Source organism: Manis javanica, chromosome 16, assembly GCF_040802235.1.
Source record: "Manis javanica isolate MJ-LG chromosome 16, MJ_LKY, whole genome shotgun sequence".
Taxonomy (NCBI): Eukaryota; Metazoa; Chordata; class Mammalia; order Pholidota; family Manidae; genus Manis; species Manis javanica.
Genome location: NC_133171.1, coordinates 39395732 through 39539910, shown reverse-complemented (window position 1 = coordinate 39539910; position 144179 = coordinate 39395732). Strand labels below are relative to the sequence as shown.

The 144179-nt window shown below is 38.8% G+C and overlaps 1 protein-coding gene and 1 non-coding gene across 2 annotated transcripts; both read left to right on the top strand.

Annotated features, from left to right (window-relative positions):
* The first annotated feature begins 57390 nt into the window (after window positions 1-57390).
* On the top strand, window positions 57391-57493 carry LOC118969241 (U6 spliceosomal RNA). The gene has a single exon (XR_005057187.2). It is a non-coding gene; the product is annotated as a U6 spliceosomal RNA (small nuclear RNA).
* Window positions 57494-80721: 23228 nt separating this feature from the next.
* TFAP2D (transcription factor AP-2 delta) lies at window positions 80722-134633 on the top strand. Its single transcript, XM_017659508.3, has 8 exons — window positions 80722-80760; window positions 81762-82259; window positions 85698-85758; window positions 95274-95439; window positions 95614-95732; window positions 112490-112631; window positions 117692-117805; window positions 134122-134633. Exons 1-8 carry the CDS (start codon window positions 80722-80724, stop codon window positions 134339-134341), a joined length of 1359 nt encoding a protein of 452 aa, XP_017514997.1. The 3' UTR covers window positions 134342-134633.
* The last annotated feature ends 9546 nt before the right edge of the window (window positions 134634-144179 follow it).

The window sequence follows — 144179 nt, the reverse complement described above, 5'->3', positions numbered from 1 at the left end:
GGCTTTATTCTCACACTAGAGGGCTGGTATCACATCTGCCTCTGCAGCATTCACAATCCGTCTCCGTCTCTGCCTCTGGACAGAGCAGTGGGTGGAGCTCTTTATATAGTAACAATGACAATGGCTCATTGTCTACAGGTGTGAAAGCATTAGCCTAGCAGTAGACCAGCTACATCATCAAGTATTTTAGGATCAGGTGAGGATCCTGGCCATAGGAACTTTCATTATTCCCCACACCAACTAATCAGAAATGTAAGTAATGACAGGAGCCTCCAAGAAGAGTCAAGATGCCGGGTCATTTTTGCTTTGGGTAGAGGCAGGACTCCACATAAGGCAGTAATAAGATTTCAGCCAAAACTTTAAAAAAATCACTAGATGATAAGTGTGAGAGTATAGAGTGTTAAAGAACTCCAGACCTGAAGGGAATCTGTAAACACTCAAATGTGCTTTTCTCCAGAGGTTGCATAAGAAAGATTAAAGACAGTAAAAGAGCTGAGAATGCCTCCACAATGGTGAACAACTTGGAGAAAAAGAACAGTAAGCATGGCTAGAGAGATACGAGCCCTTTCTCCCCTTGTCCTACCAAACAAAAGCCTTTACCCACTAGGAGAAGAGTAGCGAACTCTGTTGCCTTCAGGGCAAGGGTGAGGATCCACTGGATCTTTGGGAAGATGACAGAAAAAAATTATTCCACTCTGCTGAAAGGAAAGAAAATATCCTGGACCCACTCCCTTAGAGTCCAGAGAAGGAAAGAGGCAGGAAAACTGAAAAGGCCCTGCATGTGAGATCCAGAGACACAGCTCATGCCTGAGACAAAAGCAAAACCAGAGCAGAGAATGGTCCCTCATCCACCATTACAAAGCTAACGAAAGTCAAGTAACAAGTGAGAGTAGTGGATTGTTGGGAGAGACAAAAATGTGGAAACAGATTCACTCTTACACACAGGCACAAAGAAAAGGGAACCTAAAGTTGAAGGGGAAGCACACACTGAGATAAAACTTCTGGCAAACCAGCCACCATCAATACAGTTTAATGTTAGAGGAATTGAAAAAGTCTGGTGTACTGAGGATAATCACAGCAGCAATAAACCCAAACCCAGCTGAACTGAATAGATTGGCTCAGCCTCACTCGCATTAAAGTCCTAGCAAAAGAAAAGGCGTGCTCATTCCCAAGCATAAGATCTGCTTACATGGCTATCTACTGTCCTACATATGATGCCAGCTTTCAACCAAACATCACAAAACTCCAAAGAAACAACATACTACCAAGAGACTTAGCAATCATCACAGCTAGAGATGACCCAGATGTTGGGCTATCAGAGAATTCCAAGTAACTGTGATCATTATGTTAAAGGCTCTAGTGGAAATGGTGACCTTGTGAGGAACAGATGGAGAATTTAAACAGCCACGGTACCCGTAAAAAAGAGTCAGGTATTGTGTGGAATCAGGTTGCAATTACGTAAAGATGTGTATTGTAAACTCTGTGAAAACTCCAGCAAAACTTGCAAAATCAATGAGATATACATAAGCCAAGAATGGAGATAAAATGGAATCATAGAAATACTAATCCAAAAGAAAAGCAAAAGGGGGAATAAAGCAACAAAGGAAAACAACTAGCAATAGCCAATATTTCAATCATACCCATAATTATGTTCAATTAAACAATCTAATTGCATCAGCAAAAGAAAGAAATTATGCTGTCATATTGAGTGAAATCATATGTCTCAATATGTGCCACCTACAAGAAACCCATTTCAAACAAAATGATAAGGTTAAAAGTAGTAACAGGGAAAAAGATATACTAAATTAAGCTGAAATGGTATATTTCCATCAGACAAAACAGACATCAAATTACGACAGAAATATTACCATAGATAAATAAGAGCACTTCGTAAAAGGAGTCAGTTCACCATAAAAGGAGTCAGTTCACCACAAAGACATTTAAAAAATCCTAACATTTTTAATCCTACCAGCAGAGTTTCAAAATTTATGAAGTAAAAACTGATAAAACTGAAGAAAGTCTACAGTTGTACAGGGACATTGCAACATTCCTCTTTCACTAGTCAATAAAACAAGTAGACAGAAAGTCAATGTGAAAACAGAAGACCTGAATGAGCCTATCAATAAACTTGGCCTAACTGACATGAATAGAATGTTCTGCCCAACAACAGAGAATATATACTCTGTTTTTTCTTTTGTTATATTGAAGTATCATTGATATACAATCTTATGTTGCTTTCAAATATACAACACAGTAGTTTAATCGTCACCCATATTATTAAATTCTCACCCCCACTAGTGTGGTTACTGTCAACAGAATTTGACAGTTCAGAATTCTGACAAAAACTCAGAATTTTTGTGCTCCTTTATCCCCTTCACCCTCCCCAACTACCTACCCCAACAGCTCCCCCATGGTAACCACTAGTCACTTCTCAGTGTCTACGAGTCTACTGATGTTTTGTTCATTCTGTTTTGCTTTGCTTCTATAGAATATATATTCTTTTTAAGAGCATATGGAACATTTACTAAGATCAAGAATATTCTGAGCTGTATAATAAACTTTAACAAATGTAAAAGGATTAAAATCAGAGGAGGAATATTTTCTAGCCATGACACAATTAATTAAACAAAAACAGAAATATAATTAGAAAATTCCCATATATTTAGAAATTAAACAACATACTTCTAAATGTCTCATAGGTTAAAGAGGAAGACACAAGATTAAGTTAGACTGTATTTTCAATAGAATAAAAATGAAATCATACTGTATCAAAATGCGTGGGTTGCATTAAAACAGTGCTTAGAAATTGATAACCTTAAATGATTATATTAAGAGGTCTCAAATCAATTATCTAAGCTTCCAGTTTAACAAACTAGAAAGAAGAGAAAATTAAACCCAAAGAAAACATGAAGAAAGGAAATAATAAAGAGGAGAAAAGTGAGAATAGACAAATAATAGAGAAATCAATTAAACCAAAAACTAAATTTTGAGAAGATCTAGTAAATTTTCTTAACCTCCATTTAAGAAAGTGATTTTTACCTCCAGTCTGATTTCTAAAGAAGAAAAGAAGATGCAAATTAAGCCAGAAAGAAGAGATGCCACTAAACACCGTGTATCTATTAAATGGAAAATCAAGGTGTTTTTGTTTTCCCTCCCTTGTATAAACACATCACCACAAATTCAGTGACTCCAACAACATTCATTTATTACCTCAGTTTTATAGGTCAGAGGCTCAGATGGGATCATCTGGGTTTTCTCTTTAGAGTTTCATAAGGCTCAAATCAAGGTATTGATTAGTCTGGGCTCTGAAGGCTCTGCTGAAAAACCTTCTGCTAGCTCATTCAAGCTGTTGGCAGAATTCAGTTCCTTGAGGGTGTAGGATGAGGCCCCTGTTTCTCTGATGGCTGTCACTGGAGGTTTCTCACATTTCTTCTCACATGAGTCTCCCCCGCCTTGACCAGAAGGGTGCAGCGTCCTTCTGATGCTCCAAATATCTCTGACTTCATCTTCTGCTACCAGCCAGTGAGATCAACTTATTAAGAACCTCCATGGTATCTGCAAAATCCCTTTTGCCATGTAATGTGACATAATCCTGTGAATAATGCTCATCATATTCACAGTGGAGATTATATAAAGGCAAGAGTCACGGAGGGCCAATAGGGGCCTCAGAACGGTGCTTACCACAAGCAAATATTATGAACAATTATATGCCCACAAATTTGACAACTTAGGTGAACTGGATAAATTCCTTATAAGACGTAAAGTGCTAAAGATGACTGAGGATGAAATAGATAGCCTGAATATTCCGATATCTATTTAAAAAACAGAATTTAAAGTTCAAAACATTACAAAAAAAGGAAACTCCAGGCCCATATAACTCTATTGACATATTCTACCAAACATTTGAGGAAGAAATAATACCAGTTCCTCACAACGTCTATCAGAATACAAATGAAGAAGACACACTGCAACTCATTTCATGACACCAGCATTGCCTTACAACACACCAGACAAAAACACTGCAACAAAAGAAAACGGCAGAGCAATATCTCCAGGAAGTACAGACACAAAACACTAGCAAACTGACTTCAGCAGTATGAGGGTAATGCATCCTCCCCAAACAGGTGTTAAGTTATCCTGAGAAAAAGGTAAATCGAGGCTAGTTCAACAGTAAAAATAAATATTAATTAATTAATTAAAGGCAGTTTATTCACCAACAGATGATGAAAAACTACATGACCACCTCAGATGATGCAAAAAACATTTGACAAAACCCAACATTCATTGCTGATGAATTCAACAAACTAAAAACAGAAGGGAACTTTCTCAGTCTGATAAAGGTCCCCTACAAAATACCTACAGTTAAGATACTTAATGGTTAAGACTGAAGATGTTTCCCCTAAGAGCAGAAACAAAGTGAGGAAATCCACTCTCACCACCCGTATTCATCACTGTACTGGATATGCCTAAATGAGGCAACCAGATATGAAAAAGAAATAAAAGGCTACAGATTAGAAAAGAGGAAACAAAACTGTCTTTATTCTCAGACATGTTCATCGACATAGAGAATCCTCTTAAACCCACAATCTGTTAAGAGTAATAAGTGGCTTTCACAAAGTCACAGGATATAATATCCACCTACAAAAATCGATCATTTTTCTACCACCAGCAAAGAAAATTTGGAAAATGGCTTTTTAAAAATTTCCCTTCTATTGTAATAGCTCCAAAAATATGAAATCTTTAAGTATCAATATGGCAAAATGTGTGGCATTGTTATGCTAAAACTAAAAAAAACCCTGATGGAAGAAATCTAAGAAAATGGAAATAATGAAGAGACTCAGAATATTCATGGAATGGATGACTCAATACTATAAAGACATCAGTTTCCCTTAAACTGATCTTTTGATGAAATAAAATTCCAGTGAAAAATTTCAGTGTAATGTTTTTGTCAAAATCAATAAGCCAATTCTAAGACTTTTATAGAAAGGTAAAGAATCTAGAAGAGCCACCATTTTTTGGTAAAATAAGAACAAAATTGGAAGACTCACACAACCTCATTTTTTTACTATAAAGCTAGATTAATCAATATGGTGTGAATTTGGAGAAAGGATAGATATATATATCAATGTAGAAGACTTGAGTTCAGAAACAGATCTACATATATTTGACCAAAAGGTATAGTTCATAAAAGTACAAAGGCAATTCGATGACAAATTAATAGCCTTTTAAATAAATGGTACTGAAAAAATTAGACACCTCTATGCCATAAAAAAATGAACCACATACAATTATTCACACATGATATAAAATAACTCAAAATGGATTATAGACCTAATTGTAAAATATAAAGCAATAAAAAGTTAAGAATAAAAGAAAATCATTGTGACCTTGGAAAGAATTCTTAAGAACAAGGCCAGAAGCATAATCCATTTTAAAAAATTAATAATTGGACTTCAGATACTGTGAAAGATACTGTGAAAAATTGAAAAGACAAGCCATGGACTTAGGATGTCTTAGACTGGGATAATATATTTGTAAATCACATATCTGATAAAGGACTTGTATCCAGAATATCTGAAGATATCTCAAAATACAATAGAACGGAAATAACCCCATTTTTAAAATGAGCAAATGATTTAAACAGATACTTCAAAAGAAGTTATCTGAAATATAAATAAGGATTTGAAAAGAAGCTCAAGGTCAGTCATTAAGAAAGTACAAATTCAAACCACAGTGGGGTGCTGCCATTACATACCTATTAAAACGGGGCTGACGGAGGGAAGCAATACCCTGTGTTGGAGAGATCACAGAAGAACTGAAATGCTCATATGTTTCTTGTGGGAATGCAATATTGTACAGCCACCTTGGAAAATAATTCTGTATTTTCTAATAAAATTAAACAACCCATTACCACATAATCCAACAGTCCTATTCCTTGATATTTACCCAAATGAAATAAAACTTCAAGTTCACACCTAATCTTGAATGTCAATGTTTATAGAGACTCTATTCATAATTGTCAATGACTAGAAACAACCCACATTTCTCAAGCAGAGACTGGGTAATTATGGCATATTCATTCAAAAGTATGTAACAGCATTGAAAAGAACAAACACAAAAAAATTGGATATATCTCAGATGTGTTATGAAAAGTGAACTAGGCCAGACTCGAAGGCCACATACTGCTGATTTAACTTACATGACATCCTAGAGGAAAATCTGTAATGAAGGAGAATAAACAGATGGAGAACTTATCCACACCAGGGGCTGGGGTGTGTGGTGGATTTTGATTATAAAGGGGCACAGGGAAGCTTGTGAGATGATGGAAATGTCTGTGTCTTGGACACATTTGCCGGAATTATACACTAAAATTGTATGTCAATAAAACCTGAATACAAATAAAAAAGAATCTATCCTGTAAAAGTCAACTGAGAGGCAACTCATTTGCAGAATTATGAAGTCAATAGTTCACTTTCAACACCTCACACCTACCTTTTAAATCCCTTTCCCCTAGTTATCATAACCCACGATACTCCCCCCACCCGTACTTAGCATTCCTTCCAGGCTTCCAACCCAGGTAGGCTATGTGAGCGAACTTCCCTTCCTCTTAGTCATCACTAGCCATCTCTTCCTGATCACTAAGGGGCCAGTTAATTCCCTGAACCTGCAATGCCAGCATTCAAATAATCAGCTCTCAGATCCCTCTCAGACCCAGTTTGAGAATTTTTGCAGACATGGGATCTTTTCTTGAACTCCTCAAATATCCTACCAGCTGTCACAGGTGTGACATAAGTTTGGTTGTGAATCAACTTCAAGAACCAGTGCTACAAAGAAGAGTTTCTACAGCAAATGATTTCTCACAAGGAGCCCCTTTATCCACCCCAGATTTCTCTTTTGTGTAGTTCTTTAATCCAAAATCTCCTTTGCTTAAATCTTCCAGGATCAACAAACCTGGGTTTAAAATCCTAGCTTTGCTCTTCTTAGTGGTTTGTCTTGAGGTAAACGACTTTTTGTGACCTTGGAAAGAATTCTTAGGAACAAGGCCAGAAGCATAATCCATTAAAAAAAATCAATAATTGGACTTCAGATACTGTGAAAGATACTGTGAAAAATTGAAAAGACAAGCCATGGATTTAGGATGTCTTAGACTAGGATAATATATTTGTAAATCACATATCTGATAAAGGACTTGTACCTAGAATGTCTGAAGATATCTTAAAATCCAATAGAAAGGAAATAACCCCATTTTTAAAATGAGCAAAAGATTTAAACGGATACTTCAAAAAAGAAGTTATCTGAAATATAAATAAGGATTTGAAAAGAGGCTCAACAAGATTAGTCATTAAGAAAATACAAATTCAAACCATAGTGGGGTGCTGCCATTACATACCTATTAAAACGGGGCTTCACCTTGTCTTGGGTTCCTCATATTTAAGAGGGAAGTGAATCACTTCTTCCTCACTTAGGCTTTGTGTAGTTTAGTTCAAAAAAAGGTGACATCCAGGACAGTCTATTTCATTAGTAGTTCATTAATTATATTGGGAACCCGGAATTCGTCACTCAATCCAGCAGCCAAAGATCATGGCCAGGAGTGACTATGGCAACCACGTTGGTGTCCCGATCCTGACAACTTAACAGGAGACATTGTGACAGGAGGTATCAGAAGGTGCAGTTGCCACAGACACTCTTGAAGACAGCTAGTGGTTGCTTGGTAACCTGCACTACTGTACGGGGTTAGCACAAGATAAAGTGAAGAACTAACGAGGGCTGACGAGAGTTCATACTTCCTCAAGAGAGGGAGAGAAGGGGTATGATGCAGCCAAACATTTCCAAGCATGAAAGGAGCTCAAAACCCATTATATCCTCAGAGATTACATTATAATTTCTGCCAGCATCACTCATAAAACACATTTGACATTTTGCTAGAGAAAGAGCAACTTATAAAATTAATTTCTACCAAGGAAGTTTATATTAATTGTTCCCTACAAATTCTCTGTGAGCATATGTATGACTGCAATAATTCACTTAGTGGCTCCTAATATTAATTATTGATTGTCTCTCTTAGCACGACAACCTATTAAATTTTATTTGTAAACAATGGGGTAGCAACCAGTCAGCAGTGTTGTTGAACAGCCTTAGATTAATGAGGGAGTTAATCATGACTGAATCCATGGCACTGTTTTTTCCCTTTTTAAACCCACCCAGTTGTACTATATTGCAACCAGAGTTAAAACGTATAGCATGACATATAGTAAAGATTTCCATATAGAACACCAGGAGTCAGCGCCATGAAACCACTTTTAAATAAAGAGAAATTAACACATCCCTTCAAGACTATTAACTGTCTTTAGTAACCCAAAACTGACCCAAATCACAATTCCCCACAATCTTTATTACTTAAAACAAACAGGTTCAAGGAAAAAAAGAAGTTCACTTTCCTTTCCTGGAAATATGTTTTTGCTTCATTATCATTGCTCATTTTTATCAAGAATTAAAAAAATTATGCTACATAACATTTCTATCATCCCTCTGTTGTTCTAGGATTTAGAGGATCCTTGTTTGGCCTCAGAGATTCTTAGAAAAATTGAAAAAGACCAAGTTAGAGAATTTGGAAAAGAAAGATAGATACATGGGCTCTTTCCATGTATTTCAATGTGGAGTCAGAGTATTTCAAAAAAGTAGTCCTGACACACAAAGCTAATAGTATTTCTGAAAGAAGGAAAGGATGAATGGCTAAAGCCACCACTGCCTAAACTGGAAAAAGAGGTGAAATTGCTAAGGTCATTTAGTTAGCCTTTACAATTTTCATAAATTCTGTATGCTGGTTTTATATACCTGATTTTCCTCAGACTCACTCTTCACACACCCTCCTGTTCAGCTCTGCCACTCAGGGGGCCAGACTGAGACACAGACTGGTTTTTCAGTCAACTGTAGTGCCAACTGGCTGCAAGTGCCAACTGGGTGCAAATGGGAGGCTACTTAGAGTTGACCCACACCAACAAGCAACTCCCAGGATGTCAGCATGGTGCCCATGAATTCAACTTAATTCTGCTGCTTTCTGCCCAGGGATGGCCTCAGACCCCACAGGCTGAGTGTTCAGTTCCACTAGACTCCCTCCCCCCTCCTCCACTCCCTTGGACATCAGTAGCAAGCCCGGGCTGTTACCTGTACTTGTGACCAACTGGCTATAAATCAGAGGTCCCCATGTCCTCCCCCTTGGCTTCAGTAATTTGCTAGTGCAACTCACAGAACTCAGAGAACCATTTCACTGACTAGATGACTAGTTTATTATAAAAGAATATACTCGGAACAGCCAGATGGAAGAGCTGCATAGGCAAGGTACAGGGAAGGGCATGGAGCTTGCACACCTTTCCAGAGCACGGCTCTTCCAGAAACCACTTGCTCACCAGCCCAGAAGTTCTCTGAGCCCTGCCCTTTTGGGTATTTATGGAAGCTTCCTTGCATAAAAGGAGTGATTAAATCATTGGCCATTTTAAATTCATTCAACCTCCAACCCCTCTCCCTTCCTCAGAGGTAAGGGGCTGGGAGGTTGAAGGGTAGAACTTAAAGTCCCAACCCTCTAATCACCAGGTTGGGTCTCCTGGCAAGCAGCCCACATCCTTAGGTGGGGTCCAAAGTCATCTCAGTAACATAACAAAAACACCTAAGGCTTGCTTTGCTTAGGAAAGTCTAAGGATTTTAGGAGCTCTATGCCAGAAATAGGTATGGAGACCAAATATGTTTCTTATTTTAGATCACAGTATGAGAGACGCCATGGTGATGAATGGATGGCATGAGGAAAAAACTGGTGTATTTCTCTCCATGCCCATTCTCTGCTTTATAGCCTCCACAATGGTTCCAGCTTTAATGGGGTGACCCCAGCCCTAAGCTTGGGTGGCACCATCCCGATCTCCTTACTCTTCCACCTGAGGGTAGAAATGACATTTTGCTTTTGTTAATTTCTGGGATGCCTCATCATTCTCTCTTTGGCTACCTCAGTGCCTCCATCACCAGAGAAAGCAATTTCCAACACCAAATTCTCTCTTTTAAATACTTACAGGGGGTTCAATTTTAATGGTAGAACCCTGCTTGAAACACTGTTAATAAAGAAAAGTTTGAATATCCAAGAACAAGAGTGCATTTATCACATATGGTATAGTTACACGGTGGAAAATTTTCAACTGTGACTATAAAGGCTTCTTTATGGGATTACAAAGACTTCTAAGGAACAAATAAATGATTGTGATATGATATATAATGTTAATTGAATTAATTTAGAGTATAAAGAAACACTGTGTGAATGCAATTTTAACAAAAATATTGCAATCCTGTTTTGGGGTGATGATAAGATTGTGGGTGACTTCTTTACTATAGTTTTACATTTTTCTATAATGTAATATTGTTTCTATCAGTAAATAAAATAATTCAAAGACTATGCACAGTCCTTGGTTCTTGCCATTCTGGAATTTATTGCCACAGACAAGGCAGTTTTAAAGTGCAAGCATAATAGAACTATAATCCCTGGGGTGTGATTTGAGAATCTCTGGCCAAATATCATTTGTCCTATTGTTCTATGAGTAGAGCCTAATAATCCAACATTAAATGTATGTTTTAGGAGTTGTTGAGGAAAAAAAAAGCTTCATTTAACTGCTCAATGCATTGTCTGGAACTGGTAATACAGGAATCAGGTAACATATGACATGGGATTGATTTATGTAAGTAGCCCTGCACACCTATGGGAACCTTTAGAAAACAGCACTGGGAAGGACTAGAAGAAAGAACATAAAAGACTGAATTGAAGCAATATGTTTGGAAGCTCAGGATGGGTACTGAGTCCCACAGCTTGCCACCCTTAAAAGGCTTTGGTCCAAAATGAAGTGGCAGAGAGAACCTAAGATCTGTGACAGTTTTTTCTGAGACTGATCTATTTCATGTTCCTCAGATCAGCTCTACGTCTGTGCATTCAAGGAAACCTTACCCTAATTGTGGACTGGACAGGAATCACTCTTTCCGTAACTCAAAAGTGAGATTGAGATCACTTTTCATGTCCTGGTTGGAACACTAATAAAATCCTTTTGAGTGCCTGGAATTTCCTTAGTCAATGTCACTACTCCCACCAAGCCACAAAAAATTCATTAAATTAATGGCACAGGTTTTAATAAACAAAGCATAAGTCTACACACACACACACAAAAAAAGGTAAAGATGTAAGAAGAGTAATATTGTTTTGGAAACTATTAATCAAGATGGATATATTTTAACTGGTTTATAAGACCCAATAAATTTGAATTTTTAGATGGCAGTGGAAAAGACCCATTTTACATAATAGAACCTCCAAAAGTTCAGGAATTGTCCCCATACTACCACGGAAAGTAGGAAAGAAGATAGTGTTTAAAACAGGTTTGGATGAAAGTCTATACGGATAGTTCTTCCATTGCCAGATCTTTGGCTGAGCTCCTTCCAGGCAAAAAACTGCTCAGCAAAAGACTGGCAGTTTGTTCTCTGGATTTCCTGGATGTGGAGGCACTGTACATAGGCGGAGTAGGACAATGAATAAAATGTACACCGTGAATGTTGGAAGCACTCTCTTCCCTCAGTGGTCCCTCGGGATACTAGCAGCCAGATACAAATCACCATGAGGCTGAGACAAAGTACTCGTGATGGGACATGGCTGGCCCAGGAGAAAACGACAAACATACTGGCATCAGAGACCTCTCACTGAAAACAGGCAGACGGATCATGCTAGAGCCCAATGTTACCATCCATGTACATGTGCGTAGAGCTTCCATTCAATGTTTTTTGCAAACTTCAATATAGGAGGCCATCATCTCATACCCATTAAGATGGCTATGAAGGAAAGAGAGGAAGGAAAGAAGGAAGGAAGGAAGGAAGGAAGGAAGGAAGGAAGGAAGGAAGGAAGGAAGGAAGGAAGGAAGGAAGGAAGGAAGGAAGGAAGGAAGGAGGGAGGGAGGGAGGGAAGGGAAGAAGATACGTGTTGGTGAGCATGAGGAGAAATTGGAATCTTGTGCACCATTGGTGGGATTGTAAAATGGTAACAATCACATGGAAAAACAATATAGAAATTCCTCAAATAACTAAATTTCTCAGTATGATCCAGCTATCCCACTTTTGTATATCCAAAAGAATAAAAACCAGCATCTTGAAAGATATTTGTATACCATATTCATGTTAGCACTCTTCATAATACTGTAAGATAGAAACAACTCAAATGTACATCTGTGGGTGAATGGATAAGCACAGTGTGGTCTATGCATACAATAAAATATTATTCAGCCTTGAAAAGAAGAAAATCCTATGACATGCTGCAACATAGATTAACCTTGGGGATATCATGCTAAATTAAATAATGCAGGAAAAAAATACAAATACTGTATGATTCCACTTATATGAGGTATCTAAAATAGTCAAATTCATAGAAACAGTAGAATGATGGTTACCAGAGGCTGAGGGATAAAGGGAAAGGGAAATTGTTTAATAGGCATAAAGTTTCAGATTTACAAGATGAAGTAATAAAAAACTCAGACCTAGAGAGTAACCAAAGCACATTAGAATGGGTTGCGTCCCAACAGGCTACAGAGGTGATTTCTTGAAGAAGAAATCAATACTATACCCACTGCACTGAAATGTACTGAAAGACTGACATTTGCATTCATGTAAGTGGGAGAGACTTTGGAGGTGAACCAACATCAGATACATGGAAAATTAAGGGATTAACATGGCAATTATAAACACAAGTGGAAACAAGAAGTTGTGTGAGAATGAGAAGCTATCACAGCACACATGACTGAGCTATTATGAGAGTTCACATACTGATGATGATCTAAACAGAGAACACTGGTGTAAGTACTAGCTGGTTATATTGCAGGAAAAAAGAGATGTGAAGTTGGTGCATGAATGGTCTAAGAGGAAGTTGTAGAACCATGAAAAGGAGCCATATCCTCACCATGCATGACAGGAACTCAACACACCGGCCCAAAACTGGAAAATCTAGAAGTTACGATTAAGTAGGTGAAGTATTAGAGACATGTTAAAGAAGCAAGTAAGAGTTGCTGTTCGTGAGAAGCAGAAAGGAAAAGTTGTTTTTCTTAAAACAAATTCTTGAAGAATATTTGACTCTGTAAGTTATGTGCATGTGTAACTGATAAAAGTGAATACTAAATTAGAAACTTACAAATATCAGCACCCACCCATGCCCTTGTCTTATTATCCAATCTTAAGTCTGTAAGGAGAAATTTAATTCTTCTGGCAAACTATTAATGATTAACTATTTTATCTCTCATATAAAGAAACATACATGCACAGGACTTCGACGAGGATCAATTTCGGAATGACAATTAAGTAAGGTGGAATATCTCAATTAAAAATGTATTCGGGCACCTTTAGAGATAAAAGACATCCAAATCGGTAAGGAAGAAGTTAAATTGTCACAAGTACCAAATGATTTCACTCTTTGTGTAGTGTAACAGCAAAGCAAAACTGAAGGAACAAAACAGCAGCAGACTCACAGACTCCAAGAAGGGACTAGCAGTTACCAAAGGGAAGGGGCTGGGGAGGGTAGGTGGGGAGGCAGGGAAAAGGAGATTAAGGGGCGTTATAATTAGCACACACAATATAGATAGGTAGGTCACCGGGAAGGCAGTATAGCATGGAGAAGACAAGTAATGACTCTATAGCATCTTACTTCTCTGATGGACAGTGATTGCAATGGGGGGTGGAGGGACTTGATAATATGGGTGAATGTTGAAACCACAATGTTGCTCATGTGTAACCTTCCTAAGATTCTATATCAATGATATGTTAATTTTTAAAATAATAAAAAATGAAGAGCTTACATAAAAAAAACCCTGAAACTATTTGCAGATGTCATGATATATTGTACATAGAAAACCCAAAAGACTCCACCAAAGAAACTATTCGAATTAATAACTGGATCAGCAAAATTACAGGATACACAATCAATACACAGGTATCTGTTGCATTCCTATATACCCAGCAATGATTTAGCAGAAAGAAAAATCAGGAAAACAACTCCATTTACCATTACCTCAAAAAGAATAAAATACCTAGGAATAAACCTAACCAAGGAAGCAAATGACCTATGCCCTGAAAACAAGACACTCATGAGAGAAATTGAAGACAACACCAGTAAATGGAAATCTATCCCATGCTCATGGATAGGAAGAATTAATATTACCAAAATGACCATCTTGCCCAAAGCAATTTACAGATGCAATGCAATCCCTATCAAAGTACCAACAGCATTCTTCGATGAACTAGAACAAATAGTGCTAAAATTCATATGGAACCAGCTTCATATGGAATTTACCTCCCAAACCTAAGATTTGTTTTTCTCCCCAGCCCAGTAGACAAGGGAAGAGGTTATGACAACAGCTGGTCACAGACAGTGAGTGCGGTATTCACACTCTTTTGGCCAGACTACAAGCCCCAGTCAAGCACTGGAAACTGGGTGCCCTACTAGTTTGCATTTCCTCATTTTAAATAACTATTTCATCATTAAAGAATACAAGGGGCCATAAAATGAGTCAGATTTCCTCATCTGTCAACATGATAAAAGATGGATTAAAGTAAATGGGACACTGGACACAGTCCCTTACTCCCCACCCAGCCCTAACTTTCATGCATACCTTAAACATGCCTCCTTTGAGTTTTTAGTTCAGAATTCATCCAGAGAATTATTCAACTTTTTCCAGGGCATCAGAGCCACTGCCCTTCTGCACAGAACAGAGTATGTAATGGGGAGGGAGAAATCCTTATAATTGAGAAGCAGGAAAAATGCATTAAAAATAATGATTTGAGAGTGAATGCAGGTTATGACTTAATAAGGGTAGTAATTCCATGTTGCATATAAATTAAAGTAGATTTTTTTAGATTCCTTATGTTTACACTTAGGGCTTGTCCTTAAACATTGTATTTGATAGAACATCTGTAGAAGGAAATTAAGAAATATCTCAAGCAAGTATGCTCATTAAATGCAGGAAATAATTCAGCTTGAGTTATTCATTGAATAATAAATAAAATAGGAGTTCTGGAATTCATTTTGATGCAACTTTTTCTTGAAGTACTTTATTTCTTGGAATGAGCATGCATGTTATTCTGATAATAGAAACTTCAAATTATGATATTCATTCAAAGTTTAGCATATAGCAGTAATAAAGATATGGAATTATGGTAACAAAATATAGCTTCTCTACATAGTATAGAGTAGCAGATGAACATAAAAACATGCAAGTTCAAAGAGCAATTTATTCAGTGGCCAATAAGCAGGGATTTCTACAATCTAACCTAGAGGAAACAGAAGTAGAGATGAGCTTCTGAGAGTTGCATCTGATGACATAGATGACCAAAGTGAACTTTAACAAAAATAAATTATATGATTTTCTTCCCAGTCAAACCCCCAGTCTACATGTTGAGAAGCCACAGCTTACCAGCAGGCTTCATAAAATGAAAAAGGATTCAGTCAAATATCAAAGAACAACATAGATCCTTAAAGTATCTTTGTAACTGATTCAACTAGTGTAGGTGGTAGTTCATGAACTAGCACTCACTAGTATCCACTTATGCAACATTTAAAACTCCAAGTCAGAGAACTGATGTAACTGCACAAGCGTTAAACAACTCACTCATGTGGGTGAATACAAACTCAATTCTGCTTCTTTGGATTTATCAGTTTATATTCTGGAAGCTTTCTGTGATAATCCTAAAGCAAAAATGATGGAATTGTTCACCAAAAAATTCTTCCCCCCTTTCCATAGTATACAGTTGTCATGAGAATCATTTGCCAAACTAGGGAGAATTTTTTTTAAGTTATTTGTATGTTAAGGAGCCATGTGACTAGTTCATGAGTAATGGCAGAAATGGGTTCATGCTGATTCCAGATGATTAAGAGTGCATATACCTCTCTATCCTCTCCCCATCAGTCCACTGAATGAAGACTCTGAGGCCTGAAGGGGTAGTGTAGTCACCAGATGGGGGACACTGAGCCCCTAAATTACCACATGGAGGAAATCCATACACCAGTCAGGAACACCTTCATTATGTGTGCAAGGAAATATACTTTCATTGAGAATATCTCTGAAACCTTTAAGTGTATTTATTACAGAGACTATGGGTGCCCTAACTAATACAGATTTAATGTATGAAGCATTTAGTGAGGACCTGTTTTATGCAAATATAGCAGAGTGGGTTTATTGAAATGTTGTCACCCTTCAAGTCCAAGTTCTTATTCTTTATGTTGTTAGAAACATTTTTTAATCTAAAATTTGTATATTTATCAAGTGCTTGCCATGATCCAGACATTGTGCTAAAAGCCATAAAAGCTTTAAATACCTTCCCTCACATGATCCTCTGTAATGGGCTCCTTTGGGGCGCTGGCCAACCCCACAAGACATCCCTACCTAGCCACAGCCTACCAGCCAGAGCAGAGGGCACCAGTCATTTTGTTCCACATTACCTGATCCGACTGACCACAGGTGATCGAAAACCTTGATAAAGGTGAACCAGTCAAGAGTTCATTAGTTATTTTCTAGTAAAATCTTTCAGAAGTCTGCCTGCTTTGCTCTAGCCACATGGTCTCCAAGTGATCTGACTCGATTTTAAATGTATTCTTCTGTGTGTGAATGTTCTTTGTTATTCTTCTACAAAATAAGTATTTTCATAGGGTCTAGCACATTTTTCAGGGCCTGTCATGATAGAAGGCATGGATAGATGGCCCTAGAGAACCAATATATTTAACCAATATATTTAACATATTATCAGCAGGCTTTGTTACTTCGTGTGTTTTACCAGTACCTAGTGTTCTAGAAAGGTCAATATATGCACAGTTGATTTGTGAATTACAATTTCAAGGGTTCTAATTATTCCCCATCAAATTAAAAAAAAAACTCTCACTATAGCTTGTCATACCCAGAGTAACCTACCATTAAGGTCTTCTAAACTCATCCTGCTTAAAGGGATGTTTTCTGGAAGGCTGTCAGATATCAGTCACCTAGTAGTATCCTGAGCCGCAGAACAGAGCAGAGTCTTGAAGGAAAAAGTCCCCAGAGATATTAATTTTACAGAAGGAATGTAGTCAGTTATTGGAGGAGTCATTCCTCTCAAGGGAGACACAGCACTAGGGTTCTAAGCAGCCCTAGAGTTGCACTGAAGCATCATGATCCTGAAAACAGGAGTTACAGAACCCTAGCTTTTGCCAGGAGTAACTATTGCAAGCTATTAAACTAACACTAGATATTTATTCTCAACTCCCCAGACACTGATAAAAGCTGCATTTCTTGAGTATATAAGGGTAGAGACTCGGTATTTTGGCATATGCTGAACATCAGTATGGAAGTATTATTTTCTGTCCACACTTTTTGCTGTATTGTGCTATCAGTACCCTCAAGGGAGGTTGAGTAATAACCCGTATTTCTAACCTATATACATATATAATGCTTTAGAGATGTCACCTAGACAGTTCACAGAGAACATCTCTCCCTGCAAAAAAGAGAGGCATATTCTTCACACCCCATGCAAAACTATTTCCCAAGAGAGCTGGATATCTCTGTATCTGTCATGTGATTCAAGGGACCTAACAGATTATGTAAAATAAATAAAAAACAGTAAAGTATAAGGTTGACACAGACATAGATTGAGTTGGCTGTCACAGTAAACAAGGGTTGATTGACACAGTAAAACAAAAATAAAAATAAGAATATGACAAATAAAATGAAAGTCAGGCAAAGTTCTTATTTGCAGCCATTATAGTTATGTTGATGGCATACAACAATTTGGATGGAGGAACTTGAATTATGTTTACCTCCTAGGAAATCATTTGGAATTCCTTATACTGTCTTGATCATAAATCTCCAAATCAGTTTTAGAGCAGTACTGGCATATAATCACTATTAAATAAATGTTTGTTGGATAAATGAATTCATTAAAAAGAAGACAACGTAGGCAACATTTCGTGATGTTTATATTTGAAAAGAAAGAAGGTTGGCCACTGAAGGAAAAAAATGAAAGGTTCAGTAACTTATTTTTAGTGATAAATATAAGGATTGTAAAAGGCAACATCAAGGATCCATTGGAAAGAAATATGTTAAAATATAAGAAGGAAAATAAACAGGGTAGGTTCAAATGAAGAGATGTGCTCAAAACCAAGGACAGATCACCTCTAGAAGAGGTAAAGTCCTCGAGGTATAACGGGAATGAAGAGAATGCACTAACAGTAGATGCTAATAAGTTTGGCACTTTATGTGGGGGAGATGAGGACATTCCCAACAGACAGTGACTATTTTCTCAATAAAACGAGAGGTAAGTGAAGGGAGGACAGTGAAGACCAGAGTCATAGGCTTAAGGAGGCCAGAAAAGTCTTGAAATCAGCACCATGTACAGCAGTATTTTTGGTGGGTGCTGATAATCCATTTGAGATTAGTTATGAGTTCAAGTGAATCCATTTTATCTCTGCTGTGGAGTTTTCTTCAACAGCTCTTAGCTTTTAAATGTAAACATAGAATTTTCCAAGACTAAGACTGTGATTTTGACCAAAGAATAGAACAAAAAGAGAGAGGATCAAGTAATTATACAGCATCAGTCGGAGGATTTTGAGATGACAAATCACATGCATATAAACTGAAAACTGAGGGAAGTGACCGAAGAATAGGAGTGATGAATAAGGAGCAAATAGAATGATCAGTAGAGCAGGGGTTCTGATGAGGCCCAAGTATGGAACAGTGTGGACAACTGAACAAGCAAGCCGGAAGGAGAAAATATGATGATCAGAGAGGTAAAGGAGTGATTTTGAAGGAGGGGAACTTATGGCTGTTGATAAGGACAAAATTGTGAGCTAACAAAGCAGTGAAGGCCCTAGAGATGAGAAGCTTGAGGAACTGAGAGACCACGGTGCTGGGTGAACCATCCACAGGACATTAAATCCCAGGATGATAGCCAGATATTTTGTGAGAGTAATCTGCAGTGGGGTCATAGAGTCTTCAATAAATGAAGTCAAGTGACTGACTGCAGCGAGAAGGAGGAGAGCATGGTAGAGTGAAATACACCAGAGTCCAGATATTGTGTAACATTTGATGGAGAAGGGATGTCCGGAAGAGACAGTGGGGATCGGTGGACACCAAGCACATCAGCTCCTACTAAGTCCCCACCTGGAAGGACTACAGAGGATGTGGTGTCTCAGGGTGGGAGCTGAACTGAAACAAAGAGTGGGAGAAAGCTCTGGGAGAGAAAGCTGAATAAGCAAGGGGGTTGGCTGGGTATGGCGTGATAGTTACAGAAATCATAATAGGATTTGAGGACTGAAGGTAAGAGAGAAGGAACACGGAGGTTCAGAGCATTATGGGAATAATAGTGTGGCAACCCAGAAGCTCAAGTGTATACATTTGGTGCTGGCTACTGGAAATAAAGATAAAGGATTTGGTAAATTTTATGTGAGTGTTGTTTGAGAAGACTGGGAACTAGCCTTAGGATAATCTTGATAACTTATTACTCCTTAGCAGTTGCTGAATCTTTTCCTTTTTAACTTAAATTCATCCCCAACCATAGCAAGCTGAATGATCATCAGCATTAACAACCCCTTATTGATTAGATACATATAGGATTTTACATTTTTATATTATGAAAGGTGAGTAATTTTAGCTTACCTTTGGTTAATCACCAAATAATACAGTTTACTTTCATTAAATAAATCACGTAAATCAGCTTAACCAGAGCAAGTCAATGATCACAGTTCCAACATTTTATCTTGTATCATTTGTGATGAAATTAGCATTAACCTATTTCCTTTGTCTTGAAATACAGCATATGTGTATACCTTTATTTAAAAGCCAAAGGTGAAAATCTTAAAAAGATTTCACAAATAAACTATAATTTGTTTATTTAGTTTTGCTAATAAAGGAAGAAAAATCATTCTATGTTCAAAAAAAGTATGAATGTCTTTGTCTTTGATGATGTAAAATTTAAACAGGTAAAAATTAATTTTCACTGACTCCAGCCATATCTTAGAAGTAAGGGGGAGGGAGGGTGTCTCTGGGTCTCTCAGCTACGCTGAGGACAGCTGCCAGTCAGATGCATTGAACAGTTCCAGGGGCTGCTCTGCCTCAGTGAGCAAAGCTATCATAAGAAACCAGCAGAGAGTAGCACACTTTCCATGGGGCTGGGAAAACAAATTAAACACATACAACAAACACTCAGAGAAGAGAAACTACAAAAAAGAGCGATCAGTCTCTTTGTAAAACTACCATTTTTTTAAGGTGAACTTCTTCACCTCTTTGAAGATCCAATTTGCCAAATTGCAGCATTTGGAAATTACCGAGATCTTATCATCACAAAGGCATTGCTGCGCACAGGCACTGACTGGTGTGTTCTGATGCTTCTGCCTTCGTCTTATTTTTCTTCAAGTGACGGCCTGATAATCCACACTCATTATCTCCTCAAAGATCTCTAAAGGTCTGAAGAAATGAAATCCTTGGAGGTGTCATTGAGAGACATAAGATATGCAAGAGTGAATTTCTAACGGGGAGGGGCTTAGCACAGGCATCTTTTCCACTTGAGTGAAAAAAAAGAGCATCCCTCCTGGTGGGGTCCACCTGCCAGAGCTAGATCCTTCTCTGGACCTGACCTCATGATCACAGCAACTGAGAGCTCTGGACCCGAGGGGCCTTCCTAATTAACTCTGTAGTGCCAAGCATCCTCTTAGATACGGCACTGGAACAGAATGTGGTTTGGGCAGTGTTTTTTCTTGGAACAGAAACATGAGGAATCTGGTGCATCTCTGTCCATCAACTCTCTAGGTGTCACACTGAACGACAGCAAGACCTGGAACTCTGTCTTAGGCACCCAACGGACATCCCAAACTACTAATGCTTCCATAGCCTAAAGTCATATTACATTCCACTATGCTTCTAGCAAGATTAAACTGTGTCAGTTAGGATCTGTACTTGCAGATAAACTAAAGAAAGTTTCCATCATCGTTTCCTGTAGTGTTAAAGAGAATTCTCAGCTGGTCCCAAGGATATTGACAAGGACTCAAGAGATCTTGGAATCTCTCCTTAACTTTGTTCACATCTGAGGGAAAGGAGATGGTTTTTGGAGGGCTATCATTGTGTTGTTTTAAAACAACCAGGGCTATGTCTAAACAAAGAAGCACCTCTAGACAAAAAGGGAAAGTGAGTCACTCACATAAGATGGATCAAAAGACCTAGATGTATGCTGAAACTCCTCTTTTCTGCCCCACATTTCTCTACCCAAAATTAAAGTATTCTTCCCCAACCTACAGGCTCAGTACCTTGCAATATTCAAGAGTCAGTATTGGTATTAGGCAACGGGAACATAAAGAGTCCTAAACTATAGTCCCGAACCTAGCCTTATGTTACCATTGTTCATGCCTGACCCCTAGTGCTCCAGCTGGGAAACTTGCCCCAGAAGGTCACTTAGCCTAACCTGCATAGTTCCCGGCATGTGAATCTACACTACAGCCCATCAGCCATTTTTTATTCAGCCGGGTCATGGGGTCATGAGCTATGATGCGTAAAAAGCCATTCATAGACCTGCCCGAGGCCTATGAAGTTAAAGACCAAGCTAGACTCAGACCCAAAGAAAACTGTAAACATTTATGTTTATAAACTGGTAAGCCTGATTTGGCAAATTTCTCAAGGAATTTAACTGAACCTGGGTTATAGCCAGGAAAGATATAGTAGAGAAGGCAACTATGTTTTAAGTATAATCATTTAAAGATATGGTGACCACACTGCTTTTCCACTTTTACTGTAGGTACATGATTGTAAGGGAATTCAGACTGTATTTAACACTTATTTAAAATAATGGAAAGCGAAGCTGCCTAGGTGTCAGGAGTCACACATGCTCTCGGGCACGTGCACTGACTCCCCACATACTCCAGATAAAATTTTAGGCAAGTCATTTAGCATCTCCTTTTCCCTCATTTGTATCCGTAACTGTAAAATGTAAGATTCATGCACATAACCTTCCTGAATTTATTGGAATCTGTTAATGATCATGTAAGAGCCTCCACCCGACAATTACTTCACTGTAGATTGGATATAGTCGATTTGCAGGTTGTATTTTATTGACTGATACACTGTCAAAAGTGCTAAAAAAAAAAATCAGTCAACCTGGTTGTGTTATATGGCTTGTGAAAGCTAGCTGCTGTAGCAGGCAAACCCATAAAAGGTGAAAAGTTGATTTTTCATTCAGGTAAAAACCACGAGTTGGTGTGGAAAAGGGAATGGGGGTTGGGATGGGGAGAAAGAGGACCGTCCGGCTCCAGAAATGGATACAGGCTCATAGGGTGTCTGCTGACTTCCACAGCTGCCCTGAGCCTCACCTCCAGCCTGCGGAGGAAAAAAAGCAAACGAAACATCGAACGAGAGCTTCCATACATACTGTGTGTAACTTTTGCTGTGCTCCCAGGAGAAGAGAAATCAGATCTGCAGAGCAGCTAACGAGTCTCCGCCACGCAAAGACATATCTAAAAAGTCATTCCAGAGCAGAATATGAAACTGTAAATTCTTTAAGCTTCAGCTCAGTGCCTCTTTTTTCCAGAGAAATTTACTTCTTTAGCAGGCTTCCTCAATTACTTTCGCTTCAAAGCTTTTTGTCTGTACTATGTATCTGGGCACTTCATCATTTAGTCTTGATATTTCTTTATGAAAGTATGTCTCCTTTATCAATAGCATAAACTCTTGAAAACAGAGATAGTCTTAAACTTCTCTGTATGTCTTATATCCCACCCTCTCTACTACCATATAGCACAATGCACCTAATTTAAAACCATTAAGTAACAATAAAATTAATAAATATGGTGATTGTTTTTAAATGCTCTTAAACATAAGGTATTTGAGGGCAAGGGTAGTCAGTAGGGGAGGGGGCATCTGTTTTTCTCTAGTCCCATGGTCAAAAACAGTGTCTGGCACATCAAAGGCACTCAAAATTTTTTGTTGAATGAAAAGAAGTTTTATAATTATATATTTTGTGATCATTGGGCCCTGCTACTTTCCTTTTGGTCAAATAGTTATGACAAATTCTAACAGCTTAATAATAATAATAATGATAATAGTTAACACTTCTGTAATGTTTGCTGTATGCCAGACATACAGAAAAACTCATTTAATACACCAGTATTTTGAGATAGTTACTAATATAAGTTCCTGTGTATATCTACCTTCTGAGCCAATGCTAGGCTTTAGGGAAACTCGGTGCAAATGAGAAAAGGCATGACAGGCTGTATCATTCACTAATGCATATTATCGAAGAGCATCGAGAGCAGAGACTTGCTCACAAATGTTGAATGGACAGATGCATGATGGATGGATGCCTGGATGAACAAACCACACCATGTGAGTAGGCCTGAATGATAAGAATTCCATTTATTTTACTTCTTTTTATTGTCTGATTTTTCTTCTATGTATTGAACATGTCATACAATGCATAAACTTATTTCAAAGAGATAAAAGAAATCTATAAATAAAAAGAACGGAATGCATCAATCTGAATGAGTATATTTTTATTAAGAAAGAAAATGAAATAATCCTCATACCTAGTGTCCTTTAATTTCCAGAATACATTCTTTCTTTGATAAAATTTAGAGTTACAAATGTTCATTAGGTACTAAACCTTTTTAAACTTCATATTTACAATTGAAGTTTGTAGAAGTTTAGCTAAATAATATTCATAACTTCCTTTGTATTTTTAAATAATTATGGATTCACAGGAAGTTATCTAAAAATCATATGGAGGATTCCCATATACCTTTCACCCAGTTTCTCCCATTGGCCACATCTCATAACTTACAGCACACTATTAAAACAAGGACTTAACCTTGGTACAATCCACAGACTTTATTAGGATCTTAGATACTTCAGATATTCAAATTTCACCAGTTTTACATGTGTGTGTATGTGCATGTGTGTTTGTAGGTCTATGCAATTTCACTACATGTATAACCACCACTAAATCAAGATACAGCTAGCAGATACAAGGACTATTTTAAGATTAAAATATCCTAAAAATAAAATTGTTAAATCTCTTTCCTAATGTCACTAGACAGTTGGCAGAATTGTAATTGTTAACTGTCAAAATAATTTGGACAAATGAATAGGGAGTGTGCTTACCATTTTTCTATTTAAAATGTCAGGATTTATAGGAAAAATTCATTTCAGATGCTCTGGGGATTTCTTTGTTTAGAAAGGAGTCTAGTGGAGAAGATATTTATACGCAATGAGTAATCATCTTTTTTCTATCATGTTCTTCCTTGCTTTATGAATATAGGTTTATAGCTTGAAACCAGAATGTTTATTCATCTCTCAATAACAAATAATGCAATGTAAGTACTCTGCCACCAGGTGGTGGTCCCTCCAATATGTGTTTAAGATTCCTGTTAAAACTAGGAATGATTTTCCACTTAACTCATTGGACTATAACTCTTCATGCTTTTATATTTAGTTACTTCAATAATCAGATTTAGTCTGGAATTCAAAGATCTCCATCATTAGTCCCCAATTTCCTTCTTAGGTTTACCGCCTACACTTTCTTCTACAGGCAACATTCGCTATGTCAAACCTGACCTGTTTACTGTTTCTCATATTTGTTTTTTCTCATTACACTTCTGTATCATATTCATCCTCTTTTTTAACCTAGTGTTGGAGTATAGCACCAGGTATATAGTGAGGGCTAAAGAAGTGCTCACTGTAAGTCTTTGTTCATTTTTTCCTTTTATCTAAAATGCTTTACCACCTCCTCTATCTAACTGTAAAACTCCCTCAGTGAAAACTCAATTTCTATGTCACCTGTTCCATCATCATCATCCCAGCAGGAAATTATCTCCACATTGCCATACCCAAGTAATGCTCTGTTTTTAGCACGAGAGTAACCCTTATACACTGCCTTAAATTGAAGATTTTGAACATTTATCCCCTATTTTAATCTCCCATTCCTCTTAGCATGGTATTTGGGAATTCAATGACTATCAGTTGAATTAATGCATTTCAATATCACATTTTAGAGAACATTTTTAAAAAGGGAGCCCCTGTGACTGTTACCTTTTCTCTTGATCCTTAACATTCCTTTATCATTTATCCTGAATTCTAACTCAGTCAAAATCCCTACATTGTACTTTAGAAGTCACGAAGTGCTGAGTCTTTAAGCTTTGGATGGGCTGGAATCAATATCCCTTAATATATCAATACTTTTTTGAGATACTCAGCCCTACTGTTGGGGAAAATATTCAGCCTCTTTCCAGGTTAATCAGAAGGTGGATTCTCTTCTGTCCCACTTACTACTTGAGTCAATTGAAGAGCCTCCTCTTTTCCAAACTTAAACCCCTCTTTGCCCATGAGTCTTCCTGCTTAGTGTCTAAGCTTACTTTCAATGTCAAACACTAGAACCTTTAGGAGAAGCATTATCCCTCTTTCCTTATTAAAAGGAAACATTACAAGCATTAGCTATGTTTTTCTTTTATAAGAATTACTAGCTAAATGACCTTGAATTGTATGTCCAATAGATCTTCTTTCAGAAACACTCTAGTAATAACTTGAGTTCCCAATCTGTCCTAGTACAGAGTTCCCAGAGCTATTCCCTGAAAGAATTTATGTTCTTAAAGAAGAGAACATTTTAAAATAAAACTATCTTAAAAATGAGGTTTGGGGATGGAAATTTAAGGCAGTTTCATGACAGTAACATTGACCTCTTCTGGCAGTTCTAATATTTATGTATTGGGTTGTCTCAAAGCTAGGTCACCTTTCTCTGCAACCTTTTGGTCTACTTTAAAAAGTGATTTCCTAAAAACCAAAAACTACCCTTTTCTACTTAAAGTAAAACTTCACACTGTCAGAACTTAAAATTCTCCTGCCTCTCAGGCTGAGCTGCTGTAGGTCACAGTACAGCCAGACATAAATGCCCAAATCCAGCCTCAGAAAGTCTCAAGTCTTCAACAGGTTTAATGGTACCACTTATGCCAGACTCCATAACTGTTTCATTCAACTGCTGTGACCACAGGCACCCATGTCTAGATCTCAGTGGTTTTTATTAGTTCTGAAAATACTCAATTGGATAGATATTTATTGAACGCCTATTATATGCAATGCATAGTACTAGGCTCTGAGAATAAAGTTAAATAAGATATAATCCCTGTCCTTGAGAAGCTTACTGTTTTTCCAGGTCCCTTAGTCCTAGCCTAACGTCATCTAAGTAATTGATTTCCCAGACATCCCAAGTTCTAGTGTGTTCCAGAGATCACTGTTGCTATGACTCGTGACCAAAAAAAATGTTGTGGTCTTAATCCACGGAGATCTTTTACCTGCCCAACAGCAGTAAAAATGCTTAGTGAATGTTAGATAACAATAACTGAGCTCACTCTCAGACTCACAGATTTTCCAGAACAAAAAGGGCCATGAAAACTCACCTAAGTCTGCTCTTCAGGCCCTTTAACGTGCATAAGGGTCACCTGAGGAGGTTGTCAAAGTGGAAATGATGATTCAATAGCTCTGGGGTGGGGCCTGAGACTCTGCATTTCTAACAAACTCTCAGCTAATATCCATGGACCACACTTAAAACAGAAGCTCTATCCCTTTTTCCTACTTCTAAACAAAAGCAAAGCAGTAAGAGACATGCAGTATCCAGCCACTATGGTCCTACAGTTGGAAAGCATTATTAAACATTATTAAAAATTCAGTCAGCTGGTACAAGAACTAGTTTTAAAAAAAAAAACGAAGCATAAACTTTGCTGGGGGTCCAGTGGATGAGCAGAATTCTCTCTACCTAGTCAGGACATAAAGTTAAAAGGGGCTAAAACTCTATGGCAGTTTGTTTAAAAATGAAAAACAAAATTAGCATATGATTGAGCAAATCCACTTCTGGTTTCATACAACAAAAAATGGAAAGCAGCCTAAGTGTCTATCAACAGATAAATGGGTGGACACAATGACACATGCTAACAACATGGATGAACCCTGAGGACATTATGCTCAGTGAAATAAGCCAGAACAAATACTTACTCTTTGTTTCACTTACACGATTCCATGATTTCCCTTTTATGAGCTCCCTAAAATAGTCAAACCCACGGAAACAGAAAGTAGAATGGTGGTAGCCAAGGGCTGGGGAGAGGAGAGAATGAGGAGTTCCTGTTTAATAGGTACAGAGTTTCAGTTTCGCAAGAGGAAAAGTGTTCTGGACATGGATGGTGGTGATGAGAGCAAAATAATGTGAACATAAGGAATGCCGCTGAATGGTACACTTAAAAATGGGTAAGATGATAAATTCAATGTTATGTGTATCTTGCCACAATTAAATTTTTTTTAATTAAAGGAACTTTAGAAAGATTTATATAAGGATGTGACCTATCCAATGGAATAACTTTAAATTATTTGGAGCCAGATTTGTTTTAGGAGGATTCAACTTCAAACCAGCAGTGGAAGAATTTGTAGACTTCTCTTTATGCAATTCAGACAGAAAAATCGATCAATGGTATGACTTGTACACAGGTCATGGTGCATGGTACATGGTACCTTTGTAGCATATGAACTCTCTACTGGAGGGAACGCAAACGAGGGCTTAACCCATCTGTCAGTATTGTAATAAGAATTACCCTCTATATCTGTAATCGTAGGTTTTCTGTCTTGAGCAAAATTCTCTGGTCCAAAGATTCCTGGGGTTGATAACCACAACTTACTCAGAATGATAAAATTATTCACTGGAAGAAGTGTCTTTTAACTCAGAGAAGTCTTGTTTTAATTAAGTAGATTTCTTAACTAAATCAAAACCCTGTCAATAATTTTGTGCAAAGATTAATCTGCAGATTTTGTATTTACACTATCTATAAATTAGATAAATATCTTTAAGATTCAGCTCCATGATTGAATACATAAACAGGAATATATAACTAAATACACAGAATAAGTAATTAAATGATTGATTTCAGCTTTCTGATTTCAAGTTGAAAAGCATAAGATCATCATCTAGTTATAGTTATGAAATGTTTATGAAATGACTAAAAATGCGGTTAGTTATATAAGTGTGAATTGTTAGCTATATTGTAGTTTAGTACATGGCTAGTTTTGTTTATTAGGTTAAATGAAGTATTTCTAAGTGAAAGTTGAATATATTCATTTTATAAATACTGTTGGAAATGTTTAAGGAAATTAAGCTAATGAACATTGAAAATGGGCTGATTATTAAAGGTGTTTGTCCTGTTCTCAGTTGATTGAAGATTGATCAAAAGCCTCCTTGAAAATGATTGCTGTAATTCACTACATATAAAAAATCAAAAAGCTTAAGGAAAACAAGATTTTGAATTCAATCCTTAAAATCTTAAAAAATCAGAGTAGATTCCAAAAACTTGACCTTTAAACATTCATCATTCCACTTGTGTCGGTTGTGCAGCCAGAACAAATTGAAAGTTTGCAGCAAGACTGAAGCCCGTAGGCCTGCCTGAAAGTGCCCTGGGTCTAGGGAAGGCTGGGAGATCAGTCATCAGTGCCAAGCTGAGTGTCAGCAACCAAGTGTATAGCATGAAGAGTTAAAACTCAGAAGTCAGTTATGTAAATGACAGTTGAGGAATGGATGAAATATAGTGTTAGAGCTTGTAGAGGGAAAGAAGCCTGACAGATGGACCAGAACCCTAAAAGTAGACAAGAAACTCTTTGAGAGCAAAGAAAACATTGTTCTTGTTCACTGCTGTGTCCACAGTCCTTCCAGAGCAGGGATTCACATCTTATCATCTCTTCCATCACCAGTGCCTAGGATGGTTCCAAACGTAAAGCAGGTGCTCAAATATCGATTGAATGAATGAAAGACAAGATAACAAGGCTTAAAAAGGATTTGGTGGGCAAAAGCTAATGCGGAGGGAAAGTAGAAAGAATGTCTTGTTGTACTAAGACTCTGATGACCAAAGGAATTAAGATTCTGCCAATTGATCTGCCTTTGAATGTGGTCTGCATTGATTCAACAGGTTATTGAAAATAACAGGATGATTGGGAGAGTTTGTGAACAGGTGCTGCTTCTGGTAGACAGAGAATATCTCTAATCCAAAAGCAAATCATCCCTGAGGAGCTGCACAGACCTTCAGCTTCCTGATTTGTGGAATAGATAGTGATTACCATTCCCTGAGACCAGTGCTTCTAGGAGGGTTCTCTGTGCACCATGAATCCTGTGAGTTGGCAATGCACATAATTTGAGAAAAAGACATCCATGTAAGATTGCTTCTTAAGTAATTAATCTCTAAGCCTAAGCTAATTACCCTTACCTAACTAACTTTTCAAAACTCCTATATCCAAGGGTGTTTTTAAACAAATATGAATAGATGTTACCCTTTCCCCAAAAAAGGAGGGTGAGGTTTCTCTCATCAATGGAATTTAAGAAATGCTAGGTTAAGCAAAAGTAAACACAATGGCTTTTTTTTCTTTGCAGGATTTCTCATTCAATCATAGTTTCATGCTCATTGTGAATTTCAAAGGAAGGTATGCTCCTGTTCTGCAAACTTTTTGACCCCTGGTTCCCTGGTTCCAGAGTACCTTGAAGATATAATGCTTCACAGAACCTGCTTAGACCCTTGGAACCAAACCCCACTCAGGTCTGAAAATCAATTAACAAACAAGTCTTCAGAGGATCTAACTGAAATTTGGCCTTGTGGAGTGTGAATTCTTTTTTTAGTGTTTTAGTTCATTTGTTTCTTTCATTGGTGAGATACCCCCTTCACATACAGCTACGGTAGGTTACAACGCAACTTCACAGAGAAATTTTACAAGTGATGCCAATTTTTAAGGACTTAACAATAATAGACAAAGTTTGCATGCTACTCTCACATTTTGCAAAGAACTTCCCTTTATTTGTTTGTCTCTCTGGTATCCCTGTGAAATAGTCATGACACACGTGTCCCCTAGCAGTGGAAGAAGCAGAGCCATGACAGTCAGTTGCACATCGTGGTTTAGAAGCCAGACTCTATTATCTGTTTTTTGAGATGCACTTGTTTGTTACCAGCTGTGCAAATGTTTATTTTCCTCCCTTATCAAATATAGTATAAAACTAACCATGATGACGCAACTGAAAAGCACTTACAAAGAATTAAATTTACACTTAAAAATCTTTTTCATGTATAGACAGTGATCAAGCTAGCAGTTTTCATTCGAATTTTCTTCAAATGAGTTGATATCTCATCCAGAATATGTAAAGCAATATTTCCCTCACTTATATGTACTTTGTTTTTTAAATCAATTTCTCTACTTTCACCTAATCACACAATCAATTAAACCAATACCCCTCATTGATTTACCTCTTGCTGGCTGGCTCGGCAAAAATACATCCCGACATGGTTTATATTTTTTCTAAATAATTTATCTTCCTAAAGTTTGAGTAAAATTTCAGAAAGGCTAGTCTTTGTTCGCACAGATTGGGTCAGAACCAAAAAGTGTCCTAAATTCTCGATTCCCAGGTGAACAAATCTAAGCCACTCACCAAACACCTCTTTGGAAAATGGGTAGTACAGGACAATCTTCATTCCTAAAGATCCCCAAAATCAAGTTGATAATATCATGCTTTGGTCACCTAAAGGATTCTGAAGTAATGATACATGCTGTTATAGATTACCCAGTATCTCAATTTCCTTTCTACAGATGACAAATTCCTATTTTCCAAATGCTTGGTACTGTGTCTGGCCCAAACTACGGGTTCGGGAAAGATTTATTATTCTTCTTAACATCTCTGCATGGCAGAAATAAGTATTTCCATTTGTGTTTGGCCCAATGTCAGCATAAAACAGAGGAACAGGGAAAATTTGGCTCCCTGTACATAAAATTCCATTCCCCAAAATATTCAGAGCATCAGGTTCGCTGACGACATATGGGCCAGAGATAAGAGCACACCCATCAGGGTTTCGGTGTTTTGGTTTTATAAAAACCTTGAGAAATTCTGTTTTGAAGCTGATATTTTCAAAAAAGTTCTTTGAATTTTTCAGAACATTTCAATCACTGCTTTTCAAGGGAAATTTTAAGTAATTTTTTTCCAACTGAACGGAAAGCCGTGCTATGCAAACAACAAAGATTTTTTTTTTCTTTTGAAAAGTGTTCATGTCCTGCTTCCAGGATTGCCAGGGGAATTGAAGTTTTTAAAACAGCTAACCAAGCAGGCGATCAGATTTATACTATGCTAGAGACAACCTAAACTCTGAAGTTCAGAAGTTTTCTGTTTCCTTCTAAAGTTGGAGCCTATCATTTTCAGATGGGTCCTTCAGTTAGCCAAATAAGTTTGCACAGCTTATAGCAAAGTTTATTTTATTTTTTAAATAAAGTTTCTTTACTTTTTCTAATTTCTGTTTCCTGTCTTTAGTCTCACATGGGTTATTTAGAAGCACATGTGTCCCTCAGCAATAGGGCTAACCCCCGTTTGGCATAAAGCTGAATTCACCATCTTTTCTGAAATCATTTTTTAACTGCATTTCCTCCCAAACATTAAGAAAACATTTCCTCTGTTGCATGTGTTATTATCCATATTTTAAACACAAGAACACGGCAGCTCTGTGTCAAACAGTTTAGTAGAACAGCTGTGTCTCAGCTCTAGCACCCTTAAACTCCAAGCACTGCACTCTGCTTACCAGTGGTTTTGAAACCTAGCTATGCATAAAACTATTTGAGAGAGTTTCTACAGACATAGATTCTCAGGCGCTCCTTCTGGGGACTGTGACTCAGTAGCTCTTTCTTGGGCTCAGAAATCTGAATGTTTAACAATGATCCTAGGTTGTTCTGAAGCAAATCATCCACATTCCAGTTAATTGGCTCACATTCCAATTAAGACTTGACTACACTTGCTTCCTCTCATCCACCTCTAGCGATGAAGCAAGATTATACATATCCCCAGTCCAAGCTTTTCCACTGATCACCACATGGTATGATCCCAAGCCTGCCATGTTTCCTGTTTGGATCTTGATTTCCCCAACCCGTAAAATGGGAATAACTGCATTTTCCTTACCTCAAAGAATTGATACAAAGATAAAATGACATAGTAAATGACACATTTATGACAGCAGAAAATGCTGCTTAGAAACAGAGTTTTAAAGCATATATTCTAATGACAAAAAACATCAAATTGGATGCTTTGATGTAGGGTTGTCTGATCACAATACTGCAAAGTACAGTTAAACATTCATAACCACTTTGACCTACTTAACCCTCATCTATAGCCAATATGGAGTGTAGAAAATCCACCCAAGTGCTTCTGACTGTCACACCCCTACCAACCCACATGGGTATATTCTGTATACAACCCACCACAGGACCCCAAGACAGCTCCTTTCTCAGGTGTATAGAATTCCACTACCTCTTCAGAGGGAGAAAGGTCCTGAAACAATGGTCTGACAGAAGAGATTGAAACCAAACAGTCGCAGCTTGATTCCATGGCACACCACATGGAATTTTTCTAAAAATGAAAAAACTTTAGCGTTTTCTTGTTATTTGGGGCTACAAAGCCATAAGCCTCCCACCTATCCTGTGTCGGCTTTGAAATGAGCAGACCGGCTGGAAAACAAGAGGCAATTTGCATGTGAGGAATAAACAAACAGAAGTCTGCTGTGTACCATGTCAAAAAAAAAAATTTGATGTCTTTGTTTAGCAAGGGGAAGCAGCAAAGTTTAGCAGGTTAGTAACACAGCACCTTTCCCTCTCTGCCTCCTAATACATTTTAAATTAACCTGATTTGACCTCACGACCTCAACAGTAGCCTCTTCCCAGGCCTCGCTGATTCAAAGCTTTTCCCCACTATGGTATACCAAGCACACAGCATCATATATCTTAAATAATGGTCTCACCATCTCTCTTGCACTCCTGTCATTAAATCATGGTCTAGTCTACAGCATAGAGGCTATATTCCTCTACCGGGTAATCACTGTGTTCCATGAATTTTTTCCTCTGTTAAATTTCTAATTATTCTTCATTTTGCACTCACCTTCCAACCACTCCATCTGCTGAACCACCATTCATACACACTTGCACATTCTAGTAAGGTAGGTAATTTCAGTATCTCCCAGTTCAGGTATACTCATCTCTGCCTCTTTGTTTTCACTGATACATAAATCAATCAAAAAGTATTCAGTGAGAATCTGTGCTTACATGACTGCACAAGTCTTAGCAGAGAAAGATTTTTAAATGTTAAGATTTCAGGAGCTACTCTCACATGAGTAGCAATAAATTTATCCACACACACAGAGACACAAATACATACAGAAAAGACAGCTTATATAGTCATTAAAATCCATTTTCTGTTTGTCCCGAGTACACACGTATCTTCGCATCTCAACCTTCCTTCAGAAAAGTGAGGCCATATGTCTGGGACGGAAGTGATATATGTCTCTTTCAAGCCTGGCTCATAAAAGCTTATAATCTTCTGCACTCTTTTTTCTCTATCTTCCAGTAGCTACAGAAGATCCATGAGAACTCTGGAGCAGTGTAATCTACTACAAATACAGTATGGGTCACATATAAAATTTTTAAATTCCTAATAGCCACACAAAAACAATTAAGAAGAAAAGGTAAAGTTAATTTTAATAATGTATTTTTATTAACCTAATGTATATAAAATATTGTCATTTCCACCTATAATTTTTGAAGGTTATTAATTCATTATTTCACACTCTACTTCATCACACTAAGTTTTCAAAATCTATGTGTATTCCACACTTTCAGTACATCTCAGTTCATCAGTACATTGTATTTCCAATGTTCAACAGCCACATGAGGTAAGTGATGATAATGTCCAGCATAGCTCTAGAGGATGGTTGAGTCCAGAAGGAGCCGGATCTCCAAATTACTTCATGAAAGGCCACCTCCAAAAAACTCTGCATAATTTTTTATATGAGCAAGACCTAAACTTCTATTTTGTGGAACTACTGGGATTTTAAGGTCTCTTATTACAACAGTTAGCCTGTCTTACCTAATACGTTTTTACTGTATAAATACACATGCATGATAGAACACTTTCTGGTACACCTACCATCAAATCCATGGCATGGACAGAGAGCATGTCCATGTCAGAGAGCATGCTGTGTACCATGTCAAAAAAAAAATTTGATGTCTTTGTTTAGCAAAGGGAGTATAGAGGAGACGAGATCTCTTTAAACTGGAGTAGCCCTTGGTGACTTCATAAAGGAAAATGAAATTTGAAAGAAAAACTAAAATAAACAAAAGGAACAAGGAAGACATTCCAAAGGTGTGTCAAGGAAAAGAAGGTCTTCTGTATACAGAATTTAATTTCACAACTAATTAATCTAAGTAAAGAGTTCATGTAGGAGAACAAAGAAATTATGGGAGGAGACCTAATTTGAAGCCTTACTGGCCCATCTTAAGTGACGGACTGAGTAGAAGGAAACCTTGAATTTCCTGAAATACCTCTCATAGTATCACTCTGTTACTCAAGGAATTGTTTCTTTATCCTATGAAGAACAGTCTAGTAGAATTGCTTAAATGAATGGAAACTAGAGTGACACACCAAATAACTTAGTTTGGAGACAATTAGAGCAGTTTTGGCCAAAAAAAATTGAGGTCTAAAGTAGAGAGTTTAAGAAACAAAGGAGAGAAATAAAGAAAGCATTTAGGGACTACCTATTATTTATCAAATTCACTCATATTTGATTTTCCTTATAATATCACCATTTTTGTTAATGTTAAAGTAGACTTAGGAAAGTGAACACACCCACATTCTCACACTCGTAGGGGTTAGGTCCAGGATTTAAACCTGATCTCATTACTCTTCACATTCTCAGAAAGAAAGCCGTCGTGTACTGATAACTTGGCTTTAGAGTGTTACCCATTCTGGGACACTCGAAAGAGCAGCAGAATGGTCAGAAAGCATGACCAGGGCAGGAACAGTTAGAAGCACAAAGAAAACAGGAGAGCGAAGTGTTACTGTAGTCAAGGGGTGAATGCAAACAAACAATAGTACATTAACTAGTGGAGGCAAGGAGATCAAGAACGGTTTTCTTTGAATGGAGAGCAAATATGTGCTTATTTGAGGAGGAAAATCAAGCAGAGGTCAGGACGGCTCATATCAGGGCAAAAAGGGATAATGAGAGAAAGCCCCTCCCTCACGCCCCATTTCATTTTTATTGCTCATTTTCTCCTGTAAACCCACAAAGAGCTTCATAGTTTAATCCAAACTCAATATTCATCTATAGTGTAGCGGAGAGAGCAAAGAGGGGGTATGTAACAGGCATTTAAGTACGACCAGAACGGCTGATAAATGGCCAGATGAGCTCGGTCAAATCTCCTAACTGATAGCCTTTAGGGCCTATCACAAATATTTCAGCTCTCTTTCTGGAAACAGGACAAGATGGATGTGATTTAATTTAGCCAATGAAATGTGAGCAAACATGAGAAGCGTTAAGAAACGGTACATGATTCACCAGATTTCCTTTCTCTGCCAAAGAAATCCTAAAAGCCTATGTTAAGATAAAGCTTCACTTTAGTTCTTAAGTGGAGGGTTTGCAAATAACCTCCCAGGGAATCTAGATTGAGCAGTAAGTGTGAGCAAGAAACAGGTCTCCTTGGTGTTAAGCTGCAAAAATCTGGGATTGTTTGTCACTACAGCAAAACCAAATGTATCCTGATTGGTATAAAAATATTCTCATGTTCAGTTTGTATTTCATCCATAAGATGTGATGATTGGATAAGTTCCGTTTTTTTTTATTTCCAAAGCCAAATGAGACTTTTTCAGTGAAATATTGTTCAATATGTAAAATATATAATAGTAAAGGCACATTGATTAGATCCAGGGAGGGTGCCCAAAACATCAGAACTTCCAAGTTTCCATTAGGCATAGTTTCAAAACCACTGAATGAGCTCCAAATTGACTTTCAAATCGGACAAGGCAATTCTCAATGAAAAACATTATGTTAGATCCTGTTAGAGATTCAAAGATGGCTAAGACACAATAGTTACCATAAGAAAACTTTAAAGTTTAATAAAGAACATAAAACAAGAGCACAAGTATTATAATGCAAGGCAGAGTAAGTTTTATTATGCAGAATTTTCCAAGCGTATTTGACCATAGAACGATTTTAAGATTATAGTGAGTCGACAGGAACTCCTCCAAACTCATGCCTGCTCGAATTTTGGTGATACACAAAATGATCTCATAAACAAATTCATTGCTACAGAAAAGATCAAAATACGATTTGGTTTTTATAGCTTTATACCCCAACAAATAACATATGAGGGAAATTTAAACTTTTAAACATGTCTCAAGAAAAACATTTAGCTTAAAATGATCAAACAAGATGCAGAACAGTAATTATCAAAGAGACAACATGTGGCAAGGCTCTCAACGGTTGGGGATTGTTGCCTGTGAGGCAGGTAGAATGTCAAGCTTTCAGATGTCCAGTAACCTTTCAGGAAATTTTCAGGAATTACTGGGTGTAGTTCAGCAATTCTCAAGGGAAAATAACTGCTTAAAAATACGAAATATTCAATAAACACCTCCTTTGTTTTCCTATATCTTTAAAAATATAGGAGAAAAATATATCACTACAACTCCATTTTTCCCTTGTGTTTTGGAAATATATATAGACACTGCCATAATGTATTTGGGGTACATGAAGGTTCAAAAGAGGGAAAGATAAGAGAAAAAAAAGGAGAAATGGTGTCTCATTGTTGCTTCATGAAGAAGGCAGCATTTGAGCTGGGCACTTTTTAAAAAGGATTATTACATGAGAAAAATGCTTCAAAAGAGAAATACAGGGTTACCCAAGATGCAGAGGCTGGTCTGGGTAGTAATGTTGTTTGGCCAGCTCTTAAGACACATGAAATAGAGTGATGAGATTAAAAGCTATAAAAACATCTTTGCTTTAGAGCATGAAAGGCTGTGGATGCTGCAATAAGAGTCAGACCTCATTCTGTAGGTAACAGCCATTCATTGACAGTTTCGCCCTGTTCAAGCCTTGCTCAACCTTGGGCACTACAAATCTTCAGCAGAGACTCCCACCCTGAGTCTGTCCCAGTCAGAAAGCCAGCAAATAGCAGGTCAGACCCGTCAATAATACCGCTCGAATTTTTCTTCCTGCTTTAGCAGAAATGCCTAGCTGTCCATCAGACATTTGTGCTGCCTCCTCCAGGGTGTGGGATTGTCCCTGAGAAATAGCTGTCCAGGCAGTGACTATACTTCCCAGCCATCCTTGTTTCAAATGTGGCCACAGGACAGATTTCTATCAATGGAATGTGAGCAAAAAATGGTGTGTCACTTCAGCCGAGGGTGTTAACAGTATCCCCCAGTGACATGCAAAGGACTCATAAAATTAAGGGAAAGCAGAGCACATACATGGGGACCGGGGGTCCCACAAAATCATAAAAAGGAAACCCCTCATCCCATTCACCAGGAGTACTCATACAGCTCTGATGCAATAGAGTAAAATACACTTCTACTATACAGAGCCTCTGATATTTATTTATAATTAATATAGAAATTGGTCCAAGATACAAGAAGCTGGAATACAAAACTGAGTAAGTATATTTTGCAGTGGATTAGTATTGAGATTGTAGTTGGCCAAGAGATTAATATCAGGTGTTCAGTGAGGAGATCCATGCTCCGGGTGGCAAAATATTTGGCAAAACTTTCATCTGTGATAATGTGCCTACTCAGCTTCTAGGTCTGTATTGGTCATCTGCTGTTGCGGTGTAACAAATTAATCCTGAAATGTAAGAGCTTAAAACAACACATACCGATTATCTCACAGTTTCTGGGGGTTGGGAATGTGGCTTACCTGGCCAACTGGATTAGACTCTCACAAGGCTGCAGTTCAGGTATCAGCCAGGATGGCCGTGATGTCAAGGTCAAGCTTCAGTTGAGGCAGGATCAGCTTCCAAGCTCATCTCGGCCCATTCAGGCTGCTGTAACAAGACACCAAAAACTTGGGTGGCTTATAAGCTGCAGAAATGTCTTCATTTATTTCTCATAGTTCTAGAGGCTGAAGTCCAAATCATGGCACTATTCAGTCAGGTGAGGGCTCTCTCCCGGATCACAGACTCTCATGGTGCCCTCACACAGTGGAAGGGGCCAGGGAGCTCAGCGGAGTCTCTTTTATAAGAGCGCAGGTGGCATCCATGGTGACTCCACTCTCATGACCTAACCATCTTCCAACACCATCACTTTTAAGGGTTGGGATTTCAACATATGAATGTAGGGGGGACGCAAACCTTCAGACCATAGCAAAACTCACTGGTTGATGACAGGATTCAATTCCATGAGAGCTGTCGGACTCAGGACCTCGGTTCTTTCTTGGCTGTTGACCAGGGGCTTCGTTCCATTCCTTGCCAGGTGAGCATCTCCTTCAGTGCAAGAATGAAAGAAGAGTCACATTTTTTAAAATGTCAGAAAGACAGAAGTCTAAGTCTTTTATACCTAATGTTAGAATGGCCACCCTATCACTTTTTCTATTTTCTGTTCTCCAATGATTAGGTCTAGCCCACACTGAAGGGGAGAGAATTACACAGGGAGCTTGGGGGACATGTCATGTGCCGCCTACCACACGGTCTAAGGGAAGAGGCTGAAAAACAGCACCAGTAGAGTATTGCTGCCTTTATCACGGTGTTACGTGAAGAGAGGAGTTCAGGCTTGGGCAAGAGCAGAAATGGGGAAAAAGGATGAAGAGAGACCAGAATACTGGGGACTCTCTTTCTTGAGAGATAAAACTGAAACTGGCCTTGAGAAATCTTAGCTAAATAGAGGAACTCAGCTCTGTGACAGTGTCACACCTCACTTTATCTTTTTATGGGCTGCTTTAAGTACTTAAATCTTTAATTTTATCACATATTTATACATATTTAACTTGAGTTACACTGAGTACTGTAACATCCAGTATCTTATTTAATCCTTATAACAAAGAATGAGATGCTATTAGTCTCATTTTACCTAGAAGGAAACTGAAACTCCAGTAGACTATCATTACTCAAGTTAGAGAATAGTAGAGAAAAACTGGGCCTCTCTGAACTCCAGTTCCATGCTGTTCAGTCAATACCCTAGGCTACTATACCCTGTCTTCTAAAAGAAGTTTTTCATATTTTGCTGGTTTCCTAGAGCATATCTGATTAATTTTAAAACATCTGAAATTGGGATTCATTTTATAAGAGATCTTATAATTGATCTTATAATTCCTGTTGAAAAATTGGCTTTCATGATATATCTATCATTGCTTCTGCTTATAGAACAACTTTCAATATGTAAAATTTTCAAAATTTGAAGAATCAATATTTATACCTTGAAAAGAAATCTTGGCAATGACAGTGGAATATTCTATTAAGACATAGTAAATCAACAAACTCTTGATAACACAGAGGACAGCAGTGTTTTGGAAAATACTGAGATTGAAAAGCCAAAGTTTTAAAGTAATCCCAAATAGAATAGCCTCTGAGTGTGAAATATCTTAAACAGTTCATTTTATTTATATTTTTTCTTTATGTGCATGACCAAGTGTGATAAAATATAAAATTTATGCCTAAATAAGTAACAAAACCTGTTTTAATACATGTAAAATAAACATTTAATAAGAAAGCATTGTATCCTACATACCTGGCATTTTTTTCTTTCTTTGTTGTACATGAAATAAAAAAGGGACATCTTAGAATCAAAGGTACTTTAGCACAACAAAATGAAGTATGTCACCAGACAAGACATGTCTTTTGAGTTCTTTTACAGAAATGTTAATAGAATCATTGGTATCTGTGTACATTCTAGCCACTCAACACCTTATAAAAGAGGGCATGTTTTATCAAAATAAAAAATCAGAACTAGAATTGAATCATACTCTATTTATCTTACCAATGGTAAAAAGCATTGCTTCCCACATAAAAAAACTGCTCTGCCAAGTTTATTGTTTTTATTTTATTCTTTTTTGATGACTTTTAAAGTAAGGGGAAAACTATAGACCAAGCTACTTAAGTAATTGATAAGTTGAGTCCTTTGCCCTACCAGCAAGCCCCTTATGCATGAAACTTGCCAAAACAAGAAGAAATTTTTTAAAGACCCATAAAGGAATTCCCTAAATATAATACCTAACATAGAGTGAGATTAAGATAGGTCTTTCTCTTCTTCCCATAAAAATAGTAATCTTCTAATTACTGAATACTGACATATCTCAATATCTCTTGACTCACCAACTGTGGCAAGCTTACGTCAAGGGATGCTAGCGTTTCTCCCTGGGTGCCAGCAATGAGAGACTATGTTGTCCACAGACAATGTTAAGGCAATGGTAAAACCAACTAAAAGTTGGTCTGCTTTTCTTTATCATCATGTACCAGCAATTCTGAACAATGTCAGTAATATGCTTCCCCACCAGAGTGGGTTACTCCCACACATCATTTCCCCTTGGTTCCCAACTGACTCATCAGATGCAAAAAAAAAAAAAAGGATGTTAATGTGAAGCCTGGGAAAATAAAGGATGCTTGGAGGAGAAGCTTGTCAGTCACTCCAGGTATCCCACAGAGGTATTAACTGATACCCAGTATACAGAAATTAAAATATACACAGAGCTGGAGCTTCATACAGAAGATTTCTCTAAAGGTTTCCCTACCCACATCCAATACAAAAATAAGAAAATTATAATATCGAGCATTTATGTAATTAATGAACCAAACTAAAATTGGCAATAAAACACTTCCTTCTTGCTCTTTTCTGTCATGCACCACACCCCAAGGGGGAAGCAGATCTTACAGAACAGCTTTCTCTGCAGCCTGGAGGATTGCTTGGCACCTGGATAATGATGCAAAAGCAGTAAATCCAAGGTTATTGAAGCTATACAAAATGAAGACTAACAAAAGCATTGGTCAGGAACCAAGAGAAGCGGGAAAGCAGTGATCTTTATATATGTAATTTGTGTTGTTCTTGTCACTGGATTATGTACACAGTAGGCAATCAGTATTGACAAACTATGTTTTATAGACTTTTTAGGTTAGTTGCATAGAGATATGTGTGAGGTTTATTGTTGTTTTTAATTTACCCTTCTGGAACCATGTGGGTAGACAGGTGTTAGGGTTAAAAATTCATACGGTATGTGATAGGATTTGGGTGAGGAAATGGAGCAGAAGGGATGGACATTTTAACAGCTTGTGAGGTTTTAGAAGTGAAAAGGGAAGGGGGAGAAGTATTTTGCCTATTAAAAAAAATCAGTGAAATATATTATTGCACATTCTAAGGAATCATAAAGGTGTAATAGTAAAGTTCTAGAAGAAATAAAAGGTCAAAGATATTTTGTAAAGACAGGAGACTATGTAAAATGGAAACTTTTTTCTCCAGAGATTTTCTAATTAATTTGCCCTAGAATAGATTAGTTCTATTATTACCAATAAATCAATGTGAGACATAGAGAAAAGGAAACAGACTCCTGATGTAATTCTAGTTCTTAAGAACCTGTCTGTGTTTATTCATTTATTCAACAAGCATTTATTGTATTCTTAATATGCACAAAAATTTCTACTAGTGACTATGGAGGATGCAAAGAGATTTTTTAAACTACTGATACCATCATTTAATTTATAAAAAAAGAAATGATTAATAATTAAAATACTTATCATTTTTATAATCCTGTGTATGTACCTTTATGTAGGAGTCTCATGAGTAATTTTTAATACTAACGATAATGACACAACCAGACAGGAAATTGAGGCTCAGAAAGTCTCCAAGATCACAGGACTAATACATAGAGAATTAAGATTTGAACCCAAATCCTTTTGCACTTTGTTATATGAACAACACCAAAAACACATGTAAGAAGCCGCAGCTTCACAATACAAAATAATTAAATGTCCAAAGGAAAGAAGTACAATGTAAACCTTCCTCTTCTCTCTGCATCCTTTTAAAAGGTCCATCTCCACCATTGACATCAACCTGAGTTTTTCCATATATTCATTAACTCATTGAACAAATACTGATTGAACACCTTCTGTATATCTGGTACTGTTCTGGTGTTGGGAGGCACAGGGAAATTCAGCAAAGTCTTTGCTTTTATGAACTTATCAAATGTGGGAGCCTGACAGCCAATAAACAAATAAACATGTATAATGACAGGTAGTAAACATGCCATGAAGAAAAATAAAGCAGCAGAGGAGTAGACAAATGATGCTACTATAGACCATTTAGAACAGGGGAAGCTTCTCTGGGGAAATGACACTGGAGGAGCTACAGGAGAGTGAGGCATGCAAGCGCCTGGAGATGGGCATTCTGGGTAGAGGGAAACACTAGTATAAAGAGACAGAGCATATTTTGGGAGTTCAAGGAACAGCCAGTGTGTGTGTGGCTACAACAGCAGGAGGGATAGAACATGAGGCCAAGTATGAACCAGATAACATATATTCTACTGGAGCGTGGATTCTTTCATTTTATTTAGAGTGTGATCAGAAGCTATTGGAAAGTTTTGAGCATGGAAATAATATCATACAAGGCACAATTCTTAAAAATCACCCTGCTTTCTATGTGGAGAACTCACTCTCGAAGATGCAAAACAAAGAAAGACCAGTTAGGAGATTGTTTCAATTCTGTAGGTAAAGGCTGACCTTTTCAATCTAAGGCTCTGGAACATGGATATCTATCTGGGAAAAAAAGTGAATCTTGATCTCTAATTCATGTCACACACAAAACTTAGTTTAAGGAGGCTCATCCACCTAAATGTGAAAGCAAAAAAATATGTACTTCTAGAAGAAATTGTAAGAGACCATATTCATAACCTTCAGATAGTCGAAGATTTCTTTTAAAAAAAAAGCAAAAACATGAACCATAAAAAAAGATGAATTGGGCTTCATTAAAATGAAATACGTATGTTCATCAAAAAGAAAAAATTGAGAGTGAAAAGTGTATGCATATATAATCCTGAAATATGAAGAAGCCCTACACATTAACAAGGCAAAGAAAAATAATACAATCATAGAAGGGACATCCCCTCATCTTCTTTGCACATTCTGTTGGTTACAGACAAGTTGCAGCTCCCACCAGCATTTCAGGGTTTTACACAAGGGAGTGAAGACCAGGAAGGAAGGATCCCTGGGGGTTATCTTACAGTCTTTCCATTATATATTCACCCTCTTCACACACACAAAGAAAGCATTTCTTGCACACTATTCTCACCTTGCTTTTTTTTTGTATGTAACTGTATATTCTGTCATTCACTCCAAAACAAGAAACGGAAATCTTTCCCCTTCCTTTTCACCACTTCCAAGCGCTCTTTTGGATGGATATAGCATATGAAGTGAATTTTTTAAATGACATTAATTTTATCATTGCTTTTTTATTTTGGTAAACAGATCTATTAAACTTTAGTTGGGAGAATAAACAGGCAAGAGTAACTCATAAAATCATGAAAGAGAAAAAGCAATTTGGAGAGGCATACTGAGCTTACCAAGCTTTAAACAATAAAAAAAATTTTTTTAATTAAAAATCTAATTTTGGGGCTTGATGAAATGAATGGAACAGGAGAAAACTTGACCAAGATACATGGGAAAATTTAATGATAAATATAGCATCTCAAGTAAGTTAAATTGAAACAACTAGATAAACATATGGAGATGTGTTATTCCTCATATTGCAAACCAAGATTAATTCCAAAAGTATCATAGACCAAAAGGTAGTATAAACATACCTTCTCTGGAAGAAGAGATAAAGGAATTCCTTTATTAAGTGGATTGGAGAAAGTTCTTTTAGCCATGACTTGAAATACAGAAGCAGTAGAATATCCCTTGGAAAGAGAGAAAGTAACAGCAAATATCTTTGTTACAAAAGATCTTTTTTACCCAGAGCAAGAAATCCAAGATGGCTAAGGCGTCATGCAAGTCACGCATTTTTCAGAATTTGCAAAAGCAAAATAGGCAGTTTCAGGCCAAATAAAGTATAAGCAAAAATTGGGTATGAGAGATGAGAAATGGGGGGAAATGAAGGTATGATATAAGAAGAGCAAGAGAGATGGCATCATCTGACAGGCCTCTTCAATGTGCTCCTTCCTGCTATATGCACTCCACCCTGGCAGAAATAAGAACTGCCTGCGTTATAAACACCATCCGCAGGGAGGAAGCCTGGGGCAGGTGTTCTAACCCTATCCTTTCCTGGTCAGCTAAGGAACAGGCAAAGACTGAAGCTAGTGTTAGGAGGATTAGAGACATGAGAAGAGTTCGGAAACCAGCTGCTACAGAGCAGAACTACAAAAGGAGGGGAGGGTGACAATTTTGATGGTTGTCTACATTCAAGGACCATGACTAAGTAAGAACACCAAGAGTGGTGGATAGCTGACAGTGTGGGGAAGAAATGCAACAAAGGAGCAGTTGATTAGACTTTTGCAGATTTGCGTATTCAAGAAAAAAAACTCCAAGCATGACAAACAGAGGTTTGTCATTGCCCATTCCCTAGGCTTTGACAGTTAATTCACTACCTGATGCCCCCACCACAAACCACACCTACAGAGGGCAAAAGGCTAAACTGGTGCAGCTTCTAGAAGGGAAATAACTCCCTCCACCTCAGCTGTGGTCATGGAAAACAATGCATCTGGTCAAGGAAAACAGATCATCTGGAAACAGAACTAGATGTAATAACCAGCAGAGACAATGTGGGTCTCCCACTAGGAGGAGTGAGTGCATTTTCAGTTGCAACTGGGATGGTTCTTAAACCCGTAAAAGGGAAAAAGTACACACGAGCAATTGTATGTGTGTCCCAGCATGAAGTTTTAGGAAACCAGTAAGTCAAATATCATAGAGTTGTTACTCACAGCTCTTAACTCGTGGAAAAAATTCCTCTTTTCTGGGGGTGAATCTATCATCTGTTGTTTAGATAGGTCTGGCCACACTTGTTCCTTAGCCTTGGTTCTGGGTCCTAAGGATACAACCTTAAACAAAGTAGACCAAATTCCTGGCCTGTTGGGGGTCTCATTTTAATCATTCAAAAAAGGTAGTAAACATAAACATTAATACATATAAAATACATCCTAAAGTGATAAATGCAAAAATAAAGAGAAAGAAGTATAAGGGAGATGGAAGTGCATTATTTAATGTCAATAAATATTTCCAAAATAACATTTATTGGATTTTTATGCAAAGCATGCTCAGTAATTTTGAAATATAGAGAAACAGAAAAGAATCACCCATAAGTAACTTTTCAAAATTTGTTTCCTTCCTCTTTATCAAAAAAGTTATTGAAGTTTCCTTGTACGTCTAAAGCTTATCTAGTCAATATTGAATATATTTTGAAGCTAATGTAATATAAGCACCAAAAATATGCCTTTTATTTCATTTATGAGATGTGGAAGAGAGCTGCAAATATTCCAAAACTCACTTTTCTTTTCGTGGAACTGTCAAAGCAGAATCAGTGACTTTTAAGTATCCTAAATCCATCTCTGCAGACTATTTCTAGTTTTTCAGAAATATACCATTCATGCGTAATCATTTGGCTTCAAACCTCGTGCAAAGGAAACAATAGAAGAAAAGGTTTGCCATGTAATCATAAGGAACAGATTTTAAACAATATTCACTGAAATTCATGAAGCTTTAAGAAGAAAAAAAGATGGTATGTCATCAGCTTAGCCATACCAAATAAGAAAACTCATGCATTAAACATCGCAAAAGGAAGTAATACAGCTTTAGTTCAATCTATAATTTGTGAGCTATCACAGAGATCCTGGCTTGGCACCACTCAGAAATGTTCACTGAATGTCATTGTAAAGGTTTCAGAGGACTCTCCAAGGACCAATTAAAGGAATGGAAAACTGGGGAAGATTGTTCACCAGTAGCAATAAGCAAGAATAATGGCGCAAGAAGGATGTGGTTTTCCAATATTCTTTTTTTGACTGAAAATAGGGAACCACAAGCCAAAAATAAATGATAATAATAATGAACATCTCATCCAGTTATTTGTTTATAATCATTAAGAAGGGATTTTTGCGCCCTCCATTCTGGCCTTTTTCCCTATGTAACTCCCAACAAACACCAAATAAATACCCCTAAACACCAAACCAAGTCATGGACTACATTGTCACTTCTCCTTAACCATACATGTTTGTGGGTATAGACACATATGCACACACACATACACATGTTATTTCCAGCTTGTGCTCAATTCATTAACAAACTGTATTTGATTCAAAAAAAAGAGAAATCAAAGATTCTTATTTAAGCATACAAACAGAAAAATTTTTAAGAAATATTCCTTATCAACTTAAACTAATCACCAATCCATCAGTTTTCATGTTTTATGTATTATATATTACATATATATATACATGTGATCTTCTAAAATAATTCAGGGCATATAAAAACACTCAAATATTTACTTAATAATTAGCTAACTAAATAATTGCACTGCTTGAACTATGTGTTTTTATTATGTCCTTTAGGGAAAAAAAAGCCATTCCTTTTTCCTGCATGTATTGTTTACCAAAACCTAGTTGATATTTTTAGCTTTAAGGGGGAAAGTTGCTGACTGAGCTCAATACAAGGAATGGTTCCATTTACTTACAAGTTTCTCTAAGTCTGGGATATGAGTGGTGGAGAAGACAACAGGAAAGACAGAATGGAGGGTAAGTGAGCTCCCTCACTTAGCCCACAGATTTTAATTTTCTCAGAGGTGAGTACCTTCTTCTGTATTTTTCCCTATGCTACACAATGCCTGATGATACATAATAAATCTTCACTAATTACATGTTACATAGAAAAGGCAGAAATTTAAAGAAAATTTAAATCCTCTGTAATGATTCTATCCTGAAGCTGTTTCACTTCTGGTTGCTTTAGTTTTTCAAGTTTTGTCTCTGAAATAAACCAGAGCAATTTCTGTTCTCAAACTGCAGAAGAGTGGAAAGTCTTACAAAGTTAAGAAGCACCATACCATGTCCAGTTAGAATAACAAGAAAGACCCTTAGGTTGAGTGAACTCCTGGGCTGGAAATAGTGGAGTGGTAAAAGGGGAAGAGCTGTGGGCTGAGAGTAACCAGAAATTGTCACAATATGTTTTTTACTATCCATTTGCATGTCCTTCAAATCCAATACACTATGAACTCCCCAGGGTGGGTACTGTTACCTAGTCATTTTTTTTTGGTATCATTCATGTACAATTACATGAGCAACATTATGGTTACTAGACTCCCCCCATTATCAAGTCCCCACCACATACCCCATTACAGTCACTGTCCATCAGCATAATAAGATGCTATAGAATCACTACTTGTCTTTTCTGTGCTATACTGCCTTCCCCGTGCCCAACCCCCATTACCTAGTCATTTTACACCAGTTTATACATTACATTAGTCATATCACCAGTGCATGACATCCAGCATGAAAAAAATTAAATGTTTTTAATAATTAACCTGAATGGTTTATTCAGGCTGGAGAAAAGCATGCGAAAGAAAAGCATTCTGGCTGGTCTCACTTTCAACGCATAACCAGGAACATCAAAAGGGACCTCTGTGCTGCCTGGCGATCACACACTATTGCCCTACTTCATTCAAGCAACACTCATAGATGTCTACTTCAGGCTTCATCTTCTATCCTCCATCCTCCAACACTTCCAACTTTTCTACTTGTTTCAAAAGAGAACAACCGTAAGCTCCCATATGCATTCCTATCATCTATGCCTACTGCTGCTAAGGATGAACTGTCTGTGCTCCTAGGAAGTTGGCCACTTAGAATAACAAGAAAGACCCTTGTACAACAGGCTGCATCTCTCACACCAACACAAGAACAATCGTTTCTTCGGCAATTCTCCCCACTCTTTGAGTCAGCAGCCAGAATGATCCTACTATGTCAATTTAGGTCAAATTCTTCAGTCTTTTCTCATCCCATTCAAAATAAAAGTACAAGAAAATAATGTACAAGCCTTATCCAAATCATCAGGCCCCTGATAACTTCTCTGACCACCTATATCCCCCGTGCTAGCTCACCTTGAGCCACAACGGCTCCCTTGCTGTCTGTTGAACATTCTAGTTATATTCATCATCAGGCCCTTGTCAATGCCATTTCCCTGCCCACAACATTTCTCTCCCGGGTGGATCGCTCCTTGCTTCCTTTAGGTCATTACTCAAATGTCAGCTCAGTAAGAGCTTCTCTGTCCTCCTTTCCCAAAACTTCAACCCCTCCCCACAAACCCCCAGCAGTCTGTAACCACCTTTTCTGATCTGTTCTTGACTGTAGTAAGATCTTGTAAATATGTGTCTAATGAATGAACTGAAAGAGACTAGCAACCCAAGGTCTGTACTAAATAAAATTTTTTAGAAATGAGACTTATTTTCAAATGTCTCAAACATTCATGAAACATTTTCTACAAGAGTCCTCTGAAGCCTTTCTGTAATTAGTACACAGGAGTAAAGTAATTTATAATTAGCATGTAAACTTTTTGGAAACAGTTGGATGCTCTTAATATACTTAAAATAGCTTGAAAATATTCTCCTTAAGTATGAAAAATAGTAGGTGAAAATTTCACGGAATCAATGACTGTTCCTCTTTGCTACAGATTTAAGCTGGAATTTGTTGTTTTCTCTCAAAAGGCCTAGGGAGGAGAGGAAGCAGTTTAAATTTAGTTTGAATTTGATCTTCAACAAATAAAGAAAATAAAATTAAATGGCACAACAAATGTATAGTCCCTACCCAGTATGTGCACAACAGAAAAATGGTAAATGGAAGCTCTCTTTTTCTCGTGTATTATCTATGTTACTATTTCATAAGGTATTTTATAATTTATTATCATTTATCATATCATAATCATTGCGTTTTCCTATTCAATTAAATTTTTTTATCAATTACATTACTGCCAGAAAGATTTTATCACTAAGCAAAATAATACTTAAGATTTCTCTTTTACATGTTTTACTAATTTTTTAGAGGAGATGTGCTACTTAGACATTGCTTTCATGAAATATCTCATTTAGTTACCATTGTAGATGTTAAACATTTTCAATATTACAGGGTCTGAAAAATAAAAGTCATGAACACAGTAAGAGTTGAATTTAAATTTTAAACTGCACCCTGGATATTAAGGGGTGAGAGGATGGTAACTTGGTTAGTAGCTTCTCATCATATAATGTGAGCAAACATTAAATGAAAAGAAATGTGATCATTTTTTTTTGAAGGAAGATGTTTGTCCACCTTCTGATGATTTTCTAGCCTAGAGGGAAGCTTCTGAATATAAGCTGCTAGAATCGCAATGGAGAACTGAAGTTCAGCAAAGTCTGGAGAGATTTAGGAAAACAAAGAGAGTTAAGAAAAAAAAAACTATGAAATTAGTTCTTAATCCAGAGGGCCAAGCACTCCTGGTTTCAAATGAGTTCTTGAACTGCAGTCAAGTGGCTCAAAATGGGGGTTGCTGATTGAAATTTTGGAGAAGCAGAAAATGACTTGATGCTCTGTGTGTTTCAGTGATTTACACACCCTCCAGACATTATATTATTTTCTTTCGAAGATGCTCTGTATCTATTGTTTAGTAGACAGTTTTTCATTTACCCATCAAAGCACCGGCCCTCCTTCTTTTCAGAGTATTGTCCAGGGGTGCGTACAGGAAGAATAAAGGAAGAATATGAGGTCAATGGTCACAGGCAGAAATTTGCTAGACTTATAAAAAAAAAACTAGTAGATATCCAGTGGTTTGGACTTTCTCTTCTTTGAAGCTCTCTCTGGAGATATGGAGAAGGGAGAAGAATGTCTTTAGTTCCTTCAGTTTTCCTCTCTAGTTGACAGTGAAAAAATGATCCAAGTCCCCTGCTTCTCCTAGAAAAAGAAATCAGTATAAGAAGGCTTTTACATACTCTTGCACAAAAACCATCATAATGTGTTTGTAACCTCTAGCTGCACCCAAAACCAACCCCAATTAGAGTGACAACAGCACTAAAAATTCCTCCCATTTCTGCAGTACTCTCTTTACTGGATAGAAGGAGCACAATTTCTCCTGTCATTGTTTTGGTTCTATCCCTATGCATTTCCAGTAGAGAATGAGGTAAAAGCCTTGAACTACTGCACCAGCCACCCTTCCATGACAGAAGGCCATATCATGGCTGTCACATCCCCTGTACGTTCTTATAAGGCTCCAGCCTTTCTTCAGAACATAAGGTATTAAATATGAGAGTCATATTTGTCCCTAAGGTGGATAAAAATTGATTTTTTACACTTATGAGTCTGTTCTTTTTGCACTGATGATAAGCTGAGAAAAGGAGCGGAAGTGAAATCTAGCTAGAGTGATGGAAATACCACATGACTGGTTCTAAGCCTTCAGACTTCAAATCACAATCTTGTGAAGACTTGGATCATGTGTATTAGCAGTCCAATTGACAGGGAACACAGACCAAATATGCATGTGTGTGTGTGTGTCTGTGTGTGTGTGTGTGTGTGTGTGTCTGTGCATATCTCCTCATATACTTTGGAAGACCCACTTCATCACTATGAAAACTATCAGACACTTTCCCACTGAAGCAATGGGATGTCAAATAAATCATGATTGACATAGCCAGTCCTAAACCAAATCCTAGATGTTATATTTTGCTCTGCCTTAGATGTATAAAATTGTTTTTAATTGGCCTATCTAAACATGAGTCCCACCTGACTGCTGCCATCATATTTATGTGTCCTCTCTTGTTTCTTTCATGGCTGAAAGAAGATCATAACCAAGCAGAAATGCAACATACTTTTCACCTTTGCTTTAAAACTCACCACCACCAACAACAACAACCATACACTCTGGCAAGGATGTGCTTACACTGCTCTTATTACATGGCATTTGTTGGGGCGGGGGGTCCAAAGTAGCTGTAATATGTGGATGCTTCCTTAATATTTGCATTATCAGGCCAACAAAATTTGGTTGTGATCTAGGCAGCCTTACCAGAGAGAGAACCACAAAAATGATTCTCTGTAACTTGATAGGAAACTTATTTTAGGAAAAGTCAAGGCTCGCTGGTGAAATGTGTGGCCTACATGCTGCTGAATATTTCAAGAGGTCAGCTGAAGTCCCTCTAAAGAGTGCCCCTCTCTGAAGCTGATAAGGCCACAGCCTCAAGGGTCAGAATAATTCTGGAGATCTTCCAGGATAGTTGGAAACAACAGTGAAACTTGTACATAACTCTGAAGCAAAATAAAGACTTCCCCGTGAATAAAGGGTTTGGAGAAACCAAAGGAAGATGACTAAAGCAACTAGAGAGATGGAAGCATCTTAGGAAAATTAATTTGAGAAGGTATCAAGGTTTATAATTTATATGAAAGCTATGAATCAGGTTGATTAGACTTTTTCACCAAATCTGCACATTTCACAATGAGAACCTAAATCATGAAATTTGAAGGAGATATTTTCAGGATAAGTCACCTTTGTGAGTAGTAAATTAATGACATGATTACCTCGAGTTGTAGCATTAACTAGAAATATACATATATAATTAGAAAGATAGATGGATAGAAGAGATCAAAATGATATAGCTTTAGCTAGATAAAGGAAATCTGGTTATGTATCTCTGAGTTTTTTTAAGTAAAAGTAAATAAAGACAATGATGCTTTCATACAAAATGCTATTTTGCATTTCTATCAGTGTGTCGGCTCTGGGCACCAAGGGCTATTTGTCTCACCCAAATAAGTGTTTCTTTATTATGTCAATATCAAAAGCATGGACTTGAATCTGCTTGCCTTTTTGAATCCTGGATCCATCACTTACCAGCTAAATGATTTAGTAAAGTTACTTAACCTCTCTATGTTTTCTTAGCTCTAAGTAATAACTTGGCCTACCTGCCAGGGTTATTGTGAAGATTGAATAAAATACTCTGTGTAAAGCATTCAGAGTAGTTCAGGATATGTTGCAAGTGCTCAGTTAGTTTTAAATATCATCCATAATAATGCAAAATAAGCAACTCACTCTCAAAATAATGGAGTGATAGTTCCAGGGTCTTCTTAATCATTCGATTATACCATGGCAATGATTTTCCCTTGCCTTTTTTTAATTGAAGTATAGTTGATACCCAGTATTAGATTGGTTTCAAGTATACAACACAGTGTTTCAGCAGTTACACACATTACTAAATCATCACGCCAACTAGTGTAGTTACTGTCAACATAGAAAGATGTTGCAGAACCACCAACTATATTTCCCATGCTATACTAGCCAACTTTTATTATTATTTAGATTTTTGTGCCCCTTTATCACCCTCAACCTTCCCACTCACCCATCCCAACCCCTTCCTCATAGTAACCATCAGTCACTTCTCAGTGGCTGAGTCTATTGCTATATTGTTCACTTTGTTTTGTTGTTTTTATATTCCACAAATAAGGGAAATCATATGGTATTTGTCCTTCTCCACCTGGGTTATTTCACTTAGCATGATGCCCTCTAGGTCTCTCTGTTGCAAATGGCAGGGTTTTTTCTTTTTCAAGGCAGAATAATATTCCATTGTGTATATGTACCATATCTTCTTCATCCATTCATCTATTATTGATGGACACTTAGGTTGCGTCCATGTCTTGGCTGTGGTAAATAATGTGGCAATAAACATAGGGGGGCATATGTCTCTTTGAATTAGGGATTTTTGTTTTCTTCAGGTAAATTCCTAGAAGTAGAATTACTGGGTCATTTGGTATTTCCATTTTTAGTTTTTTGAGGAACCTTCATACTGCTTTCCACAGCAGTTGTACCAATTTACATTCCCACCCACACTGTAGAAGGGTTCCCTTTTCTCCACATCCTCACCAACACTTGTCATTTCTTGTCTTTCGGGTAGTGGCCTTTCTAACTGGTGTGAGGTGATATCTCATTGTGGTTTTGATTTACATTTCTCTGATGATTAGCTATGTGAAGCATCTTTTCATGTGCCTTTTAGCCATTTATATATCTTATGTGGAAAAATGTCTGTTCAGTTCCTCTGTCCGTTTTTAGATCAGGTTATTTGTTTTTTTCCATGTCTTGATGCATCTATCCTAAAATGTTACATCAATGACTTTACCCATCTGTATAATCAGCTATTACTGCAATAATGCTGCATAACAAATAACTTCATAATCTTGGTGGCTCATGTCAACAAATACCTAAATTTGTTTACTTATGCTCATAAGAGTTGAAGTTGTGCTGATGTCAGCCAGACTCAGCCAGGCTTGGCTCTAGGAGAAGGGCTAGGTCAGGCCCATTCCATCACTATGAGTCTGAGGTCAGGGGAGGGACAGCAGCCTTCAGGACATATTCATATGTTACGGCAGAAATGCAAGGGCAAAGGAAAACTATAAAAAACATATTTTAGACTTCTAAAACATTCCATGAGCCCAAACAAGTCACATGGCCAAAAGCTGACATTAAATAGGGCAGTACTCTACACTTAGTCAGAGAAGTGAGTGAATTTGTGTTGACAATAATCCTATCACACCAACTGACATTGAAGGTGAGAAGAATTTTAAAAAAAAGAATGTGAGAAGGAAATCCTGCCATTTTCAGCAACATGGATCATGGATGGACTTTGAAGGCATTATGCTAAATAAGTCAGACAAAGATGAATATTACATAATATCACTTATATGTGGAATCTAAAAAAGTCAAACTAGTAAAAGCAGAGAGTAGAATGGTGGTTACCAGGGTCTGGTGGGTGAGGGAATTGGAGATGTTGTTTAAAGTTGCAACTAGTAGATAAATAAGTTCTGGAGATTTAATGCATAGCACAGTGATTATAATCAACAGTATTGTATTATAAACTTCAAAGCTGCTTAGAGACAAGACCTTAACTGTTCTCACCACAAAAAAGGAATGATAATTATATGATATTATAGAGGTGTTGGCTGACACTAAATGGCAATTAGCATAGATGTATCAGACCAACACGTTGTTTAAACTTCTACAATGTTAAACTTACACAATGTTATATCTAAATTTTAAAAAAAGGGTGGGAAAAGACTCTTTCTATAAAGCCAGAAATCATACTCAAGATCCGGTTTTCACTTTAAAAACTGTCAAATTTGACAAATACACAGGAAAGATATAATGAGAATATCAGGCTGTTCCAAGGATACCCAACAGACCCCAGCACCTAGAGCTTCCAAAAGGGGAGAGAGTGGCATGATTTGAAAAACACACACAGCTTTGACATGCAAATGGCCACAGTGTTACTCACCCAAGGAGTATGCCTCATTCAACAGTGTGCTTATGTCTTTAAATTAGTATTTATTGACCAAGAATCTATGCTCTTTAAGTAAATGTAAAAAGCCTGTGGAATCATAGCATAACCCAACTTGTCTTGACTATAAAATACCATTCTAGAGTTTGTATATCAATAACAGCAGCAACATAAACAATACATCCTTAGCCCCCTCTCATTAAAAAATATTGGAAAGAAGCAGTCTTATAGTAGATAAAAAGAAAGATACAGGGATCACACAGTCCAGCAGCAAATGCATTGTGAGAGCTATGGTCAGTGACATCAGTTACATTGTAAATGAATTGGAAGTCCTAATTCTGCTTTAGCTTAGAAATCTGATTATCCTAGAGCTTGTAAGAAATCAACTTTAATCCTCTTTTAAATGTCATTCAACAGGTTCTCTGCTGCATATATAGGATGCAAATTAATTTTTCCTTATCAGATCCTTTCTAATTCATTTTTCTTCCACAGGACATCCTCAGAAATAATTTAAGACCGGACTGAAAATTGTTCCAATCTTGAATAACATGTGTTTGAAGCATATTGTCTCTCCAGCCAGAAAAATCACTCCAGAATCATTCTTCAAAAGCAGAGACCCTTGTTATTCCATATAAAAATTAAACAGGAAATTTTTCTGACATATTATTTCCACATCTAAGCAGTTCTCTGTATGCTTCAGTTTGGGCTCAAAATGAAATTTAAAAATCTCAGCATTGTCCACCCTATTCCAAAGAAACCATATTTTCTTAGTATTGTGTGATCATAGCCAAGATTGAAAGGAGCTGGTAGATATAACTCAGGTTTTATCTCCTTTAGATAGAGAAAAATGGCACCAGTAATTACTCCTTAGAAATGAACCCAAGTCCTAGTTTCAGTCCCAAATCTGTAGGATAACTTCGGAAAAGCTTCATCTTCATAAATTATTTTGAGTTGAAAAACAAATGAAATTTTGTTGTTGTATTGATAATTAGACCCTTTTAAGAGACATAGCTGTTGGAATGTGCCTTTAAACAGTATGAAATGTATGATTTGTATGGTCTAAAACTAAATCTATACCTTGGTTGAATTCATGATTTGGAGATTTAAGATGAAATTTATAAAGCTTTATTAACCATCTTTGAATCTTCTAAGAAAAACTTGGGATGCATGACTTGTATTTCTTTATTTAGATGTAGACACTCACATAGGTGTTAAAAGATTTTATGTGCTCTATACCAGTACTTCTTTCTGCTGTTTAAAAAATTGATCATTGAAGAGCAATATCACATTTAGAGCTGGGAGGACATCAGTCAGTAATTGTCATTGTCTTTTCTCCCTAAGATACAGATTATTTTGCATTTTAATATCTATATATATATGGATAGATAGATATACATATATAGACGCAATTGGAAACCCATGTACAGAAGTTGAAGGAGAAGATGGTTGAATAGGAAGTTTACCACCTCCCAGGGACACACCAGGACTGCAACTATATAGAGAGCAACTCTCTCTGAGTACAACCTGAAGACTAGCAGAACAGCTCTTCCACAGATAAAGAAACAAAGAAAAAGCCACATCAAGAAGGGTAGGAGGGGCAGAGATGTGGTCTTGTGGAGAACCAAGCCCTGTGCAGTGACCCTCGAGCAGGATGGGCATCACAGGCATGGAGGTCCTCCCTGAAGAGCAAGGAGTTCAAGCCCCGTATTGGCTAACCCCTGCCCTGGGGATCTGCACCACATCATCAGGGCTTAACTCTGGGAGAGCTGCAGGACTATGGGAAACCAAGACTCCTCTCTTAAAGGACCTGTGCACAATCTCACTCTCTTTGAGACATTGCACAGAAGCAGCAGTCTGAAAAGCACCAAGACCTTCCATGAAGGAAATTTGTTGACTAATTCTAGGGCATGAGCCAGAAGCACAGGGACCTACAGGAACTTGCTCCAAGAAGAAAAGCACTGGCAGGAACCATTTTTCTTGCCCTCCTTCAGCCCAGCTGGCCCAGTGTTGACAAGCACCGTATCTGACTCCCTCCATCTACCTTGTCAACACCACTTCCCCTGCCCCAGCATTCCCTGTGGACCTGCCCTCCTGATCCATCTGCTCTAGCAGGGCCCCTCCAAATTGGTTCCCAAGGGTAAGAGGTTGTGGTGGCCCCATCCAACAGCAACATACCCACAACAGCCCCCATGTTGGGGCTGACCCCGCCCAACAGCATCCCCAGCACAGCTGCCCCTGGGCCTCTCAGCCAGCCCTGACCCCAGTGCACCCGCTGCAGGTTTGGCCAGGTATTGATGACAGCTGGGCTGAGGCCAGCCTCTCCCACCAGCATACCTGCAGTGTCACACAGGAGGGCACATGCAGCCCATACAGAGGACACCCAGGAGCACCCACTTCTGAGGACCTGTCGGGGTTGCACCTTTGGGCTCACAGGATGCCTCTACATAGGGCCGTTACCTTCAAGACCAGGAGATGTAGCTGATCTACTTAATACATAGAAACAAACACAGAGAGTCAGACAAAATGAGGAGACAGAAGAATATGTCCCAAAAGAAAGAACGAGAACAAAATCTCATAAAAAGAATCAAACAAAATGGAGAAAAGCAATCTACCAGATAAAGAATCAAACTAATGGTCATAAAGATGCTCACCGAACTTGGAAGAAGAGTGAATAAACTGAATAAGTATGCCAACAAAGAGAGAAAATATAAAAAAAGAACCAGCCAGAGCTGAGTCATATAATAACTGAAATGAAAAATTCACTAGAGGGAATCAAGAGCAGATTAGAAGATGCAGAAGAACAGAGCAGAGATCTGGAGGACAGAGTACTAGAAATCACCCAAACCGAACAGCAAAAAGAAAAAATAATTTTTAAAAATAAAGAGAGGTTAACAGATATCTAGAACAACAAAAAATTTACTAACATTTATATTATGGAGGCAGGTCCTACAGAATGAGAAGAGAGAGAGAAATAAGAAGAAAACTTATTTGTAGAAATAATAGCTTAAAACATCCTTAACCTGGGGAAGGAAACAGATATCCAGGTTCAAAAAACACAAACAGTCTCAAACAAGAAGAACCCGAGGAGGTCTACATCAAGACACATAATAATTAAAATGTCAAACATTAAAGATAAACAGAGAATCTTAAAAACAACAAGAGAAAAGTAACAAGTTATGTACAACCCTTAAGGCTATCAGCTGATTTTTCAGCAGAAGCTCTACAGGCCAAAAGGGAGGGGCACGATACCTGCAGTGCTGAAAGGAAAAATCCTACAACCAAGAACACTCTTGCCTGTGCTCACTTCAGCAGTAAATGTACTAAAATTGGAATGATACAGAGAAGATTAACATAGCCCCCACACAAGGATGACATGCAAATTTGTGAAATATTCCATACTAAAATGAAAAGAATACTCTACCCTGTGAGGTTATTACACAGAATTGAAGGGGAGATAAAGAATTTTCAAAACAACAAAAGTTGAAGGAGTTCATCACCACTAAACCAGTATTCCAAGAAACTTTAAAAGAACTTCTTAAGTGGAAAAGAAAAGGCATAACCAGAAGTAAGAAAATTATGAAAAAAAAAATTACACTGGTAAAAGCAAACATATATAGTAAAGGTAGTAAATCAATCACTTATAAAGCTAATATGAAGGTGAAAAGACAACAGTGTTAAAATCAACTATATCTTCAGTAATTAATCAAGGGATGCACAACATAAAAAGATGTAAAATATGACATCAAATACACAAAATGTGTTGGGGGTATAGTGAAAATCTAGTGTTTTTAAAATGTGTTCAAACTTAAAAGACCATCAACTTAAAATTCACTGCTATAGACTCCCAGACTCCAAGATAAGACTAGCAATTACCAAAGAGAAGAGGTTGGGGAGGATGAGGAGGAAAGGAGGGAGAAGGGGATTTAGGAGCATTATGGTTAGCACACATAATGTAGGGGGGTCACAGGGAAGGCAGTATTAGCATGAAGAAGACAATTAGTAACTCTATAGCATCTTACTACACTGATGGACAGTGACTGCAATGGGGTATTGGGTGGGACTTGATACTATGAGTGAATGTTGTAACCACAATATTGCTTATGTGAAACCTTCATAAGATTGCATATCAATGATACCTTAATAAAAAAAATTTACTGCTATATACATAGGTTGTTGTATATGAACCTCATGTTAATCACAAACCAAAAACTTACAGTAGGTACAAAAAATGAAGAGAGAGAAAGGAATACAAACCTAACACTAAAGAAAGTCATCAGATCACAAGGGAAGATAGCAAGAGAAGAAAACAACAGAGGAGAACTACAAAAACAACCAGATAATGACAATAAGTTCAAAGCTATCAATAATTACTTTAAATGTAAGTGGGCTAAATGTTCCAATCAAAGGACATAGTGAGACTGAATGAATAAAAAAAAGGAGACCCAAACATCTGCTGCCTACAAAAGACTCACTTCAGACCTAAAGACACATAAACACTGAAAGTGAAGGGATGGAGAAAAATATCTCTAGCAAATGAAAACAAAAATACAACTGGGTTATAAATACTTAGACAAAACAGACTTTAAAACAAAGACTGTAACAAAAGACAAAGAGGGGCATTACATTATGATTAAGGACTCAGTCCAACAAGAGGATATAACAATTGTAAATATCTATGCACCCAACATAGGAGCACCTAAATATATAAAGCAAATATTAACAGACATAAAGGGAGGAACTGGCAGTAATATAGCAATAGTAGGAGAATTTCATACCCCCTTTAAATCAATGGATGGATCATCCAAACAGAAAATCAGTGAGGAAATGGTGGCTTTTAATGGCATATTAGACCAGATAGACTTAACAGGTAAATAAAAACATTTTCTCTGTAAAGTGCAGAATACACATTCTTTTCAAGTGTGCCTGGAACATTCTCCAGGATAGATCACATGTTAGGCCACAAAAAAGTCTCACTAAATTTAAGAAGATTGAAATCATATCAAGCATCTTTTCTGACCATGTGTGAAACTAGCAATCAATTACAAGAAAAAACTAGAAAAAAACAAACATGTGGAGGTTAAACAAATGCTGTTAAATAATCAATTGGTCAATGAAGAACCAAAGGGGCATCAAAAATACCTTAAGACAAATAAAAATAGGAAAACAATGTTCCAAAATCTTTGGGATCAAGAAACAAGAAAAATCTCAAATAAACAATCTAACCTTACATTTAAAATAACTAGACAAAGAAGAAAAAACAAAGCACAATATTAGTAGAAGGAAGGAAACAATAAATATGAGAGTGGAAATAAATAGAGACTAAAAAAAATTTAAAGGTCAATGAAACTAAGAGTTATTCCCTTGAAAAGATAAACAAAATTGATAAACTTTTGTCCAGACTCATCAAGAAAAAAAGACAGAAGACTCAAAGTAATCAAATCAGAAATGAAAGAGAAGTTATAAAGGACACCACAGAAATACACAGGATTATCAGAGACTACCTTGAAAAATGATACACCAAGAAATTAAACAGCCTAGAAGAAATGGATAAATTCCTAGAAACAAAATCTTCCAAGACTGAATCAGGAAGAAATAGAAAATCTGAACAGTGATTACTAGTAATAAAATTGAATTAGTAATTAAAAACTTCCAACAAACCCAGGACCAGATGGCTTCACAAGTGAATTCCAAAAAGTATTTAAATGAGATTCTTCTCAAACTATTCTACAGATCCTTCTCAAACTATTCCAAAAAATTGAAGAGGAAGAAACACTTCAAAATTCATCCTACAAGACAACATTACCCTGATACCAAAGCCAGACAAACACTACAAAAAAAAAAGAAAATTACAGTCCAATATCCCTGAACATAGATGCAAAAATCCTCAACAAAATATTAGCAAACTGAATTCAAAAATTGAAAGTACCAATAACCATAGTCAAGGGGGATTTATTCCAGGGAATAAAGGATGGTACAATATTCCAAAACTATCAACACTAACAAAATGAAGGCTAAAAATCATCTCAATAGATACAGACAGAGCATTTGACAAAATTTAACATCCTTTCATCATAAAAACTCTCAACAAACTAGGTATAGATGGAACCTCAACATTATAAAGTCCACATGTGACAGACAGAGCTAACATCATACTTAACAGTGAAAAGCTAAAAGCTTTTCTTTCAAGATCAGGGACAAGACAAGTATGCCCACTCTTGTCACTTTTATTCAACGTAGTAGGAAGGCCTAGCCACAGCAATCAGACAAGAAAAAGAAATAAAAGGCATCCATATTGGTAAGAAAGAAGTAAAATGGCCACTATTTGCATATAACATGATACTCTGTATAGAAAACCTGAAGACTCCACCCAAAAATTATTAGAACCAATAAATGAATTCAGTAAAGTTGCAGGATACAAAATCAATATACAGAAATCTGTTACATTTCTTTACACCAATAACAAACTAGCAGAAGGGGAAATAAAGAAAACAATCCCATTTACAATTGCATCAGAAAGAGCAAAACATCTAGGAGTAAATTTAAACAAGGAGATGAAAGACCTGTACTCTGAAACTACAAGATATTGATGAAAGAAATTGAAGATGACACAAATAAATAGTAAAATATTCCATGTTCATATATACACATATAATGGAATACATATACATACAATGGAATCATTACTCAAGAATGAAATCTTGTCATTTATGACAACATGGATAGACCTAGAGGGTATTATGCTAAGTAAAATTAGTCAAAGTACAATTTCTTCTGTCAGAAAGAAAAACACTGTAAATTTCACTTACCTGTGGAATCTGAAAAACAAAACAGATGAACAAATAAAATAGAAAAAGACTCATAAGTACAGAGATCAATCTGGTGGTTGCCAGAGTGGGAGATGGGGAGGGTGAAATTGGTGAAGGAGAGAGAAGTACAAATTTCTAGTTACAAAACAAATAACTCACAGGGATGTAAAATACAGCATAGGGAATATAATCAATGATGTTGAAATAATTTTGCTGACAGATGGTAATTTACTTATCATAGTGAGCATTTTTTAATGTACATAAATGTTCAGTCACTATGTTGTATTGTGACCTTAAACCAATATTGTATACCCACTATACTTCCATTTTTCAAAGGTGGGAAAATGAGTACCCATGTGAAGTTAATATGTATTTCTCCCAATATTTTAATCCTATTACTATATTTTAAGAATTTCTCACTTTGGATATCTCAGCAAAATGCAGAACTTATATCCTGGGTGGGAAAAATACTAAAAACTGAGATATTTTCTTTTTCATCCTCTGTTACAGCTAAGTAAGTCACATGAACCAGGATTGGCCCAATCACATAGCTGTCCCAGGTTTGATCACCAAAACCCATGGAAAAAAATTCAGGAATGGCGGAGGACACGTGTTGCAGGCAGTAACGATGGTCCAGGACAGTCTCCCATGTTAACAAGCAGAGGCAATCTTGCCCTCACCAAAAGGGTTTGAAGGCATGATTTATGTCTGAGGTTTACACTTCTTGACCACTTTATCTTACCTGTGCTCCAAGCTAATTTATCCAATCTGACAATTCAGTGAGCCACTCAGAATCCTTTTTAATAACTTCCCTTTCTGTATAATCAGCTAAAACCAGTTTGGATTGCTTATAACAAGGAATCTTGATGAGTACACCCATTTGTGAATGATGGAAACCTAGGGCTTTGCAGGGAAGATATTAAAGTATGAAATATGCTAGCCTGATGTATGTCAATGTTTGGGGGAACCATTGCACACAGTCTCCTAATCATAATTACTTTAATAAAATAGTTAATAGTTGGCCACTGTAAATTAGACTAAGTAGTGAATGACTTTCCCTTGACATACTTCTTCCACCATAACTGACTCAGCTCAGTTGGCAAACTGGAGGCTGCCTACCTCTTCTATTCAATAATGAGTACATCTTTTAGATAAACTTAGGCCTAAAATACATTCTAAAATTATTATATTCAGTCTACTCACACATATGTTTGCTGCCCCACTCACCTCCCAAATGGACTAAAAGTCTTGAGCTAGTTTTCCTCAGTTAGCTTCCTCTGGGAACAAAAAGATTATTCTCTACTCTTCCATGCCCTTCTCCATGCTCCAGCAGGCTTACCCTGTCAGGCTGTGCCTTTGATTTGGTCCATGTATAGCAACAATGGCACAATGTTTTTGGCAGAAGTTGTGCCTTGTCTTGACCTCACTTCCTGCTCAGAGAGCCCTTCTGTCTGACTCAGGCCTAGTAGTTGTCTCCTGTTGGTATTTCTATTATGGCCTCTTACTGATGTTGTTGCCTGGGTAACTCAGCATCCTTTGTTCCCTTAACCCTAGCCACATCTCCAAAAATAGCCCCTTCATGAAAGTTTCATTATTCCAGTCGTCTTAGCTGACTTCTCTTTCTGGCCATATTCCTGACTGATATGACAATCCAAAGACAGAGGCTGAATCTGACTCATCCGATGGATTAGCAAAATGCCTAGAACACCAAAAATTCGATGTCGATGGGTCTGAATGAAGTGTGAAAGGAAAGCTCCCCGACAGCTTTCACAGACTATCGACGTCTGATATTCTATGACCTCCGAAACATCGATTTCCCTGTACCTACCGGCACTCTTCTCGCTGTATCTGGAACCAGTGTGGTTGGTAAAAGAAGCACAGGATTTGAAGACTGGCAGGACTGTATAATCTTAGAATAATCACTTAATTTCTCTAGGCTTTTTTCACTCAGTAATAAAACTGACCTTAAAAGACTGAATTGATCATTTTTATGGGCTAAACTATAGTACCAAAGAAATATAAAAACACAATTGCCTCAAAGAAAGAATAGTTTATTTCCCTTACACATAATAGTCCAGATAGAAAGTGACTCTCACCAGTGGGGCGGGTCTGTTCAGCGTGGTCATTCAACCCCAGGATCTTGCCATCTTGTTGTTCTTTCATGTCCAGGATATTATCTTCCTCTGCTTGGTTGAAGCCAAGTGAAGGAGTAAGAAAATACATGGAAAATGCATAATTTCCTGTTCAGATTTTTTCTCTTTCTTATTTTTTGGTTGTGATAAAGTATGCATAACATAAAATTTAGTGTCTTAACCACTCTCACCTGTGCAGTTCAGCAGTGTTAAGCCCCTTCATATTGTCGCAGCCGTCGGCATCATCCACCTCCAGACCACTTTCCATCTCGCAAAACTGAAAACCTGTTCCCATTAAACCTAACTCCCCATCACCCGCTCTCCAGCTCTGGTAACCACATCATACTCTCTGTAGCTATGAATTCAGCTTATTTTTTTTTCTTCTTTTAAAATTTCACATCTAAGTGAGATCATACAGTATCTGTTTTTCTTGGTCTAGCTTCTTTTACTTAGCATAATGTGATCTCCAGGTTTATTCATGTTGTCATAATGGCAGGATTCCCTTATTTTTAAGACCGAATAATATTCATATATATATACCAAAATTTTCCTTATCCTTTCATCCACCAACAGACATTTAGGTTTTTCCATATCTTGACTACTGTGAGTAATGAGGCAATGAACATGGGACTACAGATACCTCTTTAAGCTGGTGATTTCATTTCCTTTACATATATATGCAGAATAGAATTCCTGAATCATATGATATTTCTATTTATATTGTTTTCTCTAATGGCTATTCACATTGTACATACACATCTGTGTGTGTGTGTGTGTGTGTGTGTGTGTGTGTGTGTGTGTGTGTTGCTTGACAAGATTCTGAGAAAATGAAACATAGTTAATCTCAGACTCTGGAATAAGACAGATTAGAATCCTGGTTTCTGCCCTTATTCTACAGGTCACTTGTGCAAGTGACTTAACCTCTTTAATCCAGTTCCCTCATCTATGAATCACGGACAACAGTGATGAATGCTTCATAGAATTCTGGTGATAAACAAAATGAACAATATATATAAAGCAGTTAGCACACTATCTGGAACATAGTATGTGCCAAGTCAATCATAATTAAGAACTACAGTTCTATGGGGACTGAGTAAGGCAAAGATAGGTTTGTTTTCCCAAGAAAGGCAGGTCGAAGTGATAGACCATCATACGCAACACCAGAGTCAGCTGTTGGACCAGTGGTTTAAGAGTAGCAATAAACCTCGTGAAGATAGCCGTGTTCTTTTGTTTTCCTTCACCTAGACCAAGGATGACACAGAACTTTAATATCTTTAGTGGGGGATGTCAAAGGAAAGATACAAACATACAAAAAATAGGAAAAAACAACAGAGAAATGACTACCTTCAACATTTAAAATTTTGCCTGGGGAAGATTACAAAACTCCATTGCTTCCTCCCAACTTTAACATTTTTGAAATATTATAGGACTTCTTGGGCTGAACAGGAAAACAAAAGCCCCCCAAAAAGTGTCCTAGCCCACAGGGTGGAAGCTTTTCCAGTTTTTGGAAGTCATTCAGTATCACTTCCATAATATTCTGTTAGTTAGAATCACCAAAGTTACCCTAGTTCAAGGATAAGCAACACACACACACACACACACTTTTGATGGAAAAGCGTAAAAGATTTTTCAAATTTTAAGACCTCCACATGATGTATTATTATAACTTTGGACTCAGGTCCTAAGTTTTTATACATGGTCTGGTTCTGGGTGCTGAGCACACCATACATCTTGAGATCTAAAACTACATCTCAAACATTATTTAAACAAATCTACTATGTAACACATAGTATACAGAAATTTTTTAATTTTTATGGTACCCTTTACCCTAAATTCTCTTTCCAGAGTTTGTAAATATGTATCAAATGTAACAGACAGAATATATTAGCAAAAATGCATTTGTCATAGCAAGAACTTTCTCAAAATAATTGTTAAAAATACAAATTAGATGTAAATGCTATGTATTTTTGTAGATGACAGATGATATTAAATAGTCTTGTACATAAATTTCCCTCCCTAGAATTACCATTGCATCAGAAATGCATGCACTTCTGAAAAAGCAGTATCCTTAGCCTAAAAGTTCATATAATCAATTTTGTGGTTCACAATGTTAATTGTTATTTTAGATATGAATTATTCATCTCAACTCATTCTAGAACAAGACTAATTTCTGGATCTGTGGTGTTCTGTGTGCTAGTTTATTACTTTAAAAGAAACTCAATTTACTGTTCAGTGACAAGAACATTATCTTATTTAGTGAAGACTTAAAATTGTAGAGCTGGCCAGAAAATGATCACATATAAACAAAATTCACCAAACTTGATGCTAGACTCATGCTTTCAATGTAATAGGATATAACCCACACTTTTGCCCTGATGTAACTCTCTTATCCAGTTATCATCCCAGCAATCTCATGGGAAGTTGAGGTTTATGCTTTGAATGTATCATTTCCTTCCTGAGAGGAAAGAAAAAATGAATTTCCTAGGAAGAAAAAGTCTATTCAAAGGACAAATGATAGTCATGTTCTAATATAAAGGTGGGGGAAAAAATTGTCAAAGGGCATTTTGAAAATGTGCATGAATTATTATGATTCTGTAACTTTGATTTGTAATGCCACCTATCAATGTTTCACCTGTCACCATGCTGTTTAAGGGTGTCCCTCTCCACCAATTCCCAGAAAACAAACCTACACCATTCTCTGCCCCACTTCATGATGTCACATTTTGCTATGGATTATAGTTGGATTTGTTTTCTTAATTAAAAATTTTCTTATATGTGAATACTGTTGCCCCAAGTAGATTATAAGTTCCTCAAATATTGAAAATTATGTGTTATACACTTTTAATGCCTTCCTCACTACCTAATAAAGTACTAGATAGAAATAAAATAGGTCTTACTAATTACTTAATGGTTTTGATTTGAATTTAAGCTCTTGAGAATTAAAATGTTAAGTTTATGTCTAAAGAAAGGCAAAAAACCTAGCAGAGTATCAGAATCAGTTTTATTTTGTATAACAAGTCTTTTCAAATTAAAACAAAACTTAGTAAGTAAATCAAGTCATGATCCTGATTGACTACTAAGAAAGCAATAATCACAGAGTTTTGAAAAAGAGTTGATTATTCAGCAATAATACAAAGTAAAGTAGGTAGGAGTAAAAATAACAAACCATAAATTGTCAGAGAAAATAAGTAAAAAGCTGAAGTAGTTGTGGTGATTTCTGCTGTGACTGTTCACTAAAATCTCCATATTATTTATCTATTAAAAACTAGAAAGAGTGACTCAAGACAACTTTTCACTTAGATAAGAATGTCATGATAGGACATAGGATGAAAACTTCCAGAGTTGTAGATGTTCAGTTAGACTAAGAAAAAATCTTGAAGATATCTACTATACCTGTCTAACATAAGAGACAAGGCATCAGAGATCAAGACATTTGCTATGGGTATGAAAATCAGTGACTAAGCCAGGGACAGAAAAAAACAACTAATCCTCTGTAAGTGCCCTTTTTACCACAGTATACAGACATTCACTCGCCTACCATCAATAGTAATACACATTGGCCAATTGTAAAATGCTGTTATTTTGAATCCCCTAAAAATCTTACCTTCCAAGGAATGCCTCTAATTGCCCACCGCCATATTTTTTCACTACCTGCACAATATGTGAATACATTATTCACCTTTCACCTTTCCATTTGTTAGAGGAAACATAATTGTCTGTGTCATACAGTACATCATAGACAAAGGAAAAACCTGGATTGAAATGGACTCTTTACCAGTCCAAGGCTATGTTTTTGCTAATAGTTAAAGTTTGGGCAAACAAGTGTTGACTTTGTATTCAAATACCTTATTGTATTCTTAAAAACTGATTATTCCACTAAAACTACTGCAAACTTGATGTTTTAAAAATGCATTTTTAAATAAATACATTAGCTTATGTTCTAATGAGCATTCTGGCAAAAAGAAAGGAGGAATTAAGCAAAAATCAAGGGCTCCTTTCATTAATTTAGGATATGTCTGAAATTTGTAATCTAAGAATAATTTCAGAAAATACACTGTGAGTTAAAATCAACACAGTGCTAGTGCAGAGTAGATAATCAATAAATACATGTTTAATGAATAAAATCATTTTTTCTTGATAGTGTGGGGGCTTTGATCCCTTTTTGCCTGGGGACTTACTGTCCACTAAAGCTTTGAAAACCACGTACAAAAATAAGTAGGAGCACCAGAAAATAAATTATCAGGGCCAAATGTAGGTGCATATACAAAGAATGCATGCTCCAGCATTTTCATAAAAGGAGAAATGCATGGCAGGGTTAGAGGGAAGGAATATCTCCTATAAGGGGGTAGCATGTTGTTCCTACAGCAGGTACTTGTCAGAAGAAAGTAAAAATGATTCTGCAATTAAATCCTTTGAAGAGTTGTTTCAGTTTCCATACAGACAGCTTTTGAATGGGATGCGTAGGACAGCATACCCAACTGAAGTGCCAAAACCCTTTTCAAGAAACACATTTTTCTTTTTACCATAGGATCAAATAATAAATAATAATAATAATAAAGACAGCTTGGAGGAGGAAAAGTCACACTCCCATTTATTCTTTTTTATGTTTCACCTTAAAAGAAGCTTTGATATTTTTATACATCAGTCAGCATCCAGCTCATTTCCGTGAGGGTGTTAACCTTCTCCCTCTGGACACTCGGGATATTAATATTATCCTCTGTAACAATCAGCAGAAGAAATAAAGCATTTACGCAAATACTGCAAATTAGATTAAACTGCAGTTCTGATGTAACCCTGTGACATACAGTTTCTTGTGAATTAAGCCAAATGTACAAGCATTTAATGACTAATCCTTTTAGGTATTTTAATGCCCCCATGAAGATTTATTGAGGAGAAAGAGAAAGCATATGTGGTTTTCCGTTAGAGCCTGCCTGCGGGCGGAGGATTGAGCAGATTGGCTTTTTTTTAATTAATATTTCAGTTCTTTGTGTTTTGGCGGGCAGGTTGCATGTGGTCCTGGTACTGAACGGACAGCTCCTTTCTACTTAGGCTGTTGCACTGGGGGCTAGCAGCCTATAAGGGCAGTGGCAGACCCTGGAGAGAGAGGAGGGAAAGAGGGGGTGAGAGAATGAGATCAAGTGCTGACTTGCCCCTCTTTCTTATACCCCACACAGCCATAGGCTTGCCTCCTTCAAAAATTAACCTACTGATCTATATTGGTAAAATTAGTTATACTTGAAGGCTTCTCAGTTCAGCCACAAAAGGGGAGGAGAAAGCTTGTCAGGCCCTCCTCCCTCCCCTGGGCTTACTACAAACAACTTTTCTGATGCTAGGAGGAAACCTTTGAAGATAAGAAAGGCAAGTTCGCCTGCATTTTAGGAATCCCTCCTGCAGATGGGAGGATTCTAACTAATGAAATCTCCAGGATCACATTTGTTTCTAACGTTATGAACCTTGTTGAATAAAGTAATACACATATGTGTGTATGGGCACACACACATACATATGTACATATGTGTGCATGTATGCATATATAGAGAGAGAGATGGAAATAGTTGTGGGTACAGATATAGATATAGATACATAGATACAGAGCCTCATCAAACAACTTAAAAATATCAATGTTCTTAAAAATCTTTTCTATTTAACCCAATTACATACTACTGCCAAACAAAGTTTGAACTTGGTTTTAAAGTTCACCTGGGTATGAGAAAAAGATGTAAGAAACTGTGAGCTATTGGTAACCAACACATTGCCTTCATTTAATGAAACATTAAAATGCTATCATAGAAATATGAGTTGGAAAATTGTAAAGGATTTTTGACTGTACATTTAATATCAGTGTTGATGTCCTCTGAGTCTAGCTCTCCTAAATAAAACAGTTAGGCGTGTATCAAATATGTCAAACACAAATGTTTTTCTATTGACATTTCTCTGCTTATGTTAAATAATACTACTGTCCTTCATTTTCAGTTCTCCCCTTCTTCCAGGCATATGAGATTATACTCTCTCTTTTCCCTGTAGTTAACAAGAGCCACATAGCTAAATCTGGCCAGATCACATTGATTTATTTACTTGTGCCAAATCCACCAGACCCCTCCCCAACATCCACCTTGTGATAATGCTGAAATAAAGATCTCACTAGATACCTGAGCCTCCAAATGGAGGCTAGCAACCCTGGTGAGGTGTCTAGATCCACAATAGATTGTGTGTTTGAGAAAAATTAACTTTCATCATGCTAAGCTACAAAGGTTTGAGAGTTGTTACCACAGTGCAGCAAGTCCTACTCTGACTACTACACTCTTTTAAAGGAAAAAATATAGTAAGCTGCCCACAGTCAGAATTGTCAGTTATCAGCCTTTCTTGGGACATTATATACCCATGCTATTCAAAGAAATAAAATGCAAGCTATATAAATAATTTTAAATTTTCTAGTAGCCACATTTTTAAAAGAAACAAATGAATTCACCTTAATAATGTATTACCAATATGTCCAAAATACTGTCATTATAATTTATACAAAAGTATGAGATACTTCACATTTTATTCTTCATTCTAAGTATTTGAAAATTAGGTGTGTATTTTATACTTACAGCACTTGTCAGTTTGGACTACCTTCACTTCAAGTGCCAATACCTTCTAGCCCAAGACCACCAAACACCCGCTCATAGTGAGAAATTGGGTTTGTAACTTGCGGGAAGGGAGAAGGCACATCATAGGGAACCATGGAACATTTCAGCAAGGGGTGTCAGGAAGGACTTGCGAGGGCATTTGGACTCTGGTTGGGTGATTTCAGGAATGATCCAAAGAAGCCGAGGTTCACACTGGATTGGGTGCTCTCAGAAAGAGGAGAGAACTGTATGATTAGGTATCACTACCAACATCTTATAGGGAGGGATAATTAAGGTAAAGCTGTGACTGGTAAAGAAGCAGCAGTCACTCATACTGTCCAAGAAGAGTACATTAGGCATTTTGAGGCTTTCACAAGGTTCATGTTCTGTCTGTGTTTGGACATGATTACAGAGTAGTCTGGTCTCTTCTGATGCACCATGGTAGCAGAGAGACCCTGTCTGATCCTGATATTCTGTGAGATGGTCTGTGTTCCACAGAACAGCAGCGCCTGACCACGAGTGTCAGGCCTGCTTTTAGCAACACCATGGCCTAGCTGGTAACAGTAGTCCATTTTTGGATGCCAGAGGCCATTTTGTTGTTATTGTTTTCTCAACGTGTTTATACTACTATTCTTCTGGGGCTGCCGTAACAAAATATCACAGTCTGGGTGGCTTAAACAACAGAAATTTGGTTTTTTACATTTAGGCTGGAAGTCCAGCATCAAGGTGTCAGCAGGTTAGGTTTCTCAGAAGCTTCTCTCCTTAGTTTGCAGGTGGCCATCTTCTTGCTGTGTCTTCACATGGCCTTTCCTCTGTGGGTACATATTCCTGGTTTCTCCTCCTCTTCTTAAAAAGACGCAAGTCATATTGGATTAGGGCCCCACTTTTATGACCTCACTTAAACTTGATTACCTCCATAAAGGCCCTATCTCCAAATATAATCACATTGGGGGTTACAGCTTCAATATATTATATTGAATTACAAGGGAACATAATTCAGACCATAACAGTGCTCCAATGGTCAAATGTGGCTGGTTATTACTACATAAGACAGCACAGTTAAAGACAATCTGAAGCTGACTGGGCCTATTTGCTAGACACTCACATTGACTGGAGGTATTTCTCAGTAGAATCAAATAGATGTTACAAGTTTAAGGAACTTGCTGTTAAAGGAACTCTGAATTACCTCGTTCTCTGTTTTCATCTTCTCCTTTCCCTGTGGTGCAATGTATCGGCATCATGCTAAAGAGTTCTGTATCTCCCTACCCTTTAGCATTTCTTAATGTCTAATCAATGAATCACTTCTTAAGAATAGATTGTATGGTATCATAAAACCCTAACTCTGTAGAAGCCTGAGCCTCCTAACTGACATTCTTCCCAGCCCAGTAAAAGTCATAACATAGCCTCTGTGTCATGTTAGATACACCACCATGGGGAAGAGCAGAATGAACTTTCTACACTTATTTCCTAACAGGCCGGCAGGTTCCACCTTCTCTGGAAAAACAAAGATTTTGGAGTGATCTTTGGTTTGCTGATTTTGAAAAGTGAGAAAAAAATGTTAGAATGAACAGTTTGAAACCCCAGAACTCTTTCAATCTTGGGTTATTCTGGCCACCATAATCTATACAATGGTAAGCAAGCACATTGTCAAGGTATACAATGTCTAGATCTTAAGGATTTTGAATTTTGCTGCCAACTGTATCTGAAACAAACTTGACCTTGTCAATGAAAAGTCCGTTAAAATGATGCCTCTCTAATATTCTGCATTCGTACTCCTCTTCCACCACCAGAGTTTGGATAATTAACGGAGAGTTTCCTCCCCCAGGTCAAAACTGACGTGTCTGGGCAGAGCGCTTACATGGGCTTAGTGCCGTCACCACATAAATCTTAGCATTTAGATCAGAATACACTCCTACAAGACTAATGCTGTTTCAGTGTCTTTAACCAGGGAAAGAAACCGGTTCTCTTTCACTGCCAGCACATAAAAATATGAGGAGTAGATGGTGTTCAATCGTAGAAAGAACCTGACACTGTATTATTTATCAGAAGATCTGCATTCATTACTGATATTTTTAAATATGTGGTACATATTTGATATATCACAGTCTACATGTGTTTCCAGTGTCTTGGACTGGAAAGAGGTCTCAATGCTAGATTTAGTCTAATTCTTCCAGAAAAGGGGGACTTGAGAGGTGCATCTGAAGATACTTGACTGAGCTTCTTAAAACGGACACTCCATGCCATGACCTACTTTCAGGCAGATTGGCAGGATACCTTAAGGGAAAGAGACTCCGAGAATCAAAAATGACTTGTGTCCTTTTCTGTAGTAATTTCTTCAGTGAAGACTCTCTATTTGGAGAAAGAGAAATAGAGAATGAGTGGTTGAGAGAGGGAAAGGAAATTAATGGAGAGAGGATTTCAAAGGGTAGGAGTGGTGAAAGGCTGTTTCTAGGATTGCAACACCCGTCCTTTGCAGAGGACATTGAGACACAGAAGGGCTTAGAGAGGGTGCCTGTAGGTTCCCTCTAGGTTTTTCATGACACCAGAATGAAGAAGAAGAAGCCTGAGCTGAAGGTGTCCCCTTCTGAATCTAGACTTCTAAAACACAGTCCTCTGACATCAGTAGAAATTTCCACAATGAAGACACAAAGCAGAATTTAGTGTTGCAAAATATAGGTCATGGAAGAGAAAAAATACTCTGCATCACTATTAAGGCTGATATAAATCCAATGGGGAGGCTCGGCCTACCAACAGGAATGAGATTAATGGAAATAAATCATATCTAATCATTTTAAAGCACATCATCAATTACTGAGTTGATTCATACATATTTACCCACATTTAATACAACTTAGCTGGGAGAGAAAGCAGAATGGTTAAGTGTCCTGTCTGAAGTTACCTAGCCAATCAGTGTCAGAATCTGTGCATTTTTCACCATCGTTTACTTGCTCAAAGGGAAATCAAAAGAAATTCATCCTAGCATTTGTCTCATGCCTATGTGGTGCCTGTAACCAGAATGGACCTGGGAGGAAGGGACATTACCACAGGCCCCTGAAAATGGCAGGGCCAAAGTAGGACAAATTGTTTAAAATAGAATGTCCTGTTGGGTAAGATGTGTAATAAAGCAGAACTGGTACAAATTCCTCGGCAATGTTCTTGGACATTCCAGGCGGCAGACACAGAATAAGAAACAAAGAGATAAGGTAAATATGGATGGACCAGGAGTTTCAAAACAAAACTATTCAAGGGTAAGTAAAAGACAGACGTGAGGTCTAAACAGCATGCACAGAGTGTGGAGATTCGGCAAGATTACATAATGAAGTCAAGAAAGTGTAAAGGCAAACACTAGCACAGCCAAGTTGAAGAATAAAAGGGCAATTGCACCAGAGATTAAGATAAATAAAATAATAAGGCATTGTTCCAGTACATAGGAAGAAAAGGTCAGTGGAAAAATAAACGGGACCTCTGAGAGGCTGCTGGGGTAATTGACAGAAAAGTCAGACAAAACTCTTTAGTAAAAAAAAAAATTTTTAAGTAACTGGAGGCCTTGATTGCCTCAAAGCTCCCCAAGGCTACCGGGAGGGAGAAGTGGCAGTGGCTTGGGGTCAGCAACCAGAAAGATCCATAGGGCTTGGTTAGAAGGCAGGGGAAGAGATATGCACCGGGGTGAGCAGAACTTGAAGTATTGCAGATGGAGGATCACACACCTCTTGCGCTCCCCCATGTCACTGAGAAGGGACCTGGGATATGAAAGCAGGAGTGAGAAAGGAACCGGTGGAGATTAGAAGAGAAGGGGCTGAACCAGAGCAGAACTCAGGAACGGTATATGAGGACCCTGGGGCACAAGTAGGAGGGAGAGAAAGAGGAAGGGAAGGGGGCGGAATGGAGAGAGGGAGGGAGGGAAGGAATTAGAGAAGAGATAGAAGAAATGAAATCCAAAAAATTCAAAGACCAATATGTTAATTAAGCCAGGAGGAAATACTTAATGAGTCATAAAAGCAAAGGAATTGTGATGTGGAGGCTTGACTGTGCATTCCCTTGATCCTGAATGTGAGGCTTTGGGCTGCGAGGATGGATGCAGCGTCTGAGGTCTAGCTCCAGCCCTGGCCTTATGACTTGCTTAGCTGTGTGACTTTATACTTTATACTTCAGCAAAGGGTAGGATCTGATGGCCTCTGACATGGCCCAGCCGGATTTTCTTCAGTGCCACCTGCCCAAGAGCCGCAAAAACAGACCCCAAGGAAGCAATATGTCCCTAATAATAATGTCTCTTCATTCACCCCCTTAGCGCCTCCATTCCTGCCTTCCAAATAATAATACGCAACATTTATTAAGTGCTTTTCTCTGTCCAGGCTGATCGAAGGGATATATATTCACATAAGCATCACAACATCCCCATGAGCTAAGTGCTAGTATTATTTTTCCCATTTTACAGATAAGAAAATTAAGTAACTGGGTTGAATAGAATGGGAATTGAAGCCCAGGTGGTTCTGGATCTAGCAGCTCCAATTGTTGCTCAACTTGCAGCCTCTGCTACAGGGAGGTCCCGGAGGCCAGGCGCAGGAGCGGCGGAAGGGAGCTGGTGCGGGAGACAGGCGGTTCTGCTGGCGCAGGTGCAGGCTCAGGGGATTCCTGCGGGCCTGCCAGAGCCACAGACACTGGAGGATAGAGCCAGAAACGACCAGCCAGGGGAGGGGACAGGCTTTGGACGCCCTCACAGTGAACACCAGAAAAGATACGGATAAGGTCAGGGAGGCTGGATTTTAAACCGCAGAGTCTGGAAGACTTCTGCTCCAAGGCGACGAGATGACTCACCCCTTACTGCAAAAGAAGCCGGGTCTCCACGTGGGTGTTTTCTGTTAGGCGTCTAGAAAGAATGGAGACATGGGATAAAACCAGGAAACACAAAACCTGGGAAAGTTTAGATGCAGCAGCACAGGCCAGAAGACGTAGTAAGAAAAAAAAAAGTTCCGGATTTGAAGACAAAACATGTTCAAAGCCCCGCGTGACCTTGGCAATCACCCAGGCCTCTTTGAGACTCACTTTCAAGGCTTACCTACCTCTTGGGGGAGGGGCGGTCTCCAGCGAGTGCCAAGGGCTTCAGCTGCCCCTTTTGCACCCCCACGTACTCATTCTAATACTAATACCCACCACACTTACTCCTAACACTTAACCTTGTAGGGTTGTTTTAACGATAAAATGATACAACGCTTGTAAAGAGCTGGGCTCCGGGCCTGGCACGCATAAATGCAACAGAAATGATAGCTGTCGCTGTTACTTTGCTGATACTCTTGGCGCTATAAAAACAGAATATTAATCATGCAAGTCCTCCCTATTTGAGTTATGGGCAAGGGGAGTGGTCTCAGGATCAAAGGAGTGTGCATACTGGTAAAAGTTCTTAGCAGACGGAGGCTCCGTCGGCGGCCCGCGGATTTTCCAAGACCCCTAGCGCGCTGCGAGGGGAAACACGCAAGGAGCGGGGAGAGCACAGGGAGCCCTGGCCGCACGCGCGCGTTTCTTGGCTGAAAGAGGCAGGTTCCCCCAAGAAGAGCAAGGCCTCAGCTTCCTGACGCAGCCGGCTCGGAGGCCTTCGGGACGCCGCCCCTGCCGGCTGGCCGGGCTGCCCGGGGCGGGCGCCCCCCGGACGCGGTGGGGCGGCGAGGCCCGCTCTGCTTGCGCCCGGCTGTGGCGAGAGTCCGGCGGGTCCTCGCCGGGCCTGGTGCAACCCGGCAGCTGCTGCCCACGGGCGAGGAATCTGCCCTCTCTGTTGAGGGCCTCAGCTCCAAGTTTCACTGTTACCAAAGAGAAGGCTTCAGACAAGAGGGTTCTTCTATTTAATTTTCTACTAATACGTTCTCAAGACTTTTTAATTGCTTGCAAATGCATCTTCTCTGTACGATTTTGGAATCCGTGTTGCCTGTGGGCTGCAAGGCTAAGGCAGAACACTGATCCGCGTTAGGCTTTTGACAAACAGCCCAGAGGGCGGGGTAGGGTCGTGCAGAAGGTAAAAAAAAAAAGTAGGAAGGTAAGAAAACGGAGTTTTAAAAAATCAATGACAACCCTTAAACTGAAGAAATGACTGGAGACTCTGTGAGAAATGTTCATTTCCCCTAAATATCCCAAAACTTTTTTTTTTAAATAATCTGCCTTTCTCCTTTGCAATTAGGTAATCTTTTATGCAAGTGGACCTTTTGTTATTGAAGGTGGAATGGGGGCAGGAGGTGGAATACCAGAAGAAATTGAAGAATTATCAAATCCTACTGGAAAGGGAGGGGAGGGACCTTCCTCAAGACACCCGGAGTCAGCATCAGCTCAGCTAAGAAAGGCAAGCAGTTCCTTTTTTGGCTTGGGGTGCGGGGTTCTGACCTGGAGTCCCTGAATGAAGACCCACTCTTCCCGGATCCTGCTCCTTGTAACTGGGTCAAGTTTTAGATTCCTGGATCCTCCCCAGAACTGTTCTGGTATTTGAAGCAACCTTACCTCTCCACTTTGCTTAATGAGGGAAAATGGAGGAAACCAGGGTTGGACACCGTGGGATGGACCCCACATGTTTGTCTTTCCACCATCTGAAGGATGGCACTCACCCTTCCCCACCCACCCACAGTATCAATTACTGGTGGAGATTAGAATAACACCAGAGGAGGTCCTTGGATAAGACGTTTCCATGTCATAAATCCTGAGTGGCTGTGAAACTTGGACCCCTGGGAAAAGGCACTGAGAACTCCCTCAGTGGTTGTTTCTGGAGTCCCCAAACTAAGCTTGTTTTAAAAGCCCATCCAAGGTGAAGGCTCTCATGGTGGGAGGGTGCCTGTGAGAGGATAGACTAGACACCACTAAGATAACACAGCAGACATTGGCTTTCCTTGGATTCTCTCAAGGCCTGTCAGCTCTACCCAAGATAAAGAGTTGGAAGAAAGAGGCTTGACAGGGTTAGGAGTGCCCTTCCCAAGTCAGCATCTTTGTGACCGTGAAAATGGTCTCCTATTTGCAGACCCATGTACAGGTTATGGAACAGCATGCCCACTGGAGCAGAACACATTGATTTCATATCTAGACAATGCACACATAGGCTTTCTTAGGGTGTAAGTTTAATGCATTCAGTCTCATCTCTACTTCTCTCTAAAGAGGAAGGGAGGAAGGGGAAAGAGGGAGGGGGAGGAAAGAAGGAAAATACTCTGGTTGATCTGCATGTACGAATATATCCAAGGAAATATCTTTGGTTGAAAATGACCCAGTATTACAGTCCTTAACAACTCCGCTTAGCATTGTGCAGCAATTGTGTGGGAAAAGTCTTTTAGCGCAACAGGAAAACAAAATCTTTGCGGAAGAGCAAAGAAAATCCTAAGTAGCAAAAAGAAGGAGGTGGACGAGAAGGAGGAGAAATGCATGTTAATAAAGCAAGGGTAGACACCTCCTTGCTGGTAACTGTCCACCAACTGCAAACCCACAGTGGGTAGCAGACCATTTCAGGGGAGATGTTTGGAATTCCATGAAAAATGGGATGACTCATATGGTCAGGAAGAGACCTGAGCTTCTCACACCATCATCTGAACTGTAGGAAACTGTCCAGAAATATCTCTAGCTCTGGATCCTAACCAAAACAAGGATAGATATCAAAAGTTCTCTGCAGATTTCCTAAAGCAACTGCGGTAGAACAATCCTTCCTGAAGTGTGGAGCATGGAATCAGAAGGCAGAACAAAAGTGCGGGGTGCTAAGGGAGACCTCTGGCTTTTGGGGTGCTGGGCTGGAGGGGTCTCTCCCAGGCTTGCAAGCAATATCTCGAGTGGGCTGCAGCCGGCCGGGCTTGGCACTTAGGCTGGGATGCATACTGGCGGTTTCCCGAGGGAAGGAGCCCCAGGCGGTTGTCACTGTGTGTCCTACTTGCCCTGGCCGGTTAATTTAATTACGCCGCCCGCTGGAGAATGTGTAGCCAATCGCTCTCCCGGAAAGGGGCAAAGCAGAGAAAGAGGAATTAGCTTTGCTGAAAAGCCCAGCCTTTGGGTCAAGCAGGATGGCACTTATTAATTGCTCAAGACTATTAATTGGATGGGAGGGAAGACGGTGGGGGGACCGTCTGACAGAAACAAATCCCGCGCGCGCGCACATCACACACATAAACACCGAGCACACCACACACCTGCCTTGATGAGTTTCTTTAGAAAGGGGGCGCGCCGAGCCACCCCAGAGCAGATGGAAGGGAGAGCTGACCAGTATGTGCATATGGCGTGGATGATTTCCCCAACTTTTCTTTCAGGAACAAACAGCTTTTTTTTTTTTTTTCTAGTTGGGATGAGGCGAGAGGGAGCAGTTGGCCAAATGGAGTTTCCCTACAGTTCAGACGCTGGTGTGGGAAGCTGGGACGCTGGGGTGGGAGGAGAGATTTTCAAAGGAGACCTCTAAGCTAAAAGAGACAGCGCTTCACCCTGCCCACATGATCTCCTTTAAATACAAAGAAAAACTTTTTTCTCTTGCTGCATGATCTTTAATTTCCTCTAATAACACGGTAGGTAGAAGGAGCACAGTAAACGAAGCCCTCCCTGGACGCCCACTGTCTTGGCACCTAGAAGTCACGGGAAAACGGGGTGGAGATAGGGAGCGGAATGGAGAGGTATGACTGCCAGTTCTTCGGAGTGTCCTGAAGTATTCAGACGGACGAGACAGCTAGAGGTCATTCTGTGGAAGTACTCAGCTCCAGGCCAGAGCGCATCACCAAGGGTATCAGAGGTGCAGGGGCTGCGAGCACATCTGCTTACAGACGGGGACAAGCACATGGGCCAAATGCACGGGGACAGCAGGCAGAGCAGGCGGCCACGACGTCCTGAGCCTCTAGTTGTTCTCGGGGGAGAGGGTTTTGCCTCCGCTGCCTGGACCTAAGCCAGGGAAAGAAGGCCCCTTCACCCTCAATGAAGACGTATCTGACAGCAGAGTAGTTGGGGGGGAGTTGGAGGGGCTTCTATTAGAAGGGGCCACCCTTTTCCATTTAGGCTCGGACCAACAGAGAAACCAACAACAGGCACGGGAAAGCGCGTCAGGTCATTCCCAAGATAACCCTTGGGCCCTACAAATTATTGGGGATAGGGGGGTGCCAGGAGGTTTATACCTTCTCAGGAGCGGGGGTTCCTGTGGTAAGGTCGTGGGGGCAGGGCCCAGCTCCCGCAGAAGGTTATTTCTTTTGCCTCTGGGTAGACTAGTGAAGCCTCACTCACTCCTGGCAAACAAAAGATTCCACAGCAAGCATTTTGGGATTCAGCCCCTCAGTGCCAACAGTGCTTCTCTTACCCCTCCCACTTAAAGATCAAGGTGGGCCTTCTTCCTTTTCATCTTCATTGGGCTCTCAGTCTCTTGACTTCATTAGACCAAAATATGGAATTTCAAGAAGCTGGAGTCGGGGAGGGGGGTGGGGTGGGGGTGCTTGCACACCTTGAAAAAAGGGAGCAAGTGTTGGCTGATGACCTTTGTGCAGGGCTGAAGAACCACGGATCTCCATTTCAGACAGTGCATTTCAATTCTTGTCTTGTGCCTTTGTCCATTTATATAAAGCGAAGAGCGCTGAGTGACAGCCCCAGTTAGCCTGCATGAGCTGATCCTAATAAACCCTCCCAAACCCAGACCTAAAAAAAAAAAAAGGCCACATGCCTGTTTGCCTGCGGCTTATTATTAAGACACCTTCTCAGCTTAAACACTTAAAAGCTAACCAAATGAAATGGCAATTAAGACTAAATTACCCCTTCTATCTCTGAGATGAGTCTGTGGGGCCAGACAGTTTTTCTGAGGTAGAGAAGGTTGGAGAGCAGACCTTGCAAAGCCCCAGTCTGGCAGGAAGGTAGCCACCGCCACCCACTCCAGGAGCCAAACCATTTGGTGCGGGAAGCCAAGTTTTGAATGAAGTAAAGCCCAAATAAGTTTGAAAGTCAAGAAATCCATCAAAAAGATAGAGATGGGTGCGCTCTGCCTCCTTCCTGCACTCTCTCTGTAAAATAAAACTTTCACACATCTAAGGGTTATTTTGGGGTAATGGTGTTCAAATACCTGGTGCCACTTTTAAATGGTCTATGCCCACCCCCACCCCCACTCCCCATTCAGCACTGTTTCTGAAAGGGAAGAAGGAAAACAAAAAAGACGGGGAGAAATGGGTTGGGTTGGAGAGTAGAAGAAATCGTTTTACCTAAATGTCGAATCTTGTCACACATTTTTATTCTCTTGTATTTTTCTTAAATATACTTCCAGTTACACCATTTCTTTATGATAGAAACTTGGGACTGTCCATTATGGTTATATATTTTAAAAGCTGCTAAAAGTGTAAGATACTACTGGGGCATTGTTTTCAGAGAAAGGAAAAGAACCCAAATTCGGTGTACATATGGAAAGAGCAGTATTGTTTCCACTTGGGCAAAGGCAGATACCCCAATCTGGGTGAAATTGATTCGGGGGCTTGTTGGAAAAAGCAGCCTTCAGCATCCAGGGAGTGGAACCAATAGGAAGGAACACTTGCTCATGTAAAAGGAAGCTTTAATTAATATATATTTCTATCTCTAATATACACATATCGGAGCTAGATCTTTATCTTCACAATAAAATGTGTGCAAATGCCCTCTGCAGAGACGAGTCTCCACCTCAGTCGGTATAGAAAAGCATGATAAAGGTTGGAAAAAATGGATAAAAATGTTGAAAGAACCTCCAGTTCCTTATTAGGCGAAGATACAATATTTATTCCTTGTCTCCTGGGATAAATCTCTTCTGCCTATTGTCCTCCCAGTTCTCAGTGCTGATGCTTAATTTTCAAAACTTCTATATTACCAAGGGACCTACGACATCAGCCAAAGAAATACTCAGCAAGTACAAAATCTGTTCCAGGGAGCTGCTTTTGTGCAGAGGGAAAATTTTGTTCCTACAGGTTTTTAAGTGGGTACGAGGCGAGGAGCTATCTGATCCGGGCAAAGCCGTTACCATTTAGATCTCTATCTATAGAACATTTTTTTTCCTTAAAAAAAAAAATTGGAAAATACAAGAAGTTTGGATTTTTTTCCCGATTCTTTTTTTGGAGGGGGAAATTGCATCGTAAGCTTTCGGAGAAACCCAACATGTCAACTACCTTTCCGGGACTAGTCCACGATGCCGAGGTATTATTACTTTTTTTTTTTTTTGAGCGCGCGTGTGTGTGGCGACGGCGGCGGTGGCGGCGGCGGTGGCAGCCTCTCCTGTCTCTAATCTATACCGGACCGTTACATTTAATTATAATCTGGCTTTCGGGGGAAGTTAAGGAAGGAAAGGGGAGAAAGTTCGTTATGACATCTGTCGCCAGGAAGGGCAACTCTCTGCCACGTTAAGGAACATTTGCCATAATGAGGGAGAAAACATAATCCTAATAATAAAGAAAAGGAGTAAGGGGGGTGAGGAGAAGGAGATAGAGATGGAAAAAAAGATACTCAGAAAGGCAAAGTAAAGAGATTGATGGGGGGGTGGGGGGGTTGGTGGACAAGGGGGGTGGGGAACAACGCACCCCTTTTGGAATGGGCTTATTCCAGGAAAGTTAAGCAGAAGCGGGAGGTGGGGGTGGGGGGGCTCGGATTTCTTGCCCCAAATGGTTAAGGAAATGAGCAAGTTGAACGATTTGCACAGACTGGATTTTTTTTATTTTTAATGTATGGATAATGATTTCGAGCAGCTGTGGCGGAACGTCTCCGCATGGGCAGCCGCGGACTGCGGGGTCGGGGTCTGGCTGGAGCGGAGAGGCGCGGGCCCGCGGCCGGGAGTGTGGGCTCCGGGTCTGCTGCTCGCGGCCCCAGAGGCAGTCGGAAACCTGGCTCCCAACTCCCAGTTCGCTGCGCACGTTGGGCAGGGGCTGTGTGTGTGTGTGTGTGTGTGTGTCACCCGCACCTATATAGGGTGGGGGATGTTTTTCCTCTCGGCGCGGTGAGGACGAGGCCGCCCACCCCCAGTTCGCCTGCTGGCAGAGACTCGCTGGCGAAGGCGCTGAGCCCCGGCTGCCCGCCCGAGCCCAGCGCGCTCACTCTCCTCGGAGGGCCAGAGAAAGCTCCCGGCTCCGGGAGTGCAGCGCCTTAGTTGCAAAATGACAAACCTCAAGTTTTTCTGCTCTCCCCTTTCCCCCTCTTCCTTCCAGATACGTCACGACGGATCAAACAGCTACCGTTTGATGCAGCTCGGCTGCCTGGAGTCCGTAGCCAATTCCACTGTCGCCTATTCCTCCTCCTCTCCTTTAACTTACTCCACCACCGGCACCGAGTTTGCGTCCCCTTACTTCTCCACTAACCACCAGTACACCCCGCTCCACCACCAGTCCTTCCACTACGAGTTTCAGCACAGCCACCCAGCCGTCACCCCCGACGCCTACTCTCTGAACTCGCTCCACCACTCGCAACAGTACTACCAGCAGATCCACCACGGGGAGCCCACCGACTTTATTAACCTGCACAATGCGCGGGCGCTCAAGTCGTCCTGCCTGGACGAGCAGAGGCGGGAGCTGGGCTGCCTCGATGCCTACCGCCGCCACGACCTGTCCCTCATGAGCCACGGCTCTCAGTATGGAATGCACCCAGATCAAAGGCTCCTGCCAGGGCCCAGCCTGGGGCTGGCCGCCGCGGGAGCAGACGACCTGCAGGTAAATAAGCATGCAGCGAATTTGCGCCCTCCCCTCTCCGTCCTCCCCCTCCCCCTCTGTTAAGGCTCTGACTGTGAGCGTCTCTCTCTCTCTCTCTCTCTCTCTCTCTCTCTCTCTCTCACACACACACACACACACACACTACTTATGGAAAGTTATCAAAACAATTAGAGGAGGCGTGTGCCATTCTGTCTCTCTCATTGGATCAGGGCATTTCACCTGGACTCCAGGGAGTCCGGCTAGCTGCACGCCCCCACTTTCAGTGGGCCTGCACAGAGGTCATCTGAGAATCTGTATTTCTGTGCCTGAGAGGAAGGCATAGGGGAGCTCAAGGAGGCTGGGGTTGAGCCAACTGGACTCAGAATAAGACCCGATAAGTTGATAACCAATCACACCCTCAGTCTTGGTGCTTTGCTGGGTCCACCCACAAGTCCCAGGTGTATATCCCAGACTGAGTCTCTGGGGAATTTACTGTGACTCCCCAATTCATAGTTTGTTGGTTTGTTGTACAGTGTTGGAACATTGTTGGAAACCTGAGCTCTGGCACAAGTTTCACCAAATATGCTAGATTGCCATAGAAAGCAACGAATGGCAAATGACAGCCTCAAAAATTTACCCTAATGAAAGGATCAGCACAAAGCGCCTTGCCCGTGTGTGGGGTTGAGCCTAATCCTATCTAAGGAATGTTCAGTCCCACCACCAGCTGGATGACTCACAACCTGATTTTTCCTCTCCTGGCCATTAACTTTTACATAAAATGCAACCCTTACAAAAAGGAAATGAAAAAATAAAGGAAGCGAGGGAGAGAAAAGGCAGAGAAATGGAGGGAGAAAAAGAGAAAAGGGAGAGAGGAAGGAGAGAGGAAGAAAGAAAGAGGGAGAGAGAAATTCAGATACCGTAGAGGCCATCACTTAATGAGATCATCTCTCTACTTTCCTTCTTAATGTATTTTTGCACATTCTTTGCAAACAATAGAATTTGTAATTAAGCAAGCATATTGTTACAGCCACATTTCAAATAAATAAGCCCATAAATGCCCCAAAAGAACCCAGAAAGTAAGAATCTGTAGTTTTTTTTCTGGCCGAAAGTTCAGCTCTTTCAGAGTCCTTCCTTTTTCAGTGCGCACAAAGCTGGCCACCTTCTCCGCAGTCACAACGAGAGGGGAGAGACTCGAAGAGCACAAGTTGGAGACGTAAGAGATCCCTTGTTGCGCACAGAAAATCTTTTCCCCTCATTTACCTCCGAGCAAGGGATTATTTTTAAATTAAAGTGAAAGCCCTTATAGTCCCAGCAAAAAGCCCTAGTTTCAAGATCGGGACACAAGGAAAAAGATGTGGCTCCATAAACCTTGACTTTCTAGATTTATAGTCACGAAATAATTTTATACGCTCAGGGTATTTTTACATTTTTCACAAGGATCCCCTTATGTCTCAAGAGAAAAAAAAATCTGCCATTCAATGCTTAGCTCAACTAAAACCTATTTACTCCTTTTAATAGCCGCGTCTGCTGCTGATTTTGTTGTATCTGTACAAATTTTTTTTCTGTGCTAGGCACAAAGCCGGGCATTTTTCAAAAGAGGGGATTAGAACATTTGCAAGCACCAGACAAAGAGCGAATCCCGTGCAAAAGAACACCGTAGTTTATCCAATTTTCGACTTAGTGCCATTCAACTGGTCATTTATGCAATGTCATCCGAGCAAACAACATGTTTTACTTATGAGGGGGAGAAGTTTGTTAAGTAAAGAGACCAAGATGCGTTTCTTCCAATAAAATAAACATCTTAACGGTGCGCCTGGAAATGGGACAGAAAGCAATTCACTCCCTTGGAGAGCTTCGAAGCCCTTTACCTTCTACATTTCAGATATTTTGAAAGAGGTTTTTTCAGCCTATGTCCTTTTTGTATTCTTAATCTCCCTTTTCCGGTTTATTACTCATACTAAGGGAATCATACTGAGAGAAGCACTCCAAGATACTAGAAAGCTAAGAGTATGGTATATCATATATTTATGTATCTATGTCTATAGACATATCTACATATGCGTATGTATATGTATATATATATACTACATATATATGCAAATGAAACAAGTTGTAAATCTGGCAAGTTATTTTTTTCCACTTCTCCTGGACTTAGTTGGCAGAATGAAAAGGAAAGAGGAAAAAAAGTCATAGCTACTTTTAAAAAGAGAAATGGGGAGGGGATGTGTGGGAGAAACCCGTCTCTCTCCTTTTATTTCTTCCTTTTTAAAACATTCATCAGCATATGCCTCATTTCAAATGCAACAAATGTAAATATACTTTTCCCTGCACAGAATTTTAAGTGAAAGTCCAATGGTTTGGAGGGCAGTCTAAGTCTGCCTAACAGATGCAAACAGTCTTGTGGCTTCAGTTCCATCTTTGAGTCCCCTAAAAAGATTTGCTATGGCCAACAAAGGAAACTGTCACACCTTTTCCCATCACCGCTTTAATTTATGCTCAGTCTCCAAGTTTTTTTTTTCATATTGATTTGATAATCACTTTAAGGCAGAACATTTAAAATAAGAAAGAGCTCATGAGTAGGTTGAAAAGGGGGGTCTTACAGGCCTGCCTCAATATGGTGAAAATGGGGAAGCAAAGGGAGCCAGGGCTGTAAAGGTTGTTTTGTAAAGTGGGTTTTTATTATGCACCGACTCTCTCCGCATTTACTTAACTCTTCACGGGCTGTTGGGTAGGTTAACACCCTTCAAGGCCTCTTTCATGTCCAATACCTCGTTTGTTTGTAAAGGAAAATGAGCTTTTAACACATTTTGACTCAGGGGGAGAAAAGAGAGAGAGAGAAATTTTTATTTTTCTTATTCAAAACTCAGCAAACCCTTTCCTGCTTCCCAACTTCAATGATCCCTCAATCCATTAGGAGCCTGAAGATCTCCAGTGAGTGAACCGGAAGGGGTTACTCTGTAAGACACATTCTGGATAGGATACTCCTACATGTGGGGTAAAGCAGAGCCCTCATAAGATATCTTAAGTCCTGCACTTGAAATGGCTCCTCTGAGCTCCGACGAAATCCACAGGGCCAGACCTGACACTTTTGGAGTAATTTGCTCCACGCAGGAAGTGCAGTGGAAACTGTCTGTGTATCCGCTATGTGCCTTGATGGGAACTCAAAGGGCTTCTCATTCTCTTATGCTAAAATAAAAGTGTAATATTGTGTAGTGCTGTAAAATGCATACCTTGAGGTTTATACAACTTTTAGATTGTGGTTTTTAGGACATTTTTTCCCCCTTAAAATCATGTGTGCTGCCAAACTTACTCCAGCTCGGTGGTTGCTTTTAAAGGTTTACTATGGCGTTTGGGGGCTATGGGGTTCAGCGAAAGACTTAATCTACAAGGCAGATTGAAAGACTCAACTCATGTGGCCATACCCCGTTGATTGATTTTATTTATTTTTCGTTCATTAAGGGTTCCATGGAAGCCCAGTGTGGGCTAGTTCTCAATGGCCAAGGTGGAGTGATAAGAAGAGGTAAGTAACATGTTAAAATAAACATTCTTCTCTCATCTGTTATTTTGTATTGAAGATGTAGTGGTGCTTTTAAACATTAGATCCCTTGTCTGAGGAGTAAGAAAATAAATTAGTCTTGGTCAGATACTCTTGTCCCAGACAAACATACCCACATAAAAAAGTCTCCCTTCCTCCATCAAGGCTTGAACCCAGCCTGTGCCCAAAAGACTTGTGATACAAGAAATTTGCTGTTCCTCACAGTAGAGTGACAGAATAAAAGTTAGAGGCCAAAAAAAGCAAAAGAAAATGAAAAAAATCCTTCTCACACACCCTTCCCCCATCACCACATCCTGGAGCAGAATTTCTGGTCTCTTTTAGCCCAAAATGTGCCAGCCACAGCCTGGGTGTTTGAGGTAATGGTGTTAGCTTGAGGCTTTGAAGGAGTCTGTGAAAGGCTAGACTGGCTGAGGATTCAGGGAAGGCTAATGAAACACCAATATTGTAGCTGCCCTTATTTTTCTAAGTGTCCAGAACATTTCTTTCTTTAAGGGAGGGGGGAGGAGGAGGTGGTGTTAACTGTACCGGATAAAGCTTTCTTGTTCCCATCTGTTGAGGAAAACATCTGAATCTAGAGTTACCCATGGAATTGGAAAGTGGGGGAAGGCAAGAGTTGAGAGCTGTTGCTTTCAGCTCAGACACTGAAGGGGGCTGCATCTCAGATGTTCCATTCTGACAAAAGGTTTTGAACTATGACATTTTAAGGGCCTCCAGGCAGTGCAGATTTTGCTGGCTTTCCCACTTAACTGTACCCGGAGCCTCTGAAGCTTATTTTCCTAGCAAGCTGAGTAACCCGAGGAACACACAAGGCAAGGGGGACCAGCTGTTCTCCCAACTTCATACGAATTAATAAGAAGTGGCCTATTCACCAGACTAATTCCAGCTCCAGGGCCGCAGTTTTCTTTAGTAACTGCACCACTAAAGACTGAGTCACTTCTGATGGCAAATAAACATCCTTCCATCCCTCTCCATCCCTTTCAAGGTTTGTTGAAAGATTCCCATGCTTTTCCAAAGAAAGAAATGCATTGGTGGAAAACAGTGGATTCTTTTATTTTTAAAATACTGGTTTTGCCCAGTATTTTAAACCCAATGTCCAGTGTGAAATTCCATTTAATAACAGGGAAGAAAAGAAAAGAGTCCTTTCCTTTTGCAACCTGAATATTGTCTTGGTGGATATTTTTTGGAACTTCCATTAAATGTAAAATAGCTATTCAACTTTGTTGTTTCAACCAACAGAGATTTGAAAAGTATTTTTTTTAAAAAAAAACTACATATGTTGCTTCACAAAGATTTTTCTTAAATGAGCCATTATTGAATCCTGTCAGGCCAATACTAAGCCATATTGAAAGGACATGAGACAGGCTCAAGTAGTGAAATAGAGTGAAATAGACTGTACATACTGTTGGGGTGAATGGTTAAAATGCACAGAAAAAGAGGGGCCAGGTGAGAAGCTCTAATCTGGGTCTGTTGGCACGATCGCACTCAAGGTGAGGCGGAGTACTCTGGGCGCACGGAGGTGTCTGTGGTGCTGAAGGACAGCGCCACTAATGAGCGCTCGCAGCCGGCTTCTTCCAGAGCCCGGCTGGCGATACCGCTGTCTGCGTTCAGTTCCACACTTGCTCCAAGATCACCTGATCAAATGCTTAGAAATCGCATCAGATTGTACGAAAGCTGACTGAGGGCCAAGGACAGGATCTTGAAGGGAGGCGGCTGTGCAATGGGTTGAATCTTTGGAGAGAGATTAAAGGGACACCCCTTCACCATCCTCCCAAGAAAGACCAACGTTCTTGGGTAACTGAAGAATGGCAGCTGCGGGCTTACCCTTTCTGAGCCAGGTAAACTAGTCGTTCTTAGGTGATGTCTTATTGTTCATTTCACCTAAAAATCAGTGCTGAGTCTGCTGTTTTAAACCAGATTTTATCTTTTAGGAGAACAGCATGGCTCCAAAGAGAAAGGGGAGGTGAATGGGGTTTATGTCTGTATTGTTTGACTAAACTCTTATCCTCCTCCTCCACACCCTGCGAAGGAATTCAGAACTTAACTGCTGAGTTTATTCCATCTCCACGTGTCTTAGAGAAAAGTCAGTTAACTTTGTTGGGCGGCAGAGACCATGTTTTGAGTCTTTGGGTGTCTGTTTACTTTGAAACGATTGATGTTGATGACAATTTACAAATGGATAGCAAGGATGTCTTGCATTAAAAAGTAGTGTATATTCTGCCAAATTAGGCCCAGCTCATTTTAGGACTCCCCACTTTTGAAGAAACACTAAGGAAGTCCCTACTTTTTATTGTTATGGTAGTGATAGGCTTCTGAATACCAATACTTTGTCACCTTCGTTCATCAAAAATCGGGAGGACACTAACTCATGTGCTCTGACAATATCACCCTATTGTGTAATAGCTTAGATGGAATGTCTGTTCTCTTCTAATCCATGCTTTACAGGTGACGTTTCTTGAAAAACACAGCTTTTCACCATTTTCCTTTTCCTGCTAAGCTCAAGGATAAACTCAAATTTCCAATGGTTTCCAGAATATACTGTGGAAGGAAAAAATAGATTTCACTTCCCATGACCCCTGATGCTCTTCTAGAAGACAGATCCTTAAGTGCCCTACAAGGAGTTCAACAGCGAGAAGCTGTCTTGGTTTGCAGTGGTGTCTGTGAGGGGGTTGGGGGGGGGGTAGTCTCATTTCTTTTAAATTGGCCACTTCTACTTGCAAAGAACAAAATAACATTTCCCTGACTCATTTGGTAAGTGGCAGTTACATTGTTTTTTTTTGCCGATAATGAAGGCCCTGATAGCCCAGAGAAAGCGCGGAAAAGGGGCAGCGGCGAGGTAATTACCACCCAGATAAAATATTTGCCACCGCCTCAGAGGTGCAGCTCTCCGCGCGCTCACTCTCGCTTTATGGTGTGAGCGATATTGCCCGCAGCTCCTCCACTCCAACCATCAGAACCAATAATCTTTACTTTACCCTGTGCTCGCGTATCGATAGCTTCTCTAGCCTCCGGCGTCGGCTTTGATATGTTAATATTTCTGAGTAGCAAATTCTGCAGAGATCATATTAATGTTGTACGTACAGAGTGAAGCTTTGCCTTCGTTGAATATTCAGATACTGGGTTTCAAAAGGCATCTCTTCTTCAAGAAATGAGGCTTCTATTTACAGGAGTTGTCTGTGTTTTTAATCATTAAAAAAAAAAAGGGAAACTCATTCTTCTTTTCCCCACGAATCTTGTGAGGCTCCCTCGCGGGCTCCTCCCCTTGGTCAGGTGCTGATCCCTTTCTTTCCTTGCTCTGAGTTTTATAGCAGGAGAACATTGTTGATGAGGCCCGAGATGACGATGATGATGAAGCTAATAATGAGCGGATCCAGATTGGAATCGCACAGTAGGGGTTCAACCGGGTAGGGGGGCTGTGGCATCTAGAAGAGGATGGAAGTGAAGTGTGAACACCCAGCTTTTCCGTGTTTGGGGGAAAAGTGACATTTTGGCCCTACTCTTTTCTGTGGAATAGCCATCTCAAAAAAAAAAAAAGCAAAAAAAAAAAGGAAGAAAGGAAAAAAGTGAAGAGGGGAATCGCCCTTGTTTCGCTTTGTGATCACTCTGCCTTGCAGCCCCAGGCTAATTTCAGACGCTTAAATACCGCCAGAGCCTCTGGGCCACGCGGAGAGAGAGCGGACCTGGCCACGGGCAGGCGGGAGTGCTTTCCGGATTGCCCGTGGCTACACAAAATACAAACTACTTTGAATCAAAACATTTTGGGGGGAATTAATATGATCTGAACTCTGCACAATTTAAGAGAACTGGAGTTTGTCAGATCGCTTAGAGATGACTGGCACGCCAAGGCGCAGGCATTTATGCTGCGGTACAAACATTGTCAGATATGATTTAATTCCCCCCCCCCCAAAAAAAAGCTTCTATGAAACGGAGCTTAGCATCAATCGTCCAGTCTGCCAATAACACGGTGGACGGACTGACCGCTCCTCCCTTCCGCCGCCCTCACGGTGGCCCACAGGCTGTTTTGCAGGAGGATGAGCCTTCCCCCGCTTCTTCGGGGTTTCTCCAAGGCCCTGACTCTGGAACTCGAGCTTGAGGGCACCTTTAGGTTTTCGCAGCTCCTGGAAGGAGTAGGACTGAAGCGGGGAGGGCGGAAAGCCTGTTCCTCTTCCGCCATCAGAACCCCCGGAATCTCGCTTGGCTCCAGTCGCCAAAACTCATCTCTGAGTCTCATCCATTTTGAAAACAGAGCCAGAAATACACCTCGAGAGCCTCGCCTGCCTCCTGGGTCCCCACACGCAGATTCGGGATTCAGTCTTCTCTATGTGGAGTCTAAAATTCATGTACAAAGGGTTTCGAGAGGCATGGTCTGTTGGAAATCCTTTCTGCGGGGGAGGGGAGGCTGCTTCCCCAAGGCCTATACTGCCTGCTCTCTAATTTCTTTGTTGCTTTTGAGAATCACCAAGACCATCACCAAAAGCACAGTCTGCACCGGGCAGTGGGGATTGACCCTGCCGCACCCACCATTACACACCCACCGCCCCACCAGACCTGTGCGTCTCCCGGGGCAGGCCTCCCTTCCTTTTGTTCCACCTGGAATGTGAACCAGGAGGAGCGCGTTCAGACCTGGTGATCAGTTACACCTGTCATGGAACCTCCTTCTCCCAAACAGCGCGCTTCGTGGCTGGCACATCATCTGAAGCCTCTGTGATTGCAGTTAAGCCCCTATCGCTCTGCTGTTTTATTACAATTAATGTCTACTGGCGCGGGGGGGAGGGGATTACATGGGGTGATTGAGATTGAGACCAGAGCCAAAGCAGTCAAGTGTGATCCTACCCCATCCAGTTTACACGCGCACCTCGCAGGAATGAAGCCACAGAACAGGGACCGGAAGCTCCTATAATGGCTTACACATTTTTAATGTGTCTGAAAAAAAAAACGAGCGATCACTGGAGATGAACAAGGGGAGCGAAAAAAATCCCTGCCGTTTGTATTTCTTTCATTTGAATTGTAAACATCTGTTTGGCTGTAAGGCGAACAGAACATTTATTTTGCTCTCAAGATTTGGTCTAATTATGTCAACACCGCAGCTGCGCGAGTGGGGCGGTGCTGCAGCTTTGCGGAGGCGGCGCGCACCGGCCGCGCGCGGGGAAGCCCGCGGGGAAGTATTGACCGCACCTGAGGCGCCAGGGCCTCTTGGCCATCGCTTGCTGGGGTTTTGGAGGAGGAGGCATCCAGAGGGGAAGAGAGGCTTAGAGGCAGCTTGGGGGCGCCAGGGGAGCCGCAGTTTCTTGGAGACCGCTGCTGATGTTTCCACTGCCCTCTCTCTGGACTGAGAAGAGGAAAAGCCTGCTCAGGCGTCGGCACTTGGCCCTTGATCAGGTAGCGGATGCAGGTGAGGGTCCTGTCGCGCTCCACAGCTCCTACTCCGCGACGTGATGGGTTGCTCAACACAATGGTGGGAATGGGTGGTCTTTACTCAGATTCTGAGCACGCGTGTGTCCATTTACCCTTGCACCTCTTCAAAATCTGATGAAATAAGTAGAGCAGATGTGAGGAACCCCATTTTTCAGATGGACAAACCGAGGCCCAGAGTTAGTGGCCTGAGGTCGCTAGTTGGCCATCCTCTTCCTTGCAGCCCAGTACACTTTCCACACCCCGCACAACCGGCCTGCAGATAAAGGCCAGACGTTCCCACCCTCACCAAGAGGGCCACAGCCCCAACCCTACATGTGCTTCTCTGGCCGCATGGCTGGAGGCTCTGCATCTGTGTGGTGTGCCTGGTTGTGTCCCCCCCCACACTAAGTCTTTGGCTTTCTCCTGTAGCTTTGGCAAAGTTATCCGTTTTGTGATAGCTGTGTCCTAGATGACCTTGAGTAGCTAGTCCCTGATTTCTGATGCTGTTATTGTAGCTACTCATCTGAGTTTGCAGCATTACAGAAAGTAGGAAGCTCTATCTGCAAAGTTCAATTTTAACAAGAGTGACCCCCATGGAAATATTACTCCTGAGCATCCTGACTGGGAAAGAGATGAACTCTAGAGAAGTTCTTTGTGAGTGACCTGGTTGAGGCAGCAGTCCTAATGCAGTGCTGGATCTGGGATGGATATTACATAATTTCAACAACCAATAACCACTGACATGCAACACACGCCCAATGACAAACTTCATCTAGTAACAACCAGAGGTAAATACTGTAAATGGCTTGGCACCATTGACTCTGCCATGACTTCCCTTCTCTGAAATATCATTACCCCCTGTAGCCTGGGTCCCCTTAAAGAAGTCCCACCTTCGCGGAACCTTCATTCCAAGTGCAAAACTGTGGTTATGATGACTTATTACTCTTTTTTTTCTGTCCTAAAAGTAAACCACCAGGAAGAAAGATGTCAGGTTCCCAATGCTGCTGTAAACTCTACAAGTTGCCAAATCTTTAGCCAGGACAAGAGAGCTCCCCAAGGCTGCAGCAATGCCAGGTATCAAAGCAACAGAAATTCCCTTTAAAGATACTGTAACATAAAAAATAAAAGACTCTAGAGTTGATGGCTAATCCTGAATACAAAATGAATCCTCTAGGCAATTTGTGTGTGGATAAAGCACACTCTTATTATGCAGCTTGTGTAACTTTCCTAATAAATGCTTATTTGAGCATAAGCCAGAAGCCCAACCCAGATGTGGAAGAGAAAGACCCAGGGCCTGGGGAGTTAGCGCTTGGTCAGGTAGAGACCCATTAACTTCCCTGGGAATTCCTTGGGAACAACTGGCTTTCAGCACATGGCGTTCACTTTGCCAAAAGGAGGCAGTTTTCCATTTGGAGAAGGACTGATTTAACGCCTTCTTTTACAAAAACTATAATCTGCATTTCTCTAAATTAGGTTTCTAACCCACTCTGGATTGGTAAAGCTAAGAAAGATCTAAAATTGTGTCCTTCCTTTCCCAGCATATACCCAGACACACTTCTCTCACTCATAATACATGTGACACCCATTGGGTGGGATTCCTTGTATCCTCAGTTGTGTACTGACTAATGTGCCAGACAAGGGGGTTTATGGGAGAATATAAATTTGCTTACAATTCATAGTGACCCTGGGTGGGAACTACTCATTTTCAGAAGGCTGTGTGAATTTTGAATATAAGGCATTATGATTTTCTTAATATTTTTGCTTCAGTAACCTCACACTGACCTAAATTCTAAAATTATCAGGATCATGATTTACACAATATGACACTAACACCCAGATTTATTGCTATCCAACTTAGTTATCCTGTTCATCTCAACTTTTGAGAAGTCACTTTTTAAATATATAAGTATTTTTATTTTTATAAATATTTGTATATTATTTTTTATTTTAAATTAACTTTATTTGTAAAGTGAATTTTGTCACTATAGGTACAAAGTGAGAACATCAATGAAAGTATAATGGTAGTCTTCGCACAGAAATGTGGGAAAACCATTATTATTACTATTATTTAAAAAATTCTCTCTGATAATGTGAGGTGGAAGAATAGGCAAATTTTTGTTTCTGGGTCCTGAGGCAGGCATTTGCATGGCTTTCCACTATGTTGGCCATAAGTTTAATACCAAGACAAGGAATTGAATTTTACAATTGCATTTATGACCTCTCAGATTTCATATTGAGGGCAGCTCTCCAGGCACTATCCTTAGGAATTTAGCTAAGTGTACAGGACCTGTCTTCCAATCTTGCAGGGCCTGGCTACTCTAATGTTCTCAGTATCCTCTCTTCTGTTTGGGGGGAACAGTCAGGACGATCACCAGCCTCAGATGGCTTAGGGAGAAAGACTTTGGTTCCAGCACTTTTGGGGGAAACTTGGATGACTGCAAGACAACCAGGAGCATTCCAGAGAGCACAAGGGTAGAAACACTAAGAGTGGGGCAGAATTCATCTCTTTTCTCCACCCATTTAAACATCGTTCCAGGTTTCTTAGCCACTGTGCCTAGAGAACACACCCAAATCTGAATGCCAGAGACTTCATCGACATAACATTCCATCTGAGCTGCTTAGAAACAGGGCAAGAGCTATATAAGAGGTAGGCAGTGAATCCTAGACCAGGGCTTCTCAAACTTTAATGTGCCCATGAACCCTCTGAGATTGTGTTAAAATGCAGATTCTGACTCAGGAGGTCTGAGGCTGGGCCTGAGATCCTGCATTTCTAACAAGCCCCTGGCAGATGTCACTGCTGCCAGTTGCAGACCACTTTTTGAGTAAAAAGATTTTGAACAACAGTCTCATGCCTGTTTTTCTTCCTCTGCCTACTTTCTTTCTCTTTTCCTTCATTGCATTTTACCCTTTTCTGGAGAAGAGTCTTAAGATCACCCAGAACAGAAGAAATCAAATGTATGCCCATGAAAGCACACTCTGAATTTGAACTTGCCATTGAACCCCAAAAGCTCTGCCCTCGGATTGCTCAGTGCATGGGGAAACAGCCTTGAATGCCAGGGCTATGTAGTCATCATGTTAGCAGTGTGGACACTGGCTCAGGATTTTTGCATTAAGGGAGGATTGGGCAGCAGAAAACTCCCCCCAGCAATCGCCATGAGGGGCCTCAAGTCTTCTTCAGCTGCCTGACGTTAGGGAAAGTGTTCTGTTGTGCCTGGAGGAGAGCAAAGCTCACGGGGTCTTCTGGACCTTGGAGACAGAAGGCTTCTGCTGCAGGAGGCCTAGCTTGGCAAAACTGCTTTGATGATTTTGCTAATAGTGATTATCTTTGCTTTGTTCCCTAATGTAATAAAGATAAGAACTGCAACAATAATATTATTGGCCACTAACATTTAATGTGTTTCTATTACTATGTTGTGCCTTGTGCTGTGCTTGTGTCTACGGATCCTGAGGACTGACATATAGTAGAGGGATTTGACTCACCACCCACCCATAGGGGTTGGAAGTTTCTGGCAATGGGCATGATTTGTAAGGGTACTTGGGAACTGAGTGACTTAGGTGCCTATAGTTGGTAGATGGATGAGGGAAAGAGGGTTGCAGTTCTCAAACATTTTGGAAAAGAACTTTTAAAACTCTTGTCTATAGGGTAAGTTATGGATAAAAAATGTCCATCCATTGTGTATGTTGACACGCATGCTCATGCACACACACAGTCGTGGATAAATTATACCTACCCCATGTGGGGCTAACTACTGGAATTTGGGGGGTATGATTAATTGAAGTGTTTCTTAGTGTGGATGATACCAAAATTAGCACAGCTAGGTGGCCAGCTAATAGTCCTAGGATTACTAATTTTCAGTACAATTAAAACTGTACCCTCACAAATACTCTCTGTATGATATTCAAAAGGCAAAATGAGTGTTATTTGAAAGGACATCTTCAGAGCAGATTTCTGAGATGACCCGGTGATGTATGTTTAAATAGAATTGCTGCCATGTATTCCCAAGTGCCAAGCCATGCCTTGATGTTAACTGTCCTTCACGCAATTATCTTCTCTCACTGTCACTAACATGACACTTTTCCTTCCCAAGGTGGCACCTGCGTGGTCAACCCCACAGACTTGTTTTGCTCTGTGCCTGGCCGTTTGTCCCTTCTCAGTTCCACTTCCAAATACAAGGTGACAATTGCCGAGGTGAAGAGGCGCCTCTCACCACCTGAATGCCTCAATGCTTCACTCTTGGGAGGCATTTTGAGAAGGTAAGACAGTTGTTTCTTGACTGTGTGTCTTTTAGCTACTGATATCCGCCCTCCTCAGCCCTCAGGCCCCATGTCTTCAGTGTGATGTTGAATTTCCCATGCCATCAAATCTTCTCATCATTTTTCTCAGTATATGAACCTTCAAAACCTAGTTTTTCACTTGTTTCTTGACAGAGCAAAATCCAAGAATGGGGGCCGCTGCCTGAGAGAGAAACTGGACAGGCTTGGCCTGAACTTACCAGCAGGAAGACGGAAAGCAGCCAATGTCACCCTCCTCACTTCCTTAGTTGAAGGTATGACTTCTCAGCTCTGCAAAGTAACGATGGAAGGTTAGCAGTTCTCTGAAATCAGGTTAGTTAGATTACACTGTTTCGCTTTTGTCTATACTATTAAGCAAGATGGTTAATAGTGACAGGTGAATTTTCCAGTTAATGGTGCCAATAATGATTAAATGAAACTTAATGTAAGACTTAGATAATTTGTAAAGTGTCATCTAATTTTAATCTTTGCAATAAAAGGGAAAAAGGTAATGGAAGACTTAGGAACCTTGACAAGTATTCCCTAAATAACAGCAACAAAAACTGGACGCACTATTTTCATTTTTATTATTGCCTGTTTTAGAATTGAGATAAACTTTGGATTAACTCATTGTAATTCAGCACAACGTGATTTACAGAATGTGATTCTGAGAGCATATAGTGTTAATCCCAGTGGACATCTCTTAATGGACGGTCAAGTTCTGTGGCTTTATGGGAGGATAAGCTGAGTCACGGAAAAGTTAAGGTTAACCAGTGGTGTAAAGACAGGTAGAAATATAGTCGCAGAAGGTTTTTTGTTGTTGTTGTTGTCCAATTTTTTTTCTTTTCCCTTTTGTTTCTTCTGCTACATTTTACATATTCTAATTCAATCTTCTTTTAAGAAGAGATATTATTGGAAACTTATTTTTAACTTTGTGAGGGAATTTTTGAATGTGGAAGGAGGTTCTTCCATAACCCAGAATGTTATTTTAAATATGAACAAAGGGGCCTTTTTGCCAAGACTCACCTGGGTGCACCTGTGACACATCTCTTGCCATGGTCATTCATTGATTGGTTCGTAAAATGCTATAGGAGGTGAAAAGAAAGGAAACACAAAAACAAATACATTGCCTTTTCCTAGATTATCAATACATACCATTTATTGTATAATCTTGTGGAAGTTCCTGCTCAGTTTGAGTAAGAATATCATTATAATTACAGCTCCTTAACAATAGAATGCAACACATGTTCTGGATATAATGGAGTGGATTCAGGAATCATATGGGTGGTCAGACTTGATTGGTTCTTAAACCCAACTCCACAGCAGAATCGATGGAGGAAATTTATTTTTAAAATTCCTGGGCATCTTCCCTAAACTGTTGAAGGTCAATCTCTGGGATTATCACCCAGACATCTCTATTTTTTTTTGGAAAAAAACACCTCTAGTGATCCTGATGTATAATGGGGTTTAAGGATCGTTGATCTAAGTGTTTCTTGAGATACTTCCCACTAACTTAAATGGACTGACTGAGTTCTCATGAAATTTATAGCTGGTGTGAAAATTAAAGGCCCTAAGAAACAAATTTCTCAGTACAAACTGAAGCCATAATATATTCACAATTCTTCTTATTAATTTTTAGGGTAACCAAAAGCAATGGCATATCCTGTGTGGAATCATCAATCTGAGCTAACAGTGGCAGGTTAAACATGTGATGAAGTCTTAGGGTGACTTCTGGGGTTTTGCTATCCACTATTTCAGCAGACCTTTCCCACCACAAAAGCGTCGAACTCCCGTTCTATTCATTTGGCTTCTGCTCACAGAGGTGTCACATTCATCTTGGCTGATAAAACCTAAGATTTTATTCTTTCCAGATGCATATTACTTTACCTTGATCCTTTTAAAATCCCTCAAAATCCTGCTATGATGTAGATAGATAAATCTTTTATGGTTGAATTCCAGGCACTTTGATGGAACTGAGATTTAGGGGTAGATGGACCTTTTGTACCCCTCAACCCCACATGTTATATATGACCCTCAAATGCACTCTCCCTCTCTCTTTGTCTTTCTCTCTCACACACACACACGCATTTTAAGTTTCATTTCTATATGTATTTCATTTCTCTGGTATTTTTATTCAATTCCACATTTGTGTTATTTTTAATGCTGATTGTGAACCTACTAAATTTATTTCAAGACTCATGTTGAGCCATGACCCAAGTTAAAAAAGCTACAAGTTGTCTTAGGCCATGAGAAGAACCAAATATTTGGAAAATGAGGACGTGGCATCTAAATTAAAATAGGCTTCATTCTATTCCTGGGATGATAAGAAAAGCAGTTTCATTGTTGAGGACTCTCCTGTATATTTTTATTCTCACATTTCAGCTGATAACTCCTTTCTGGCCAACAGAATGCCATTTTCTACGTTAGTCTTATAGTCCTTGGAATCCTGTAGACAATAGTAGATGTATACAGAATAATGGTGACCCAACTCTGATTTGTCAACCTCCTGGGAGATTGAAATAGTTGATGTCCCTCTTCCGAACTTTTGAGACTTTGATCTTTATTGAGCTAACATGGGTCTGATTCAGTTCTTTCAGGTTTGTTTTGTTTGTACAACTTTAGGTTGTAAATTAAAACCATGTTTACCAGTTGGTGGTCGCAAGACCCTGAATTAACCATTTCTTCAAGTGATACTTCTCCCACTCAATCAAATATTGCAAGAGCCAGCAACATTTTAGATTACTTTTCTTTTCAGAAATTCTAAAATTAGATTTCTAGTTATCAAAAATGGTTCCTCAACAACTATTGTCTTGTGGGAAAGAATACTATTTTTTTCTACCATTTTTAATTGATATATAGCCTTTATTCCCTACATTTTCCACATTAGCCAACATGTGCATTTTCATCACCAATACCAAGTAATTTAGCTTCTCTTAAATGTCTCTTAGAACTGTTGATTGAAACTCTTATAGAGTTGTTTCTCAAATATCCTGATGATCCCATAAATCATTGGGATTCACTGACATTCCTCCTCTATGCTCAATTTGATACAGTACTTAAGCACAAGAGATAATATCCCAATGGCTTATTCCTCATAGGCTAGCCTTAAAAATAAATCTCAGAAAGGTCAACCTTCTATGACCTTACAGTACTTGTCTCTGCCCATTTCTGGGGAAGATTTGAACATAGTCTTGCCATTTTTGCTGATTTGAAAGATATCCCAAAGAAAGAGTAGTTCATGGAGACCCTGTTAGGCATTCCATGCGGAGATGAAATAACCTTTGTAAAGATCCAATCAGTGAACAAGGTGCCTACAGATGACACTGGGAGTGTCATCATTATGATGGGAATCGAAACTAGTAGATGAACATTTGCATTTTTTTTAAAACTGTATCACTAACATAACAGTGGTTTCATCGTGATATTCCTAGGTTTCCACATTGACTTTGGGTTTTCAATCATTTATTTTTAATAAGTTTATATTCATTTCCCCCTGTGTGTCTTTTAAATGGAGTCATTTGAGTAATAGCTTCATCCTAACATCGTTCTCAAATCAACATATTAATGTCATTACTTTAAGGATTATTTCAGGGATTTAAAAGAGAGGGCTATTTAGTGCAAATCTCTGATATATTTAAATAATTCAAAACATTTCTGTTCCAAATATCAATGCACCTAATAACAAGTGGGGTTGAAGAACTCGAGACTGACTTTTCACCTGATAAAGTTGTTTGAAAAGTGAACTTTTTTATTAGAGTGGGGATTTTATCCTGGTTCACATAGCATAGGTATATGTGACCTAGAATGGGATATGAATATTTGAATCCAGAGTCCCCTGAATGTAATACTAGATTGTATCCATATATCTTCACCAAATGGGGTTTAAATATACAAGTAATGGTTGGTACAAGTTCTTGTTTCCACTTTATCATATGAAGTTCTTATTTTCCCTTGCTAATCATATTGCTATTACCTCTCCTTCATCCATTCTGTTATCTATAAAATCAGAGAGAGGTCACTCTCTGGAAAATAAGGAGGATTAGAGTTGCTTAACACAATGCACTGATCTTCCTGAAATCTTGGGATAATCGCAGACCCCTTTAGGGTTGAAATAAGTCAGTGTCTAGAAAGCATTTAAAGAATTTAGCCAATATTATTGTTCTAATTCTAATATTCTTGCTATATATTTATTATTCATGAATTGACAATAACTGTCTCACATATATTTTACTCCAGAACAATCTTGTGTAGTTAGTGGTTGTCAAAACAAATATGAGAAGTCATTGAGGTAGTCAGTCCTGCCCATCACCCCCTCCTCACTTGAGGTTTTCCAGATGGTCAAAGTTGCAGAGGATTGTTGGAGGAAGTTTAGTTCACTTGAGTAGGTGCTTTCCTGGGGCAGTTCTGCTGAACTGGCAAATCTCATAACACTTTCCCAGGCAGCACTAGGAATTTTGAAGCACATTTTAAGTCCATAACCAAATGCCTTGGTTTGCAGTTCATCATTATAGGAGGTCAAAGTCTGTTTTCAAATATGTATGTATATGTGTATATATGTATGTATATATATATGTATATAATAATACATAAGCATATACATTATATATATACATAAAGCAGTGGGGGGCAAGGGGGCACAGGGAAGGCAGTACAACATAGAGAAGACAAGTAGTGAGTCAATAGCATCTTACTACGCTGACGGACAGTGACTGTAATGGGGTATGTGGTGGGGACTTGATAATGGGAGTAGTCTAGTAACCATAATGTTGCTCGTGTAATTGTACATTAATGATACCAAAAAAAAAAAACCAGTGTGGGGCAGATATAAATACACATATAAAATATATGTTAAAATACAGATAGATATTTGAAAAACAGTGTGGGGCACTGAAGGGTATAAACACACATCAGCAAAAGGGAACCATTTGCAAATATTGTGTGTAATCTCCATTCACTCTTTTCAGGTTTAAACCCTTTGTCACTGTTGTTTCCTTCTTCAGTTTAAAAAATGTAAGCTCCCAGGCTCTGCCCTGTACTTGGAACGTCATGAGAACCAAGTTGTACCAATTGCAAAATGTATTATCCCTTGTCCTGGTACCACCCTCCCAACCGTGATAAAAACACTTCTAAAATTTTGTCTGCCTGTGAGTTGGTTCCTTAACCTGACTGAGCTTCATTTCCTTAATTTTTAAATAAGGATCATGATATCTGTAAAGGTTGGTGTAATACTAGATGTTACAACAGTTAATTCCCAAATTTTCAGTGGCTTAATGCAGTAGAATCTTATTTCCCCTTCATCACAGTCTGAACTGGGTGTTCCTCATTGGGGGGCCTTCTCTCATGATCTCATTCAGGACCCTAGAGTTTGCTTCCATAGGTGCACCCTCCTCTGGGTCCTGGGAGCTCTACTCATTCAGCTCATCATAAGGAAAGAGGTGATGTTGAAAGTACATAGCTTCTTACACACTTGCCTAGGAAGTGACCCACTTTACTACTGCTCACATTCCATGAGAACCAGTCACATGGCCACACCTAATTCCAGAGGTAGGTAGGGTATGCTAGGAAAGGCAGTTTCAGCTGGGTATTGTGTTCTCAGCCACAACTCTCTAGTTTCTAAAAAAAGGACAAATCTTTGATGGTCCAGCATCCATTTCTGCTGTAACATCTGCCTTGTGTATCTTTTGTAAGATGAAATACATTTACGTAGATTAGAACAACCAATTTGACACTGAACTCTTTCAAATAGATGAGGTAGTGTATGTGAGGCAGAGGAAATAGGCTACTGCACCTATGGTTTTGTGTCATATGGTGCGCTTGAGGTGACCTTCAGTTCTGCTCCTACTCATGGTGACTGTGGTAGAAAAAGGCAAATGTGTCCAGGCCCATTTGGCTCAGTCCTGCCCAGGTCATTACTCGCTCTTGCAAGTCATGATGTTCACTTAAAAGCATATGTCTGCATTATTTCCTAGTAACTTTATTTTACTTTTCCTATTATTCTTTCAAATTTTATGCCTCAATTAATGTGTTTTTCAAACCTCAGTTTCTGCTTTTTTTTTCATTATTTGTATTTATCTAAATTCATTTAAGCATTGAATTTATCAGAATTCAATAAAATTGTAGACTGGGTTTATTCCTATTGATGTGTGACTCCTGATGAATAGCAATGGAAATTTTGGAATTGCCCATATTTTAATTTACAACAAATGCTTGAGTTTAGAGTTTGATCTAAGAACAGGGTGAGACAGTAATTTAGCTTTTGAATTAGTGTGATTTCAAATAGACAATTTATACAAGTGGTAAAGTTACAAAAAGTATATAGTGAAATACTTCCTTTTCACTTTATTCCCCGGTCATTAGTACCCCTCCAAGAAGAAAACAAATGTTATTCATTTCTCTATTTCCTTCCTAGGATGTATGTGTATATGCATAAGGCTTTTCTTTTTTTTTTAAAGAAATTTTAGTATTCTTTGCACACTGCTCTACACATTGTGTTTTTCTCATACCTTATTTTAGTGTTTTTTTTTCAGTGCATACAAATTGTCCATATTTTAAATAATCGTGGTGTTCCTTTGTTTGAGGTTTGGGGCATCAGAATTTATTTAACCAGTTCCCTACTGAATATCATATGGGTGTTTTCAATCTTTGGCCATTACAAACGGTACTACAATGAACAACCTTCTTACATAAATAATTCTGTTGATATGCGAGTCCATCTATTTAGCAAATTCCTCGCATTGTTACAGGGTCAGAACATAACTGCATTTGTAATTTTAGCAGATTATCAGAAGATTGTCCTCCATAGGATTTATAATCCTATCAATAGTAGGGGTAAAAAGCATATGATAGTACTTCCCTGTACTCTAGCCAAGCAGGATGCTACTGACTTTCTGATTCATTTAAAAATTTTTTAAAAAGGCTGCCTCAATTATAAAGGAGATTGAGTTGAATATATTCTTAGGGAAATTTTAATATTTTTTCTGTCTACTTACCTTGTCCTTATGGGGTAATTTTTTAATATTAATCTCATTGATTTTTAAGTACTCATTGTATATTGGGAAAATTGTCTGTATGTCACTGATGTGAATTGCCAGTCCTCCCCACCCCCGGTTTTGGTTTGTCTGTTTGCTGTGATGAGTTATTTGTTTGTTTGCTTATTTGTTCAGGTCTATGTCATATAGAACTTTTTGATGTTAATCTAATAATGTATTTTGTTTCATGGCTTTTAGTTTGTATTGTACTTAAAAGGAACTTTTTATTTCAAGATTATAGAATAGTATTCCCATGTTATCTTCTAATTACAGTTCTATTTTTTATATTTAAGTCTTTGATCCATCTGGACTTTGTTTTGTTGTCAGATGTATATGGTATAGATCTAATTTTATTTGTTGTTTTCCAGATGGTCACCCAGTTGTCCCAACACCTTTTACTGAAAACCTATCTTTTCCCTACTAGATGAAAGGCAAGTTTCATCTTGCACTAAGTCTCTCCATACAAATATACTTTTTTAATAGACTGATGACTCTGTTTCCCTAACAATGCTGTCTCTACTTCTACTACCAAGTTTCTTTTTGTTTTTAGAGTTTATACTGTATCAGCTAAATAAGGCAGAACTCATCACACAAGAGCTCATATAGATAGGGCTCTTTACAGTTTAATATTAACTCTGTAGTGACTGCCTTCCCTTTGTAGAAGCCACAGAATTCCTTGTGTTTTGGGGAAGATGCATAGTTAATCCTTATTTAAAGCGTTCCTTCACTTTCACACAGTAGTTCTCAACCTCGGCTTAACCTAATGTTACTTCAGGAGCTTGCAAGAAAAGGTAGATGCTCTGGCTCCAGAGATTGACTGAAATGGGGTGGAACCAATACTTTAAAAAACAAAAACAAAGAAACACTCCCAGGTTATGGGAGTAGGAAAGGTTGAAAAACAGTCTTCAAGTATAGTCTCATTTATTAAATGGCTCCACTGATATAACTATGTGCTCTATTTTTATGAACTCTCTCTATATTTCCTCCTTCCCAGCAGTCTTCTTTTGCTCTAGTGTTTTACTATATTCTTTGGAAGGGGTGCCTCACAAAACTATTGTTATAATTGATCAATAAAAGTAAATCTGAAAGCTTTTTCATTTAACATATATGTACTGAGTACCTATTATGAATCAGGTGCTATGCTAAGTGCAGTGTATGGAATGGGGAACAAAGCTATCACTTTGGAAAATAAAGCATTGGTGTTTAAACAATCGTCATTAAACTAGGGAACTACCACATTGTAAGGCATCCATCATAGATTGTATAAGATGCAGTGCTATAGGGCACATTCATTTCAGAATAGTTTAGGGAGCCCATAGCATAGATTAACTTTGTCCTTCAGCCCTACAGTCTAATGTTGCTTAATAGTGTAAGACAACTTATTTAACATAATAATTTAATTTAATAATATCCAGGTTTGAAAATATTCTCGAATTTGCTTTCTAATAGGTACTTCTTAGAATAATCCCAGAGATGAATTTGCACATGTTATTTTCCCATACATATAAATAAAATAGAAATCATAGATATGTGACAGGAATTTAATATGTATGAGTGGTTGCTTTTATTTAATAACATTTGTATTGCAATACTAAGTCAAACAAATTATTTTGAAGGCTATCTTGGTACAGTGACAGTTGGTAAGAATTATCTAGTAATAGGAATGCAGAAATATCCTTCAGTACAAATTAATGTACTAGATATTGATTTTTAGTTTCCTAAAGTATACCTTTTCCCTAAAAAAGAATAATTTTAAAGGAAGGAAAAATCCTTAATGACTATATAAAAGGTTGAAACATCAGATGTATTTGTTTCTATTTTAAAAGGCATCAGATTTGCTTCCCATAAAATAAAATGAAAACTCAGAATTGCAGTAAAATGAGCCATCAACTTTTTTTTGAAAAATAATCTTAAAATTATAATGAACCACCAACTTTTTTTTGGAAAAATAATCTTAAAATTATAATGCTATGTCTACTTGGATAAGGGAATTATAGCATCAGTTAGATAACAGTAGCTAAACCTAAAAGAAAGAAATCAAAATTAGCTTAAAGACAGAAACAGCTGCAGAGCTGTGCCATGGCCGTGGGTGGTCAAGACCTGGCTGCCGTGAGCTGAGTCACACCTGCAGGTCACCCCAGCTCCCTGGACTCTCATGGTGACACCCTCCTCCTTCCTGGGGGGCCTGAGGATTCAGGGGATCCCCGGACAGCTTGTGGCCTCCGTGGACTGCACATGGAGCAACACGAGCAGAAGGACCAGTTGGGAAAGGCTGCAGGTGGGCCTGGGCGTCAGCCAGCATTCGTGTGATGTGGTCGCCTTCTCCTCTTAGCTTCATGAGGTCGCTCTCAGTCCGCACGGCTGCCTTCCAGCTTTCCTGGGTCTTTTCTTATGCAAGAGAAGCTCCCTTTGGTAGAAGGACCTGGTTCTCTCCAATTCTTTGCCCATGTCTTCTGCTATCTTCTTGTGCAGCTGGCAAATCTGGAACTTGGAGTTCCACTTCCTGCGCAGTTGATCAGTTTCTACTCAATTTCTGCCCACCTCTTTTCCTCCTCAAAGATTTGGCTCTGAAGTGGCTTGATGCATTCTAGGTGTAACTCAGGCAGAATCTGGAGCTTCAGCTGAAGTAGTTGACTTCTAGCTATAGGATTTCACACCTCAGAGATGATTCCTCTGCCTGGAGGGCCACTGTTTGTTTTCTCAGCTCTTCATTCACTTGCTTTCATTCCCTCGATGATCTAGCTGTCCTGGGACTTTAAGGAGACACAGGGGAGGCAGCATCGTTCACGTCGGCCCTCAGTGCCACTTCTGACCCGGGGACGGGGTGTTTGCTGTTTCCCACTTCCCGCTTCTGTTTGACTTCCAGGCCCCCGCCATCCAGGAGATGTCTCAGGGGTGCGGGTGGGGGGACGGCGTGGAGCAAGGTCTCAGCCACTGACAGTAGCAGGCTGACTCCTTCTTTCAGGTCCTGCTCCAAACGTGTGTCCGACCACAGCAGTCCTTCCTTCTCCCTCTCCTTTTCCTCCAGCCTCTGCCTGCATCTTGCGATGTTCTGGGCAAGGACTTCTGCCCTTCCTGGAAAAGCATTGTTGCCTTTCCAGTCATCCAGCATTTCCTTGGCAGGTTGGTCTCCATCCTTCTGTGATGCCCTGAGGGTTGGTTTCTCATCAGTGGCCTTGGGAAGTGTAGGAGGCTGGCTCCCCGATCCCTTTGCCAGAAGGTCCAGAGCGAACTGAAGGGACAGCCTCAGGTGCATGGTCACCACTGCCAAGCTCAGTCTTTGTACGGCGGGAAGACTGGCCTTCCCCGCAGGTGGCCTACCGGTGTCATCGGCTGAAGTCGTTCGTTCCGTAGTGTCACTACAGTTCCCAGGTGCTTCTTGGCGGGCAGAACAGCTTCTGCCCTGAGCCTCGGTGCGTCGTGAATTCCATGCTCTCACTATGAGAAACACATTCACAAAACCTACCAGGTTCTCCCAGGGAACTCGACAGAGCATCTGCACACAGCCTGCCAGGGTCCCCCGGAGGACTGCAAGGAGTCCGGATAGGTATCCCCAGCTCTCGCCTATCACCAGGAGAGCCCCCCACAGGCACTCCAGGATCAGCTGGCACGTGAGTCCGGTAGCAGGCAGCAGGCCCTCCATGGCGGTGGGGGCTCCACAGCTCTGCCTCCAGTGCCAGTGTCTGTGGTCAGAGGGGACTGCTCAGAACCCTGCAGAGTTCCGTCGCTAAGGTGAGCAGGGGCCCCGCCAACAGGCAGGTCGGTTAGGTGGGGGAGGGGAGGCCAGCCAGGTTCAAGAGCACTGCTCTCCCTACCTGCTCCGACTGAGAAAGTGATGTCACCTGTACAGGCACACGGGTCTGGAGGGAAAGGCCGATCCCAGCCAGAAGCTCTGACACTCTGGGCCCACCTGGGCCCGCAGCAGACCTAGGGGACAACACAGGGCCAGGCCAGGCCCCTTTCTGTGTATGAGGGCAAGTCAGGGCAGAGCTGCTGGGCCCCATCCCGGCTAAGGCCCTGTCTCCTGATCTAACATTGTCTGTTGCTTCTGGGATGCCCACTGCTGCCCACCAGGGCCCGGGCATCTCCCTCCTCTGAGGCTCCCTCCCTCCTTGTGTTCTTGTCCCTGTGGGTGTCGTGTGTTCATGTTTCTAGACCCTGCTTTACAGGATCCTAGAAACATGATGGGGCATGATTTCTAAAAGTTAAATATTAGGAAACAAAGTGAGTTAGGGGCTGATGACAGATGACAGTTACAGAATTTCAACTATCTTAACAGCTTCCAGTTCATTAGCCTTTTTTTTTTCTTTTTATTATTTCAGATTAGGGATTTTGTTTTCTTTTTTTTTTATTAAGGCATCATTGATATACACTCTTATAAAGGTTTCACAAGAAAAACAATGTGGTTACTACATTCACCCTTATTGTCAAGTCCCCCCAGACACTATTGCAGTCACTGTCCATCAGTGTAGTGAGATGCCACAGAGTCACTATTTGCCTTCTCTGTGCTATACTGTCTTCCCCATGATCCCCCCATACCATGTGTGTCAATCATAATACCCCTCAATCCCCTTCTTCCTCCCTCCCCACCCCAGGTTCTCCACCCCTCCCCTTTGGTAACCACTAGTCCCTTCTTGGAGTATGTGAGTCTGCTGCTATTTTGTTCCTTCAGTTTTGCTTCATTATTATACTCCACGAATGAAGGAAATCATTTGGTACTTGTCTCTCTCTGCCTGGGTTATTTCACTGAGCATAATACCCTCTAGCTCCATCCATGTTGTTGCAAATGGTAGGATTTGTTTTCTTCTTACGGCTGAATAGTATTCCATTGTGTATATGTACCACATCTTCTTTATCCATTCATCTACTGATGGACACTTAGGTTGCTTCCATATCTTGGCTCTTGTAAATAGTGCTGCGATAAACATAGGGTCACATATGTCTGTTTGAATCTGAAAAGTTGTTTTCTTTGGGTAAATTCCTAGGAGTGGAATTCCTGCATCAAATGTTATTTCTATGTTTAGGTTTTTGAGGAACCTCCATATTGCTTTCCACAATAGTTGACCTAGTTTACATTCCCACCAGCAGTGTAGGAGGGTTCCCCTTTCTGTGCATCCTCGTCAGCATGTGTTGTTCCTAGTCTTTTTAATGCTGGTCATCCTAACTGGTGTGAGGTGATACCTCATTGTGGTTTTAATTTGCATTTCCCTGATAATTAGCAATGTGGAGCATCTTTTCATGTGCCTGTTGGCCATATGAATTTCTTCTTTGGAGAAGTGTCTGTTCATATCCTCTGCCCATTTTTTAATAGAGTTATTTGCTTTTTGGGTGTTGAGGCATGGGAATTTTTTATATATTTTAGATGTTAACCCTTTGTCGAATATGTCATTTACAAATATATTCTCCCATACTGTAGGATTCCTTTTTGTTCTGCTGATGGTGTCCTTTGCTTTACAGAAGCTTTTTATCTTGATGTAGTCCCATTTGTTCATTTTTGCTTTCATTTTCCTTGCCCAAGGAGATACATTCAGGGAAAAGTTGCTCATGTTTATATTCAAGAGAGTTTTGCCTACGTTTTCTTCTAAGAGTTTTACGGTTTCATGACTTACATTTAGGTCTTTGATCCATTTCGAGTTTACTTTGTATATGCGGTTGGACAATATTCCAGTTTCATTCTTTTGCATGTAGCTGTCCAATTTTGCCAACACGACCCATCAACTTCTTTAGAAAACATTTCCCCATTAACTTCACAGTTCTGGGCAACATCAGTGATTGACATTTCAATTTTTCCTAATATTTTTGCTTCTGAGTATGCAAAACGAATGCCGTGAATCCAGGGAGCAAATTCTCTTTTTATGTTCTTCCCATATTCTCTAATACTATTTGTGCTGACTTTTTGAGAGAGTTACTCAAAATGCGTCACTTCCTGCTGCTGTTACTACTGACACCTTGAATATTCCTTAGTGGTTTCCACTTTTTTGAAAGGGGGCAGGGGAGCTTGGGTGGGCCTACTTGGCTTATAGAGCCTAAAGCCTAGCACTTAGAATATTCCTATCCAAGCCAACACTGTGCTCCAAAACATCCATGTATCCTACTCCTAAAATATTAAGTATTGAAGAGACATGATATAAAATAGATGTACATGCTGAGTTAGTGTGTTGCTTCAGTTGTGTATAAAAAGTAGGGAGGGTGTGGTTTGTGAAGTGGCACAGTGCATGGAAATTAAGGAATAGCTTAACCAGTTCTGCAAAAAAAGAACTAGGGCATCCTGCCCCACCTCACACAGAAATGAGGTGATGCCCGATATTCTACGGGAATAAAAGGGAAAATGTTCTCGGCCGTTCCTGGAACCCTCTTTCTTTCACAGGTTACCACACCTGCTTGTTCAGATGGGCATTAGTCCCACCACAGAGACAGAGAACTCCTATATCTTTATTTTCACAAATCAGTCACATCCTCTAGAGTCTTCATATGCTGTTCTGATCCGAACATTTAGATTTTTCTTAAACCTGTTGACTCGAAGATATCTGTTATATAACATTTAACTATAGATGTGTCATCTTTACTGAGTATCATGTATTTTAATATATGGATTCGTATACTCATTCATTCCTAGGTCCTCACACCCAAAGCTTTTGTGGCATGATAGACACATTTTAACTACTCATCAGCCCTATCTTCACTTGCCACTTCTTTTGATGTAGCATTGCTATACATGCAGTAACAATGTGACATCTCAAGCAGGAGAAAGCAGTAAACAGAACTAAGGGGAGGAATGATCTGACTGTCAATGTAAATGTAAATAGCAGCTGTTCCATTCAAACTGTTTTTAAAACTACCACACCGTGAGAGCTTTACATATAATGGGCCAGAATCAGGTTTCAGCACAAAATTTAAGAGACATGCTGCTATCCTCCTGTTTGCAAGATTTTACTTCTCCCACTATTGTACAAACAGTATGGGGAAAAATGTAATAGTCTCTCTTAAAATGATATTTCAATATCTATTTCTGTGTGAATATTTTAATATGCACCTATATCAATAATACGTAATCTGAATTGCTGTACAAAGATGACACTGTGAATGCTGGTGTTGTGTTAGCTGGAAGACACTTTTGAGTCCTAAGGTCACCTGAATTTATTCTCTGTTCCGAGGCTGTGTCCATTATTTGATGTATTAAGCATTAAGGCTTTTCCCTCAAATTTGAAATTTCTTGAATTATCTCTCTTCTGTCATTTTTCTAGCAAAAGTGGCAATCCCATGACATTACAATGTCCTTTTAAAAAATGTGCCATTTCTTCTGTCCAGTATGTACATATTTTCTTTCCTAATTGGCTATGGTGATAAACTGCTGGTAATAAGCACTTTAAAAATACTGCTCATACCTTGCAACTTTATCCACAATTGTGAACCTTCAAAAACGAGCACTACCCAGACTCATCAGTATGTGGACCATTTCCTTTTATTATGTCATCTTTCTATTTAAAATGGAGGAAAAACAATGAGGTTTCCTGCTGCATGAATATAAAAACCTGCTACTGCTCTGAAACAGAGTTGGGGTGGGTGGAGGGGTGAAGATCATGATCAGATAGTTCACAAAACATTGTGTAATCGAATAAGTTTACCTCATTGTAATATTTCTATATTAAATCAGACTCTTCCAAGGCCAGGAACCGGACTTCTCACATTTCGGAAATGAAAAAGTGATTACAGACAAGTAAATGGATAAAAATAATGAAAGACAACATTAGAATCTATTGGTAACACAAATAAAATTAAACACACCTGCATAAATGCAAGAGTCTGATTTGATGCTTGGTTAATATTTGTACACACTGAAACTTCAAATCCAGATATTAACTAAGATCTGTGTATTCATCAAAATGGACCTTTCCACATGAATGTGTCTTTCTGTGAAATAAACAAGGGCAAGGAGCCTACCAGCTCTTATTTGCTCAGAAGGCATAAATGATATAAATAAAACACTATTTAAGAGTTCTTAGCCTCGCTGTTTCTTTTAATATATATCAGGGAACACCTTTGAGACAAAAGCCTTTAGGAGAAAAAGCTTTAAGCAAATATTGAACCCAGTTAGTTATAAACACGCTAAAGTTTTTGTATATTGAGGTTTTGTATACTGAAATGCACCAAAATTAATATGGGTTGATGGATGAGTAGAGGTAAAGAAAGATGAACAGGTATGTGATAAAACAAATTTAGTATAGCATTAAGGTGGGGGCATATGGGTGTTCACTGTCAAAGTCTTAAACCTTGCTATATGTTGGAAATGTTTTATAATTAAAATGTTTGAGAATAATCCTTAGGATTCATTTACATTTTTTATTTCCTTAGGATTTTTAGCCATAAAACAGGAAAGTATCAGAGAATAATTTGGGGGAAAATTACTCTGAGAATTACATTTTCTCAGCTCTATGCTATCCTAAAACGTTTTCCTGTTTTCTATTGTCAGTAATTTTCTCTGTAATTCTTGGTAAGTTTCTCAGTCTGAAAGATTAATCTCTTTTCTCTAGTGGAAAAAAATAGCATCTTTACTAAGGAAACTTTCTTTGATATTAACTAGCTTATTTGGCATATTTATATTGTATATCTAAAACTTCTCCTCCTCTATAGTAACATTAACCATTTTTGTTTCTTCCTAGTATAAATTCATTGACTACTCTGTTATACCATGAATATAAAGCAGAATGAAATCCGTGACTTTACTTAGACTGCTGCTTTGACCGACCACCAAATAAATATCATATGGTTTTGTCATTAAGCCTATTTTTTTTATTCCTTCATGGCAAAATGTGACTGATCGTGTGGCTATTGGGTTGTCCATATATGACTACCACCTTTTCCTCCTATGAACCTATGTAAAACATTTTCTCTCTACCACTCATTTCACATTTGTACTACAGTAGTTTGATTTTATATAATATCAACATAACATCAGTAAACACGTGCAGATCATAGTAGTGTTTATATAAGTGCAATATAAATTAAAACATTCAGTAAAGTTGTTGCTACTATTATTAGTATTATTGTCATCATCCTAGAAACAGGGACAATCTTTGATACCCTTTTCTATTCCCCATTACTCCTATCTAGAACTGCATCTTGAACAAAGTAGGTGTTCCATATATATATATGCAGTGCAAACCTGCCTTTTAAAGGCTTAACGTTCAGGTAAAATTTGGCTCGGATTTCCAAAATACTATTGCCTTCCAGATTGAAATGCATCACCCCATCTTAACTTTGCCAGTAAGTCATGTTTACCCCATTTCTTAAAAATTTACTCAGGTTTAAGACTTTGTAAAAGAACAAAAGTCATGTATGATTTTATTATACAGAAAAAGCATTGTATTTTAATAATGTGCTTCAGAAGCACTGTGAATAATGCTAACAGGTTCTGAAGCCTGCCGTATAATGGCCTGATAATGATAGCACTATAATCACACCGTATAGTGGCCTTACAATGTAATGTTACAAAATTCATACAATTCATTTGTTTCCCCTTTCCAAAGCTTTCTGACTTCTTTAAGAAGTTATTTGGATCCTTTACTGATGGGTCTCAAGGAAAAGATATCTGAATATTTCAGATACACTGAGAATATGTTATAGTTTGAGCAGCAGCAAAATGGCACGCCTGGGTCGGAGGGCTCTACGCCTACGGCATCAGTGTGTAGGATCTCAGAAGTCAGCCTGGTCTAATGTCCAGAGCCTCAAGAGGAGGGAGAACTCTTATTAGATTGTTGTTCCGGATTTATCCCCTCAATTTTCCACATACCCCTGCCTGGTAAGTAGCATCTCTGCTTCTCAGTTTCTCTTCATTCCACACCCCACCCCCCAAAAAAATCCTTACTCTGCCATTGCTTAGAATGAATAGGAAAAAGGATCCATCTGACTGCAGCCAGGAATGAGGCTTGAGGAAAAATATAAGGTGTTACTTTTACTGAGTTTGGACTTTTGCTGAGAAACTGACTTTCATTGTCTGTCAACAGGGGAAGCTTTACACTTGGCTCGGGATTTTGGCTACACTTGTGAGACGGAGTTTCCAGCCAAAGCAGTAGGAGAACATCTTGCCAGACAACACATGGAACAGAAAGAACAGACAGCAAGAAAAAAGATGATCCTAGCCACCAAGTAAGCACAATGGGGAAGTGTCTTTGGGCCTTGACCTCAGTTTCTTCATTTTCTTTGAATGAGGTAAACAGTCTAGAAGGCTGTCCTCTAAAACAAGGGGGTCTCACACTCCAGCACCTTCTACCACCTCCCATCCTTGCTTGAACCCACAGCAAGATTTTTTTAATGCCCTTGTTTTTAATGCATGAGAATAAAGATCTCAAAACACGATCAGCGTTTGGGAACTATGACAGAAGGTGAGGATCCGGTATGTGAGAGGTAATAACAGAGACCTCTAGAGACAAGGATCCCCTACCAGTAGCACCCCCATCTTTTCCTGTGTATAATAAAACAAAAAATATATTGCATAATATGATTTCAAATCCCCTCAAAGTTGGAAGCTGTTTGATAAGTAATGACAGAGCTACCGTTTATTGCATGAAAACCCAGGAGCACCATCACTTTCAGATATTTAGAGTAGATTTTTCAGGGGGTAGCCAATTCCTGCTTCCTCTCTATATTAAGATAAATGAGACCACTCCTAATCTTATCTAATTTCCTAATCTATATCCAAATTTTAGAGCTCAGAACCCAAGGTGGATAGATTATCATTTATGAATTAATTTCTTATTTGGGGCAATTTTTTAAAGAGGAAGTATAAGGTAGATAAGTACTAAAGATGTTCAGCTTCTTACAACATGTTGAGCAAAATTTAAAGTGGCTCAAAATGTATAAAACCCCTAAATACTCCTTATTCTACCAACTTCTAATGTCACCTACATCTTTTTTACAAGTTGCAGGGCTTATGTGGGATACCTATGACCCAACGTGCTTGCTCAAAACACCTGAGTCCCTCATTTAGGATTTGTGCTCCTTGCAGCTGTCACTGGGTTTAGGATTTATGCATAGCTCTTCTAAGATGATTCATCTTGCCCTGGAGAAAAGGAAAACAAAGAGTAGTGGCAAAAGCAGAAGAGAAAAGGTGAAACAAGGAGAGAAGGGAAAAGGAGTAGCAGAAAAAGGAAAACCGAGAGTTAGAGAAAGAAAATTATAAGGCAGGTATAAAATTTGGACTTACAATGTGGGGATAAATTTTGTGCTGTGCAAGCTCCTGAAAACTTGCTGCAGAAAGACCTCAACCTGGACTGTTGCATGGCTTACCTCCTGTGGGGCTTCACTCCTATTTTGCTTCCTCTCTTTCCCTCCTGCAAATAGTTTCTTGACCCGGAGAGGTCTTCCTCAGTCAATATTTCAGTTTCTTCAAAAGGAACTGAAAGTGCAGTCAGTTTGAATCATTAGTATCATAATCTCAGGGACAATATGAAGACTTGTTACAGATCAAGAGAAATAGGGGCTCTCTCGTCCCCTCCTGGTGTGAGCCGGGAGCTCTTTCCTCTCACTTCATTTCTAAATAAAAGCCTCTACCTTGGCTCTCCTAAAAAAAAAGAGAAATATACAGTGCTAGAAGTTATATCAACAGAAGTATATCCTGGTAGTGTCCCCCAGCATATTATCATTCTAGAAAGCATTCTAGCTGGCTGGCAAAATTACACAGATTTCCTGATATGCATAACCACGTGATACTTCTGAATGGCACTGTTATCTCCAAATCAGGTTATCCAAGTGAAAACACCTTCTTATTTTCTACTGCAAAATCTTGGTTGTGGTTTCATCCTGAATATTCTAAGATGTGCATCCCCGAATCCAGAGAAATCCTGTGCTGGACCTCCTTCCCTGAGGACTGGTTCTCTGACTGTTCACTCTTACCACCCACAGCAGTGCTACCATTAGCATTCCAAGCACAATTTCTCATTTTCTCTGGAGCTCCCCTCACTCTGTTTCAGTTTCTGAGAGTCAGTACATTCAAAGTGGTGCTGAGATTTTAGAGGTAAATGTCAGAAGAACTTGAGGGAAACAAGAGAAGTACTTCCATATTTTTCAGAGTTATGCTGAGATATCTAGTTTAGAGCTGTAAAATTTTCCTCTTACTGGCATCCAAGTAATGTATATTATTTAGGTGATATCTTAAACTTTGACTCCATAAAATATTATCAGAACATGTGATTTACTTTGATCCCTGCCCCCATAGCTGGACATTTGTAGACCATTAAATATCAAACAAGAATTGAGTTTACTAATTTCAATTACCTTATTTTACATGATAGTAAATAGGCCAATGACATCTAGAAATTAGGAGACATCCTTTATACATTTTTTTTGTCTTCTTGGTTATTTATATCCATCCCATCTTCTTATGACACAATGTGAAATAAGAATTAAAGAATCAGAAACTATACAATCATAGCAAACATACAATCTAAGTAGTCATCAATATAGTAGGTAAATTAAGGGATGTAGGAATAGCAGGCCTTTTCTGCAACATATGAATGGATTCAATGTGTTCTGAACAGTTTCAGCATTGTATATTTTTAATTAAAATGTTCAAAGTTGAAATCAAGTAGCCTGCATTGGTATTTATTATATTCTAGACAGCCCACCTTTGTTTATAAGGCTGTAACAACTGCATCACAGATATTTACAAAATCCAAAATTCTCTCATTGAAGGATCCAGTTGCTGATCTGCATTGTCAGATTGGCTTACATATTTCTTTTTCTACCTGTGTGAGTAATGTAGTCATATTTAATTATATTACCACATACACAGTTGTATGAATAGCCCCTTCATTGAGCACTTTTGGCCTCCTAATTCCTCTTTACTTCCTGTGTTTGGTAGACTAACCAAATATACTGGTGTAGTTAGACAGTTATTTAGTAAGAGGGATAAAAACCAAGTTAGATTTTTTGCATTCTAAAACTACACTGGAAAAATATATTTGTTGCATGGGAAACACATTCAGACCTCTTCATTGAATTTAGAACTAAATATGCTTAACTTATTAGGTCTGCATTAGGGTAAAGCAGACTAGTTAGCAAGTTTTAATTGTTACCGTAACACTACTCATCAAAAGGAGAAACACAGAACTTTAAATTCAGCCATCAGCTAAAAATTATGTCCTTAAGGACAATAATGTAAGTGATAAAGTTAGAATTTATGATTCACCAAAGATCGTCATGTGTTACCTAATTCATAATGTGACATTTGGTTTTGAGAAACAGGAGTATTTCTTATTATAGCTTCTTAAATAAAAATTTAAATAAGAATGAAACTAGTCATGAAAATAATAACTCTGTAACTGTCATAATGGGACGATGATGATAACCGCCTAAGGGGAATCGATAATATTGTCATCCGTTTTAAAGTCTAGAAGCTGTCCAAGTCAGTGAGTTAGGAAAAAGAATCAAATATCGAAGGCTGAGAATTCTGAAACTTCTCCTAAGCTCCTTGTGTGGTGTAGTTGAATTGCTAAGCATGAGTTAAATTTTTCCACACTTTGCCTTTCCTCAGTTCTTCATCAACTTTTAAGTTTCTTATAACTTGCTGTGTGCTATTTGTACAGCAGGGGAGTTGATTTGCTAACCTATGAATTAGTTTATTCAATTATCCAAAAATTCTGATATCGTGTCACAAGAACTAATGCGTGTTTCAACTTTTAGTTTTATTTCTGAATGTATTTTAATCTGATAGAAAATCAAAAGACTTGTCTCTAAACAACTCCAAAATTCCTTTGCATTAATACGTCATAGGGGTGGCCCACCATGTATTATTGATATTGCTAGTCTGAAAACTGATGTCATGAGTCTGGATTTAAAATGTTAGTTAGAAATTGCCTAAAAACAATCAGCTATAGTGTTATCTATTAAATAACAAAGCACCGCGGGTAATGATACCACACCAGATGGCATCATCTGATGAATAAGGCAAATTCTATGAAAAGATACAATATTTGAACAATAGCCATATACCTGAGGTTTGTTGCTCATAAAAAAATCACAGATCTTTAGAAGAAATTTTAGGCATTGAATAATAAACAAAACTTCACTGACTTTAACTCAGTTATAAATCATCTGTGCTTCCAGATATTTTGTCACTTTTTAGTAATTATTTCTTAATGACAGATATGCTTTGGAGAGGAATTAGTAGCTGAGTCCATGGAATGATATTCACTTGAAATAATTTGATCCTCTGGACCTGTCTTTGGCTACATTCATGTTATAGTCTGAGCTACGTGGTTAGATTTTGTGACTGCCCATTGTAAACCCAGATAAAAAAAACCTAATCACCATCACATTGGATTTTGAATATGGAGTGGCCTTGCTTTAGATGATGGATTCTTCTGAGCAATCTTTGGCAGCTGTTTACTCCACTCTTTGGCTACTGCATTAATCAAGTGTTTCATGTCAAAAAAAAAACAAAAAACCTCTTCTTTATTTCTTTATGTGTTGCTTCTTTACAATTGTATCATTTGGACTATGTACCACAAGGCCTTTATTGGTATCCAGTACACACAGTAACGTGGTAATTAAAACTGAAACCAATGGCCAGAAATTGTAATAATTTAACCTAAAAAATACAGAAGAAAAACGCTTGTAAGGGTATACTTTTGCAAGAAACCATTTTACATGGGACATAACAGAATCATTTAGCTTGTGAGTTAAAATGTGGAAAAGTGATTATCTACTTCAAACAGTAAAATACAAGTTTAGTCCACAAGAGTTTGAATTACAATAAAATATTGGGAAACAGGATTTTCCAAAGTCTCTTCAAATCATGGCTCTGAAACAAGCCTGTAACTTGATTTAAACTTCTTTACAAGTATACTTCCACCCCCCAAAAAAATCACATTCTAATTTTTTTAAACAATTATTATGAGCCTTTCTTATAGATTTTACCCTGAAGTTAATCCTAGAATATTCGCCTTAAAAATGAACATTGGTTTTGTCTGTGCCCATGAACTGTTACTCACTTGAAAGGCTCTGCAATCGTCCTGGAGTACATGAGAGCAAACGTTGCCGTTGTTAACCTCATCTGTATGTTGTAGATGGAACTTTGGAGTTTGCTTTATGAGATTTTATCTTGTCCTCTTTTAAAAGAGAAAACACACCTTTGCTAATAAGTCATGGGATGAAATTAAAGACCAGCTTTTAAAAGTGGAGCTTCAGTTTTGAATATTTTATTTCAGACAAATTTGTAAAGAATTCCAAGACCTTTTGAGCCAAGACAGATCACCCCTGGGATCATCCCGACCAACTCCGATTCTAGACCTTGACATTCAGAGACACTTAACACATTTCAGGTAAGACTGGGTTTCCAATGTGCACAGACTCTCTTTTAAACTAATATAGACTATATTGACCCAGACGTTTTAGTATTCTGATCACAGTTCCATTTAGAGATATCACTTGTATATTCATATGGTAACTGACTGAATTTTTTGCAATTCTAAGCTTTTAAGACCAAATTATAAAAATAACTAATGCACAAAGCATTTTAGATCAGAAAATTTAATATCTTTGTGTAATTTTCAGGAAGTTATGACTTTGAAAGTGAACACTGTTACTTCAAATAAAAGCACTTTTGGTTTGAGATTCTGAAATCATTTAAAAAGTTCCTTATCTTGATGAGGTAAATTGTTGAATGGCCGGAAAATATGCCAGAAATTAATGGGATATCATAAACTGATTTTCCAGGAGTATATTAATAATTTCTACCCCATTAGAAACTGCAAATGGTCCTCAAGTTAGACCACACAAAATATCTTAAAGATATTGAATGAATTTTCATTTTTTGAGATGCTTTGGAAGAAAATAGAATTTTTTTTTCTGGTTAATTCATGCCATAGTTACAATGTGGAAAATAACATGATAATTATTTAGGTGGCTTTCAGTTTTAACACTCTAGAATTCTAGTGGCTTACATGATATTTCTCATCAATTTTATCCTTTCTTAATTGTTAACATTTAGTTTTAAAAACTATGGTAAGGAAAAACTATCATACATTAAATTTTAAGCAATTTCTATACCTCTCAATGATTGTAGTGCCATTGAAGAGGATACTCCATTATACGAAATAATGGGTCTTTAAATGAATTAGAACTTTAACTTTATCTGCAACATCAGAGACTTTAAAATAGAATATTTTATTTTCCATGTCACAAGCCTCCTCAAGATGTAATAAACACATCTCTGAAGACTAAATTTAGGATTAATTTTCTAAAAAGGTGCAAAATGTAGAATATATTTCATAAGACTTTTCTCCTGCACACCATCAAGTTAGTGAAAGTAAGTGTAATAAACTGAGTGAATATATAAAGCCCAGAGGTTAGAAGCAAACCTCTTTTTGCTTAGAGGTTTGAAGTTAACAGAACCATCTTCAAATCTAGACCTGCATACATGTGAGCAAGGTTATTTGGGATATGCACTCTCTCTAAGCCTTTATTTCCCTAAATGTAATAGAAATAAGCTTTAAATGGAATAAGAACCCTTTATTATATAGTGATAGTGAGCTAAAATGGGATACTGAATGTAGAGGAAGCATTCAATAAATGACGTGTTGTTTATTGCACTGCTGATTCAAGTTTAAAAGGTTTGAATTGCTGTACTATCATATCTGTACAAATAGGTTCTAATTTTTATTTGTGTACACAGTAAAGAGAGTTATCATTTTTACAGAAGTTCAGTTCAGAACTTAATAATTTTTATACAAATTCACTTCTGAATTTAAGGTAGTTTGTTAAATTATAAATTTAAGGAGGAACTTAATGCTAAAATACAGAGAATTCAGATCTTATGCCATATCTACTAGGTTATTTCCAATTACAGATGCCACAGTGAACTGTCCTTTTTTGATTCAATATACTATCCATGTATAAATTAAATATTAACTACAGTGCGAATTAACTAGGCAAACCATTTGTTTGCTAAGCATAGGCACAATCTGCTAATTTGTTGACACTCTAGTTAGTTGCCAGCTTAATGCCATAGAACTCTTCAGAATGTACTTTAGCTTCTAAACTTGAGCTAAATGTCTCCTACATGGGCTTTATATCCTCTTATTTACCTCCTCGTGTAGAATATGGTAACAAGCTAGTCTCTTGTTCCCAAACAAATCAGACCAGTGTTACCCAGAGAAGAGCTTAATATACATTAAATTTCTCCCCTAACTTCAGTAAAAAAGAGATTATATTTTGAGCATAAATCTCTGAAGATTATAGATAGCTGCAGATTGTCAGTCACAGCAATTTGAAACACATAACCATACCTTACAATTATTTAACACTACATGCAATATCTACTTATAAAAGTATCATCTATAAAATTAGGGTATTTTTATTGAAATATCAAGTGTTTTGATATCAGAAAGTTATGATTTCCCATTTATTATGCTTCTTTAATCTTTACTGGATTTTTTCACTTATTTTACTTTAACTACATTCCAGGCTATTTAGATGAAATCTCCTGATTTTCATAATAGAAGATAATAAGATGACAGAAATCACTTAACGATTTATAGCAAATTTCGTAAATTATACCTTTTTTATTGTAAAAAAAACACATGTAAAATACACTGTCTAAACCATTTCTAAATGTACGGTTCAGTAGTGTTAAATATATTCAATTGTTGTGCAACCAGCAAACCTCCAGGACTTTTTCATTTCGCAAATCTGAAACTCTATACCATTAACAATTTTCCACTTTCCCCTGAATCCAGCCTGTGGCAACCACCACTCTGTTTTCTGTCTCTATAGATCTAACAACTCTGAATACCTCATCTAAGTGGAATCAGACAGTATTTGTCTTTTTGTGGCTAGTTTATTTCATTTAGCATGGTTCATCAGTGTTGTAGCGTGTGTTGTATTTCCTCCCTTTAAAGGCTGAGTAATATTCCATTGTATGTATATGCCACATTTTGCTTGTCCATTCATCCATTAATGGACACTTGGGTTGCTTCCACCCTGGCATTTGTGAGCAGTGCTATTATGAAAATGAGTGTGCAAATATCTCTTTGAGAGCCTGCTTTCAATTCTTTTGGAGATATACTCAGAAATAGAATTACTATAATAGTCTAGTCATTCTATTTCTAATTTTTTGAGAAACTGCCACACTGTTTTCCATAGCGGCTGTACCATTTTACATTCCCATGGACAGTGTAGTTAATGTGTGAGGGTTCCTATTCCTTTATATCCTTGCCGACGCTTGTCATTCACTGTTTTATTTCTTCCCTCCCTCCCTCCTTCCCTTCCTTCCTTTCCTTCCTTTCTTTCTTTTTGATAGTAGCTGTACTAATATGTATAAGGTGATATCTCATTGCAGGTTTTCATTTTCATTTCCCTAGAGATTAGTGATGTTAAACATCTTTCATATGCTGGTGAGCCACTTCTATCTTTGGGAAAATTCTCTTCTTTCTAGAAAGGTCTATTCAAGTCTTTTGCCCATTTTTAATCTGGTTATTTGTTCTTTTGTTGTTGAGTTGTAGGAGTTCTTTATATATTCCAGATATTACAGCCTTATTAGACATCTGATTTGCAAATACTTGCTCCCATTCTGAAGGTTGCCTTTTTATTCTGTTGATGATATCATTTGATGCACAGAAGTTTTAGATATAGCTCAATTTGCCTGTTTTTACCTTTGTTACCTGTGCTTTTGGTTTCATATCCAGGAAATTCTTGCCAAATCCAAAGCCATGGAACTTTTTCCCTGTTTTCTTCTAAGAAGAGTTTTATAGTGTTAGGTATTAAGTTTAGGTCTCTTACCAATTTTGAGTTAATTTTACACACAGTATGAGGTAAGTATCCAACTTCATTCTTTTTCATGTCTTAAACTACATCCTTTTAATATCCTTTTAAGCAAAAGATGCATGGTTGGCATTTCCAATTAACACCCAAATTGAAAGCTCCTGATATAAACTTAAATATCTGCTTTTTTTTCTGTGCATGTATTAAAAGAAGCCTCAATAGAATATCTTAATAGGATGGTAAAAGTCAGCTTGTTGCCTGACCTTGAGAAAGACTCCACACTTTAAAAGGGTAGCCCTGAAACCTGCCTTCACAGCAAAATGTGTCTTGGAGCTTTTTAAAAATCTCAAGGACAAGAGTACACTTTTAAAGTTCTGAATCTGTAGGGCAGGTCAAGGATTGGACTTGGGCATCTGTGTTATTTGCAAAACTCTGAGGTTGAGTTTTGATTCTGATTCTATCAGAATCAGATAGGCACCTTTAAGGACCACAATCCTAAGATATCCCTAGACTATTAGTGCTTTGGAAGAAAAACAACTCTAATTCATTTTTAAAACGACACTGAGTATTATGTGAGCTTCTGTCTTGTACACCAACACAGTGAAGAGATTCTGCATCTATCCTAATAATCTGGGTTAAAATTTGTCAGCATAGAGTATGTCCCTTTCAAAATTTCCTATCAACAGTGGTAACTTTAATTTAGAGAGAAGCATAAGCTCAAGAGGAAAAATGAGCTAGAAAGGAAGCATATTACATCTGACTTTGAAAACAGTTCTTCGGCAGAGTCTGATTTTCCACTATTTTTGGTGAGTTCCAGCTGAGAAATAAATAAGGCAAGAGCGTGATTGGCTAGGTGTAGAAATTAATGTGTAGCATCAACTTGTGCTCCTATTTTATTTCAGTAAAATCTCCTTCCCAATGCCGAGCCCTTGAATTTTACCTTACAGGGTGACTGATTTGGTTCCTTGAGAACTGTGGCTTACTTTCAGCAGACTGACTATGTCCAAGTAAAGCTGGGGAATGATTGGGCTTGTAAAGCATAGTTAACTACCTAAAGTTTTCTGCGGTAACTATGCGCATCGCAGTGAGTGACCTTTCTCAAGATTCACAGCCTAGGAAGCTGCTAGTTTCCATCAAAATGACAGGAGGCAGGTTTATCCGTTATTTGTGATTTACTGAGTACCATCAGAAGTGTGTATTACTGTAGGGAACACAGTGGACAGCACGACACCTACTGGAAGGAGGAAGAGAATTGATGGAAATCTGCACAAGACCCTGCGGGACGCAATTCCCAGGAATGGCAATCAGATGGAGGTGGCGAGGGGGCTTCGCAGACAGAACAGACTCAGCTCAGATGGAAACCCTAATTTTCTGAAATGTTAGGACTTCCTCTTTGAGATCTTACGAAATCTTAACTTCCCTTCCTTGTCTCTCATCTTCCCATCATCTCCTTGAATCTGAAGTCAAGCAAATTCGCATCTGGCAAAATAAGCTGGGGAAGTTAAGACGATTTTTAATGCTCACTTCAGAGAGAAGAGCCTATCAGAAAAATGAGCAAGTTTTCTTTCTCAGCACATACCTTGGGAACCTAAAATATTATTGTTTCTTTTACTATGTTAATGGCAGGTGGTGCAAAGATGGTTAAAGGATTTGTCCCATTCTTTAGGAACTTTTAATGTGGGAGACAACTACATACAAAGGCTTACAATACGTAAGAGAGATTTTATAATAGAGGATTGAGCAGAATACAGATAATTACCTGGGATAATTAGGAATGGCTTTTATCTCTTTTCCACAGTACTTAGCACATAGTATGTACCCAATAAATATCTTAATAACTGTAGGCTATAATAATACCCTGAGTAGTTCTTTAATCTATTCTCCACTGGCTTATTCCCAGGGTCATGGTGTTTTAATTGGACCATGGGCTGGGGAAATGAAATGATCGATAGGCTTAATTCTTCTATTTGAGTCAAAAAGTGTTCTGTCATCACACCTTCTTAGACATAGGCCCTCCTACTGCTCCCATAATGCTTTGGAAATAAGAAATGTATAGGCAGCCCCAAATATTTGTGTGTTTACTGGTGATTAAATTTTCTTCATTGATTCTCAGAGTTGGAAGGGCCCTTACATTTCCCTCTGTTCTTCAAAATTTGGATCTTCTGTCCAGCACTCCTGTCAAGCTGTCTCCCATTCCAGGATTGAAAACTTTCAATGGCAGACTGCACCTTTCTCGCCTAGACATCCCTTCTGTTTCTGACAGATCTGTTAGAAATGCCTTCCTTCCGCTGAGGCAACATCTATCTCCCTAATGTCCTACTCACTGGGGGCCTTACAGAGTCAGTTTAATTCTGTTTCCCTCCCAACTCCTAAAAGTTCCTCTCTTGTCTCTCTGAGTTTCTCTTCCGGAGCTACTCATCCCCTTTTCTTTAGTGTTCCATGTGCAACATGCTTCCCAGTCAGCTCAACTAGTATTTTCTGAGTGCTGTGCGGTTAGCGCCACACTGAAGAGAGGACATGTGTCTCTACTTAAACATGAGCAGGTTTGGTCTTCTCCCAGGTGCCTACATGTATATAATTTTGTTTTTTGTTTTGTTTTTTTTCCATTGGGAAAGCATTGAGGAAGGTAATCCGAAGTGGATGACTTAATTAATCTTGTGAAGGCATTCTTTAATGTCAGAAGAGAAATGAAGAAATTTCAGTTAAGTCTTTAATCCCAAAAGATAACATCACAAAGTAAATTATGCAACTAGGCTTAGGATATCAGAAATAAAATTAATAAGCCTCCTTCAGGATACTCTTAATTCAAGGGAACTTCTAAGACCATTTTATTTAAGAACATTGGAAACAGTGGGCCTGAATTGTGAAAAAAGAAATCCTGCATTTCCCAAACTTAAGCTCCTTTACATAAGGTTGAAAATAAACTTTGAAACTTATGCTCTAAAAGTGAGTGCCATTTCCAGATACAAAGAAAAACATACCTGCAAATGGTTGGGTCTTATTCGCTAGTTAAGTAAGAAAGGACAGCCTGTATTTACATAAAAGTAAAAAAACAGTCACCTGTGAAGTAAAATTTTTACCAGTAAAAATATAGACTAAAAATAAAACAGGCAAAGTTCTCACTCCCTTAGCAGACACATGGAACCACGGGGCACTTCTTTTATGAATCTACATTAAATTACTTAATATTCATTTAACATCAATCAGGAAATTGAAGAACTAAATCAGTTGCTGATATTTTTTATACTTTGCAAGTTGCATGGCACCACAGCAAATCCTGCAGAGAGACACACATAAGAGCATCTGGCATCTATTGCAGATCATTTATGGATTTTTAGGTTCAGCATATAGGGGACTAGTAATTCAAACAACAGAGGCAATTGTTTCTAATAACAAATTGCAAACACAGCTCTGTGGTTACTATGTGTGTGAATAACTGACTGGGGGATGCTTATGTTGGGGAAGAAATCTGGTAAATTTTTATTTAAATAATTTCTATCTCTGTTGAGCAATGGATTTTAGAGAGTTTATAGGGAGACAGCATGGGACAGTGGGAGCACTCAGTGTGGGTAGCGGGGGCCAAGCTCAATCTCATCTTGGTTACTAGTGGAAAGTGTAAATTTAGAGCAGACATCAAATAGTTGACTTGGATGTGATTGACTTTGGTCTTTCCTAATGTTTGTGCAATGATTGTATCCTTGGCCTCCTTTGCTAATGAGCTGAAGTAAAATAGAATCACCAGGACCCTTTGAGACCTCAGTAAGTGGCTGAAAAGAGTAGGAAAAACGTGACCTTAGGGTAGTGGGTAACTCATCGCCTAGTCTGGCAGAGACGGAGGGTAGTCATAAACGCACTTCTCCAAAGTGAATTGGTAGAACACCAGCCCCGTGAGATATTCCTGGAAAGTGTCTCATGGTCAAATGTTTTTTGGTTCAAAAAACCCTGGCTATTACATGCCTCTTGAAGTGTGCAAATGCACATTAGCATATCAACATCTCATTTTGAATGGACAGAAGGCCTGGGCCCATGTTTACAAAACTTGATGACAGAAACTTTTCTTTTTTTTCTCAGAATACGTATTAGCATGCAACTAACCTTCTGCAGAAGTTCTTTAGGGAGATTCTGAAGTATTCATCATACTCTTTTTCCCAGGAAAGATAGCAGACCTGGTAGTTAGGGGTTACTGTGTGGCCCTAAGGGAATATGCACAAGTCCCTACCTGCATTTAAACTATTTAGGTAGTGTTCAAAAAATACTGCTGTTTCGGACCCATGCCAACTAATTAAGTCAGGATCTCTGGGGTGGGACCCACACATTGGTATTTCAAATAAAAGTTCCCTGGTATTTTTTACATAAAATGTAAATATGATATATTTTACATAAGCTTCTATGTATCTATGGTTGAGAACCCCCAGCCAAAGGGACCACAGAACATTCATGAGGGCTGTCAAGGCCCTGCTACTGAGTAGAGTCCAGTGATTCCCTGCCACCAGAGAACTAGATACCTTAATTAAACTCCTTTACAGAAACACTTGGGGCCATGGGATAATATAATCCATGTAGATAATAAACACAGTCAGCCAATTTCTCTTTCCCTCAACCAGTTAGGCCCAAAGGATAAATGCATCAAGCAAGATAAGTCCCAGCTACTTTCCCCAAGGCGAAGTCTCTCTCAGTGGCCTATATTCAGGGCATGTGCTGCTTGAGAGAGCAGTGCCTTACCGGAAAGCTCTGGAAAGAAGTAAGGTTTCATGGAGAAGACCCACAGTCCTTTGCTGGCACTCCCCAGGGTCTGTTTCCAGCTTCCTGCCCTCACCACAGCTCTCAGGCATTTTTCTGGCTGCCACCTCCAGCTGTAGTGGGGAGTATACACTGAGCCATGGGCTGCATTTGAACCTGCTGCAGTAGCTGAATAATCCAGGAGGGAAGGAAAAGCTTGTCTTCCGTGTAAATCTTGCTGCCTGCATGCCCCCTGGAGGCCGAAAAGCGGAACTGAGGTTGATGAGATGGGCATCTGTGTGCAGTTTGGGAAATCAAGGATACATACACAATAGCAAGCCCCCATTGGAATTGTGCAACATAACCAAATACGAGGAATAAAAGCCCAAATGATTTCAATCTTTATTTATTCGAACCAGAAGTAGGGGAGGAAGAGAAGTAGGCTTGTCAAACATTTTCTGGCCAGAAAGTTGGAATTTGACAAAATGAAATTAGCTTTTACTCTAATTACCTAAGTCATGATGGCAGTCTATTTTCTCTTGATTTTCAGTCTTCCTGTTTGGAGCATAATGGTATCTAGTGCTTCCAGCTATTTTATATCCCAAAAGAAAGCTAGAAAAATCCATCCATGCTTGTCAGACACAACTGAATGACCCAGGTTTCAGTGGCAAATACTAATAAGGCTTTCATTTTCTTTTCAATACCTATTAAATCAGTGCTTGCTTAGTAGGTGGAAAGGATGCACAGAATCCAAGGCCCAACTCTTGCCAAGATAGGAAGAATTCAGAGGAAGATTCCAGAAGAGTTTGCTTTAGGCTATGTTTTAGAAAATTGCTTTAGTGGTTTAATTTAAATTAGTTTAGAGAAATAAATTAATGATAGAGCATTCCTGAAGGACAACTAAAGCCATATGGAAACAGCTCTGTAACGTTTCTCTAGTGTACAAAGAAACAAGGAAATATAAACCATATTTACTTAGATTAAGGAAAGAGAAGTAGTCCCTATTCCTCTGGTAAATGTCCACTCAGAATCCTCTGTTAACTTATATTCCAAGTAAGCACAGAAACTTTGGGGATTTTAAGGTAAACATGTAAGACCTTGGCCACAAGCAAAAAATGCATTAAACGAGAGATTGTAAAGTGTGAAGAGAAGTTTGGGGAATTCCCATTCCCTGACAGGTCATCATAATTCTTGTGAAGTACTTTAAAAGTGTAAACACTGAATAAAAGTAGGTTGTTACTCACATGTTACTGGCAATGCCACACAGGGGAAACGTAAGAAAGGATGATAACTTACTTTCTTTCAAATAACAATCTCTTCCCTTCTATCCTCTATTACCTCTACAATTTCTGTCTCAATTTCTTCCATTTTAACCTGACTCTTAGAGAATACAGTTTTAACTGTTGCAGTATATTTTCCTTTAAAAAGTTAACATCTGGGATTAAGGAGCATTATGATTAGCATACATAATGTTGGGGGATGGTGCATGGGGAAGGTCATACAGCACAGAGAAGACAACTAGTGACTCTATAACATCTTAGTATGCTGATGGACAGTGACTGTAATGGGGTATGTTGTGGGGACTTGATAATTGGGGGAGTCTAGTAGCCACAATATTGCTCATGTGATTGTATATTAATGGTACCATAATAAAAATTTAATTATTTAATTTAAAAAGTTAACATCTGTAGCAGTAGAATTTATTCAGGTCAAGTCCATTGGTCAAAAAGGGGTTATGATGCCACCTTATCAATGACAAAAACCATACAAGTCCACAGGTGTGCACATGTATGTGCATGCTCACACATACACACACACATACACGCACACACACACACACACACACACACACACCCCAACACAGTCTCCCCAGAAAGGGGGGCTTGACACTGTGATATCCCTCCCATTCCTGCATTGCGAACATACTCCAACACATAGGGGAATGTTAGAAGCTTCACTTCTGGATCCAGCATCAGTTAGTGCCTTCCTGAACTGAGCCCATTTGAAGAGATGGTTTATGCTGCAGAAAGATGCTCCAGAGAATGTTAATTGGGAGGTCTGGCAAAATAGGAGTTTTTAAACCCATGAATAAAATTAAGAAAATGACTGTTAAATATAAGTTACATTTTCTGTAACATCAGGTGCCATAAACTCTAGCAGTCTGGATTTTCTCAGCAGGTGATTGTATTGTTCACAGTCAGTTGTCAGAACCTTCTTGCTCCTCACTGTGAAATTAGTAACAGGAAAATGAAATCGATGAGCTGGAATCTAGTTAGAGAATAATTTAAGGTAAATAGAGCTTCTAAGCCTGACTAGCTATGATCCAAACCTCAAATGTGGGCCCTTTTTTTTTTAGTTTAGACTTACTGATTCGGGGAGCCCCTTTCCTAAAATTGCTCTTGAGCCTGACCTCAAGTGGATATGTTTTCCCTAATCTCCCCTAAATTTCACATCATTAACTTTGGCCTACCAACTAAGCTTTTTGCTATATTAACATATTTCAGCACCGTGGTTCTGTTATCGAATGTGGGAATTTTTCTATTTTAATGTCAGCCATTAAGTTACAAATCTGTGATGCCTTCAATCCCATTGTCAACTCCCACGTGGAGCAGAGTGGGATTAACGGGCGAGATCTGCAGCACTCCTCCAGGAACATCCCTCGCTGTTGACGACTACATTTAAGTCTACACGTTGGGTATCATTGTGTCTACCTAACTGCTGTCATCTTGCTCACTTTCCCCTTCAGCTTACTTGGTATTTTGGGAGATTTTGTCACATGCATTGCTAGAATCCTGCAGCAAATTGCATTGTTCTTCCCCTATAATGCTTTTATACAATTTATACAGCTACTTTATTGGGTTCCTTACTGAACCCATGTAGCCGTTCAGGGATAACTTACCTTTTTAAAATATTAACCCTTCAGATTTCTAAAGAACCCATTATATGAACAAATTGTGATAAACCCATCCAATGGAATACTTAACCAACAATAAAAAGTAATAGTCTATTGATAAACACCACAACATAGATGAATCTCAAATTACGGTGCAAAATGAAAAGAGCCAGTTGTACAAGTCTATAAACTTTATGATTCAGTTTATATGACATTTGGGGGGAAAGTAAAAACTATAGGAATAGTGAACTGAGTGAAAAAAAGCACCAGGAATTTTGGGGGATAATGGTGGCCATTACACAACTGCAGGTGTTGGTGAAGATTCAACAAAGTGTTTACCTAAAAAGGATAAATATTACCATATGTAAATTCGAACTTAATATATATGATTTTTAAAAATGTCCCATTACAAGGTATTTGTTAAAGGACTACTTAAATATAATTTAATAATCTAGAGTTTCTAAAGTCTGACTCTTTTTCTCCCCTGCTCTGGTTATTAGGTCATGTTACTCTGTTCCATTTCACTATTTGCAATCTTCCATAAATTTTCAAAGATTACCGAATAACTCCAGAGTCCCAGATAACACATGCCTATGTTTCCTTTATCCTGAAATAGTCATTTTCTATCCTTAAAAAGAAAATCTCAACTCTGTTATTATACCATTGCCTATTTTAAAGATTAAACTCTGAAAAGAAAGCAAAGTATCTTAATTACCACTTAATCTTTCCTATGCTGATGTGGTACTATTTCCCCAAGCCTTGGGCCTGTCTCCACATTATTCCTCTGCCTCATTCTTGGAACATAACTGTAAACTAAATCCTACTAGCCCGGGTGTCAGAGACTCCACATGAATCCAGGGAATCTTCAGCCTTTTGTTAACTCCATCATTGCACACACTCGTGTCCCCACTGCTTCTCCCCTGGGGCAGCTGCTCCTGGGGTAGCTAATGCCCAGGGATGGCAGCACAAAGTGTCCGGCAGAGTGGAGGTTCATGATAGCAGTGCCCCATCTCAGCTCTCTTCATTTGTGTTGGTGATGCTGTTGATTTGCAGTTTGTTTTTATTTTAACAACTCTTTACACTTTTTTTTTAAGGTTTGACTATAACTTCTGATGACCAATTTATAGGAAGAGCTCAAACCACAAATTTTCAGAGATATATATAACACTGTATTTGCCACCTAAATGAAGATCTAGTACACTTTAATTCTCACGTAGGGTCTATGGCTTCCTATGTGGCTCCCAGAACTCTTATTCATTCTGATGACTGAGATCTCACTTACCCTCACCTGTCTATTTTCTTCCTATCATCTTCTCTGGGCTCTAGTTTTATATTTTTAGGGGGAATGTCACTTCTTTCTCCTCAGAATTTCGTTAAGTCCTCTCATCACTTTAGCAAGCTCCTATCCTTTGGCAGGAGCCCCTCATTTTCAGTGTCTCAATCAAGGAACCAGGAAATTAATTCCTTTTTTTTTTCAATATGAGTCAAGGAGCTCTGAAGGATGAATGGACTTTTGATTGGCTGAAAAGAAGAGGGCGGACAAAGGTGTACAAAGAGGAGTGGCCATCATAGGTTTGGGGACAGAGGCAAGATAAGCCTTTCAAGAATAAAATAATAGAAGACATCACAAAGCATGAAGGAAGGAGATCTGGGAAATGCAAATACATTAACAAAACCTGATACAATGTGTATCTTCTACCCCTGTTCGGCAAAAATTTTTTGAATGTGGCTTGAAGATGACAGACACATCTAGCACAGTGCAAGTTATCTCTTTCACTTTCATTGAGGATCAATTCTTGGACAAGTTTGAATTTAGAAGAATGTGTCTAGATTTTGACTACCTACTTCAAATCATCATGGCTACTATTTAACCCAAGTAGTATTTGCTTGCAAAATGCTCTTTGATGTTACTATGGTGAAAATATATTCAAATGCCAAATATAACTTAAATATTAAGTATGTGGCTGAAAAGTAATATTTTCTAAAAAGCAAAATGATTTCTATTGAATCAAAAATTTTGGAGATTTGACTACAGTTTGTACCTTACAGATTTCTATATAGGACTGAAAATCGGTTTTGTCATTTCTGTCTTATTTTTCTATAGATCATACACTATTCTGGTTCTCCTTTTTGTATGTCACTATGAATCAGATATACAGCTTCTTAGCTTGCAGCTAATAGAATAGCAAGGTGTTAAAGAAATTTTTTTTAATCACCCCATGATTTCATACTTTTTTCTATGCTATTCTAATATAATGTTAGATTACTTTAATTATTTGGGTTCATAAACCTCCCTGAAAACTGGTAGAACAGAGGCTGTCCTTTGCATGTAGTACCATCCTGCACAGTGTGCCACGCATATTTTTTGATGTGCAGGTAATGTTAAATGAAGGAAACTAACACAATTTATGTAATGTTTTTTATGTTGAAAGATAACACTACAGGTAATTACTTTTCTCATGTTAAATAGTGCACGGTCAATTTTAGACTTGACTTTGGACCTCAATGGACTTTCAACTTCCAACCTTCTGTTTCATGTCCTGGGTTTTAAGAAGAGCTAAGCATTAATACCACTGAGTTGAAGCTTTGAGTTAGAAAGAAATTGCACATGTTCTAGTCAGACCATTGTCATGTTGCAAGGCCAAATAACTTCCCCCAAATCACAAAGTACCTAAATCAGAGCAAACATGAAAACGTGGTACACCTGATCTTCAATGCAGGGCAAAGCAGGGCAACCTGCTAATGATCGCAGATACGTGTTTTAGAAGCAAGGAAGGGCATCAGCCAGGAAGCGATACAACTTAAAAATCTTTCATTATAGCAGTAATGAAACTTCTCAACATGGAGAACTAAAGCATTTATATAGACCTACCCACTTTGTGCTTGATTTTTTTAAAAACCCTGGTTGTAGGTAACTGAGGAGAAAGAATTATCACCTTCTAGTCCTGGAAGTCTGCCCACAGAACAAAGTTACAAACGCTAAGCTAAAACTGCCTAGAGAATGTGATTCCTCAAAAAAAAAGGACTTAAACACACCCTCTACCTGAGAAGAACAGAAGCTTGGAGCAATACAGAGTATCAGATTTCTCAGGCAAACTATGGAACTTCTCTAGGCATTAGTTTCTTTATCTGTAAGATGAAAATCATAATACCTAATTCATAGTGTCATTGCCAGTTGCATGAGATGATACAGATAAAAGCACTTAGAACGGATCCTGGCATATGGTCATAACTCAAATGTTGGCTATTAACTTTAACTTTAAGATTTAACAGAGTGAAACTTAATTTTGCATACTCGACTACTACTGATGAAGAGGGCAGTCACAACCAAGAGGACATGACAGTACAGAGGAAAATAAAATTCACCCAGTGGTACAAGGACCCCTGAACAGGAATAAAGCATGAAAAAAGAGGCAGTTTGTAACCAGGCCAAGCATCTAGACATTAACGGATGGCTTGACTCAGTTCTATTTGTGAGCGCAGCCGTGATTAATTCTTCTACCACTCCAATCAATTCCATTATTGTTTAGACTCCTTGATAGATCCTGGAGCATATGGATTCCTCTCCAGTTATCTCATTGTCGAAATAGAGCTGAAGTCAATTTTTCGGCTCAGCAATGCAAGACTCTGCAGCAAAGATATGCATATGCTTACACATCAACCTGTGATGTGTCTCACATTACCAATTTTGTTGTACATAGTTATCAAAGCACAGACCATTCTTGTTTTCTAAATAATCATGGACAGTGGTCTTTTCACTTTTTAATGTATGCCAGTTGTGACCTAGGCATAGGGTTAATCTTTGTAAAATACCCAGATGAAAGATACTAGCAACCTATGGAATATAATGAGGGACATGCAGAAAATTTTACCCTCACCATGAATATCCCATAGTCAACAATATATACCATTTATTGAGCACAGGTCTGGCATCATTCTGAGCCCTTTGCATGGATTAATATGAACAATATTCCATGTGGTAAATCCTATTATCCCTACTGAGACATATCACAGCCTGCCTTGGATCCTAAATCCCTCATTTGCATTGTCTTAAAATCTCATTATTTTAAAGAGTGTATATCCTAAGAGGGGTAACTAACTAGTTAACACATTATGGAGAATAGTACTATCTGATTTAAAAATTGCTAATGTCATAACTATAATTATCTAGGACTTGTAAACAGTTAAGACCTTTATTTGTTGAATGTACAATATATATATATATTGTACAGGTTATATATATATATATATATATATATTATATGCATAATGTATGTCAAGCATGCTTTTCTGTATTAGTATAAGAGGTGAATTGTGGGGAGTACCTGGCAGAGTTACATTTCAGAAACCATTGACCAAATGAACAAGCCGGGTTCTGTTCACAAGAAGATTGAATCTACAATTACATATTTGTTCAACTAGAGATTTGTCATAGCTGCAAGGACTACCCATGCAGAGGTTGCTACAGCACTCCTTACATTTGCTTAGTTATGATTATTAGCTAATTAACTGCTAAAACCCGAACATAGAGTGGCGCTTTTTTTTCTCTCATTTAAGAGACTGGAGGTGAGTGGGTTCCTTCCATCTTGTTCTGTCCCCACCACCAAGGTGATCATCCTCATCTGCAGAGCCGCATAACTATTTTGAAAGGAAATAAAGGGCACTGAATTCCTTTTAAGCAGGTGGGAATCACATACAATACTTCCCTTCATGTTCTGTTGTAATAGAGTTAATCCCATGTCCAAACCGAGATGCAAGGGAAGCTTAGAAATGTGGTCTCCAGCGGGATGGCCAGGTGCCCTGGTAAACTCCATGACTAGGAAGAAGAAAAGAATGAAGTTAGAGGAAGAGCGAGCCTTTAGACAGACTCAGCCAATTTTGATTTCTTCTTGTATGATCTATGCTCACACAGCCATACATGCCATTCTTAAAAACAAGGTGATTCCTGCACAAAGAAAGTTGCATTGTCTGGCTTTCTTAATGAGATAGAGAATCAGAGTCAAGTCATGTGTCAGACACTCAGACTTGCTAATAACTAGTGCATATGAAATCTATCAGTGACAAATCTTCTTCCAAATATGTCCTAAATTTCTTATGCATCGCAGTACATTGACCTGTGTTCTACCTTCCACAATGCTTGTCACCATTTAGGAACACAATAAATAACTGTTGAATGGAATGTACTAGATTAAATGGGGGGATTTGTTGTCCTAAATCATACTATGAGTTGTTCATCTCTTTCTCCCTACCACTTCTCATTTCCAGTTTGATCACTCATGGCTTTGGGACTCCAGCAATATGTGCGGCCCTGAGCACTTTCCAAACAGTCCTCAGTGAAATGCTGAACTACTTGGAAAAGCACACTACCCACAAAAACAGCGGAGCAGCGGATTCTGGCCAAGGACATGCCAACTCTGAGAAAGCCCCCCTGCGGAAAACTTCCGAGGCCGCCGTGAAAGAGGGCAAAACAGAAAAGACAGACTAGCTCCATCAAACAGAATCTATTTCCAGAGAATCTTGCTGCTGATATTTTTTCTAATATATATATCCTCGAGGGTGATTCATCTTCAGTGGACCAAATCTCTACCCTCCCCCAGCCCTCCATAAAAAACAAAAATGGAAATGAAAAATGAAACAAAAAAGGACAAAACCAAAAAAAAAGAAAAAAAGAAAAAAAGGAAAACAGCAGTGTAACCATGTGATGAAATTGTCACTTTTTAATTTTATGTTATGATAAACTCCTTTTGTGCACGTAATTTATTGTTCAGAATTATCTACATCACAGTTTTTAAGCACTTCTGGACTTTGGAGGGGCAGCACATGCTTTTTCACATCTAACTGATGCACTTTCCTACACAACTACGTAGTTAGGGATCAGAAAGCATGACCAACTGGAAGCCGCCACCAGTGCTTACAGTTCTAGTCTTTCTTGACTTAACTCCCTCTAACAGAAGAGGACTCTTTCCATTAAATTGACCAATATGGCAGTCAATCCATCAATAAATGCTTTGGGAACTGAAAAGGGCAGTCACGAATCTTTGTCCTGTGGTTTGACAGAAATTCTAAAATTTTGGTCACCCCTAGCCCATTCAACTACCAGTGCCTTGGTGGTATTTAAAAATTCCAGAGAACTCTGTCCCCTCTATGTATGGTTCTTTCCACCCCACCCTAGGTCCTTTTTTGTTGTTATTTTGATAGCTAAGAAGAGGCTCTGCATAATATTGAAGAGATATGAGATGAACTCTTCTATCCATTTTCCTCATATCTCCAACTTAGCAGTTTAAGGGGATAGACTTCACTTAGTGGATAGGATGGATGTAGGGAAGGGTACCTTTGCCATTCTTGGGCCCCCAGGGAAAACAGAGGTATTGCGTTGCCTGGCAAAGCATGGGAATAGGCACAGTGATCTCTCGAGGAAGCCCTGCCCCTGAGACAGGAGGGGAGTCTCGGTGATGACTAGTGGAGGCCTCTTGAAGCACGGGTGGCCAATGATTGCAAGGTTAAAACAAGAACCTTTCTTTTTCTACATTTGCGCTTCTTCTACCTGCCTGATAGTTGTGTTTTAAACTTATAGAGGCACAAAAACATTTAGGGTTGTGTTCAATAAAGAAAACAAAAACAGAATGATCAGAAAAGACTTTTGCTTTTAAGATGTTTCCTCTTTTCATAGTTTGTTCTTATATGGTCCTTTAGTTAAGACACTGAGAACAGGTGCTTCCTGGCTGCAAAGGCCAGGGGCTGACTGAATGAAAAGTTAGGTCCATTTAAACATGAATGTGTCAAGAAACCTGACTAGTACCACATTGTACTAACCTTTCTACTGTAAACAATTTTCGAACTTCTAGGCAAATAAAGATAATGGTCATTGTCTATGAAAAAAATCATTTTAATACTATATGGGCTCCCAACACCAAGTTTGGCATGAAAATATTGTCCTCTTGTTAATATATTTCAATTACTTTCAAAAAGTCTCTGCCATATTATAGACCCATAGGGAATATTAGTATTACTTTTGAGAGGAAATTGCTCAAGTTTTTCATGTAGAGATCACAAAAAATATTTTTACCTAGCAATAATTCTTAAAATTATTTGACCTTTATCTTCAATCTTGTACAGAGAAGAGGAACCACAGCCAAAATCTAAGTACTCTAGACTAAGTTCAATTAACTGATGACACTACTCAGGAATTCTATAATAAAGGGGTTTTACAGGCACACAGTAGAGCTTAAAATAAATGTAAAAGGAATAAATTGTGAGTTCATGTATTTATCTAGTTCCATTTCTTGATTTCCACCATTATTCATAGCTTTAACTCTTTTTGAAATAGAATAAAGCTGAGATTCTGTGACAGTTCCAAATTTCATCACAAAATCAATGACTCCATTTTACATGAAATTTCCCATATTATAAAACACACATGAAACAAAAATGATTAATATTTCAGTTTAATAAGTAATAGGAAAGTTATATACAGATAACGTGGCTCCTTAATGAAATTTCCACATAAACTTTCTTGTATTCCTTTTGTTACTAACAATGCATATATATTTATTATGGCATTTGATACACATATCTGCCAGGTATTTAATATAGTTCTATACCATGTCAAATATTCACCAATCATCAGATATAAAATTAGATCTGGCTTGTAGTAGCAACTTACCTCTCCACCCATAGTTGTGGACTAGTTGGGGTTCTTAATACCTCAGTGGGATGTTATTATTTAGTAGTCTTGGGAACAAAAGCATTACTATAAATAACTACAGTACATATTATCAGGATTTTGGGGTGTCTCATGAGCCTTAAATGGACAGCACCCATTATTTTTTTTTTTTTTTTTTTTTTTTAGGAGAGCAAAGCAGAGGCTTTATTTAGAGAGAAAGCGAGAGGACAGAGCTCCTGGCTCACGCCTGGAGGGAACAAGAGAGCCCCTTCCATTATTTAACTTAACCAGCCATTAGGACATAAGTGTATTGATGGACTGGTCATGTTTAGAGTCATTATTTATTATATTCTAATAGACATTGTTAACATACCAACTTTTGCCTTGTATATAATAGGTACTCAACACTTTTTAAATAAATGAGTAAATGAATGTGTGTATGTTCTTTGTCCAAAATGGGCCAAAGGACCTTTAACTTCTGATTTCTTTTCACCACTCAGTTCTCCTAATCTGACTTCTTTTGTGGTAATTTATGGGTAATTCTTTTTTTTAAAATATTTCCACTACATCCCATTAGTTATAAGTACATATATTTAATATAGCATAATAAAACTAGGTAGGTATGAGAATTTCAACAGGTGAAATTATATTTGCTATCAGCATCATATTTTATAGTAGAGGAAGTTAGCTCACAAAAATCTGATTATCTGTATTACAATAAGTAGTACAGCAATGAAAACATTTTTCAGGCTATCACTTGCCCAGAAAAACCATCCAAACCTCTTGTATTTACCCCTAATGAATAACAATGTAAATTTTTTATATTTAAACATGCGAAAGATTAGGTTAGATTTCTATAAAAAGAAATGTTGTTTTAAGGCTGTTTCAATAACCAATTTAAATGCCACCTCTATGGCTATGTCACTAGAGTTACCATTGGATTTAAGTGTGGTGGTTCTAGAAGCATAAATGAAAACTCTCAATGACTCTGTATTTTCTTCTCGGGGAGATCAGAGCCCTGGAACAGTGAGCAATCTGTTTTCCTGCTCCCTTATTTTCAGATGATTTAAAAACAGAGCTCATTCTTTCTGGCTTTGCAGCTCCTTTTTCCTTTCCTTTCCTTGAGGGTATGTTCTCTGCAATGTCCAAGACAGAACATGACCCTTCAGCACCGATGAGCATCCTGACCCTAGTGTGACAAGAAGAATTTGACCTTCTGTCACCTGGTACTTTTAAGGTAAATGTGTCAGTAGATTATCCTTGATAATGAGTAAAACAATATAATTCCATTTCCTTAAATTTTCTTGCTTCAGTGCCACTTTGGAAGCATTTTAAAGTGGTGCAGTTTTAAAAACGTATCAGTCCTTTACACAATGAGCTTGCCATTTCTTTACAAAGCCAGGTCAGCATGTGAGAGGTGGATGGCCTAGAGACTACAAGCATAAACTCTAAAGCCAACTTTTCTGGGTTCAAATCATTGCTCTTTCACTTGCTACCGTGTAACTTTGGACAAGTTGCTGAGCCTCTCTGTGCCTCCATTTTCCCATCTGTAAAATGAGGATAACAATTGATACCTACTCACAGAATTACTGTCCAAATCAAGTTAGTGTATCTAAACTGCTAACAGCGGAACAGGGGTATGGGTGGTGCTATGTGAGGGTTAGCTATTGTCTTCAGTACATAGAGTTTGGACAAACCATGTTTTTACTGAGATTATCAGTTTCTCCTCAGTTTATTGAACGCTTTCTATACACCAGGCTCTTCCTAGAGGCTGAAGATACAGAGTGGAATAGAACATTTTCTTGCAAGTGTCTCCCAGTCTCCCAGGAAGGTACCAGCCATTAGAATATGGTAAGTGCCGTGATGAAAACGCACACAAGCTGTCCCAACACAAACTAGACCAGGGTCTGAGGAAGGAGGTGAGGGGATGGGCAGCATAAAGGGTAGAGGAGGGGGAGGGTGGGAAAGCAAGGAAGGAGGTTATGATCAGGGAAAGGGAAAGGTGGAGATCAGAGAAAAGGCTCCTCTGTGGTTCCAGGCGAATTAAAAACATTTGAGGCATTATGCTACTTTGAAAACTCACAGATTGTACTTGTATTTCCCATTATCTCTACCTTCTTCACCCCTATTTGGGAAGCTAACATTTTGTCTGTACTGCCTCAAGGCAGGAATGTGACCCAACAGAATTCAGGCAACAAAAGTTAAACTTTAGTACAAATTCTCAGTTTAAAAATCCTAGGACCTAAAGAGGACTTAAAGGCATTATCAGTTAAAATCGTGTCAGTCAGAATCTCTTTTTTTCTTACACACACACGCACACACACACACACACACACACACACACACACACACGACCATAAAATAGTCCCCAGGTCTGGGAAAGGATAAAAGAGAAATAGATTAAAGGAAGCTTGGCTATCATTCCTTCTCTCCTAAAAGGGTCCAGTTCCTGGGGATGTGGTTGGAAACAGAGATAACTATAGGTAACTATGTCTTCATACCAGAGAAAAACCCAGGGAGGCAGAATACCCAGCATACTGCAGAAGCAGAAGAGCCATCTCTCTGGTGTATGTCTAGGCAGGTGGTGCTGGGGCAGATTGACGGGGTTTCTCCAAGGGAGTTTCTCTCAACATGGCACAGAGAGACCAGGACAATGTGGGTGCAGCAGAAAACAAAGAAGGAGCAATTCTCACAACCCAGAAGGATACAGCAGCAAAAGGAATCTCCAGCTCACCCAGGGCCACCCAAGCAAGCAGAGTCTTTGCAGGCTGGACACAAGTACACACAGGAGAAGCCTGAGACACGTGCCAATCAAAGACCAAATGGGAAGTCAGGTATATCTGTTAGAGCTCCGTCAGGAGAACAGAACCCCTCTAGGGATTTCAGAGATAATGGAATTAACAAAGAGAATGGGTTAAACAAGTGTTAGAAGACTGTAAGAGCAAAAGGAGACATTGCCTTTCCCAATGCTAGTAATTTGAAAAAGCAGGATGCCCCTACAGATGGGAGAATGAAAGGAAGGAAATGAGGTTCCCTGCATCTGGGAGCTTGGAGGATGGCAACCTCCTCTCCATCCTTATGTGACATTGCAGAAAATAAAATGTTATCTCTCATGCATCCAAATGGGCAGACAGACATTCATACCTATTTCACTTAAAAACTATATTTCAGCTACTGCCTGTTTGCATCACAGAGAATCACAAAAGACCAAGACGCTTAATAAAATGTGAAATAATTCAATAACCCCTCATAAAAACCAGAAAAGAACAAAAACAAGTGACCATGACATGTGAGTTATTGCCAAAGTCTGGTATGTTTCCAAAGCTACTCTTCCTGTAACCATTGTATTTCCTTAATTATTTCTTCCATGTCTAGAGATATTTGGAGAAAGGGCACTAAAATGATATTTAAATTTATTTTAGTCTTATTTACAAGTCCAGTCATGATGTTCTTGAAATCAATACAAGCTAACTGTATGCTTAAATATTAGGATCTTTAATCTCCTTGCCACACACAGTCTCCCTAGGCAATATCATCTTCTGTCATAATTTCAAATACTATAACTTTTCTTGTGGCAAAAACCAAATAGCTTTCTAACAAGGTCCCTGTTACCTTTGTCCTGGACATATACCAATCCAGGGGGTGGAAACTTTTCTGTAGAGGCTAGATAGTAAATATTTTATGCTATGCTGGCTGTATGGTAGTCTCTGTTGCAACTAATCAACTCCACCATTGTAGCATGAAAGTAGCCATAGACAATATGTAAACAAAATGGATGTAATTGTTCCAATAGATCTTTATTTACAAAATTAGGCATTGGACTGGAGGCATTGTATTCCCTAAGGGCTGTAAGTTTACTAACTTCTGACCTATGTTAAATTTCTCAGCATTTCCTTCTATTTGTAGTTATATGGTTCAGTTCTCTCCAATGGGGAAGTGAAAGTGATACTTGCCATTTTCAGATTTTACCAGTCAAACCCAGGCATTTGTCTCTGTGTATGGCCTCTTTTACCAGCTTCATGAGATGATGATGAGTCCCTAGGACAAGGACTCTCATCCTTGGCAGTATTGATATTTGGGGGCCATATAATTCCTTATTGTGAGGGGCTGTCCTGTGTGTTGAAGATGCTTAGAAGATCCTTGGCTTCCATGCACTTAGATATCAGTAGCATCTCTCCTAACTGTAACAACCAAAATTGTCTCCAGACATTGTTAAATGTCTCCTGAGGCACAAAATCACTTCTAGTGAAGAATCACTGTCTTAGAAAAGCCAAAAATGCAAGATAAAAACCACCTGGACCACATGGAAGAGAAATACACATTACTCCAACCTAAACTTCTATTATGTTAAACCACTGAAATTTGGGCGAGGGGGAGGTAAAAGAGTCTGTTTGTTACTATTTGTTAGCCTAGCTTAACACAATGCTGATAAATTACAAATCTGTATCTTTATCTCAGACCATTCTCCTTCACTCCCGATCCACGTAATCAACTTCCTGTAGGTATCTCCTTATGAAAAACAGCATCTTCCAACTCAGCATATACCAAAGTACGGATTCCTAATCAAATCCCTCCCTCAGCAAACTCTTCCTTTCCATGAGTTTTCTGTTTCTGTTAATGACACCATACAGTTTCCTAAGACAGAAAGCTGTCACCTTAAATGATTCCCTATCTCTACCCAATTCCTACAAAGACTAGGTTCTGACAAATTAATATCATAATAGTATAATAAACCAACTTGTCAGGATCTAGTGATTGACTATATGAGGCAGCCATTCTGCTAGTTGAAGACACCATCAACTCATGATTGCACTATTGCAATAGCTTCCTAACTGGAATTCCTGCCTCCAGTCCTTTTCTTCATAAAATCACCTAAAACATAAACCTGATTTGCATGTCTGAAATAAAATTCTTCATGGCTTGATGTTGCCCTTAAAATAAAGTCAAAGTCTTCTAGAAGATTTACAATATCCTGGCCTGGCCTTTGCTCTGTCAGCCTTCTGCAGTTTTACCTTGAATTCTTGCCTCTCCAATCACATTCCCTTCTCCTCCCCACCTTCCCCTACCCCGGCCATGTAAACATTCCATGATCCAGCCACATTAAGTTTTTTTGAATTCCTGAAACTCTCCACCATCTAAGACTCTGACTACATAGTCCTCTAAGCTTGAAACGTTATATTCCACCTAACCTCCTTCACCAAACCATCTCCTACTTATTTGTCAGGTCTCAGCTTAAAAGTCACCAATTCAGTGTAACTATATGACTCTTCTATTATTATGTAACGTATCACCACAAACTTAGTGGCTTAAATCAGCATCCATCTATTAGTGCAATTTTCATAAGCCACAACTCCAGCCAGGCTCAAATGGGTCTCTGCTTAGACTCTCAAGCTGAACTGAAGATAAAAGCCAGGTGGGGCTCTTTCTGGAGCCTCTAGGGAAGAACCCACTTTCAAGCACATTGAGGTGGTTGGCAAAGTTCATTTCGTTGTGGTTGTAGAACTAAGGTCCCCATTTCCTTGCTGGCTATCAGCAAGGGGTCACTCAGAGCCCCCAAAGTCTGCTCTCAGTTCTTTGCCACATAGCCCTCTCCATGTTCAAAGCCAGCATCAAATCAACCAGTATGTCTGACTTCCCCTTTGGCCACCAGGTAGAGAAAACTCTCTCCTTCTAAAGGGCTCACAGGATTAGATGTGTCCACCCAGCTGATCTCCCTTTTGAATAACTCAGAATCAACTGCATTAATAATATCTGCAAAATTCCTTTATCATCTAAGTTAACATAATTATGAATGTGATATCACATTATATCCAGAGTTGCAAGGATTAGGGGCGGAAATCTTGTGAATTCATCTTCAGAATTCTGCCTACCACCAAGGCCTTCTCTAATTCTCTAAACCAGGTTGCTTTTCTCTCCTTTATGTTTCTCTACCATTATTTATCCCAGTCATATCATTATTAAAGATATTTTATAATCATTCACTCAATTACCTTTCCTACTAGATGATCCCCAGTTTCCACAACTGTAAAATGGGGATATAATCATTTGGCTATTATAAGGATTAAATGCAATTTTCCACATAAAACAATAATAATAGTGCCTGAGATGTATAGAGGGCCCAAATGATGTTAGCTGTTAGTATCACTGCGAAGATTGGAATTGCTAGTATTAAATATCATTCGGTTTTAAAGAGGGAATCCATATGTCTTGCCTTTCATTGTATTCCCAGCACCTAGCCCAGGGCCTACCTGGCATATTCCTTTCTGGCAGGAATGAATGATGGGCAAATGAATAAATATGGAACTCAAGGACTAATCCAAGGTCCATACAGAAAATTTGTGATATTCTTCAGAAGAAATAGGGACAATCATAAATTATCAGAAGCCCTAGAAGTGTTTTCAGAGTCTCAGTGGCAGAGTGAAAAGTGAAAAGTAATAGCTCAAAATATGCATTTACAGAGAAAGTCATTATCACACTTAGTCTCCAATGTATAAATTCTACAAGCACATTGTCAAAGCTAAGGTTTTAAATAAATGAGTAATAGAGAAGTGAACAGACAACTTACTGTCTCATCTACAGCAAAGCATTCTTTGTACAAATTATTATATCCTCAAACAGAACGGAAATGGGTATAAATGCTTATTGTTCCTAATTATCCTAATTATCTGCTTGAAGCCTATTTACCAGCACAGTAAATAGAATAAAGAAGAAGATTTTTTTTCTTCTTTTTTCTGAGGGTAGCTGAGGAGGTATGAAAAGCGGCATTTCCTTTCTGGCTTCATAAATGTTTTCTCTAATTAGTTAACTTCATTTTATAGGGGATAAGTTTTTGTTTCCTTAATGAATGACAGAATTCCACTGGAAATTATAGTTTTTTATCCTAAAGGTTAAAAGCTATTGTAATAACTTTGAGACAGAACACTGCCATAATGGTCTTACTCTAAGAGATTTGGTGCAGCTTGCCTAAGACTGCCTTAGAATGTGAAAGAAAAAGCAGTTATTAGGCTTAGAATATACTGCATGTAAGGTTTCCCTGTATAAAGGCATAGATGTCATTGTTATATGGATATGTACTCCTTGAACACATAACAATAACTTTGGAAATTCCAAATTTCTTTGCAAATTGGTCAAGCTAAAATGCTAACAACAAATTATATTTAATAAACAAAGACTTTCTTGAACCCAGAAATTCATTTATAAATTCCTCTCAGTCTTTTTTAGAATGAAGACAAATTACATTCATTAATTCATTCACTTATTTATTCAACAAATAATTGTTGAATTAATTCAATAATTGAATTGAATTATTTCAATAATACAATAATTCAATTCAGTCACTCGGCTCAGCCATGATAGAAGATGCTTAACAAGTTCAGCACTGGAACTTCAAATCTTATTCAATCCTTTGTTTTTATTGGTCTTTAAGATTCATATTAGTTTCAAGTCCTAGATCTGAGAGGTCATGCTCATTTCCAGTGGCTGTAAATAGCAATTCTCATTATTATACTTATTTTTTAGTAAGTTGTTGATCACAGGTTAGAAATACTTTATTTTGTTTTACGTATTTATTTATGCCCCTAGATTCTTCAAAAATGATATTTAACACAGGTATAGGAATTTATACAAATAACGAAATACTACAAATTAGTAATACCTGAGA

Bases quoted from the DNA above. Each gene is read 5' to 3' on its own strand.
- TFAP2D (XM_017659508.3), top strand. From the start codon at position 80,722: ATGTCAACTACCTTTCCGGGACTAGTCCACGATGCCGAG. The intron at 80,761-81,761 runs GTATTATTACTT...TCTTCCTTCCAG, and splicing joins GACTAGTCCACGATGCCGAG to ATACGTCACGACGGATCAAA. The intron at 95,440-95,613 runs GTAAGACAGTTG...GTTTCTTGACAG, and splicing joins TTGGGAGGCATTTTGAGAAG to AGCAAAATCCAAGAATGGGG.